Source organism: Passer montanus, unplaced genomic scaffold (assembly GCF_014805655.1).
Source record: "Passer montanus isolate IOZ18808 unplaced genomic scaffold, ASM1480565v1 scaffold10, whole genome shotgun sequence".
NCBI classification, from domain to species: domain Eukaryota; kingdom Metazoa; phylum Chordata; class Aves; order Passeriformes; family Passeridae; genus Passer; species Passer montanus.
The window spans coordinates 26471441-26615619 of record NW_024356505.1 but is presented as its reverse complement, the minus strand read 5'-3'; the positions used below and the strand labels follow the sequence as shown (position 1 = coordinate 26615619).

Here is a 144179-nt window from a genome sequence, read left to right as displayed (position 1 = left end):
CAGTTTAGGCTGTCTGAGGCTCTTGTGTGCAGTGCAAATCAGAGTGGGGAAGCCAGGAGATCTGCTTCAAACACACACTTTTGGTGGAACTGGCTCACTGCAATGTCATGGTGCTCTGGAGCAGCAAGAACTGTTAGTCTCATGTGTCCCCAGCAGGGCTGAAGTGAAACTGGTGGCCATATGGAGCACCATCACCAGGTATGACATCCCTGAAAGGAAACCCAGTTAGCATAAACACTGTTCTGTGGACTGCAGCAGTGTGCAGGAATTGCCTTGCCTCAAAACACAGCAGTAATAGAGATGCAGTTGTAGCCTGGATTTTGTGGCAGAACATTCAATTCTTCTTGGCATCTAAAATGGAACTGAAGCAGACCAAGTTTCTGCACTGGGACTTGGAAGGCGAGGATGAGAAGGATTTCTGGAGATGGGTTTGAAAATTAATCTCTGTGCAGACATGACAATCCAGTGCCTTGACACAGCCCTAGGCATTTAATGAGATCATACACCATGAACTTTTCCCTCTCTAGAATAACACTGGTGGAAGAACTTCCTGGACTTCTGAGCCCCTTCTAGCCTGAAAGAACAGGGACAGTGCTTGATTACAGAATTTTGAGTACAGGGATTTCTTTTGTTTCATTGTTTGCTTGGCTGCTTTTATTGTTTGGGTGTTTTTGGTTTTGTTTTTTTTTTTTGAAAACACAGTTGCCATTAGGTAAAGATTCAGTATGAAAGTTCTTCAGCTGCTGGTGGGAGATCACAGGTGTGTAATGGCTTACAGCTGAAGCGTAAACAGGTGGCTTTGTGTTTAAGGACTATTATAGCTGTTATGAAGAAGATAAAAGTTTTTAATTACAAATTCTTTTTCTTAGATAGCCTGAAAATGTCTTATTATAAACCACACTCACTTTGGCTTTTTTTAAAGTGTTCATTTATTATTCTTTACACACTATAGTTTGTTCCAACAAAATATATCTGGTATCAAGAATAATTATAAGTCAATAGCCACAATATTCACCTCACAAGCAAAGGAAAGGGTTTTTTAAAAGTGTCTAGACCCAACATTGACATTTAATGCATTATACTTTTTAGCTAAGTAATGTCAGGTAAATTAGAATGTGTTCATGTTCTGGGCCTTGTATGAGACATCTGGACAATCTAGCATAAAACTATTTATAATTATGAAAAGTGATAGGCAAAGACAACTGTTTTAGTGTCAGTAATAATTAGTAAGTAGTTCTAATTTTATCTAACTGCATCTTATTGATTTTCAGATAGGTTTTGAGCTTAATCTTCAAGTACTAAGCAAGTTGTTCAAAAGATCATATTCCCAGTGATTCCCATGAAACCAATCCAGACAAAAATACTTTTATTTAACTTTGAACATTTTAGAAGGCTATTTCCACACTAAATTAGCAATCATTAAGATTTGTTGTAATGATACATGTTGTAATAATACAATGATTTTTGATCCATGCTGCTATTTAGAAACTCTTACAAACTTTTTCATCAAAACTTAAGAATGGTTTTCAAAAACACTGTAGCTCAAACAAGATGTTTTGAATAGTTAATATTTTAAAGTATTTTGTTTTGCTTGAATCTACACACCTGCTTAATGTTTGCTATGTAATAATTTTGTTTTCTTCTCTAGTGGCATAGACCTGATCCATTAAACGAAAATCATTAGACAGCATTCATTCTGTTAGAAATAGAGCAAAGAATTTTTGTACAGTATTAATTTGGGACAAGAGTATGCATAGAAGTGCTAAAGCCAGAAACTAAAGTTCTTCAAAAGCATAATCATATAGACACCTGATTTGCTTACATACAGTGCTTTATAAATAGGTTTTAATAGAGATCCAACTGGTTTTCCTGTGTAAATTAATGGCAACATATCTGTTGATTTTTGGAATTTCAGGATTAGATCTAAGTACTAAGGTAATTATAACAAAGACTTGCAGGCTTATAGTAAAACAAAGAAAATTCTAATCTGTTGATTGATACATTATGTCAAGTGTTTAACCAGCTTGCTTATTAATGGCTGTCAGCTAACAAACACCACTTTAATTAGTTTAATCAAGAACCTTATTCAGAGAAGTGATAGCTGAAATTGTCAAATGCTGTACAAGCTGAATATTCCAGAGCTCTCCTGGTCACCCAGAGCGTGAGTGAGGCCAGGCCAAGCAAATCTCTGTTTGGTATATTGCTGTTTGTTTCTTTGTTTGTTTGTTTGTTTGTTACCCCTCACTCCTCATCCTCTCAGAGAATTAAACCTGGCACAATTTGCTTTTAAACTTTCCCATTAACTTCTTAATAAAAAAAAGTGTCCTACATCTGTATTGAACTGTCTTTTTGAATACATCTTTGGAGAGGCAGATGTGCTTCAGGTACCGGAGTGCTAAGGAATGATCAATTTTGTACAATAGAAATGGTGTTTATGTGCATACACAGCAGTGTGTGTATGTAGGTAGGGCAGATATTTTCAGGGGGCTACAGGAGAGATGGAAATGCATGTGCTGCACATCCTGGCCTATTTAATGGTGCAGGAAGCAAGAAAGGAGGGATAATCTGCACTTAAAACAATGTGACAGAGACAAAAGAGAACAACGTTTGGGATCACCAGCGTAGGATGAATTTCAGAAGCTTTTATCTTTGATGAAATGTTGCTTTAATTGTTTCTCTTTGAAATGTGTCTCATTTCTGATGGCTGTTTGTGAGGAGAAGTAGCAATGTTCAGCGCTTAATGCATTGGATGGAGAGATCTGGAATTTATCTGTCTCTGATTCCCTGTGTGATCTCCAGTTAATCATTTCCTCTCCCTGTCTCAGTTACCTTATCTATAAAGTGGAGTTAATAATCCTTTCTATCACCCAGTGCAGAGTGAAGTTAGACAATTCAATTAATAGTTGTAAAACTAATTTAGCTGCTGGGGCAGAAAATGATAAAAAATGTAAGGAATTATTCATAAATGTGGTAAGCTATCACTGTCCAAATCTGAGGAACAAATGTTCTGCTTCATATTTTTACCAAATTCTGTTAACTTACTTGCATCACCATTTGTCTTTCTCTTTAGTTAACATATTTAAATTAATGTAAGCAAAATCTTTTCATATGGAGTTATATTTCATTATATTAGCTAACTGCTAGTATCAGTCAAGATTAAAGGTATGGGCCATATGCTACCTCAGTAGAACACCAGTGATTATAAGTGTGAAGTTGAGACCCACTGAGGTATTGGGTGAATTTGGCTTAGTCTTTGGTGTGGTTTTATTTATTTTTGGTTTTTTTAGCCAAATAAAATATTATTAGACAATGGACTACAAACAGTATTTCACACTGGTACTAATTCAGTAGCAGTATCAGTATATTTTGATTTTCTATTGTAATAACCATACATCCTGAAGACTGTCAGAGACATTAATATAGCTTAAAGTTTTCTCTTTACTAGCTAGCTGTACAGGCTTCCATAGAAGTAAACAAAAATCCATTGTGTCCTTAGATGATTGTTCCTCTACATGCAATAGTGTATATAGGAGGAAGGCTAAAAGCAAGTGCAGTGTTCTGTGTTCTGGCTTTGATATACGTTGCAATAAAGAGCAATAAGGGGTATACTTGTGGAAGTAGACCTTGTTGAAATTATAAGGCTTTACAAAAAGATTAAGATATTGCAGGGATGTGAGGGATGAGAACATAGAATCATAGTGATGATATGAATATGCTGAGTTGGAAGAGACCCATTAGGATTATTGAGTCCAGCTGCTGGCCCTGTGCAGGGCACTCCAAGAATCACACCATGTTCCTGACAGCATTGTCCAAAGACTTCTTGAACTCTGTCAGGCTACTGCTGTGAACTCTTCTCTGGGCAGCTGTTCCAGTGCTCAGCCACCCTCTGGGTGAAGAACTTTTCCAGATATCCAACCTAAACCTCCCCTCACTCAGCTTTAGGCCACTCCCTCAGGTGCTGTCACTGGTCACAAGAGTGAAGAGTCTGCCCCTCCTCTTTTCCTTGTGAGGATGTTGAAGACCACAGGGAGGTGTCCCCTCAGTCTCCTCCAGGCTGAACAGACCAGGTAACCTCAGCCACTCCTTATAAGGCTTCCCCTACAGACCCTTCACCATGGCTCTCCTTTGGACACTCTTTAACAGCTTTATATTGTGGTGCCCAAAAATAGCTCTTCAAAATGCTATTTGAAGAACAGATTGCAAAAGCTGTGATAAAAACCATTATTGAAACTCCCCCACACACACCAAAAATGTATCAGTTATTATGTCTGTGATACTTTTCCTGAATATCATGCTGCTTCATGACATCAGCATCAACACCAGCGGTCCCTGTCCTTGTCTACCTCTCTGGTCTACACTGGCAGTACATGAAGTGTCTCCTGATGGAAATAAGGATTGCTGAGCCTGCTCCTCCTTGCTTTCAAGGCTGATTTCATATTAGCCCCAGGCTCAGCAAATGATACTTTGTAGGAATGCAGAGTGAGATGCAGCCTCCCATGCATGAAACATCAACTGAAGTGGCCAAGATAGAAAAACTGCTATGACCATATTTAAGGCTTGAGTGTGCCTCCCACATTTCAAACTGAAGATGATCTTGGAGCAAGAGCTTGAAGTCTCCAATGAACGAGACTTGCATAATTCCTGAGCTTTGAGTGACATGGGCAGAAAGAGCAGAGATCACGGGGGATGGCAGGGAAAGTCAAGCTGTTGCATATATCCAACATTTACAGTGTTAAGAGAAGGAAGCAGGGTAATATGTGTTCCTAGTATGGTGGTACAATGTTGGTTTTGTCTATAGCAAATGGATAAACAACATTTCAAGTACCTAATTCACTGTGCTAAGAGTGTTGTGCCCTACAGGTCAGCAGATGACTGTGAGGCAGGGCAGAGATCAGCACAGTTGTCATGGTCAGCTGATACTTTCTGTTGTAGATATTTTTTTCCTGTTATAGATTTTTTTCTCTTGTGTTACTTGTAGCTTTGCACATCCCCAGCATTTGTGGCTGAAAAGGTCCATTTTCCATGGGAAAAAAAATTCAGACAGTCTATTTTCCCTTCTTATAAGATTTGTATATTCTTATAAACTCACAGATTGCTCATGTTCAGTAGAGAAATTTACAATGTGAAACTAAAAAATGTGCAAATTCCACCTTCCTTAGGGTAGTCACATGTCTGACAGCTTCCAGAATTGCCAAGACTTCACAAGAACATCTTTGCAACCTAAGGACTCAGAGACAAAGCTGAACTTTCTTTATGTTGAGCTATATTTTGGAAGAGGTGAAGCTGAACTTGAAACTAATCCTGCCCTATGTGAAATCCACTGGTACACTAAATACATTGATACAATAAATAACAAAGCACATGCAGTTGGGGCTTAAGAACACATGCAGTACTGAGAGCTGAGAATATTTTACCAGGGAAATTGTAGAGTGACTGCAAGCTTGCCCTGTTCTTGTACAATTTTCCAGGCATGTATCCCATCAGTGGACAAAGATAATGAGCCAGAAAAGCACAGTGGAATAGGAAAGTATGAACCAAAAAAACCCAACAGAACAATCAAGAGGCAAGTGGGAGGCTGGCAGTCTAACCATTACAAAAGTGGTGAAAACATGCCTGCAAATATTTTTTCTTTAATTAAATAAATATTTAATGACAAAACCGTATGTTCAGAAAATCTCCACTCAGTTCTATAAATAACATTCCAAGTCACGATGACTTCTGAGCTTCTTCTCTTTACTCTGGGGCTTCTTTCTCTCAGATTGTATCTGGTTAGTTGAGGCAGCTACTGCACCTTTGAGGTAGACTTAGATACAGGAAGAGCGAGGGTGGCTACATAAGAGCAGCTGCATTCCATTATAATCATGCAAATTGGGTTGGGGTGATGCCCTAGAAGTTCTGTACCAATAGAGACTATTCCATATAATGCTTATATGACCCAAAATACTGATTAAACTCTAGGTTCTCCAAAATGCTGTGAGGTCTGGGGGATTTTTCACCATTGAAAAAACACTCTAGATAACACTCTGGTTACCCATCTAAAAAGGTGCGTGATCACCCACTGAAGTATGAAAATAAAGTGCACATTTTCAAAGTCATAAAATAGAAGCATTTGGAACAGAAGTAATTAAAAACACAGCCAGTACACTTCCTTGAAGAAATAAATTTCTCTTGTTTGTATCATTGACCTGTCCTTACTGTTCCCTGTAATAGGAGCCAAAGGCCAGATGCCTAATAGTGTTACTCTTTCTCTAGGTTGCTTCATCAGAAACAAATCTTTCCCCACGTGTTGTTCATTGTGGTTTGGTTTTTTTAAGCAGACTGATCTTTCTTCATAGCCAGAACTGACAGCTTCCAGTGGCTCTTTTATAGCTGATATACAGGTAGGGCTTTGGCAGAGCTTCATCTAACTTTGGGTGGGAACAGCAAGAGGTCTCTGTCAGACCAAGTCATCCTAACCTCCTTGCATATTCCACTGAGAGGAAACAAACTTTCCAGGCATGGTCCAACTGTCTTGCTATAATTATAATTAGTTCTTCAGTGCTTAGAGAGGAGTCCAGATTACTAGTTCAGATGAAGTCTTCTGAGTTGAAAAAAACACCATCTATTGAAATTAAACTCTCCCTGTCCTTTGCTATTCAATAGGTTTTAGTATCAATGTGCTTCTAAGAATAAAAGCAAAGCTTTTAGAGAAATACAACCGGAGAGGAGAGGAGAGGAGTGGAGAGGAGAGGAGAGGAGAACTTGAGGGAAGTGATGAAAAGACAACAGGTTTCTTTGACTTATTAAAAGCAACTGCATTTCTTTAGAAATTATAATAATAAGGAATATATTTAGCTTCCAACACTTCCAAAGGAAAAAAGAAAATAGACACATCTGAATAAACATATTTAAAGAACAGATGTAATGTCTTGCAATGTTGATGTTAGCCATGCTGTAACAAGAGAAAGAATGAGTGACAGCAGCTCATTACAGTGACATCCAGATCCAGATATTCTTAAAGGAATACTTGCAGATTAAGTACTAGGTGAACTCAGAACACTAACAGAAAAAATATATTAAATTATGCATTTCAATGTATGAAAAATAAAGTATTATATGCTTCCCTGAGCATTATTTTCTATATCCAAAAAAAGGTAATAATACAGGAAAATTGGCATCATTTTCTGAATATAATGGAAACTCTGAAATTGCTTCAAAAATTCATTAAATGAGACCTTAAATAATTGCTTTGACAAGAAAAAAGTTGAAGTTTTTTGGCATTTCTCTTTGGTACAGCTACTGTTTCCATTTCAACCAATGTCTTGAAATTTGCAATTCACTACAATAATCTAATCTCAAGAAAGCACAATTGAACCTGGGACCAGAAAAACTATTAAGCATTATTATAAGCTATTAAAAAATGTCTGTGATATGAGGAATAAGATATTCTGTTCTCTATGAAGTGAATGGTGAACCCAGGTGTACAAATTTAACAATGATTTGAGATTAATTTTCCTTTACCTTTTTTGCTTTTGCAATATTCATTATCCAACCAAGATTTAAAGAGACCACTAAAATATTTAGAATAGTCAAAATTTCATAGCAATTTGTGACATAAATGTGAGTTGAAGATGTGCTCCAGATGCTTGGGTTTTATCTCAGCTATCATCTGTTGATTATTCAGGTTCATTAGTTAGTCGAATTACAGAAATGTCGTTGAAGTCACCTTGTAAATGTCAAGCTGAATGTCAGCTGACGGCTGAAATGGTGACATTACTGAAATGCTTCATGTAAGGGTACTTTTTGTCACAATAAAAATGTTTTCTGTCCACTGAGACAGCTGTGACTCAATGGTACCTAATTTTACACGTATAGAAGAACAGAAAGGATGGTTTCTGCTTTCAATGGCTGCGCGGAAAACAATTTCATGAATCTCAGTATGAAAATCTATTGTAGAACCTCTTCAACATTTCAAGTTGCACACTTCAAAATAATTAATTTGTATGTTATTTAATATTATGTTGGTGACTTTGGATGAAATGAAATCAATAGGTTTATGTTCCAACCTCAGTGTTTCTTTTTATATATTACTACAACCCCTAATTTGGGGATGAGGGGGTTAATTCCACCCTATTTATCTGATTGTCTACCCATGCTGAAACAAGCAGAGCAGCAGCACTGCACTTGACTATAAAGTGGTGGAGTTTTTGATTCTGCTGGCACACTGGAAGGCTTTTGGGCCATTGTGCAAATTACAGTATAATGCAATACTCTAGAAGAAATAATTATACCCAGCCTCTGTGAGCCAGAAATCACACACAAAAAAATCAAGCCTTTTAATTTGGTTACATATAATGTATGAAATGCAGTTCTTCCAAAGCTATTGGAACCAGGGGGAGCAATATGATTATGGCTCTATTAATACATTTTTCCATTTAAAAACTGGGAGCAGACCTGAACAGAACAAAAGGATGAGCTACAATTTCAGTGCTAGAGACTGGTGTGTGGGATAATACGAAGGGAAAAACACAGTTAGCATATGAGTAACTGCTCAGTGCCTTTGCATGTCCTGAGTATCTACTCCCTTAGCTGCTCCTACAACAGCAATTTATACATTACAGGTATGGCAGATAATACTGAATCATTCCCCATTTTTGTCTCCCAAATCTTTAGAAAGGGGAAAAATAATATTACTGTATGTGTGGTAGAGGAAGGTGGTCTTTGAAGTTCTTTTTACTATTTTTTTTTAAATAAAACATGAAAAAGCTACTTTGCTTTGTTATGGCTAAGGCAGATTCAGATTAGTTATATACCAATGTGGTTCTCATTTTTTTTAAGTATCTTTTCTTTTGACAAATTTGTAGCCAGCACTGTAGCAGGTTCCCATATTGCAAAAGATGAAGGGTATATTCTCATTAATTTAGTAATATTGAATTGCACCTTATTTAACCATTAGCATTCTTTGATTTTAATAGCAATATTTGGAGAATGAGGTGTCCAAATTTGGCTGTTTGCAAGCAAAGGATGCAGCCAAGCCTCTGAAAGTGCAAAAAAGCAGTAAGTTTCAAAGGGTACAAATGGGACACAGAGGCAGTGTGCCACACTGGCCTCTGAAATCAAAACTGCAGTATCATCACTGTGTGCATACTTGTAAGACGCCACTAATCTCAAAAGACTGAAACTTCCATGTAGTAACAACATTTTAATTACATGTGATTCTCAAAATTAGTGAAACTACAGTGAAATATGTCTACATTTCTATTCCTAAAACAAAAGAGTGGAAGAAACAGAACTTTGCACATCACAGGAAGTCTCAAGCAAATTTCAGGTTATTCTATTTCATTCTTACAGATGCTGAGCAATTAATGCACACCTTTAATCACAGTATAATAAAAGAGATACAGAGATAGAGAAATACAATGTCTGTGGAGAAACAGAAGGGTCTTTAAAAAAAATTGTTGACTCTCTCTGCATATCCAATGGCAAACAGAAAACCTCCAAGTTTACTGCTAGAGAAACAGCATGTTTACTGAAAGAGAACATGCTCCTAAAGATGGTGTTTCAGAAGTGTAGTGCTGATGATGGCTCCTGGCTAATGTGGCCAAAACACACCTCAGAGTATACCCAAGGCTGTGATTCCTGGTAAATTACCCTCCCACCTTCCTTGCCTCTCTCTTGTGCTGGTGTTGGTACTCATCTGATCCACAGTGCACCAGTTCAGGGACTTACTCAAGCACAAAAAATGCTGTTTTTGTGAGCTGGATCTGCCCAGGCTGAGCCATGCAGCAGTGGCAGCACAAGGGAGGGAAGGGGAACAGGGTGGGAGGGGTGAGGGGTGAAGTGTTGCTGAGTTGTGATGGAACTGCAGCATAAGTGAAAGTTAAGACAAAAGATCAGTTAGTGACATGTTTATACTTGTTAAGGTTAGAAGGGACCTCTGGAGGTCATCTGGTCTAACCCCTCTGCTCAAGCAGGGACACCAAAAGCCAGCTGCCCAGGAGCACATCCAGAACTTTTCTGAATATTTACAAGAGGGAAGTTCTTCTCCAATTTGCCAAGAATAATGCTTTTTATTACATAGTAAGTGTTCTAGGAGTAAAATGAATTAATGTGAGGCTGACAGATAAACGATATGTTGAACCCCTGAAAGGAATGAGTACATGGCCATGTAGTTTTATGAGAAATGCTTTGAATATCTGCAGAAATTTTCAGATTTGGGACTCACAGAAGTTGGGCTTCTCCTCACATGGAAATGTTTCAAGAATTGAGCAGTCCAATTTTAGCTTGGGAAAACTGTTCCCAAATATCTAGATTTTAATCCAGACAACAATGCTTTGGAACCCCAAATCAAGTCCTTCTCTAACATCAGCAATTGGCCCACTAGGTACAATTAGATCTGCTGCTGGTTTGGCAGAAATCAAGCCTAAGGGCTTGATTGCAACATGACATCTCTCCTGGTAGTAGGGTAACTGTTGGTGTTGGTGTCCCCAGATGGCAATGAAGTGAGTGTTCTCTACAGAAAAAAGGGAGGGAATCAGAAGGGTGTTTTAAAAGGGTCTTTAAAGGTTGTGTGTCATCCAGAGAGACATACAAAACAGATTCCAGCCTGAAAGGGGAAAACTTAACAGATTTTTAACAGAGCAAACCAAGCCATAGGTTGTAGACTGTTTAAGGTGATTGTATTGAACAGTTGTCCATGGTACCTGAAATGCATTGGCTGAAATTCAGAGATCTTAAGAAATTAAGAATTTGAACCACGTAAATCACCTGATACACAATGCAACTTTTTAGAATATTACTAGAAGGGTGGAGGATTAAAAGGCATTAGTAAACCTTTGGATCAGGTCTCTAAGGGTTTAGACAATGGTGTGAAGAAAGAAGCTTGAACTTAAGGCTTTTTTGTACATGAACAATAAAGTCCTTCACTGGGTAAAGAGGACTGGGGTAGAGCAGTGGCTGTGGTGAGACCATCCCACATGCCAGGCTGAGGGGCCTCAGGGCAAGCATGAAGCACTGCCTCTTGGCAGGAGGCAAACAGGAGCAAGCAGCACAGGATACCAGATTCACCCATATTGTCACAGACTGGCAAGGACTTGTGCCCTGCTTGCCAGAAGATACTGATTCATGTTCCTGACTGCCATTTACTTGTATGGCAAATTTATTCTAACCTCTCAATGTCTGTTTTCCCCATCTGCTAAGAAACAGTTAATTAAGAAATCAACTGTAATTTGTTCCATATTTTAAAAAGCTAATATAATACATAAATACTAACTAATCCTAGTAACTTCCTTTGGGATACATTATAAACTTTTCCTTAGATAGCAACTGGTCTTATATGTCCTGTCAGCTAAAACTTCAGGTTTCTCTCAGCAAGCAAAATGTCCATTCTGGAAATTTCCACAATGTTGGAAATTTCTCCCTATCAGGAAGCTAACAATGCCCAAACTGGTTGTTTCTAGCCTTAGAGATGGGAGGTGCACAGTTTCATTTAATTTCAGACATTAAGTCTGCCTGCTCCCTTTTTTCATTGCAGCAGCTTCCCATGCTGTGGTCACTTGCTATGCACTGAGACCCTGCTGTATCTGACTTCATAGTGGCTCATGGGCTTACCTCCTTTTGGAATATGGCCTTTCCTTTAAGCCATCAATTTTTGTTTTCAAGGCAAAAATGGTTTTGCCAAGACCAGTGTAAGTAAATCCCAAGGCACCCAATGGATCTCATGCTTTGGGTAAAATTCTCCTCAATCAGAATGATATTTCTGAATAAAAATCAAAAGAACTAGTCCTCAGATGCTGTTATTCACATTTTCTTCACTTTAGGTACCAGCTTGAAGTAGTTTTAGCATAGGATAGCTCTTTTTCAGGTAGTTCTTTTTATCTGAATGTTTTTCAAGTACACTTCTGCTCAGGTGAGAAATGTGTAATCAGTGATACTTTCCTACTCCTCTGATCCCTCCTTTGTATATATTTGGTGAGATGACTCTTTACTGAAGTGGTTGAAATATTGTTACAGTGCTTCACTACCTCCTACAGCCCAGAGCTCATCTTTCTGAAAGGACTTTGGGCATGACCAAAACTCTTCACTGAGGTCCAGCCCAGTCAGTTCACCACTGAAGTCAACGGGGGCACCATTTATGCCACTGAACTCTGAGAGTCAGAAATAAGTGGAGAAAAAGAGAAAAGCAATCTCCAAATGGGAGGCTGATTTTTGAGATTGATCATTACTTTTAAGCTTGAAAAATTTCATTTGGACATCATTGAAAATATGCCTGCATGTTAATGGACAGCATTCAGGAATGAGATTTTAAATCTTAAAATTTTCTATTCATGTGAAACTCATGTGAAATTTTCTATTCGGTTATGAAACTCTCTAGGACAGTGGTGGAACATTTAGAAACTGAAGCTTTTAACTGGTTCAGCCATCAACTTTAATCCCTTATGCTCATGTTATTTACATTTTATGGCTATAAATTTCCACATATATTCTACATTCATTTTATATTTAATGTATCTTTCTACTTTGTTAGACTGTAGCCTACAGTTGTTAAAGCAGTATTATTGAAACACTTGGGAACAATCTCAGGGCTGCAGTGTAGAGAAATTACTTTCTCTATAAGTTTCATAGGAGAATATTTTTATCTTTTCAATGTTTACTATTGCTATATTCATAATTGCTACTCAGGTATTACTGCTATTATTATCTAACTAGTGGTGTGGTATTTGGAAGAATGGTAGGAACTTAGTGTACACTTTCTGTGAGTACCAGCTGGGATACACTGAAGCTAGACAGGGAATTCTGTCAGGGAAAGGTGCCTGTGGCACTCCTGCAAGGCACTGAAGAGCTGACCCGTGTAGCTGTCCCTGCATGGCACCGAGGGGCTCACATTCCCCACTCCTGTTAGGGTTAACCACAGCACAGACCACTCCTGTACCATACACTCTGCTCCCTGACATGCAAACTCTGCTCTCTTCATAGAAACCAAATTAACATACAAAAGACTACACATATTTTTTAACAGTTTCTCATCCAACAGATACTCTGACTTGGCTTTTTTCCTACTTTTCCTTAGAAACTGTTGGAAGCAACAATATTTCAGACTTATTGGAATGCTTAGAGAAATACATCTTTCTCCTTGAAAGATGTGTTTCAAACTAAAACTACTTTCTGCAAGTGAACATAATGAAGGCCAGAGCCAAGAGGAACCTAGTAACTGATAGAAAACATCCCAGTAATGGATAAGAAAGCAAATTAATAAAATACTGATAAGATAAGCCATACAAATGGTTTCTTTCTCTGAGTAAAAGGGGAAACACAACTTGCTATCTGACAGGGGGTCACTTTGATGACATACTTCATGACACTTGCTGTCTGAGTAGAAGATACTTAATTTCATTTATAAGGAAATTCTTGTTTCAAAAGAACAGTCTCATTCATGGTTTCTCTGCTACTTTTTTTTTTTAACATCTTGTGCCTGAACTTCTAAAGTAATTTTCTTGTCACAAAGAGTATGCAGAAGAGGAAAGAAAACACCCACTGCTTTCTCCCTCCTTTTTCGTTATATTATGTACTTGTCTCTCCTCCATTTCCCTTTTTTTTTTTGAGCTCTTCGCTGTAACAGTGTTTCTGAGTTATGTATTTGTATGCATGTTTCTGCTTAGTTGTGCAAGCACTAAATTACAAGAAATAATATTTTCTTGTAATTTTGTAACGATGTTTTAACACTGTTCTTTGGTACTCAGATAATTACCTTGAAAAATAGATTCTGCCCTCTGCAATTAGGGAACAGCTGACTTGTTTATTGTGTATAAGGATGGCTAAAGCCTCTCCTTTGCAATATTCAGCAGCCAAAATAATACAGAAAAGGACACAAAAATATTCGATTACATAGTTAAATTTACTGGTGTTTTCTCTGCTTTGGAAATAGAAGGGACTCCACAATCTGCCCCAGGTTTTCTTTCTTCCCCTTTCTTTCCCAGCAGGACCTGAACAGAAACCATGTGGTGTGCAAACAGTGAGTAAGATGGAAAAGGTTTCTAGCCCCATTATGAATATTTAAGCCTGTCTGATTTTTTTTTTACAATTTTCTGTGAGTAAATATTGGTTCTATAAGTGTCTGCCACATTAAATGTAGTGCTGGTCCAGTGTCACCAACACCCTGATTCTGTACTCAGCACAGCCCTTCGGCCTTGCAGCCTTTTCCTTCCATGGAGTGGGAGTTTAAAACATTTCTTACACTTGAGCTCGAACCAAACTACAGTTATTCAAGGAACTGAAAAACACACCAGAATATGTGAATATTTCATTTGCAGACAGCCTCTGTTTATCTTTGCTTCAAAGCAAAAACAAAGCCTCTTGGCTTCCTTGTTGTCTTCTTCAACACAGGGTGGGAACTGCCTTACTTTCTGCAGGACTGTGCAGTACCTAACATCAAAGAGCTGCCATTTTCATCAGTGTGAGAACTCCTGCAGCGCTGCACTTAACTCTGCACTTTGCAAGTGTCTCAGCTACCCTTTCTGCTTGCCTTGCAGAGGAAATGTGGCTGCAGCTTCATCTCCAAGTGCAGAAACAGTGACAGCATAAGAAAGCAGAGTGCCAAATTAGCTGTGGTTTGTGGTATTTCTTCTTCTGCTTCCATTTTCTGCCCTCTAATCCTACCCACCTCACACATGTAAACCCATTTACTTTAGAGAGCAAGCTTTGGGCATATATATTTGTTCACCTGTGATTTCAGTCCTCCCCCCCTCAACACCCCTCACCCCCACAATGAATCAATCACCAAGTCTAATCAGAGATAAGATGCTCTCCTGGTACTAATCATTGTAGCTTCTTTGATTTTAAAGGAACTATGCTCTTTTTTCTGTTTTGTGAGAAAAGGAACTAGCTGGGGTTGAAGTATGTTCTGTGCTTAGAAAATACATTCTTTTTTGCTTATAGTAACTCACATAGATAATTCTATAACCTCACTTCCTCTGTGCTATGTCAATTGTCATCCCACTCTGCTGGATTTTGCTGTCATGCAAAATAAATACAAACTGGATTCTTGAACATCAAAACGAAAAAAAAAAAGTAAAGAAGGGAGTTAAAAACAACAGAATACACTCAGAACCAATTTTAAACTATTATTAATGTCATGCTTATATTGTGTCACTTTAAAATAAAACACAACTCATATTATTTGGCCATATTTTTACAAATTTTAAAACTTGCCCCCAATGAAAAATGAGGCAAGTCTACTTTCATTTACTTCTCAAAACAATATCTGCAATGTAAATGGTGCTGGTCCTAGTCCTGGCCATATCTGGTTTCCCAGGTCCTCCACTACAGATTGGTAGTGATGTAACATAACCAATTTGGAGCAAACAAATTGATCCAGCTCCTACTTACATGGCTCCTTTTCCTCATAGGACCACTGGTTTTCTCCAAAGCTGAATTCCTGGAAATTGTCATGCTTGCCTAGTGAAACTGAGAGAACCTAAAACCTATTAGCTCTGATAACAACCTGGGGGATGGGCTGCTGAAAACTGCTATGAGTTTTCTGTGACATGTAATGATCAAAGCTTTGTATGCACACAGGTCTCAGTGCTTGAACAACACTGATAATCCCTGCTAATTAATCTCACACCAGGACTCTGCTTACTGACACCAAACCACACATGCAGACTGAGCATTGTCTTATCATCCCCTATGATCACCAGGAAGTGCCACCTCCACTGCTAAAGCTTACCAAGGAAGAAAGCTTGGGCAAAGAGGCACCTCCTCAGCTCTAGAATGGCTGCCATGATTCTGTTCAGCACACTCTTTTAAACCAGAACAGGCAAAGCACTGCAATATCTGAGGGTAGAAGATGTCATACATGTAAAAAGGCACTCTTACAGTGTAGCAACTTCTCCTAAGAACAGGAAATAACTTACCTTTGCTAGTAAAATTGTTTCATGTAAACAGTTGCAGTTACCTCTGCACCTGGATAACTATTTACATTAAACATTACACCACTCATCCAATGACAAAACATTGGCAAAAAAAGAAATGTGTAGATCAGGCCTCATACATGTGTGCTTTCAAACATGTACAAGAGCAAAGAGTTCTAGTAAACTGAACAAAACCATTGCCGTGGCCTCAGGTAGAGCAGTGGTGGCCTTGTGGCTTGCAGCTGCACAGAGCTTTCAAAGAGGAGTCCAAGCACAGGTTTGCAGCACATTACAATGCACTCGATCACCTTTCTCTTCTGGTCTACAGCATTTTGTGCAGTTTCTTGGAGATGTCATTAGAATCTCTTTTGGTCTTGTGCCTAAGCAGCTCTTACACCAATCTTCCTTCTGGTCTCATGAGAAATCAGTTTGTTCTTCTCTGAAATCCTTTGAGTTTTATGTAGTAATTACAAAGTAGTTAGATGGACAAGCATATAATTTGTTTTCTTTCCTTTTGTATTCTGGTATTTACAAAGCTGATTTTTTTGCATTTATTTTTTAAAAATATTCTAAATATATTTTGTCATCAGGGAAGTTTTTAAGTAATAGAAAGTGATTTAAGGCAATTAATATATGTGGTCTTCATTTTCTTACAGAGTATTTCTTAGAAAATGTGTATTTTTCATGTAAATCAAAAGAATTTGAGACAAGATTGTTATCTAGGGTAAAAGTTTCTCTAGCAGAACCACATCACAATTTCCTGAAACCTAAATTTTGCAAGTTTCTTAGATTAGAATAAAAAATATCAGTAAAAGAGAGACCTGATAGTTTTTAACCCTCTAATAGCATATATGGGTCCATTGTAGTTTTTTTTAAATTGACTAAAATAATAATAATATATTACAAAGAAGCCAGAAAGAAAGAAGGCAAACACACATCCATCTTTGAGAAGGACAAGGAGAATTTGAGGCAGTACAGGCCACTCAGCTGAGCTGCACTCCCTGGGAATGTTACATACTGAGTCTCCTACAAGCACTTCCAAGCACAGGAAAGATAAGAAGGTGATTGAGAACAGCCAGCACAGAATTATCAAGGGTAAATTATACCTGAACAACCTGATTGCCTTCTGTGATGAGATGACTTGCTCTGGGATGAAGGGAGGAGCAGTGAATGCTGTGTACTTTGATTCTAGCAAGGCCTTTGATATGGTTTCCCATTACCTCCTTAGAGCCAAATTAGTGGCCTATGGATTCTGTAAGTGGATGATAGCAGGGGTAGAAAATCAGCTGGACCACCATGCTGGAAGAGTTGCAATCAACAATATGAAGCAGAACTGGTTGTACAAGTGGCCTCCCTCAGGGATTCATAGTGGGCATAACACTGTTCAATATCTTTATTCATGACCTGGGTGGTGGGATGGAGTGCGCTCTCAACAAGTCTGTGGGCAATATGACATTGGAGGGAGCAGCTGTGGTTCAAAGAATCTGGGCAATGATCTGACAGAAACTCATGAAGTTCAAGGACAAATGAGCTCTGGGATCTTGCTTCTGGGAGAGATTAAATAGGTTGCTATAACAATGTAGCCACTTGTCTGGAAAGCATTTATTAGCTGTGTTCAGTACTTCTGAGGCTGTGTCTGAGGTGTCTTTCTGGGGGTATGCAGGACAAGAAAGGCATTGACATACTGGGGCAGGTGCAGTGGAGAGCCACCAGGACAGCTATGGAGCTGCATGACGTGCTTGTGAGAGCAGACTGAGATTCCTGGGTGTGTTCAGCTGGGAGAAATTAAGGCAAAGAGAAGGTCCTACTGCTGGCTCCAAACACCTAATGGGAGAGGAGCACAGAGAAGACAGAACCAGGCTCTTTGCTGAGGAGCCCAGTGACAGGACAAGCAGCAGCAGCCACAAGTTGAAACATTTAGAATTCTTACTAGATGTACTGAAAAATGTTTCCCCTCTGCAGGTGGCCAGATACTGGAAAGGTTGCAGGATTTCCTTCTTTGAAGATTTCAGAATTGGAATGGATCAAAGATAGATGGTGCAATGGTGACCATGGGATTTCTTTCAAAGTAAGTTGGGCAGATGTTTACCTGTTACTTTGTTTAGATACTGTATAGAAACTGTTTAGATATGTGGGAGACCTGATTTTCACAAGGTCTACTGGAGCTTCAGAGTTCAGTTATTATTGTCAGCACTCAGGGTCTTGGTATCTGAGGTTTTGAATGGAAGCATTCAAAATAAAAGGATGTTTCTGTAAACTGAGCTTTGAAAACTCCGTATCTTACTTTTCAATGACTCAGGAGAATTTCCAGGGCCAACCTAATTGTTATCAGTGGAGCATTTCAAGGTCTCCAGCAGACAAATGCTAGAAAGTTCTAAAGCAGCACTGATAGAAGGCACAAGCATAACCACTTCTCAAAACAAACCCTGCAGTTCTAGGGACAACTGTCCAAATTAGAACACGTGGGAACAACTGTAATTCTGTGACAGCTCTTCAGCTGTTGTAGTTCCTGTGATTAACCACAGTAAGCACAAAATGCTAAAATGGCAGATGCTAAGGAACCTGTATTTCTGCACTATGAATTGAAAATTCTTGTGAAATTTTGAAAATTATAAATATAACAGCTAGGGGAAAATGGAACCTACAGTGTTTGGAGTTTTCTGCAAAATCAGATAAACTCTGCTCCAAGCATTTTTCATTAAAGGGTGTGCAATTAAACACTGCATCTTATTTCTCAATCTATTATTCAATTGTGTGTCCTTTTATGTTTTAAGGGTTATTTAAAAAAGATAGAGGAAGCTTAAAATCTTTTCAATACAATAAAGAGCATATTTGGGAAAAAAAAAAGAAAAAGAAAGCTTTTATACTGGCATGAGAGCAATAGATTATTCAAAATTACATTTATTACCTGATGTTGAGCAAAACCCCTTTCAAGTTAAAGAGGAAACAAGAAAGTGTATATACAGAATGTCCTTATTAAGCTTGTATTTGATGCCTTTTGTAAAATATAATTTTTTTTAATAATGAAATCTAATAAGTTTGAGGAATCTTCTGGTGGAAAGAAAGGTTTATATATTGTATATACAGTCCTCTAACCCCCCAGCTGGAGTAACAATGTACAGGAACAGTTCTGCAATTTCCCACCTGGAAAGGCCTGGTGCAGCAGGAGTTGAATCTCCAGAGAGACACTGGAAAATCTCAGTTACTCTAGAAATCTGCACACAAACAACTCACAAGGTTGAACTGTAGGCCCTGCAAACCTAAAAAGGGTTAAAAGCCTTTTCTACAGAAAAAGGAAGAGGTTAGCCCTTAAAGACCATATAAGCTGCAAAACCTGGCAGTTGTGGCTTGTTAAACTGCTGGGAGGTGGAACTGGCAGCTGTGCTGCCGAAGTGGGGAAGTCATAAAAGGGAAGCAGAGGGCCCCAGAGGGAGCAGGACAGTTGGGTTTTGCATTTCTCTGCCTTGGAGAATTGACTTTGAATGAAAATGGACACTGCTACTGCTGGATGCTGATCGTAGGGACTCTTAGTTGGCTTGTTTATGGAGAGCCAAACAAGGTAAAAATCAGCTCTCCTGGCTTCCACTGTTTTTAGGATTGACTACAGGAGCTGTACCTGGCTGTACTAATTTCCCAAGCCTAGACTGAAGTGGGATGCTATTTTTTTCACCCTTAAAAAAAAACCAACCAAACCAAAAAAAAGAAAGCATCACTTAAGTCAGTTGCCTGATCTCAAATTGGAGCTGAAAATCTCTTTGCAGGGCTTCGGTTTTGTACTGTGCTTCCTGTTAAGGAACAAAAATAAATTGGTAGTGCTTAAAATGAAATGTCAGAATACTTTTGGCTTAAGAAATTATTATGTTTATTTTTGCAAATTAATTTTAACAAATTGGAATTTGTATTTTAAATTTTATTCCACAGACCACTTGGAATCTGTAATACTGTGAAATTATGTGAAACCTATAGTTCTTAATGGCACATCTGAAAAGTGCAGGCAATGCTTTCTGTCTGTAAACATATGTATCCAGTAATCATTCCCCCACATAGATTGACTTGTTCTTCTGAATATGGAGCAATTAAGGAGTCTGCATTTTTATTTATCTTTTCTGTTTTACAAATGAAGGAAAGTATTTATCTAAAAATATCTGGTCTGGTATTTTTGTATTTTAAAAAAAAATGTAATGGTTAAGAATTTGACATCCTTGTAGGTTTTGTGCTCTTGTAGCATATTAACTGATTTCAGACATTATTTATTTTCATCATGTCTTTAAGACATGTTCTTTTAAAAAAGCAGCAGCATTTCAGAACTACAGGGTAGATTTAAAGTAACCCAGCTTGGCTTGAAGTGACATGTGCCCAGACCAATTTATGGAGTAATGGAACAATTTATGAGTCTGCCTTAGCTGAAATTAGTTTCTATGGCAGTTGGCCCAGGGAAACTCTGTGAGCCTTCTGTTCTTTGCAGCTGCAGAAAATAATTGTAAAGGGGAATATTACCTTTCAGTAGCTAGGCAAAGCCTCACAAACTATGGGATATCCCTGTCCTTCAAATTGGAGACCCTAACTCGCCAGTGGAAATGCTTTGGGTGACCAGTGAGAGAAAAAGCAAGTGATTCATATACTTTTTCATACTGAAATAAAGTAACAAACGAGTTTTATGCTTAAACAACTGTGCTAAACAAAACTCTGTGGCAAGCACCAAAAAGAGCACATAGATTTTAGAAGTAAGCTTGCTAAATCCTGGTTAATCCCAGCCCTTTCTTAAAACTGAAGGTGAGAGCTCACACTCCTGTTTTAGTTTATTGTAACAGTTGATGAAGTCAGCCAAGAACAGCCATTTATTAGCACAGTCTTGCTAGATTGTTTATGATTCTTCTCTCTCCCTTGTCCACTAGCTTCCAGTTGGGAGTATCTTGCACCAAAAAATGGGACAAAGCAGGAATTTTAGTACTAATGGCAGAACTAATGGAGCAAACTGGACAATGCAAAATAAATAGTTTACCCCAAGTCTACTTTTTTACATTTTACAGGCCTAGAGGCCGTTCCTTTTGGTCTCCATTGATGCTTCTACATACACACTGTTCTATTAAAGATAGTAAACTACTTCATGGGAAGCAGAGTACATTTTGTGCTTGCAAAAAGATCAGTTTAGTCCACTGGTGGCATCATACCTCTTTAATAAGTTTTCAAAGCAATGTGAGTTTGTTCTGGTTGTAATCTTTTATTCAGTCCTTGTGGTGTGCAAAAGCTATTCAGTCATCAAAAAACTGGACACTGTCTCAAACTGGAGAACAGTCTCAAACACTAGTATATATTGAGGAGTGGATTTCTTTAAAGTTGAGTAGGAACTGCCAGTCAGGATTTGAAATGCACAGTAACCCAGAGAAATCATCTCCTCCTCCATTTTCCTAAGTGCTTTACCTGGGAACCAGATCCTGACTAGATTTCTAAGATGCAGCTAAGGAGTCACTTCAAAAGAGGTTTTACTGTCATACCTTGGTCCTTCATTTTTTTGTTACTGTCATCACAACATTTGAGTTACTTTGTTCACCAGTTATCTGTAAAGTGAAACAAGCAGTGTTGCCTGCAATGCAGCATGAATGCAGTTGTGGAGATATGTGATCCAAGAGATAGAATTATAGAGTCATTCAGGTTGAAAAATACCTCTAAGAACCAGTCCAGCTATTAACCTAGCACTCCCAAGTCCATTACGAAACCAGGTTCCTAATGGAGATGTCTCTCCATGGGCATTACAGGCAACATGGTACCAGGTTTAGTCTTAGCTCTGAAGTGTTTAAATACTGACCCAGAAGGTCTTTCATCTCCCATTTCTGCAGAGGCACCATGAATGCTGACTGCAACATATACTCTCAGTGTCATGCTACTAAAAAAATCTGTTAATGCACTGAAATACAACTTCCACGTCATGACAAGCTGTATGAATAAAACTTCCCTCACACCTGTACAAAACTGTCCCCAAGGCATAAGGGAGCAAAGAAAAGACCTGGATTGTGTGCTCACTCTCTCTGTAGAGAGTCTGTTTCCAAGGCTTAGCTTACAGCAAGGATTAGGTACAGTTAGAATTAGGGTCGAGGTAAAGAGAGCCTGCTGCTTCAGTTGGAATGGGTTTACAAAGGAGCTTCAGAGAAAAACAGGGCAAAGAGAATTTGGAAGGGAAAGTATTTTGGTGTGGGCATTGGTGGGGTATCATAGTCTAAGACTCACCCTGTGGTCATGGTTAGGGCTGAGAAAAAGAGAACGCCCAGAGGAAGGCTAGACAGTTGGAAGAGGCTAGAAGAGGGCTCTCAAAGTGAAGGGTGGGCTGCAAAGAGAAATTGGCTTCAAGAACTTCTTGTTCTGTGCAGTGGTTGAGGGTGATGTCTGAAGCTCAGCCTCTGAGATTAAAGTCAGGGTTAGGCTTGAGAAGCCATGAGCTTCTGCTGCACGGGGACTGTGATAGAATGGATAACTGGAAGTGTTAGCTACAAGGAAAATTTCATTCCCAGTTTTCTGTTTGACCTCGCCCAAGGTAAATTTTAGCCCAAGACTCAGGCTTGGGTGGGTTTATTGATATGGCTGAGATGGGTTGGCCTTGGCTGGATATCAGGTGCCCATCAAGTTATGCTCTCACTCCCCTCCTCAACTGGAGAGGGAGAGCCTCCTAGCCAGGTTCAATTTCACTGCCAATTTTATCTATCTTTTCCCCCCAGTGGGGGAATGGGTGCCTGTGGTCAGGCCATCACACACTGTCTTTGCTGCTCCGTTCTCCTTCATCCTCCTTTGTTCCAGTGTGAGGTCCCTCCTACAGGAGACGGTTCTCCATGAACTTCTCCAACAAGAGTCCTTCCCATAGGCTATAGTTCACAAACTGCTTTAGCACAGGCCATTTCCACAGGATTCAAGTCCTTCAGGAACAGGCTGCTCCAGCGTGGGTTGGCATCTTCTCACAGAAGCCACCCCTATAGCCCCCTGCACAACCAAAACCTTGCCATGCAAATCCAATAGAGGCTATGGTTAAAATTAGGGTTAAAAGAATGAGAGCCCAGAGCTGCACTGAGAGTTGAGTAAGAAAGGAGATGGGCTGCAAAGAGATCTTGGCTGGGAGACTATTTTGGCTTGGGAATTAAAAGGGGGTTGATAGCATTTGATTATGTTTACATAATCAGAATTAGAGTTAAGGCTGGGAGAAAGAGACAGCCTAGAATTTCAGCAGAAGGAGAGTTAGGAGAAGGGCTTTTAAGGGGAAGTCTAAGTTCAAGGAACTTGGCAGGGCTGCCTGGTCTGAGGCCCAGCCTACTCTTATGGTTGGAGTTACAGCTGAAGTTATTTTTGACGAGACAGTGTAGCACTGCAGTTGGAACAGGCCCAGCACACCTGGGGTGCAGGAAGAACTTTGTTGCAAGAACTTTTTGTTGTGACTGGTGCTCTGCAGTCCTGGTCTGAAGTCCACCATAGAGCTTGTGTGAGGGTTAAGGCTGGTGCTGGGAGCCAAAGAGAGCCTAGAGCTGCAGAGGAAGGGAAGCTTGAGAGCAGCTGATAGTGAAAAGGTTGGGCCACAGGGATAGCTTGCCTGCAAAAACGTGTTGGTGGAAGCAATGGCTGAGGGGCCTGGTCCAAGGCTCCACATAACTTCTAGGTGTAGGGAGAGGTCTGAGGTTATGTTTGACAGAAGGAAAGAGACAACAGCTGCAGCTGGCTCAGAGCTAGAAAGTGACTGTCCCAGGAAAGTGTAGGCTGCCAGAAGAACCTGGCAGCAAGAACTTCCTGGCGTGGGCATGGGCACCACATCCAAAGCCCAGAGTATGGTTTGTTTGAGGCTTAAGGTTACAGCTATGAGATACAGGGGACCTGGTGCTGCAGCTGGAATGGAGCTGGAAAGGAGATCTCAAAAAAAAGGTGTGGGGTGGAGCAAATGTGTCAGGGAGAATATTTTGTTGAGGGCACTGACTGGGGATCCTGGTCTAAAGATCTGTGTTAGTGTTAAGGTGGGCATGGTGGGCACTTGGACAGAGAGAGCCTGGAGCTGCAGATGGAGGGAGCTTAGAAAGGGAACATGTCAAAGGAAAGGGAAGACTGTCAGAAGAATGTGGCTGTGACAATGTTTTGGTGTGGGCAATGGCTGGGGATCCTGCATTGTGACTCAGCATAAAATTACATAAAATTACATTTTCCTCAGGGTCAGTGCTAGAACTGGGGGAGAGAGAGCCCTGGAGCTCCAGCTGAAGGTGAGTTAAATGAAAGGGAAGTCTAGGCTGCAAGAAGTGGACTGTGAAAATTTTTACTGTGGGCACTAGCTAGAGGGCCTCAGCCTCTGTTCTATTTTAAGGAATAGGATTACAGTTGAGGGAAAGACATCCCAAGAGGAGTGTAGACTGAAAATGTAATCAAATTTTGTCTCTTCAAGTGACCCATGAGTCCAGCTGCATCTGTATTGTGGATTCAGTGGAAAACCTGTGCCCACAGTGTTTGTTACAGGAAAGGCAAGTACAGGCAACCATCTTTTTTTGTGGCATTTATTATTGAAGAGGACAAATCTTTGCTTCAGACCTTGTCACGTAGATAGCCCAGGCCCCTGAATTTATTTTTTTTTTAATTTTGCTGTAATTGTTATGGTCAACATCTTTTGTTTTTCTGATAAAACAACCTTCTTTAGTGAGAACTCATATTTGCAGGGAAAAGCTCTTTAGAATCTATGCCAAGATGACAAGAAAGTCTTCTGGAAAAAAGAGCAACTTCTTTCTTGAGCCTTCCTTATAAAAAAAAAACCCTACTAAAATCTTTGCTGTTTTTATTATTTATAAACCAAAATGCTTCACTATATGGATTTACTCTGGAAAGATGATGAAAGACACATATGTGGCAGATGTTAGTCATGTTGATGTGTGCAGCATTGCACAATGCTCAGATGTCATGTTCTAAGTGTAATGTAGGGGATAAAATGGGTACTGAACTCTTCCGAAAGTCTGACTTCAAACCTATATTTAGGCATCTAAGTGACCTGCTTTTATTCAAAGGTGCTGACGACTCAGCTGCTACCAGTGACTGCAGCAAAATATAAAGGATTTTTTTGTTGTTGAATCTATTTTCAAGAACAAAAATTACAGTTTAGTATCTCTGTAACTCCTAAATAATTCTGCTGGGAAAAAAAATGGGGGGAAAAAAAGAACAGAAAATTAAATACATCTCTGTTTTGTCCTACTCTCCATAAGATGAAGGCAAAGGACCATATAATAAATCCCAGTAATTGTTTCTGTGCAGGAGGGAGAATAAACACTACTGCTTTGGATTCCAGCATAATAGATAACTTTGCTGTAGAGATTACAATGGCAAAAGAGAAATGGAGATATGCAACACATTTTTAAATTTCTGTAAGCCTGTGTTGGGCTCCCAGACTCATGTATTGACCTTGGTTGCCCGGAACAGCCACACCTGGGAACACGTTCTGCCCAGGACCTCCACTTAAGCTCAGGCAGGGCACAGTTTAGGTCTGAGCTATGTTGTAGGTATACCTATCTCCAGCTGTGTTCTGGTTATACCTTGGCCTCTCTCATCGGCAGCTTGCCTGCACCTCTGCTTCTGGCTCTGGATAGACCCTGTGCCTACATTGTGGCTTCCCGGATGGACCTGGTTCGTCCCCTCAGCTTCTCTGGGACTGCTGGTGTGATGTGTGCTCTTGCCAGCACCCTGCCCGCTGAGTGTGGGCCCGTGCCGTGTCACTGAGGGCACTGGCTGCAGTGGGATGACCCTCCCTTGCGGTTTGTCCCCCTCCTTGCTTCTCCCTAGGCATCTGGTCTCCTTGCTGAAGCAATGAACAGCAAGAGCTACAGCAGGCAGGTCCGTTTGTATTATTTCAGAAGCTGATGTATGACTTCTTGTACAGGCACCGGAGACGTACGCTACTGTGTTACCCGTGGGAACTGACCCCGAACAGCGACGGCAGGTGTCATTGAGCTCCTCCTCATCACACCGCGGAGCAAAGCCTATGTGGTGTTCGATATTTCTGAGCACATATTTCAGATGTGCCTTTGCAGGATGTCGCCTGTCACTGACCACATTCTCTGTGGCCATGGAGGCAATCAAGAGACAATCTGCTGTGGGTGTCAGAGCACAGTGAGGTCACAGGGGTGCAATACTCTGGCAGGGGACCGAGTTTTCCGTATTTGCTGCATGCCCGCTCTAAGGAGCCGCTCTGCTCAGGAAGCCGAGCTGGGGCAGGAGCAGCTGGCAAAGCCCTGCCGCAGAGATCCCTCTCATTCCCACAGATCCCTTTACAGAGAGGGAACTGGAACCGGAGTAACAATCACTCAAACTGTGCAAAGTTACGGTGTGAGGGACTAGCTAGCTAAAGAGTAGGGCGACGGGAGCTTTGGTTTCTCAGAGGACTGGCGATGGGCGCGAGAGCCGGAGGGCAGCGGGCGAGAGCCACCGCGACCCCCGGGCGGGCCCGAGCCAGCCCCACCTCCGTAGGCCCCTCTCCCTGAGGGGAGGGAGGCGCGGGCGGCCCCGCGGCCGCGCAGGCGCCGCGCGCGGGGAGCATGCGCAGTGGGGCGGCAGAGCCGGCGCTCCGCGGTGCCCGCGGGGCTGCGGCGCTGATCGCCCCCGCCCGCCTCTCCTGCCCGCCCGCCGCTCTACCCCACACCAGCCCCTTCCACCTCTGCCGCCGGCAGCGCCATGGCGGCCCCCAGCAGCATCGTGCCCGTCATGGCGAGTAAAACCAAGACCAAGAAAAAGCACTTCGTGGCGCAAAAAGTGAAGTTGTTCCGGGCTAGCGACCCGCTGCTCAGCGTCCTCATGTGGGGGGTCAACCACTCGGTAAGCGCCGCCGTTCGACCCACACAAGCCCGCCCGCCTCGCTGGGGCATCGCACCCGGGGCTGCGGGGCGCGGGAGGGACCGGGGCAGGCAGGTGGCCCCGGGAGCCCCCTCCGGCTGTGGCCCCGAGCCCGGCGGGGCCGGGACGCGCTGCCGGGCGGGCGGTGCGCGGCGCGGGTGATGCGCGGGGCCGTGCGGGTGCCTGCGGTAGCACCGTGTCCGCCCTTTGGCCCCGCGGCTCCGCTCGGGGGCAGCGGGCGGGAGGTGCCCGGGAGGGGACGGTGCTGCGAGCGGAGCCCGAGTAGCTCCGCTCCTGCCGCCGGCCGCGCGCGGGCGTCGCATGGATGTGCTGCAGTTGGGAAAAATCCCGGCTATCGGTGGGAACTGGCCAAGTTCGTCCCGTGTCCGTGCAGTTCGCTTCGGCAAGTGTCCGCTGCCGGTGTTCGCGGGGGAGGGGAGGAGGAAGGGCTTGGTGTGGTAAGGCGGCAGAACTGCACCATTTGCGAAGTGCTCCATCACCCTGCGGGGACGGGCGGCCCGGGCTCCGGGAGAGCCCCCGGCCGGGCGCTGGTCTGCGTTAAAATTAGGAGCCTGGTGAAGATGTCACATGGTTTGGGCATTATGAGGTTCAGGTCGCAGCTTTGCATCTTTAAATAGCCACCATGGCGGGTTAAAAGTGTAGAGCCCAAAGATCGCCAAAAATCTGTTATCTGGGCAGTTAAGCAAAGAGCGTCTTCCTTTTTGCTGGCGGAGAGAAGCCTGCACGCCTGTGTCGGGTTTTCATGGGTTACATCTGCTGCTGAGTAACGAGCCTGTAAGAATGTCAGTGTGCAATTTGAGATCAGACTACAAATTTTGAAACGGCCACATGAAACCGACAGAGCAGCCTGTAGTATTACTCACTGTGCCTTTTGTTTCCTACACATCCATATCCCACGAGTTTTTTACCTCTGTGGATGTTTCAGTGGTTTTTGCCCAAAGCCTGGAGTCTGTGCATCAAGACTGAGCTCTGTTAGAGCTGTGTTAAACAGCACAGTGCCTGAAGTGAGGATCATGGGGAAATGCTTTGGCTGTATGTACCAGATAGAGGAGAAGCTTCAGTGAAGTTGTATAGTCTGCTTAAGGTAGCACTGTGAGTCGGTTGGAAATGGTGACAAAGGATTTCAAGTTTTCTGTAGGTCAGTTGTGAGCAATGACATCCTATATCGTGAGCTGATAAGACAGTAGTTATTTATCTCCAAAGCAGAAATATCTTTAATTGTGGAAGTGTGTGATATTCTGTTTGCCTGATTTGGGCTTAAATACACACATTTCTCTTGCTCCTTTTGTAGCGGCTAGTGTTATAGAAAATTCCCAAACAGGCCTCTTTAATGAAAGAAAGCAAGCTGGTAATTACAGGGTGAGAGACTTGTACCGAATGGCAGCATGTGCTAGCTGTTCACTGTCTCCCTGAGGAGAGAGGGAGAAGATCACCGATGAAAGCAGAGATCTTCCTGTTGCAACAGCTCGTTGCTATGTGAGTTCACAGTGGAAATACCACTACTTTTAGAGGAAAGACCTCTTCACTACAAGTAATAACCAAGTGTATGGTGACAAATGCAACACCGTGTGCAATCCTCACCATCCTGCAGTCATGTGCTGTAGTGTGCATAGCTGTTCCCAGTAGAAAATGTAATCAAGTGTGTTGGTTCGTGCACAGAAGATGTGAAATTGTGAACCGAAATCCTCTCATTGGAGAGGCTCAAAAAAACAACACCAGCAACACTACAGGCTCAGAGAAAAGAGGCTTCATATTCACATGGAGGTGATGGTTGTAGGTGTGAATATCTGTTGTGTTCTGCAGATGGCATTCCCTTTCCTTACCCCACTGCAAAATGTAGTCATGAGTAATGCTGGGAGGCCGTGTGGAAGTGAAATCCCGCTGAATGAGAGAGCATGGAAAAAAAGTTAATTTGATGCATCCAAATTAAACATCTCTTCTTGGCCAAGAATGCAGCATTGAAGTGTTGCAGGCTTCTCTGTTAGATGCTTTTCCTGTCATTTTGTAATGCTTCATGTGGCAATGTCCAGCAAATGAAAATAAGTGTGCAGCATGGTTTGACTCTTATCTCAAATAAGAGTTTCTCGTGGGAGAAATACAAACAACGTATGTGGATTAATTAAGAACAGGAATTAGGAATCCTTAGATTTCTTAGCAGAATAAACAGAAATTCATAAGCAAAGGCTAGGCTAAGAACAGAGCATAGATCATAGTTCATGATGGGGGTAATTAAACTTAGAACACAGTAATCATCTGAAAAATTATATTTAGGACTGCATGTAGTGCCTCAATTAATGAGACAATAAAAGTCTCTGAGTCTTACTGTCTTGGGGAATGAGTATATATATTGAAACAGTGAAGCTGAGATGCAGTTCCTATCTTTCTGTCATTGCTGCATGTTTTTGAAGGAAACACTTGGTGAAGATAAAAAAGGACAAAGATGATTTTTTTCTGCGGGTTTATTAGCTTTTTAATCTTAGGACTACACTTGATTGTTGAGTTTTGGAGGATTTTCAGAGTTTGAAATTGAATGTGAAGAAGTTAAAGAAAAAAAAACCCAACAAACTGTTGCCTTAACTCTCCTGTCCTGGAAGGAAACATGACTCTAAAGGAAAACCTAAACACTGGTGTCACAAAGCTGAGGGCTGACAGTAGAAGTGTGAATTCTTAATGAGGGGGGAAAAAAATTGCGGAAGCTTGCCTGTTACCAGGTTCTTATCAATTACCCACACATTCAAGAAACGGTAAGCAACTTGCTGTTGCTGTTTAGGTAGAAGAAGAGAGATACCTAATGCAAAATCCTGCTTGGTAGTACAGTCAAATTCAGTAATAACTTCAAAGGGCGCGTGAGAGGAGAACATGCGAACATTACCCAGTGTCTTACGAAGCAAGAGAAAATGTGTTCACATTCAGAGCTGTAAATTAATTTCTCAGTGTTCTGACATATGCTGTAGAATGAAGCTTGCTGCTAAGTGAAAGGGAAAGCAACTGTGTCCCATTTTGTAGATCTGATTATAATACTGATGACTTGTAGCGGCAAAGACTAATTGTCAGTGCTTGGATCTTGCAGGCATCTGCATCATGAACAGTTGATTTTATCTTGGTCTTTTACCCTGTGTCAAAGATAATCTGGCTGTGCTACTGAAATAAATATTTAAGCTCAGTGGTTAGTATGACTTAAAGCTGTATTTTTAGCTAGCACCATAATTGTATTTCATTTACAATTGATGTGGTAAATAACATCTATATTACCTCTATATTGTCACTGCTGCTGGATTTCCAATAACAGTAGGAAGGAGGAGAGGGAAGGAAGGTGGCATTGTAACTTGTTTTCTGTGCCTAAAATGAAAGCCACAGATTCAGTGTTCTCTGCATCCTATGATAATCATCCCAGGCACAATGATGGTGTGCTCTCACTAGAATTGGTAGCCTGCTCCTGTTAGGAGCTTGTTAGGAAAGCTGGGAATTTATAGGCTTACGTCCTTCAAAACATCACCCTCAAAGATGGCAGAAAACTAATACAAGTGGGTTTTTTGTAACTAATTTTGAGGTAAAACAGACTGCTGAAGAGCTTGCCTACTGTGTCAACCATTAAATTAAATGTATTTAGGAGAAGAGCATGAATGCCTAATGAAGTTTTTGAGCATACTGTGTAAGTTAAAAAAAACCCCAAAACAACAACCAAAAACAAACAGCCCCCCCACCCCCTGGAATCTGTAATCACCATCTGTTTCTTGGATGATTACAAGCTGATCCAAAAATTTAACAGTGCCTGACTTCTCAATGGCACTTGCTGCTTAATAAGCAAGTGTGGAGAAACAAGAATACATGGATAAAATTACTTCCCCCCCAGCACTTTGTGGAGTACATCAGGAGTGTACTTTCTGTGGCTAAAGAATTCAACACGCAATGAACTCCATGACCTTCCTCAACTGCTCACATGAGGCACTGTGAGCTTGATGCTACTGTTGCACTGTTCCTGGTATTCTTGCTTGATATTTTTTAACAGAAGTGGAACAACACCAGGACAGAACAATGAAAAGAGCTGTGGGTCTCCAATCTGTCAGTGTACCTCTTGGATTCCTTCACCTTAGAGTTAGGAACTGGGAGGGGGCAGGAGTGGGAAGCATGGCAAGTAAATGCATCTTTCTTTCCCTCTCATGCAGTAACATATATTTGATCACATTAAGAATGCTTCTGTATCTGCAGAATGCTGTTAAATGTCTGCTCTAGTCAGTTTTCACTTTGGGGGTTTTCTTAGCTAGTATACTGGTTATTCCTGTTACAAACTTTCATCCAGACAAATACACAAGTAGCTCACTTATTAATTAATACCTGTCCTTATATTTTAACATGCCACTGGATAGCCTGTTAGGTGAGGTGGAACCTTTTGGTTGTGGCATAAATCACTTTTCTTAGTCCTGACTTACCTAGCATGTCTCCTAGAACTTTGTCCTGATACATGGTACATGTAGGAAACTGAAAAAGTGTTACTGAATTGGAATTCTTCTGTAGGAAGATGAAACCTAAGCAATTGAAAACTAGGTGATGCCGTCTGGAATGCAAACTCTGTTTATGATTAGGTTTCATTAAAGATAGGGTGAGATTAGTTGACCAAAACAAGCCCACAGCACTTAGTACTAGTGGTGCCTTCAAAAGTTACAGGAATTGATAGCTTCTGTGTCCATATTTTTAATATAGTCTTAAATGATGATGTGACTGGTGGCACCCTGAGGATATGGAACCATAATATTGACTCCTGGCACTGGCTGTCAGTACAACAGGTTGGTTGGAAACTGTCTTGGGATGGGGAGGGCTACTCATCACTTGTCAGCTGTGTTCTTACAGTTTGTGTTTAATGCAAAACACTGCTGCCGCAGCTGTGGTTTTTCAAAACTAAGGCAAAGTAAAACTAAAGGTATTAATCAAGATTTTCAAAACTAAGGCAAAGTAAAACTAAAGGTATTAATAAAGATTTTAACAGTGAACTTGGAGGAAAAAAAAAATCTTTTGAATTGTTTAATGAAAGTGGTGTTAGACTACTGGGAGAAGGCTCTTTCTAAGAAGCCGGAAGAAACAATGTATTAAAAAGCATTGATTACATCAGAGCAGATAATAAAGCAATTAAAACTATTTTAAAGTAGTCAGTTGGGCACTCAGCCCAGATGTTTGCATATAGAAGGAAGCAGAACAGGAAGAGCTGTTTATTGAAAACTTGTTTCTTTTTTGGGTGTCAGGCTTTGTGAACTGCAGAAATTAATTTGATACTGCTTTTGCAACAGAGTGGATGGACTAATAAAAATAAATAGTAAATGTTATGGTTAGGTTAAGAGTAGTAAACATGCCTCCATGAAATACAAATGGCAGTGATATTTCATGTCCTTCTGTAAACTGAAAGGGACACATACAATAGCTTCTGTTAGGGATGAGAGTGGGAGAGCTGTGAAAGAGCTCTGACAGCAGTTTCAAAACTACTTTCTGTAGTTTCCTCCAGTCTACAAGATAAGGTGCTGCAAAGGTTAGGGTAATTTTTTTTCCCTGTGGGTTTTTGAAACTGAATTTCATTAACCCCAGTAGAAAGGGCTGGACAATGTTCCATGAAGCAAATAGGCAGCATGAATTGGTTTTGTTGGCTCAACTTAATTGTCTTATTTGAGTATCCTGCACCAGATGCCTTAAGAGTCTCTAGGGTATTATTTTTGAATTCCTTGCTCATTAAAGCAGACACTTGCATTATGCCCATTGCCAGGGCCTGGTAGATGTTTGTTTTCCTCCTGTAGTTTCAGGGTGGCAAACTTTGTTTACAATAACTGACTCACCCCATTATTCAGTTCCTGTTCTACAATCCTGTTTTCTGTTCTTCCTTGAAAACATCTTGTGCCTTAGGGATCTGTACACTTGCTGTACATTGTGCAACCTCATGACAACTTTCAAGTAAGGTGAAACTACCCATTATTTACAGGTCTTCAGTGTATTCTTGCCAAAACTAAGCACTTGGGAGTTGTAGTCATTTTGGCTTATGGATATCTTGACTCAAGAGATTAGTCATCTTGGTTGTTCACTATGAGGTTTTAATGGTTTGAAAGTAGTACATATTAATTTCCATATTCCAGTATGAATTTATTATGTTTACTTCCAAGGTATATTTTCATGTATTTCCATTTCTTTTACTTGGTACTTACTATGCAATATCTAGCACAAGTTCTGATTTCCTTTCCTCATTTTCACTGTTGGTAACTCATGTGTTTGCACTTAGCAAAATAGGTGAAGCAGTCTAAGAAATGGTTGCCTTGCTATGGATGGTAGTGAATAACAAACCTTGTTAGTTTTCCTGGTCTGCATCCTGGTGCATGGTGAAATGGGTTAGCTTTGAATTGTTGAGATAGTGACTTCTTGCATGTGATTTGCTACGTGATCATCTGTCTTATGATCTTCTTGTTAAGCCTCTATAATAAGTTAATTAGTTTTGTGTTGAGAGATTGCTTAATAAGGGTGTTGTGAAAATTGTTTGAAGTAACTGAATGCTGTAGTGATGGATCTCAAACTGAAAAGAAAACGTTAGCTTTATCTTCAAAGGATGGGGTTGAATGGTTTGCAGTAGAAGTACTTAATGGCCATAGACCTTTTAGAGTACTTTATTTTCATCAGTCTTGGTGAACAGCTACCTTGTGTACTGAAGCAAGGTAATTAGTCTAATCCAGCTCTTTAGTGTGCATTGTAAGTTCCCAAGGCAATCCTAATATTTTTAACAGAACTGTAAGTATATGCATGATCCTTTTAGATTGCAAGACAAAACTGAAAAAAATCACATTTCCTTATATGCCATTATTAGAAAGCCTGTGGAGCTCCTTGGTGAGATTGAGACTTAAAGAACCACCTTTCAGCTGCTTGAGCTAGCTGGTTTAGTCTCACTTTTCCTCATCTCCTTCCTGATGTCTTAGTCATATGCTGTCTCACAACTCAGCTATACCTGTGTTTGCATTTTATCAATCTCTGCCATTATGGTTTTCCTGGTTAACAAGTTGAGCCGTTTCTGTTTTCCTCATTAGTTATTGCTCAGCTCCAAAGGAATAATCCAGCGAAAATAACACATTTTGAGGAGTTTTTTAGATGGACCATAGTTCATTGAAGTTCATGGTCCAGCTATGCAAACAGCTGTGCCAGCACAAAGAATGTGGAGTTGATGCAAAAACAGAAGAGACAGAGGAAAATAACTTCCTTGTAAGGAATTGCCAGTTTAAGCTAGCCTAAGGTTAGACAAACTACAACCTCTGTAAGACTGAAGCTCACTAAAGCTGGGGCTGCTGGACTGGTTCCATTCTCTCTGGTACTGGTCTGATCCTATGGCAAGTTCATTTGGGGAGATACATTAACAGAAAAACAAATGTAGAAAAGTGGATGGGGTAAGAGTTGTGTACCACAAAAGGCCATATTTGTAGGTGTCAGTCCCAGTTTAAAAGAGGAATTGCAGACACTACAGGGAGCATAAAAGGAAGAGTCTGAGGTATGTATACTTAGAGGTGAGTTTTATAGCAGCTTAAGGACAGTTGGAGGCACTTGTATAGCTCTAGAGTGGGCTCTTTGACTGACCACTTCTCTCCTGTCTATCAGTTTCATGTGTAGTAACCTCAAGTTAAACTGTTGTCCACAGTAAAAAAACCCACTTGAGTGGAGAACTCTCACTGGATTCTGCACTTGTGATGAGGAGACCTTTCTCAACTATTTTAGTCTTTTGAAATAATAGTGTGTTTTGAAAAAGACAAAACTGTCTATATGGCATCCATTGCTTTCTGATCACAGTCTGGTTTTTAGAACATGGTAAACCCTCTAACTTCATAACTTGCATATCCAGAGACTGAATGTCTTCAGAAAAGTTGTAATGGTTTCCTAGGAGCTGGAGTTTGAGGTTGCTTTTAGAGGTAACTGCCAACATCTGGAAGAACTTCTAAACAATAACAATTCTTGCAAATCCTACCTTTGAAGTCTCCTGCAGCCTATCAAATATGTGGCTGTGGTAGTCACTGACTTTTTTAGGGTGGGGGGAGTGTGGTATTTTGGGGAGGGAGAAAAATACCTAACTTGGTTAGCCAAAGACCAGTTAAAAGAAAATAGCTTACTAGTAGTTTAACTGTACTGAACTGAAATTGAGAAATATCTGATTAGCTTGTAGTGCCAAGCCTCAATAATCATGTTGTTCAGTGTTTTGTAGACCCTTGCCTAGATCATGTGGGTAACAAAAGCATTTTTGGTACACCAGGTTATGATGTCAGTGTTGCTGGCTATGCTTTTTATTTGTTCAATATGCTTTTCTCTCTCAGAAATATAAGTTTTCTGTAGTTAGTGTTTATTGGTGTTATGGTGTGGTGTGACCCTTGTGGGTTGAGTTCTGGGTGATTGTAACAAAACTTTCTAGAGGAGTTAAGAGAGAAATAGTTATTCAAGTTTGTGGTTGTTGGGGCCCTTTACAATGTGCAAATCTCATGTATTATGGTTTCCTGGAGCTGAGCAAAGTTGGAAGGTTGACATAACAAAAGCAAGGTTGCTGAGCTCCCACTTTGGCCTTTCTGACTTTTTTGTATTTTGAGCTGAGCATAAACCTAGTTTTGGGAGACCAAGTTGCAAAATACCAAAAATTGAGAAAGCAGTTGAGGAATGGGATATCTATTTTTATTTCTGGAAGTGGAAGGGCTTAGCAACACATGCTGTCTCAGCTGGCTGTTCAAAAGAGCTGCTTTTCTCTCTGGAAAAGACAGCAGTCTCAGACAAGCTGACTTTACTGCAAAGTCCATTCCAAACCTCCTCAGTCACTGCGAACTTGCAGGTAGAGGGCTTAGAAATGACTCACTCAAACTGAAATGTGGTGTCAGATGCTTGACACCAGCTTCCTGTGCAGTGCCTTGGGGTTGATGCTAATTAGTGTGTCCCTGCTGCTCTCAGTGTGTCTTCCCCCTGCCCTTAGTAGCAGAGGAGAATTGAAATTTTCTCGTTTAAGAATTCTTTTAGGTCTTAAGCAGAATTGTCAGATTAATGTGCTTTCAGTCTGACTCATGATTTGCTTTGCAGTGTGTGGTATGTTAACCAGCCTTCTCCTGTGATGACACAGTGGACAGGACCAAACAAGAAAAGCTTTCTGGATATTCCTCAGGCTTACAGAAGACAAGTGGTAAAAGTCATTTACAGAAACAAAACCTTAGTGCTTGTTAACAAACCTGTGTACCTGCTTGCAGGCAAAAAGCACTGCAACCACTGATTTTGTAACCTCTTGCCCATTCTGTTCCTGATATAGAAGCTTTTCCAGCTGTTATTTTGGGCTTCAGCTGATTCAACAATGCTGCTTTCTCTTTCTACCTATAGCTGCAGGCAGTTGTGGCTGGTTATTTCATTTGAGTGAGCAATGTCCTTCAGGCTGTGTTGGCTCAGGGATGTTAATAGGGTTCAGATGTCTGTGAGCTCACAGAATCCTGCACCCCCTGTTACTCTTCTGCTTGTTCTGTTGCAGTTCATCAAAGCAAAACAGTATTGAAATATTGAGTATTTTGACTACTGCTAGTGCAGTATGCCTTTTTCTTGGTGTGAGTGTGGTGGATTTCTCTTCTCCACAATCTCTCCCACCTGTTGAGGTTTTTTCCCCATATTACAACAGTTACCTGGTGTTGGTACTGGTGCTTTTAGTTCACTTTACTCTTCAGACATTATTTTTGTACTCAATGACTCTATCAGAGAAGTATATTGCAAGTTTCTCCTTGGAAGATGCCATTCCATAGGATATTTTTAATATTCCTGTCTCATTGAGGAAATCTCCCAGACTTTAATATTAAAAGTCAAGCTTTTCATTTTCCGGTGAATGACTTGCTGAGGTTCCTGGCTGAACATGACTTGCTTCACAATAAAAGTTTAAGCACCTAAGAAGTTATTAGAAGAGCCTGAAAGTAGTGGTTGCTCCTGCATGATGTGCTGGTCACCTGAAAGATGATTTATTGGGTTCTCATGGGTGATGACTCTTAAAATGGGCTGCTTCTTGCTCACTACTCTGGAGCAATGTGCCTGAGGTTTTCTTCACCCCATTATAAATGCCCTTCAAAATTTAGAGACTCTTTCCTGAAAAGCCATGATTCTAACTGTTGTACAGGAGAATGTGTGTAATGATTGGTTGTTTGGGGGGTGTCTTTGTATTGCTGAAGTTGCTAAGCCATCCTCATAGTGTTTGACGTGTAAAAATGCTTGTTTTATCCATGTGTCTGAAGAGTTACTAGTGTCATGAAAACATTGTTTGATTTTTATCACAAGAGAGAATATTGTTATTGTGGCAGCACAATGCTGAAAAGTTCAGAAATGAAAAACAGATGAGGGATATAGAAATATGTCTAGCAGGCAGACAGTAATTCATGCTGTTACTATGTGCATATGATTATCTCAATAGCAAGGCTAAAATTCACTTTAAAACTGCCTTCACAGTTTAAGAGATCCTGTGGCTTTTTTTATTTACAACGTGAAATTGATTTAAACCATCATATTTTAATGGGTGTAACTTCATGTAGTTGAGTTGGCCAAGATGTCAGGTGGAAATGGACACAAGGGCATAGACATCTGTGTATTCAGGTGGTGGAAAGTAACATCTGAAGTAACCAGCTTGGTTTTAGTTGTGTTGCCATGGGACCCCTTTTGAATTGAAGGCACCATCCAGGAGATCTGTGTCATATATAAGCACATAACTGAGATTTCAGGATTGCTTGTTTTTCAGTCAGACTTGTATTCTGACCAATAGTGGCCTTTTGATAAGCAAAACTGAAAGGAGCCTGAATCGTTTGTGTCTTGGTGATAGTCTTGAAATATATATATATAGCCTATTCAAAAGGAATTAAAAAGTGGGGGAGTTTGAAATGTTCTATGAACATTTCACTTGCTGGTGAAGTGCTTTGAAATGAGAATTTGGGACACTGATTTCTGACATGGGAAACACTGTATTTAAATAATAAAAAAACTAGGCCTTCATTAAAGGAAGAAGATAAATTTGGTTGTGTGGACTTCTCAAGATCAAGTTGTATAGCTGCTTAAAAAGACAAGTAGTTTTGCTGTAAAGATTTCCCTGATTTTTGTCACCTGCTGTTGCAAACAGACTCAAATAGTGGTGTTAGCTCACGTGGATCATTTGGATGATGAAATTTAATACTATGGCTTCGAGTAGGTGGAAGAAACAACTGAGAGCCAAGATAGTAAAGCATGGTCCTTGAGCTACATTTTCTCTACTACTTACCTTTGCTTCACTAGCTAGCAAGGCTGAGCTCAGAATTGGTTTGTCAGGTTCGTGCTTGCTATGTTTTTCCCCTTACTTGAATACAAGTTTTTCACAGAAGTTACTGTGTAACCTCCCATGCCAGGCAGCTCTGCTGAGGGATACAAAGACTCATCCTTCTGGATACTGTGGAGTGTATGTGGAGCCTTGCTCCATGCTTTTGGTGCATCCTGCTTTTCCCTACCATGCAATATGGACTGATAGTAGTTGTCTAGGTAGTTGTGTTTTTCTCTCTCCTCAAGTGAGAAATACTCCTCGAGTATGTCACCTGCTTGAAATACAATTCTGTTGGCTGTAACCATATAGGGTACTTAGTTTATGGAAATGATCTCTCAGTTGTTGAAGTTTGTTTTGTCCAGGAATGCTAAACTTTGTTACAGCGTAGTTGCTGATGTAGTTGTGCTGTACAGCAATCTCTACAATTTGTGCTAGACTTCTTGACCACTCTTTTAAAAAATGCGGTTTTATTTGAGTTTTTAGAAATACCTAATGTCTCAGAGCTTGAAGTAGGGTGGATAAAAGGGACCAGACATACCAGGTGTGAAAATGCTCAACTTTTGGACTCTTTGAACATAAAATAAACAGTGTGCAGTGAGTCACAGCACTGCTGCTAAATAACTGAGTGCTTTTAGTTTGCTTGCAAGTTGTTTTTTTTTATGGACTGTCCAAAGGACTGGTATTGTTGAATTTTACTGTATCTTCCAGGACAGATAAGCTGATTTCCTGTCTAATTAACTTTTTGCTTTCTGAAGTGTTTTCTAAAGCTTTGAGATCCTGTACATTTACATGTATTTGCATAAGTAATGCACAAAGAAAAGTGCTCAGGAGAATCTGACTGGGGCTTCTGGTGGAGTTGGCAGCGCTCACTGCTGTACAAGGTACCTGTTTCACAGCTCCCCCAGTGAACAGACAGCTTTGCAGCCACCTTGGAGGGGCATGGTAAATGGAACAGTGATAGAAGTGCAGTCAAACAAATCCAGCCTGCAGCTCTGCCTTTGGGCCAGTCACGCTGGCACAGGTCATGGGCAGGTCCTTGAAATCTGCTCTTAAAGCATTCAGGGTGACTGACCAGAGAAAGGTGCCCAGGCTGTGGATGTCTTAAGTTTTGGAATGGGTATTGCCACCAAAAATTAGAATGAATTTAAAAATTGTGCACGATTACTTCAAAGCCAAGTTAAGCTAACCACCAATGGAAGCTCCACAACATTGTTACTCATCTTCAATTATCCAGGCCATGACTGCAAAATTGCTGCATGGCTCTATTACAAATATAAAATATATCCTGTGTTAGTATAAACATCTTCTACCTAGGTGACACTTTCCTTGTCACTTAGTTCAGCAGTATGAAACCAAAGACTTTTAATCTTGTTAATTTTCCATGGTAATTTACTAATGAACTATTTAAATTATTTATTGGCTTCCTCTACCCCCCTCCCCCCAGGTGTACTTAAGGTCAGGAAGTATGAAATAACTTAACCTGACACCAGTAATACTGCAGTACCTTCACTCCTAAAGATTTCCAAAGCTCTAAAGCTGGCATTGTACCTTCACTCTCCACTTGTGGAAGAGGAAGGGTGTTTTGCAGACTGGAGGGGAATTTTGTTTGGGGATTTACATGGCTTTCAGTTGTCTTTCTCTGGTTCCTTGCCAAGTTGTTATATAAAAGCATGGCTTCATCATGAGTGTGGGCCTCCCTAAAACCTGTCCTCTCCACGGGTGAGCTCAGCTGCCAGCAGTGTGTGTGTCTGGGCAGCTGGGTCAGCTGCTTGCCTGCTCAAAACTAAGGCTGTGTGAAGGCAGGCAGGGGAGAGCAGAAAGGACAGGAATGGGATGCAAGCACTGCTGGGAACAGTGGGCAGGAGAGCACACTGGGAGTTGAGCTGTGTGATGCCTTGCTGCAGAGATAAGGCTAAGCCTTGATCTATGCCAGCTGTGAACTGGCATAGTTCACATAGTTCTTTTTTGGGACTCTTGGTTTCTCTTCCTGCATGGAGGGTAGTGATTTTGAAACTTGGAAGGTTGTAATGGTGATCCTCAAGAGGAGGAGCAATAGATGAAAAAGTGAAATCTGTCAGCTGCTGCTTGAAGTTACTGCTTCTGTAGGTTTCACCAGCAGCCTTATTCTAATAAGCCTCTTTATTCTTGAGCTTGTTGTCCTCTAACAGATACCAAGTCTCTTAACACTTAATCAATTTTGTGCTTTCTGTGTCAAGAAAAGAAGCAGTAAAATCTGATAACTTTGATATTGTCAGTTTCAATATCAGTCTTTTAGGGGAGATGTTTTTAGATGTATATACAACAAATGCTAGGCAACTAAAATGCAAGCAAAGGAAATGAAACTATAGTCTCTGGTATGTGATTTTGTAAAAATCCCTTTGGAATACAGGTAGTCCATATCCATGGTCACTTTCGGTATCTTGGAAGTGCTTCTGCTTCTCCCAGTAGGGGACACTGACACTAGTTTTAGTCTATAGATGAACCTAAAAATGTTGTGGGTTTTGGAGTAAGTGATAAGGAAACCTGAACAAACCATTCTTCTGCTTCTTTGCCAAGAAATCGGAAAGTCATTCTACTTCTTTCAGTTAGTCCTCTGATGAGACTCCTTCCTGGCATTATATGACACTGTTGAAAATCTTCACAGGAATTATATCCTTTTTCCATGCCTAGAGTCTCTTCCCTTCTATTTTTGAATGTGCATCACTTACACCTCCATTGCTATGTCCCCTTCCAGTTTAGGGTTGTGTCTCTAGTAAATCTTTCCCCTGAGAAACAATTTATGCTTACTCTGAATAACAATTTCCCAGATAGGTAAAGCTGTATTAGCTTGCTTGCATCTGTATGTCTTTAGGGACTCTGACTATATGCTCCCAGTAGGAGTCTTGGAAGTGATAGCTTGTGGTTCATTTTCAGGTGTTGCTTTGCTTTTACTTTCTTACAGCAACAGTTGTTGTTGGTTTGGTCCTATTTCCCACCATCCTCCCCCCTGTATTGTACCTTTGGCCAAACGGTGTTATAGAGAGGAGAAAATATTTATAAGAAATGGAGTACTTAGTTTCTGGTGGGATCTGACAAGTACTGCAGTCACTGGACAAGGGAAAGGCAGAGCTGCCTGGTGGGATGCAGGAGGAATGAGTCTGTCCCCTTGTGATAGGAGCAAATTGTTGGCTTTGGTGTCCTGCATTCCAGTTTTAACTTCACGTATTGGGGACACTTGTAGACTCTCACAGCAGTGCTACTCCATAGGTGCCTTGGGCAAGCAGGTATAATATCTACACGGGCAAAAAATTAAGAGAACTCTAATTGAAATGACATGTGTTTGTGCAATCACTGTGCACTGCCATATGTTTTACATTATACATCCAATAGTTAACTGGCTTACTAAAAAAGACCTTCAGCATCTGCTGTCGGTCCAACATACAATTTTAATTTGCCTTTGTTCACAGACTGACATGTCCTCTCTCTGCTGTTCAATAAGAGACATGCTTCAGATTCAAGTGCTTTCTCTCCTGAGTGACCTATTTGTATTTTCTCATGTGGTCTTTCTATTAGGCTGTGTCCAGCAGTATGAATTGCAGCAGAGCAGCAGTGCTACCTGTGGCTTAAGGTACAGGGATAAATAACTCTGATCAAGCCCTTCTCAGCTGTGTCTGTGGCTTCAATAAAAGGAAGCTGAGTTCCTACTGCTTAGTTTATGCTGGCTCTAGTATTTGTCTGATGATCCAGTAAATCAATTCAGCTTGCTAAAAGACCAGAGACTAATCTGGCAAAAAGTCTGTGTTTTGGGCTTTTATTTTGTTCTAATTTTTGCTGGGTTCATAGGCTGAATCAACTTGCTTTCTGGTTGAAGGGGTTGTTGGTAGAAAGGGGAAAAGGAGGCAGGACTATTCCCACTTGCCAAGTGGCAAATCATGTAATTCAGCTTAGCTGGGAAGCAAAAGGCTGGAAAAACCACAGTCTGAGCTGGTCTTGCTGCTGGCTGCTGTCTGGGTAGGTCACCAGCTGGGCTCAACAAAAGGCATGCTGAATGCCAGGGGGTGGGGGGCTGGATCTGGCTGACAAGCTGGGTCACTCTGCTGTGGAGCTACGTTGGAGAAGGCAATGAGCAAAGTTAGCACTCTAGTGCTGCACTGTTTGTACAGTAGTCTTCTGAGTTTTTATTCTGTTTTCCCTTTCTTGTGCTGTTAGGCTACCATACATCAAAACTGATAGCTGGCAGTACTTGCACTGATGTGCTTTCAAGAGCAGCTTCTAGGCTCTGTGAGTTGTAATGCACATACTTTGCACAAATATTCTAGCTCTTCCTTTAATGATGGCAGGTCCTGGTGTGGGCTTGAGGAATTCAGAGTTGAGTTGACTCCACGTACAACATGTGCATCAAATACTTCTAGAGTATTCTGGACCTGTAACTGAACAAGTACGTGTTTGTGGGGTGTTTTCTGCTTCCCTTTCTGTCACTGTTTCTGCAAGAGCTTTTAGTCATCACTACCTGCCTTGATTTTTCTTTATTTTCATAACTTGGGTGTTCTGGTATCTTATCTAAGTAAAATACTGTATCATATGAACATCTCTAAAGAGATTAGTGACTGCATGGCAGATGTTCTTGGGAGATGTATTCGCCAGATTTATTGGATTGTGGCCAAACTGACCTCTCATTTTGATATTAAAGACTTTCAGGTATTGTGATTAGTTTTAACACTTCCTCCTCCTTTCAGGATTCTCTGCACAACACTATTGTAAGAGCTATGTATTAGTGCATGCCATGACTAATGAGCAGTACACTTGAATGAAGCTTTGGAGACCAACATTCTGATGCCTGCCTCTAACATATTTGTAGACAGCTCTGATAAATGCTTGAAAGCTTTCATTTTTTGTCTCAATAGATTAAATTTCATACTTGAATTCAAATCTTAGATGCTACTTATGGTTTGTTGATGTTAGGTGTCTCTAGTGCCTTTTCTACAGTTCATTTGCAAAATGTACCAAAGAGATTTGCAATTTAGGTGGCATTAAGTATGTCTGACTGTGTACATCTGTAGCATGCAAGTGTACTGGGGGTGAGGTAGACAGCTACTTTTTATATGTGCCACAAAAGAAAATTGTAAATACTGCACCAAGAGTGGAGAATGGCATATTCGAGTAAATCCTTGTAATTTCAGGGGACTTAAAACACAATCAGTGGTCTTGGCAGATGGCCAAGGGCACAAGCGGCTTCTGGAACTCTTCCAGCTGTTAATGGAGTGTGGGTTCTGATTAAATTTACTGTGGCCACTGAGTCTTGGTCTGCTTGTCTCTGTATGTGTTAATGTACGCTTTTCTAACAATTAATATTTAATTTTAAAATCTGCTTTAATACTCAAAAGCAGCTTTACAGTATCCTCACGACATAGATCTCTCCTTTATGTTAAGCACAATGAGGACTGAAACACCAGCAGCATGAGAGAAGCCCTACCATAAAAACTAGCTGTTGTAAAAGCCTTGAAATATTTGTGCTGGCAGCCTTGCAGCCTCCCAAGGAACACTGCTGCATTAGTTATGTGAAATCCATTCTATAGCTGACATAATTAACTGATTACAAAAAATAAAATCTAATATAGCAGAATTGTGGCATGGTCAATGGGGTCTTTGACAAGACTTCAGGGTGGTAGTTTGGACATGAGCCTGCTGCATTGGCTGCTTTTCCATTTTACTATAGCTGAAAATGTTGTAAAGAAATGGACTCCTAGGGCAATCCCTTGTACTTCCAGATACATCAGTGAAAGGAAAAATATATTATAGCAAGATGGCTTTAGGATGAGGTTATTCTTTTAATTTGGAAGAAATGGGAAGTATCTTAAACCCCAAAGAGTAAATTCATAAGAACTGCCAGGCTCATGCTAAAGGCAAGTTCAGCTCTGCAAGAGCACTCTGTTAAAAGGCTACAGATGCTTTTTACATCAATACCACCAATAGTTTGAGACAAGGGGAAAGCAGATTACTGTAGCATTTGTGTGGTATGATGCTACAGAGTAGGTGGCTATATATTGGATTAGTTCAGCTCTCTACATAGAAATATGTTAGAATTTTTTTTACCTTATGAATTTTTCATGTCAAGGTGTCAATCTAATTGAAGTCAGCAGTAAATGGTGAAGTAATACATTTCATGGAAAATATCTTAATGCAAGAACATAACTGCATTACAGTCTACTAAAATAAATGGCTATGCTTCAATAAAATTATTTGTAAGACTTGTTGGTGAGAAACCTTCAAGAAAGGCTGTATCTGTAAGAAGTCACCCATGTGAATTACTTGAGAAACTGTTTAGGTTCTTGATTAAGTGATTTTTCTTGCCAATTAATGATATATCATGCTACTGTGATGTAACTGCAGTGGTGCCAGATAGGTTTTAGTATATTTGAAATGCCTTTTCATACCTTCAGTTGTGTTAAATTCTCTAGTATTTGCAATGTTTTAGAGTGCCATTGCGTGTGATATAGAGGTATATGAATTTTAAATAATTACTTTCTGGTTATGAAAAAAAATTATTTATTGCTGCATTTCTTTCTCCAGTCTTACTTTTGTTACTTATGCTGGTTAGCTTGCAAATTGTTGAAAGTGAACAGATGGAAGTCTGTGTAGCAAGGCTTCAGAACTCCTGCTAAACTTCCCAGAATTTGATGAGATTCAGCAATACTTAACTGTGTTACATCTTTAAGCAAGACTCCTTTGTCTTCACTATACTTTTTTCATGCTGAAGAGGTGAACAAAGACTCTCTAGTGAGGGGAGGCATTATATGCAGGGTAGTACCTTGCTTCTTACAAAAATGGAATGTTTATTGTGGGGAAGCGCTAGAAAAATTATTTTGATACTAAGGGTAAATCTAAGGGAGGTGAAACTAGGGAGATATGTTCTGTCCCTCACTGAAAAAAATGTAGCTAAGTGACTGGTTAGTTGCTGTGATGTAGTGAGCATTAGATACACCTCTTTCAGTGTGTTCTATACCAAGTGTTCTACTGTGAAGAAATACTGAATATTGGGAAGTGAAATGAGATTGTCAGCTGGATGTTAAATATGCCAAGTACTAAAGTGTTTTAAACACTGAGGTTTTAGAGAAAGATGGAAGAAATAATATTTCTGAACCTCCACCTTGCCTTGTGGGTAGATCAAGGTCCTGCCTTTGCAGTCTTGAGCTATAAGGTAAACTGTTTTGAAATGCATTAGTCTCATTCTGAACACCATTATTCTAGAAACTGATGAGAACTGATTCTATAGCTAATGCAAATTTAATGTTGTGGTGTAAATTATAGCTATTCATATCTCTTTTCTATAAGAAGTGATGCACAGTCTGCAGTCTGTGGGTGGGAAAATGAACAAAATTAAGTCTGAATAATACTGTTCAGTCTTTGTAGATCTCACAGACTTTTAACTGTTGTTGTTCAGCCCAAATTTTGTTTTATAATTTGAATGTAATACTATAGGTGCATATTAATTATTTATGTGGAAACTGGATTTATTCCAGTGCTAATATCTTGGATTAAGAGAGTATGTTGGTGAGCAAATAAAGTTCAGCTACCACTCCGTGTTGTAAACAAAACAAAAACCAAACTGGCAGATACTTAGGAGAGCCATAAATCTAACTTTATCAAATCCATGCTTCTGTGGATATGGGTTTGGTTTGTTTTTTTTCTTTGTATTGTCCTTCCTGCCCCGTTTTCCTTTTTTAAGGGTGTTGGAGCCTAACTTGAGTCAATGGAAGTGTCTGCTTTTGTAAGGTGCACACCACATGTGATGTGGCCCAGCTGTTCTTATTACACACTTATCACCACACAGCATGTTTCAAACAAATGGTAGGTGAGAACAGACTAATTTGCATTTTTAAAGGAAGACTTAAGGCATTCTAGTCTTTTGTACACCATCAAATACATGTATCAAAGTCCATCTCATTCAAAGAGATGGTAAAAAAATAGGAAAAAAAACCTTCTTAAAAGGAAATTAACCAGACAGCTCTTAAAATCTTGATCCCTTAAGGTTACCTAGAGCACAGTGAAGCAGGTGTAGGTACAGTATGGAGATGGACTGAGAAAGAGTGCCAGTGTGTGCCATCTAGCAGAATTACAGGAGAGCAAAAGAAACTTGGGTGGCATGGAGACAACTGCCTTCAAAACAAACAAACATAAGAGCAGAAGGAATGTTCAAATGTGTTAAAATCATGAGTCTAGTAATCTAATGTAGAAATGCACTGAGAAGTTTGTGGTTAACAAAAGGCATCAAAACTGATAATTGATACTTTCTTCTTACAGATCAGAGGGGTGCCAATGCCTGTAGGACTTTAGGATGAGGATTTAAACAAAGCATTTATAGAAGATACAGCTTTTGCAGGGAAATAAATTACTTGTGTCTTTGTTCAGTGGGGAGGAGATGGAAGGTTTCAATTTTGGAACTTTTCTTTGTGAGTGATTGCTCAGCTGATGGGTGTAGCATGGTGGAGGCAGGAGATGAGTTTGATGTAGCTGATAGCATTATCAGCAACAAAGTACAAGGACAGGGTGGTATTCACTCTGCTTCCAAGTACTGAGATGAAATAGCAGAATACTGATGTGTAAACTCTTGTATAAATCTACTGTGTAGGCAGTGCTATAGAGAATAGCAGGTGTGGTGCCAAAATTTAGGTGAGGGAGACTGTAGCACTTGTAAGACTCTGGTGCAAATGTCTGACACAGTTCAGTTAATGGTGTTATTTAAGCAGCTGTCCACTACTTGTGTCCTTGTAGTCTCTGCCTTCTCTCTTACAGTCAATATGCCTCTTGTAAGGAAACCTGTCTTCTAACTTCATGGAGCCTGATGGAGGGTCATTAACCATGTGGATAAAAGTGATTTAGGTGTGTCTAGTTTCTCAGTAAATTTTGAAAGGGTCACTCAGTAGCTTTCAAGGGAGTTAATAGGCCATAGCATAAGAAGGGATGGTTTTTGTGCTGATAAATTATTCCTTAATTTGTAAAGAAAATTATGTGGAAATAAATGCTTGGCTGTATCAGCAAATTGCTGTAGGAATGTAAGACTTTGCTAAATTACCTGAAAGCCCTGGTGACCAGTGGAAAAGAAAGCTTGCTGCTGATATCAAATTAATTGGGATAGTAAGGGTGAGGTACAGCTGAAAAGAACCACAGAAAAAGTAGTGTGACTGAATTTCCAGTGCTGTTGTTTGTCAGGAGAACAGGTAGCTGCATTGAGGAGAACAGCCCCAGTTTTACATGTAGTGGTGGATGCTAAACTGGCCCTAACTGTGCAGGAGCAAGGTCTCAGTACTGTTATTATTTAGTAGGTGTCGAGCAAGCAATTGTCAGTTACTGGAAGAGGAATACAGAGTAAAGTAGAAAAAGTTGCCGTGGTACTGTGTAAATCCAATTTGTAAATCAACATTTTGAATACTTTCTATGGTCTCCTCCTGCTAAAAGGTATAGTAGAGCTTAAAGCTCAGTTGAGGGCATGAAGGATGATGAAAAATACAGAACAGTTTTGGTGTAGATGCTTGTCTAAGCATCAAGAGTTGTCAGGAAGGATATCTGAAGTTTCAAAAGTTATGAGTTAAAGCGAGGACTTTGCAGGAAGTGATTTCTGCCTTTTTCCATGAAAGATGTAGAAGTCAGGTTCAAAAACAACCAAGTGGTTCTCCATGGAGCAAATCTGAGACTTTAGAAGATAAAACCTAACAATCTTTCTTTCATCTTTGAGCACAAAATGTGATGTACAATAGACTTGCTGTCTACATTGGAAGAGAAGGACTGAATTTTAAACTGTTAAGGTCAGACATCTGCTTCGTCAATGACAAGCTATTGCTGCTCCTCCAGTTCAAAAATAATGTGTATTTTCTATGCTCATTCTTAAACATAGCACACTAGAAACTTAACTGGATTCTAAAGATTTTACTGTAGTGAATTTGAAACCAATCCAAAATAATGCCTTTGTTTTTAATGTTTCTTTTGCTTATTGTAAAGCCTTTCTTAGCTGATTAGTTGCATTTTGGTTATGTGTTTCATATTTGTTATCAAAATCCAAAGAAAAAGACTACTGTTTGAGAAGTGTTGTGATTTGTAGTTGCTTGTACAAGTTTATATGGGACTGTTCTTCTGATCAAGCCTAATGTTCTCTTCCTCAGTTTAACTGTACGAGTTCAATGAATTTTAGACACTATACAAAAAGCTCATAAGTGGGAGCAAGGTAGCTGATAATCAAGACCTGTGTTTAGTCTTTGCTGCACTGTCTACTCCTGGTGCTTTCAGTTGCACATCTGAATAATTGAACAGATGACCCTTCTAAAGGGACAGATGGAGGGAAAGTTCTGCTGAAGAGTTTGTTATAAGAAGTAAATCTTGCCCTTGTCCTCAACACACCATGTCAGCTAAAATTAAAGATTGCTTCATTAAAGATTGCTTTCTTTGTTTAAATCATGTAGCTGGCAGCTTGGTTAAATAGCTTTTTTAACACAGGATTTTTCAGTTGATGTGTTTCAAAACTTCACCTCACTGCTGCATCATCCGGGAGCAGCAGTGCCAGCCTCCTTGACCACTGGCTTCCTTTGGCATATATGTATTTGTGCTGTGTTAGTTTCACCAAGTACCATTTTTTGTAAACATAACTAAAGTCTGGTCTTGCATGGAGTGATATCATTATTTATTTTCTGTTGAAATATAAGAATATTTTAATTTTTGTACAGCTTTTAGGAGATGAATAAAATACAAAATTATGAGAAGTGACCTTTGATAAAAGTCTGAGGTTGCCGCTTGTTCTGTTTGAGTCTTAATGAAAAAATGTAATGATGAAGTGAAAGAAAGGAACTACAATGAGTGGTCAGAGGTGAAAACTATGCAATCTCTTTACAGTGTCTAACAAGAACAGTAAAATTGCTTTGATGCTTTTACTTTGGCTTTAACAGGTTCTAAGCAGTTACTAACATGACTTTATGACAAAACATCAAGGCATTAAAGGAAATCAATTAATGACTACTTACCTACTTCTCTACATGATGTGTAGTTAAAGGCTTTCTGTTCAGTGTCCTCTTGTTAATGTGAAAGGGTTTTTTTATTGTTCAGATGAATATTGTAATAAAAAAAGGCTTTCATATGACAACATGAAATTTAAATGCCTTGCATTCATTATGTTCTGGTCGACTTGTAGTTTCTGGATAGTTTGTGATCAGATTCACTTGCCCACTTTTAAAGCAGATCTCATGTGCTCTGTAAGATTATAATTTTAATTGCTTAGACTGAGCTTACAGGAAGAGGTTACTTGAAAAAAATAGTAATTAATATAGCTGAAAGACATAATTTGATATAAAACCTCTTAAATCTTGTTGATGTGACTATATGCATCTCAGTTATAAATAAGCTTTCATTTATTCTCACTAGCCTGTCAATCTAATTGTTGTGCCTGATAGAGGATAACGATATACTTAAGTTTTTCTCTGTGTGATAGCTTCTCCCTTTTTTTGTGTGTCTCTCACTTATTATTTTATTTGGAATGCAAACAGTTGAATCTGCAAGCTCCTCAGCGTCAGGCTTTGGGAATGTGGACAGCATTGGTTCTGTTCCTTGATGAAGCAGTGTCAAAATTGTGTTATTGAAACATGCAAAACTATTCCATTTCATGGTCCTGAAAAAATACTGTCTGCATTGTTGGCCTGTAATCTGTAGTTTGATTTAAAGGGTATTTAGAGTGTGTTTTAGAGTCATTTGAGGATATTTAGTGTGTCTTAGGGTCAGCAGAGTCTCATCCTTTTGTCTTGGACCTTAATGAATATTCCAAGGCAGTTCTGGTTGTACAGCACCTTTGCTTCACACAGGTCTGATGTGTTATGCTGTTAGCTGATAATGTTTCTGCTCTTTGATGTAAATTCCTGTAAGGCTTCAAAGTATATAAAAGAACTTGGACTACAGTTCTAACTCCTCTAGTTTACTCATTTGTTGATGCATCTTGTTAGATCCAGTAACATTAAGTCTTTATAATCATTTCCACACATAGAAGGTTATTTTATTTTCTGTTTGCCTCCTCTTGCATCTATGCAGAAAGAAAGAAAGAAAAAGAAGGTAGTCTTTAAAAAATAGACGTCTGGTCTCAGATTCTAGGAATACCTTCAGAAGGTGTTAAACTCTTAAAAATCCATAAGCTTAACAAGATCTGGTAGAAGTGATGCCAGCGCTGTTTTTCTGGTTAGGGACTCCTGTCTTGGCAAAGTTGGTCCAGTCATTACTGTCATCCCTGAAAAGTGTATTGAACTTCTGTGTTTGACTTAATTCTGCTGCATTGAAGGAAGAACAATCTAGTGCAGATTTATTTATCATAATCAAGAGAAGGGAGTGATTTGTGTATATGGTCTCATCTGATGACTTCTCTAGAGGGAAGGAGCACGAGCTGAATTTTATTTAACAGTGCTGGATTGAACAGAATACACTCACAGGGTGGTGGCTAAAGCACATGGGAGAAGATACTGCAAGGCTGATTCCCCAGCAGAACTGACCTCAATAAGGAGCAAGTATTTTTGTACCAAGGAAAAATGTTGAGCTTAAAAGTGTAAATGTGTTTTAGTTTAAGGAAAAAGAAAAGGCTGTTCTTGCATTCTTCAGGATTCCTTGTATGTCTTCAGCTATTAGTTACTGATAACTGTGTGCAGGGGCCAGAGGGGATGTGGAGAAATACACCTATTTCCAACTGTTGTGTGTTGAAAACATCTGTTGCAGTGAATGAGAGAAGTCAAATTAGTCCTAAATTTAATCACACCACAAATTTTCAGAAAAAACTTAAAAACTAAGTTCCTGATACTAAAGCAAGTTATGTTCCTGTCTTTTGTGTCCCTGACACAAGTACAAAGACACTTGCAATTACAATGTTTAAGCCTGATGTTATGTCTGCAAATACTCTCAGAAATGTTTTGATAAGTATCAAAATTGAGATTTTGTTGAGTTAAAATTTTGCTGTAATGTTTTGCAGCCAGAATTCATCAGTAACAGCTGTCAGTGCCCCCCAGAATAAAAAATAACTCTGCCTTGTCTAGATGGGAAAAGCAAACAATAGAAATATCAAAAATAAAATGAAATTTAAGATATTTGTAATGTCTTGAAACTTTCTTAAAGTTCATAGAGTCAGAACCAGGTGAGCAGAGGTGCTGATGTAAAGGAGAACCTCTTCTCTCCAAGGGTGGGCTCTGCCCTTCCCATTCCATTTTGCAGATGGATGAAGCACTCACATGGTTTCTTTCAGTTTTTAGAGAGTGCATTAAATATATTTATAAACATCTAGATTCTGGTGTTCATAATGTAGGGATTTTAAACCTATGTCATGAGAAAATACATTAAAAGGTCTCATCTAATCCACCCAGCAGAATGGTTGGGCCGCTCCTTTTAAAGGAGACAAGCAACAAACCACCCACTGCTGCCATTCTCCTGCCTTTCATTTCCTCCTCCCCCTTTTTACCAAAAAACCCAACTGTCCCCAATACCATATTTCTGAAGGGTGATTTGGAGAAATCCGACTGAAAAGGTGAAGCTTTTTTTTTTCTTCCTGACATAGTTTTCTCTAAAACTACAACATAGTAGTGTTATTTTGAGGGTTAGAATTAATCCTGCTACATCCAGCTGATTAATGAATGCACCAGGCAAGCATGGGCTCAGGCTTTTTCCTGGTGGAGAGACTGAGTTGCAAAAGATAAAGGAGGCTGTTTGAAAATTACATGACTGGTTTTTAAATAAGTGCTCCTTCAAAACTTAGAAGGAGATTGTCCCCGGGTGTAAATTCAGTTCATGTCTCCACTACCCACAAAGCAGTGTCAATGGGCTAGCTCTGTCTGGAAGGTGTGGAATGGGAAAAAACTACAAAAATTAAAACTCATTCAGTGATTGTTTTTAGCTTCAAACTTCTGTGGGTTATATACATGGGCTTCTTTCTGCAAGCATGTGGACTTGACATTTTAACTTGCTCTTGTATAGAAACAGCCAGCAATGATCCTAGAAATGGGAACTTTCTGATAATACTTTTTATGAATTAGCAAGAGTTACTAACTTCGAACCAATGTTGTTGCACCATAACATTCAGTAGTAATGGATTTTTGTATGTAACTGGAGCAAGTAAGGGTTTTATTTGTAGTAGATGGAGCCACTATGTTTTTTTTCTTTAGACCTTTGGAGTAGTAAACACATTATTTTTTTTTTCCTTGCTGGGAAAGAAAATACTATCTTAGTTTTTGAAGACAGTAACCCTTTTAACCTCTTGTAACTATACCATTTTAGATACCTATCAAGAGATGAATTCACAAAACGGATGGTAGGGCTAACTGCTCGTGGCAAAACAACAGTGGAATAAACTGCAGCAAACAATGGTTTTTGGTTTGCCCAGGATCTGCCATGGGTGTGTTTTGGCAGAAGGTGTGTGTTCACTTGATTGCCAGCTCTCCCAGGTCTTCTTTCTAGCAGTGTTTACCATCAGCTTTAAAGTGTAGCCGTGGAGTCTGAGCTTTTAATATTAATGTTTCTGAACATGTAAATAATATCATAAAATAATTTTTGAGTATTTTAGGAGAATGAAGAGTGTGGTAAGAGCATAAATGTGGCTTTTTTTCCCCTCTATTGCATTTATAGTCTTATTTGACATGCATTGACTGTTACTGGAGATAAATACAGTAAGAACTGAAATGACAGAAAAATAGTGATTCCTCTGGGAAGGTGTACCATGGCTTCCCAGTGGGACAACCCATGGTTTGACTGAGGCACAGTAGAAAAGCATTGTTATAAAAGCAGATATCTAAAGCTTTATCTAGTTTTCAGTTAAATCAATAAGACTAACTGATCCTAATGGAGTTCTGATTCTCACTCTGTCCATTTGCTGATGGCTTTGGGGACACAAGGGACTTGATTCTCCTTCCAACTCAATGTAAAAATTATTTCTGGCACTCCCTTCTCATCCCAGGTCTGACTCTGGTGCCAAGTGGACTATCAGCAGCTTTGTCTGGCCACAGCGTTTGGACTGAAAAGCCAAGTGTGGTTTGGGTGCTTGTTGGCTTTGATTAAAGCAGAGATGTGAAGGTACATCCCCTGTGGCTCCCTTCTCCCTTGGGGAGGTGGGCTCTCCTCCTCAAGCCTTATGCTCACCACATCTCCCCACCTAGGCACAGGAATTTGTCCTAGTACTTCAGGAGGTGAAAGGTACAATTGAAGAATAACAATAATAAAAAAGAGCTGTTGTCTAGGGTTTTAAAAATAACTTTACGAGGAGGTGCCAATGATGGTATCACCTTAAAGCCTTTGCACCAATAAGTTACTCAGGCAAGCAGTCATCTCTTACACAATATGGTCAAAATTACATTTTAAATAGGGTTTTTTGTGTTTAATTGGTTCAATAGGCAACAATGTCAGTCTTTTTCTAAAGCTGAAAGTGGTAGTGCCAGTAGTGCTACAGTAGTTGAAATTTTAAAGTACTGTATGCTTTTTTTTCCAGATTTTAAAGATCAGAATGATCAACTGGAATAAAAGCTCATGTACAGCAAGTATCTTGATTCAAACTTCAGACTGCTCAAATTAGCTTTGTCTGGTAGAGGTCTATTTGTAGGTGTTAAAAGGGTTTTTTATTTAAATTTATTTAGCTTGGTAATTTCAAATTTCAAGGTTTTTCTTTTCTTGCTCCACGTGTGAATAAAACTGAGGTATAAGAGAGTGAAATATGCTGCCCCAAAGTCTTGAAAGAAAGTGATTAAAAGTAACCAGGTTGGCTAGAAAAGCACAGATAACTTGTAAAAAGCAGCTTGGCTAAAGCCACTGGTTAAGACTGTTCAGGCAGTTATCGTGAGCTGGTTTCCATTTTAAAGCTATTTTTCAGTAAGCTATAAAAATTCTGAATTAAAAAGCTACTTTATGATAAACAATTGTCAACTTCTATTTTCTAATATTCTAAAAAGCCAAGGACATCTTTAGTTTTTCTGTGTTCCACAAATTTACATGTGTGCTTGCACATACCTTACGACTCAGCAAAACATAAACAATATAATTAATACAGTGGAAGTGTATATAGTCACTGGTAAATTTAAAAAAACAGTTAAAGCTCAAGCATTAAGATTAATATGTATTATATAAATTGAGGGGGTTCTGATGTTGATGTATCCCTTTATGCTGTGCCCATTCTGTTTTATGCAACAGTAGTCTTCTGTTCTGAAACAAGCTTTTCCTTTGACCTCTTACTGTTTTATTACTGAACAACAAGCTTCAAGGCTACTAGTGGTTAGTTGTGACATCCCAACCATGTTTTTCAGCTTGAAATAGTGCTAATATACTATTGGGCATTTAGGTGCAGAGTCAAAAGGACAAAGAACAAGATGTGTTGCGTTTTCTGTGTCTTTTCTGTAGCAAAACTAGACCACAGAAAAGCCTGAAGATATCTTAGAAACTTAATCCTTTAAGTATATGTAGGCATGAACTTTGTGATCATTTGAAAAAATTGTGGGATTGAAGTTGTGTAAAAGAGACATTAAGATCGATCCAAATGCAGTATGAATAGCAATGTGCATAGTAAGGGCCTTAGAAAACTGCAGGAAAAAGGGTTAAAAATGTGGCCCGTGTTGATAACCAAGGTCACCATTCCTAGCTGTAAAATGTGAGGAATGTGCTGGTTTTGTCAAGACCAAAAGGCTAGAAAGAAGGCCCTGAGGATGCTGCATCCTAGCACCAGGAGAACAGTTATGAAGGAGCAGCATGCCCCATGTGCTGGTAATGGGCAGACAACCTGACCTAATGCTCACTGAGACTGAAGTTTGTGATTTTGAGACAAAGGACTACCTGATATTAATCAGTGACTCTTAAAGAATACAGGGGGGAAAAAGGCCTAAAATTATTTTTGTTATCACCAGTTGGGGACCCCGAAAATTTCAGGAGGACAGGACTAGTTGTTTTCCTTCTGCCCAAACTTGTGGTGGAAACAACATCTTAGTACTTTGGATTATGTGGGCGTGAGAGCGAGTGAAATCTGGAAGTGTGAATGTGTAAAATCAACTTCCTTTTTTTTTCCCTTTTATTTTATCCTTCCTGTAGTCCTGTACTGGGTTGCATGATATGAATTCCCCTGCAGTAGCTTTCTGGAAGATAAATATTTAACTTGCTGCTGTTTTACTTTACTATTTTTGACCTCTTGAAGTTGTTAGGGAACTTTAAGTTTGTTGAAAGATCCCTGGACTTGGAGAAGCAATGCAATATCAGGTATCTTTACTTACAATCCAGCTTTCTGCAGGGAGGTAGGTAAATATCCAGGAGATTAGCTAAGAACTCTGTAGCCTTTATTATACAAAAAAAGGAAAAAATGTTAAATTTGGGATTCCTTGTCATGCTGATAGTATTTACCATAGAGAAGTAGCACCTGCCTGCCATCCTTATTTAGGAATGGACTATCCTAGTGCTCCTGGTGAATCTTCAGCTTTTGTCTTGACAGCACTTCTGATGAAAAACTGAGGATAAGACTGAGGTTAAGAGCACTGAAGTTGTTGCCTGAGTATGTTGGCTCTAAAAGATTTCTGGAGAACAATTTGCAGTAAAACATTGGAGGGCTCTGTGAGTTCTTGAAGTGGTGTCCTTCTGCCCTCATAGTTACAGCATTACATGAGGCTGCTGAAAACAGTGAGGAATGCCAAGGGGCACCAGAGAGATATGCCAGATGTACTGGCATGTGAAGCTACCACATTAAACTGTGAACTAATTAAAGTGAATACAGGAACTTGCAAAACTTCCAACTTCAGAGGAAAAAAAATGCTCTGACTTGCAGAGGAGAAGAGGTGGTTCTTGATAGACACTGAGCAAACACTATCTGTGGATCTGCATTTGCAAGACACTCTATGGCCAAATGTGAGGGCAGGGAGAAAGGAAAGCTGCACCTCATTATAGGAAATAACCATTTTTTCCTTGCTGAAAGCAAAGACTTAATAGTATTTAATACTTTTGTGAAACCAAAGATATTCCTATTACTATGTAAGTATGTAAAGATGGTTTATGAGTGTAGGTAATTATTAATAGTTGATGAACATAGATAATTCTTACTGCTTATCACCACCATGATGGAGCAATGAGAATAAAAAAGTAATCCAAAATTCCCTAACAAGACTGTCAGCCATTGTTCTCTACAACCCAGTGAAAATTTTACTTTTTGTTTCCTCATATTAATATAATGCATTTTTAATAAAAAAGTCTGAAAGACCACAGGGCTGGTTTATCAACCTGTATCAGGCTGAAACTGCTCCCTCAGTTGAAGGAGAATTCCCACTCTTGCAATGGTTACCAGTTGCAGGTGTTTGGTCTGCAGGTGAAGCAGGTTTGTGCTTGTGCTGCAGGACCACTCAGGTCCTCATGCTGCTGCCCAAGCCAGAGTTTAGCCACTCAGTCTCAGAGAAGCATCTGGTACAAACTGCTTGGTCTGGGCTGGGTCTGGTATCTTCACTTGCCGTCAGCTATACGTCTTAATCTACAAGCATTAGAACCCACAAAGGTGTTTCTGAATAGAAATTTTACGTCTTGACACCAGCAGCACAGTCTTTCTTACGTTCCTAGCCAAGTTTTACTGCAAACTCCTGTCCATGCAGGGTAGTTCTTATGATGGCATCTGACTCCAAACTGACAAGACTGGATTGTGGGGCTGGGGGTGTTCTCTGTCAGTAGAAAAAGTCAGACTGTACCATGCCTCTACTAAGGATTATAATCACTTTACTCTGGGATTTGCCGTTTTGGACTGGAGGATTACAGTTCTGTATGGTTGCTGTTCAAACATTTCAATCTAATTTTGTTACTGACTGTACATAATGCAAGCCTTTGAGCTATTAAAAGGAATTTGATCTTCACATTTTTCTTACTATTTCAAATAAAATACTATTGCTAGACTTTTAAATGCATCATAAATAGCACCTGTAACAACTTTATCATGCCTCTCCTTTTAAATGCTTTTTGCAAACGATGAATGTTTAGAAAAACATCTTTTTTTGACAGAAAAAATAGAAGAAATACAGCTTACAGACCAATACTTAAATATTTTACACATAAATTAGTCTAGATCTTTCACTTGTCTCTGTATTCACTGAGAAAAAAGCAAAAACTGGCCCAGCCTGGCAGTGTTTATGCAGCCTCAGAGCACTATGTGACAATTAATGACACCATGTTCTTCCCGAGATGGGAATGGCTAGTACAGATCCTCCTACAATGAAAAAACATCCTTGTATAAAGAGGCAATTGATGATTTAATGAAAGAAATCAAACTGACAAGTTTCCATTGAAATCTCATTTTAAACACTAAATATTGAGGCCCCAGAGGAAACAACAGTGAGCCAGCTGTAGCATAACCTTTATCACTAAGTTATTTGGCTTTTAGAATATAGTTCTTTATTCACAAGTTTCTGTGGAAACTTAAAAACATAGGGAATATGAAATTCAGAGTTACTTAACTTGTAGAGACTTGAAGTCTGATGGAAGTTGAATGAAATATCAGTTACTGCTTGCCCAGAGGATTGGATACTGTCTTCGGGATAACATGTTTCTGAAGTAAATAGCAGGGGCTCCTGCAGTAGGAGTTGATGCAGCAGTGACAATGTGCAGGGGATTTCAGTGGAAGATTCCAGGTTTGTGCTACAGGGGATCTCCCTTGCTCCTTACTCCTTCAAACATCTCAAAAAGTAAAGAATGAGCTGTTACCAGCCAAGAAACTTGCTGTCAAGACTTTCCTTAATCAAATAATCTTTACTCATATGATGTACCCTAGTGAGCAGATCAGTTTGCTTAGTAATGGGTTGCATTTATGCAATAACAGATATTTATCCTAAATATCTGTTATGATTTTAAAAAGGAATAAAGGGAATGTTAATTGTTCTGTTACCTGGTTGTGATGACTTCTGAATTACAAATGAGAAGGTGTTTTTTAATTGTTTTTTAAGCATCATGGAGATACAGATTGGTTAGTGAGCAGCTAAGAAAAACTTGCTGCCTAGCTCTCTTGGTGCTAGAAACAGCACTCAATTTCCACTTTTACTGTTTCTTTAGGCTTTTTAAAACATTAGTGAACTAAGTGGTATGTCTCAGTAATGATGTTATTTGTGCTGCTTTCTCCTTACTTATGAAGTTTTATCAGTGAATCATTCCATAGTTTTTCTTTTTGTGTGAAATCGGAGGGGGGGGAGGGGGATCAGTGTGTTCATCTGTTTTTCTGAAGTTTTTCTGTCAGAAAATAATGCATGTTGAAAAAGAGGGCATAAATGACAAAGGGTATCATTCCCATTACCAGCAGTAGATGTTTTAGGAGTGAATTTGCTTTCTGGAGAACCTCACTCAGTAGTGGTAGTCCCTGTTTCAGCAGGGGGTGTTCATTGCTTGAGAGTTGATTACTTACATCTTCCTTACATTTTAAGATACAGCTGAGATAACATGGAATTATAAATACTGCAGTTAGACATGAGGAGTTTCCAGCCTCTTGGTTTCTTGTTGCTACTGCTACTCTTCCATGCACTTGTATCACAGTCTGTAAAAGTTGGTTTCTTCATATGATACAAATAACCAGTTAAGAGATTTCTTTAGTTTCTGGTTGCAGAATGTAAATGGAGATTCTAAGGACAAAAGGAATACTGGAGCATGTGGATGCTGCTGTAAGCTGCTCCTGAGCTGTAAACTTTCAAAGAAAAATAGGCAAGGCTCCTGTAACATTCTGCATTTTTCCATGGAAGTGTTTGGAACATGTGATGGTTTGATCAAGCACCAGAGCAAACAAAATAGACCTCTGTTTTTATGGGCAGAAGGATGTATCAAAAATAACAAATTCAGTAGTATCAATGAAAAAATTGTACACAAGCACCATTATCTTCCTAAGAAATATCAAGTCATTCCTGTTGTGGTATCTTTCTCTTTTAAATTACATGCACCCTTGTCAGAGAAGCATCTACAGCTGATCTGACAACAAGTGGTTAGCAATTAAATGGATCCTTTGATTTCTGCCGTGCTGTCAGCTGATGATAGTTGGCTTGAAACAGAACAGAGATTCTTGTGGTACTGTGTGATCTCTACAGCTCAGGATTGTGCAAAGGGAAGAAAAATGCTCCTTTTCATTCTGGCATCGTACAGTAGCTGATCAGAGCGGCATAGTCTGCTTCTCTTAGCCCACGCTCATCTCTGATGCTTTAAAAAATAGTCACTGCATCCTTAAGGTAATTTCTGGATACTGTCACTGTCCTTGTCATGATTCACTTTCTTCTTGTACCGAGACAAGCTGTAAGACTGCAGTATGTTGTTACTTCTTCTTGTACCGAGACAAGCTGTAAGACAGTGGCAGGGCAGGTGGCAGTGGTCCTGACTGTTCCAAAACAATCCCAGCAGCTTGCAGTGCTCGGTGGTGTGGGAGTTAATCTCCCAAAACTGCCCTTATCCACAGCCTCGCAGGAGCAGCACAGGCCCTGCATTTTCCTTGTCATCGCTACTGTAGGAGGAAAGGGAATCTCATCTGTAGTCAGCCTAGTGGTTTGGAAAGCAGTGCTTTCTCCTCTGAAATAAAAACAAATCAGTCAGACCAATAGCCCATAACAGGAATGGCAACTGCTGCCCGAGCTGTTGTGCTCGCTGGGAACTCAACCAAAGAGGGGGAACTGGGGAGAGCTCTGTGAAGCCTGGTATACCAAACTGCAGTGGTGATGAGCGTCAGAAAGGAATACAGGAATTTCCTCCCTGTAGAAGAAATTATTAATGTAATGAACAGTCAGTTTCTTACGTTTGGTATGTCTAGTTTCCTTACCAAAGTGTTGAGGGAATCATAGAAGCTGTCTTAATTATATTTAACACTTACCTGGTAAGACAGGACAGAAACCAGGTCTGCAGTATGTTGTTATATTGCCTGGTCAAAATTTTGTCAACTGCACTTCAAAATCAATGTATTGAAATCTATAAGATGCAGATTTTCTAGGTGTTTGGTTTCCTGTTTATCAGGCACTGGTTTGAAAGTGTGCCCTGAGTAAAATATAGCCAGAGTACAGACCTGCACTACTTCTCTAATCCTAACCTCTGCAAGGACAGAGGAAGAGAGGTTTGTGGTGTGACTTTACTATTCCTATTTCAGATATATCTTTGTTGCTTTGAAATCTTTGGGATAATTAGCAAGGCTTGGCTTTTGTTCCTTTTTATGGAAAAGTCCTTAAACCTTTAGTTCAATCGGAGTACATGTTTTGCTGCAGCACCATGTAGTTCTCAAAAAGCACCATAAGGATGTGTAAAAGTCAGGAGTTGGCAGAGTGTGTGCCAGTGTGCTCCAGTAGACTTGCACAAGTGAGTTTGTTATCTTCTCTGGCAATTCGGGGGAAAATATGCCGGTCTTGAATTCATGCTAGCTTATTCATTGATCTTAAGGTAATGTAATGTGATTTGTATACATAAGAAACTCCTGTTGAAAAGTCAAAACAAGACTGAATTGAGACTAGAAGGACTTGTTAGAATAGTCCACTCCAAAGTTCTTCATCTGTACTGATAAATGTTTATCATGAGAACAACATTGTGGTGTAGTTTCAAGTTCTTGAGTTGGAGGGAGTGTTACTGGTTTTTTAATGTGCTAAAATAATGAAATATCAATAGCTGAAGGCAGGTTCAATCCTTCTATCTCTGTCCTAGTTCTTTTTGCTTTGAGGTTTAACCATCAATGTAAATAGCATCCAACTCCAAGACCTCTCCTTGCTTGGTTAGGAACTTCTAATGCTGTTACAGGTACTGAGAGTGATGTTACTTGGACTCATCTGTTGCTCCTGCAGGAGCACCACGGTGTTCTATGCTTCCAGAAGTGCAAGCTTTATAGCTTCAGGGATGGTTTTGTGTCCTGGATGAGGCTCTAAGTGAGCATGGTTTCACTGTTGTGCAGGTGGGGCCAATTACTTGTATGTATGTCCTCAGCTTTACTTTTTGCTTGCTTAAGTGCTGCTGGAGGAAACTTGAAAAACTTGCCTTGTGTTTCCAAATCTTAAAGATGTGCTTTGGATTGATCTATTGTATCTGAGCCCCCTGTGGGGCTTTCAATGCATGTTTATGTTTTTAAGTTTGGGCACAGTATTTTTAAATTAATTCTTAAACTTCCAGAAAGATGAGTGCTGTAATCAAATATATAATTTCTCATGAGAATCCCTGATTTCAATGTTTTTTTCAGGGAAATAGTGGTAGCTTACTACTGGGGAGTGCAGTTTCACACTGTTTGGGGTTAAATCTCTCTCCAAACAGGCAGTAAGATATAACAGTTTAAAAAAATATTATTTTCTTAATACTAATAATTTGTTATGGCTGTATGTATGTATTACAATGGGAGTTACTACATGAGTTAATAACAACCAATAAATGTGCTGGTTCTTAAGGAGTTTAAGTAAGCAGAGTCATTTAAGTAAGCAGAAATTATCTCAAGCGGTAAAGTAAAAATCAAATGAACCATAGACTCCATGTGAGCACTAAATACCCCTGTTTAAGCAGGCTGTAGGTTACTATGAACACCATTTTTTATTGGGAGATTGAATGTTTTTTGGTGGAGTTTTTTTTGTCATTGAAAAGCATCTTTGGATTTCTTGGTTAACTGAAAATACCTTGGAATAATCAGAAGCTAGAACCTGCTGCTTGCTTAGCAATATAGAATAACATGAGAACAATTAGTTTTGTTAATTCAGTCTTTGAAAGCTTGGAAAGCTCAGAAGACTTTTAGAGCTTCAGAATATATGCTGTGTCAGTTGCTTATTTATCTGTGCCACGGTCATGTCCCATTGATCTCCTGGCAATGTCCTTTTCAGTCTGAGGCAAGGCACCAGTTGCTTAGATCCAGTTGATAACTTGACACAAATGAACAGAAGGACTGTCATGGGGTCATGCTGGGCACTGCTCAGGATGAAATAGTGTACAACAATATAATATTTTGCTTAATTTGCTGCTTGCCATTGTGCTGTGTCAGCCCATCCCACTGTCTCGCGCTGGCTGTGGCACTGATGTGGTGCAGTGATGAGCCATCTCAGCCAGTTAACCACTGCAGGGAGAAGGAGGAATCCCAGTAGCTGTTCCTGTGGCTCTACAAGGGGAGAGGCACAGGGGTGGGATCCATTGTGGTGTCAGGCTCTTTGTAGTTCCCAACCAAAAAACTGCTTTGACATTAGGATTTGTATCAAAAGTTGTTTTCAGGAAAAAAGGAAATACCATTTTGAGGGCTTTTTGCCATTTCTTCTTACTGACAGTTTACAATTTTTATTGTTCAGCTTATAGAAAAGCAGTTAAATTTAATTCAGGAAGCAGCTGACTTAGCTGTTTGACTTAGCTCTTCCTTGCAATAACAAAGATCTGGGTCAGAAAAGACTGGAACAACAATAACACTGATGAACTTGCAGTGCTTTACTTACAGTGCAGAATTACCATTTTACCCATATTATTGTTCAGTCTTTTGTTTCCCTTCCAAATCACTGTGTGGGAAAGGCCAGGTAACCTTCTGTTGGTTTGTTTATTTTAGAAACATGCACAACTGCAAAGATGGTTGGGCAGGTGATGTGCCCAGAACAACTTGTAATTCCAAAAATAGCTGGTTTAGGTTGAGCGTCATGCTGATACCTTGGGAGTTGCCTGGGTTCTCTTTTTAGTTTCTTCCTTCCTACCTCTGAGTTTTTCTCGTTCATTTAGGAGAGAGATTCCTTCTACACAGCTCTTGGTTTTTCTTCCTCTTAACCTGTCAGTATCAGAGGGTATTTCCATTAAGTTCCTGTAGTTCCAATTCTGCAGCCTAGCCCTCATTCTCTTGGATATAGGGAAGACAGACACTGAGTGTGTGATTCACCGTTTTTTTCAGTAGTTTTAGGAGGCTGCTCCACAGACATCATCGGTGGTTTTGATTTACAGCCTTTGGGATAGAAAGTCAAGCAACAGCTTATAACATGTCTGTGCATAATGTCTGGTGTCAGGAGACACCAGTCTGCTACGTACTGGCTGAGACATGGCTGTGGTTATGGCAAAGTCAGAAACACTGAAGGTCTCCTTAGCACTGCTTATCTGTCTGAACACTTAAAACTCCAGTCAAAGGCACTTCAGACGTCTTGTCTTTAAAGCATCTGTCCTACCTGGGAGGTTCCATACAGTATTAGTTTGTCTTGAAACTGAATATTGCCATCAGCATTCATTCTGTCATGCAAGTGGATATTTTCCCCTCTTCTAGATAAAAGAATTGTTTTGTTCTTTCTGATTTAAAGGCTCTGGCTTGTTTTATCACAAATTCAATGTCTTGGTGTGGCATTTCAGAGAGGAAGGCTACCCACAAACAACCTCCTGTGAAACTAGTTTAATGTGTTATGGGGTTGTTTGGTTTGGTTTTATTTTTGATTACTGATGATTTAGCAGAAAACAAAGATATTATTTTGGAGGAGGCTCTGACATTCATTTATGAAAGACACCATTGAGATGAGTCTCTGTTCCTGAGTGCTGAAAGTGTTTGCAAGGAATCTTCCTTGTGACTGTAAGCTTTTATGCACTTTTCATAATAACTGCTCACTTGACTTGATTATGTCTGCAGCCACAGATTTGTCGCACCTGGTCTAAGGCTTCTTGTAGAGCACAGTTTGAGAGAGGGGTTGAAGGACATGAAGATGCTTGGATTTAAATGCTGCTTTGCTCAAAGGCAGAGATCTTCACTGGAGCTGTACCACTGGGAAGTGAACAGCTACTGTGAACTGAGCATCCCCCTGGGGTTATTCTGGTCCTCTCAAAAAGCAACTTAATCCTGTAATCAGTTAATTATTTGTGTTGCATGTGGAAACTGTATTTACGACTTTTATTGTTGTTGCAGTCTTCCTTTCTGATCAGGCAGATTACTGCTTCTGGAGGTTGAGTGTGTTTTGGTTTTTCCAGAAAAAGTGGATATTTTTAGCACAAGCTTTCCAGGGTGCTGTACGTCACCACTCCAATGTGGCAGCAGGTTTTTCCCTCTGTGCTCTTGGGATAAAGGTGTGTTGCTTTTTGTAAGAGCTGGTCTAAGGTCTGTCAGTTCTTTCCTGAAGTATAGTTAAGCACCTCCAGTTCGTTAACCATTTCTCAATGCTTTGGCTATAACTAAATGTTGTAATTTGGGTAATGACTGATAAGACCATAATTTGCCCTTGAATTGCAACACTCTTGCTTTTTAGTAACTTAGATTTCCTAAGTAAAAATCTCACAAAATCAAAGTTGACGTGATTATAGGTTAAATAGTGCGCCCAGGATTTTATATTTAAAGTGTTTAGGAGTCTTTCTACAGTTGAAAGTATGGGCAAATTAGTGCATGAAATAGGAAGATTCCACATGGAAATTACATATACTAATGGTAATATGCTAATAAAAAAATTACTCACTCCACATGAGGTGGAAAGTCTGGACTGGTTAAGACTTCCAAAGAGAATAAATAATTTTTGGTGGTATAAATATGTTTTCTAGTTGCTCTTTCTAGTCTAGGATTATTTTAACTAATGACTTCTTTTTGCCCCTTTTTCTACCTGTGCTTTTATTTAAAAACAGTTAATAATCTGTGGCTAATTGCAAAATACAACTTAGAAACATCAGAAAAATATTCAGGAAGCATAATATACTTATTTAAAAAGGGAATAGATCTCAAACTAGTTACAGTGTAAATGATGGATAATTCAGACTTGGAGCCAGGAAAATATTTTCTGTCAATAACACTGCATATTTCATGTTGAAATGTGTTGACAAGACACATGCTTATTTAGAAGTCTCATCAAATCAAGTTTAAGAAACCAAAACTAAGGCTTTGTATTTTTTTTCTTCCTTCTCTTCCCCCTCCTCAGCCTGCAGTGAGCATTACTGATAGTTCAGAGCACTTGCAGAGGTCTGGTTCTTGCAAAAAGAGCAGCTGCTCAGAGGCCTGCTGCTTGTTGTGTGTGGGATTTGGGCTTTTTCTCCCAGCACCTTTGCATGTCCCCTTGGCTGTTTGCTTGTGTGTGTTTATATTCTCTGTGAGGTAAAATGTATTTTGCATGAAAGTCAACAGTCTTTTATCCTTGGTCTCCAAAAGTTGTTCATACTGCATAATAGTTCCCAGTTAGTAGGTGCTTTGCAAATATTTGAGTAGCAGAGCAGCAAAGGAATGATAAATGAAATCAATCCTCCATGCCTCTACAGTAGCAGATGTCTAGAGCTGAACTAGTCACCCTCGACTCCACTGGGAATTAAAGCACCTCTTTCTCTGCACTAAGGTCATGCTATCTTATTTCCTGTTTTAAATACTTGACCATAGCAAGATCATTCTGGACCCAGTTTGTTGTTGACTGGGTCACCATCATGATAAGGCCCAGCTGCACTTAGCAACTTGTGCTTCATCTCTTGTTATTTCCATTGTCAGTTGAATTCTGCTTAATTAATAGTTGCAGAATTAATTACTTACAACTTAAAAGAGTGCATTGAATCTTTAAGCAGCCTACAGTTAAATCCTTCAATCAATGTAATTTCTATCTGGGGAAAAACAAAGTTTGTTGAAGGAGGATAGAGGAAGGAAAGTGAAGCAAGTGAGAAATTATGTAGGTGTTTGCTGTATTTCCTGTATATCAGGAGTTGTTAAAAGATTATTTTGGTTGGATGGGATGAAGAAGAGGGGAGGTTAAGAAGCTGTTAACAACTTGGTATGAAGACTTGAGGTGCTCTTGGTCACTGCATAGCTGTGAGCTGGTAACAGGCTCTGGCAGGCTGGATCTTGGATTTGATTTACATTCGTGCATGGGAAGTGTCATAGCAACTGAAACAGCAACCCATCTGACAGGTAAGTAGATGCTACTGAAGTGTCTTGAGGGTTGTTTTGGGAGCAGAATGTTTGTTTGGGTTTTTTTTAGTAAAAGCACACAACTAAACTGCTTTGGAAGTGCCTACACCTCAGCTAGAGAAAACCAGATTTGCTTTTGGCTGTGCTGCTTGCACGAAGGCATTAATGTAAGCAGAGCACTTAAGCATACTGTTAAAAAGCACTTTGTGGCCAAATTCAGCCTGTTATTCAAATACATTAGTAGCACAAGGAATGAAAGCAATCTGTAATTCTTATTAAGGTAAAAAGCAAGTTGCATAAACTTCTTTGTTGAAACAATTTATTTAATGTTTTGAATATTCTTTTCCTCTTTATTGCTTGAAATGCTTTCCATATACTTTTAAAGTGTTAACAATGAAGTGGATGTTTTAAGGATAAATTATACTTGTATTTTCCCCTAGGTTCTATAAAACAACAAATTTGCAGTAATTTGTGACCTCAGGAACATCTTCCCTTTAAACACCCTCTTCTCAAAGAATCTACTATGAAAAAGATTGAAGTGACTAATTGTATAAAGATGGGATACATGCTATTAAAGAGCCATATAAGCATTTCAATAATTTTACTGCAAATGCATTTCTTATCTCTGAGTGGAGCCTTAAGTCCTCTGGATGTTTTGCTTCCTCCAGAGCATTCGTTAAAATAGAGCTGAAATGTCTGGTGTGTGAGAATGGTGTCAGGAGCTGAAAGAGGGGTTATTGTAGTGATACTGGTTTTAAAAATTGTTCCTGTTTTTTTTTCAAAAACAAAACGTAGCTGGTGACCGTTTGTGAGTTAGCGCTTCTGAAAGGGAAATAGGACAATAGTTGTTTTCATATCACATTCTCTCCAGCATTTGCTTTATCAGGAGATTCTTTTAACTTCAGAAAGTATGAATTTTGCTATTTTAAGTAGTTCCTGTTTTATGTCACTGACCTTTTATTACTTTTAGGCTGTAAGAGCTGTATATTTTACAGAAAACATGGCTTGTATAGTACCAATAGCCATTAGTAAACTCATCATTTAATGCTAACTTGTGTCCATAGTGGATTTTTATTTTGACTTCAATTTAGAGACATTTCAACAACAATTAATGCTACCTGAGTTTGAAAGATCTGACTTAAACCATATGTGCAGAGTTTAATTTGTCATGTTCAAACCTCAATTAAAAACATTGTTGAGCTAATTCTTGGAAGCACTAACTTTCCAAAATTGAACACGAGTCAGTGGGAGCTGCTTCTGTTGTGCTCTCCTGAAAACCAGGTGAGAAGTACCCTATAGTGGGCACTCAAAAATCTGTGTCAGGATGCAAAAGACGCAGCTGCACCAGCCATCCTTTCAAAGAGAATTGGTTTCTGACAATCATAGTTGGTAGACAAGAGCTGTTTTGTGTTTTCAATTTGTTTGTGAAACTGCCCTCCTTCCGAAACAGCTTGTACCGATGTCTCCAGCTCACGTGAGATGAAGTAAGCTATGCTGGCAGAGGTGCAATTTTCTGCTGGCATAAATTGGGTCTACTTTGTGGTTTACTAGTGACACCGTCAAGTGCAGAGCTAGCTAGAACTGCATTACAACCTGAATAAAACCAATTTCCAGAAGGTAAACCAAAATGGAATATGAGAATACAGTATTCTGTATATATGCTTCATGTTAACTAACACTTCAAAAGCAGTAACTCAAATGCTTTCCTGGTTGGTACTAGTCCTTAATTCCACCTTACTGTCGAGGAAATTGGGCCGCTTTCCTTGTGCGATTCATCTGAGCTAGTTGTATTCTTTGACATGTTTTGTTTCATTAAGACGACACTGAGAAACAAAACCTCTGTTTCTTCAGAGATAAATTACCTTGCCAGTTTGTGAACACCTATACATTGATTCCTATAGAGCCCATTTACACTGCAGCTGATTCTCAGGAGCTGTGTTAGGGGAAATGGAAGACCTTTTTCTCTTAGACAGTGGGAAGACATTCGCAAAATACTTGTGCCTGCTTTTAGGTTTTTCAGTCCTGTGTTGGGTAAGCACAACCACTGCTGTGGTTAGAGAGATCACAGTACGACAGCATCTGTTTATCCATCATTCAGTATTTGAAAAGATTAGTACAAGGCTATTCTTAGCACTGGCAGATAGATGGTATGTTATTTTAGAATGTGTATTTATTTAGTGTTTTCTTTAATGGTATCTGTGTTAGTATTTGAGGTCACTTGAACTAGCCAGGCTGTATGAGTCATTTTTATCCCACTGAATTTACACATCGTAGTCCAAAACATTTTTTACCTCCTTTTTTTTTTAATTTCTTTTTCTGGTGTGGGTTTTTTGTTGTTTTTTTTTTAGACCTTATAAAAACAACATATTCCTCATGTTGTGCCAAGTGCAGCTCTGAAAATTGGCTTTACTTGATCTATCTTGCCTTCTGGGCTTATCTACTGCTAGACAGTAGAGGTGGGAGGGAGACATCCAGGGAGCCTGGAGCCAGGAAGATGTCCTTACAGTGCTGGCAGCCTTCCTGTGTTTGAAGCCTGCAAAGATGTCTTCAGTCTAAGGGAAACAGAGACGAGAACTGGAAAGATAATCTTCCTAGCCAAAAGTAAAGCAGAGCTTTTGGCTTCGGTGCTGTTTGAATTCAAGTTCTAGAGTTTGTGGTATAAAGTTTGTTGGCTGATAAAGATTTTATTGACATAACTGCTTCTGCAAGCCTAGGCAGAGATAGTGTGTGTCACTGTTTGTTGCTTCCAACTTTAAAAAGAAATATTTAACACTGTATGTAGAACTTCAGAATCATTAGAGTAAATGGGTTTTTTTCCTAATATCTGGCTGTCCAAAAAGGGTATGTTTGTCTTGCATTTGACAAATATGCAAAGTTTCTTACAAGTCTTTTTATATTGAGACAGTAAATTTACCTGGGAAAGATATGTAAATATTGAAAACTTATCATACAGACTTGAACTAAAGAAGAACAATATTTTAAGACAAAAATAAACTTTTTTTTCTTTTAAATGATGTATACTTTTTCAGTCTTGTTGATACTTAGGCATGGTAGTTCTTAGCCAAAAATTGAGAATTACTCAATTTTCTTGATGACTGCTTAGCAATTGTACATTTTCTTGCTGTGAAGAGATGAAATTCTCTCTACTTGGGCATTAGAGAAATCTCATCCATTCAGGTTCCAAAAGGTAGCATGAGGCAAAAAATATGTCAAACAAGGCTCTGCTTAAGTGGCACTGAGGCAGCAGACTGTAGTGAATTCTAAGGCAGAAGTTTAAATTAAGCTTAAATTGATAAGCAACTGATTTGTATTGATATATAACTGATTTTAATTATATTCTGTATTTAATGAAGTCAGTACCATCTAAGTAGGAAGGTCCACTGAATGCCAGTCTCCTCCAAAGATTCTTGACAGTGGGCTGGCAGGCAAGAGTTTGTTTTTTAAGAAAGATCCTTTTTTAAATCCCTTTTGTCAAGCTCCATCTGATAAATTGCAAAGTGATGCACTAAACCAGCATTCTTTTTCCTAAGTTAAATAAGGCAGCCTTAAATATCCTGGATACACAAACTGGAAAATAAGTTAATCAAACCAAGTTTTATACTTGACATTATAATATTTTTTTAAACAAAGGAAGTATTATCTGAAGACTATAATCAGTTCAACTCACAAACATGCTTTAAGATTTCAAAACTAGATCTCATCTTCCATAACATTTTTTAATTAGGGGGCCAGAAAAAGAAAACAAGTCTTTTTTTGCTTTTTTTGAGTTCCAGTTGGTTTCTTAACTCTGAATGACCTATCTATTCAACTTTGTTAGCAGAAGTGAAGAAAATACTCTGTCTGCACCTGAAAAACAAGTTTGTTACCCAAAGTTAGTTTTGCAGTTCAGCAAACTCAGGGTTTTTTAAGTACTTAAATGTTGGCAGCAAAATCAAATGTCAAAATAGTTTTATGTGCAGGAGGTTCAGTCATTAGTTCTGGTTACTGTTATTTTTCATTTTGTCATATATTGTACAAGGTATTGAAGTTAAAATTTCATTTGACTTTTAAAGTACATTTTTGGATTAATTTTTCTCACTTTGTAATAATCACATCTCAGACTGCAAGCAGTGCTTCCATCTTGAGGGGCTTTAGCTCATAGTCTGAACACTTTAAGGTAAGGAACTGCAGAAGGAAACATTTCTCTGCTGCCTCCACTTCTCTGCAGCCTCGTGGTGAGCAGGTTTGGCAAGTCATCCAAATGAACAAAAATCCTTTCTTGGCAGGTTTAGCCTGGGTTCTAGCTCTAGTTTGTCACGCAACTGACCACACACCCAGGCACATCAGAAGGTGAAAAATCTTGATGCAAAAGCAGAAAAAAAATGGGGCAGATCTGAAGTGTTACTTTTACGGCAGTGGTGGCGACACTGACTTGTTTGAAGCATAAGCCTTTGCATGTTTTTCTGAGAACTCCTGTGGCTCACTGAGCCTGTTTTCTTCTCAAAAGCTTTCTTGTGACTAGACAAAGGTGTTTCTTCTAGATTTCCTGTAAAGTGCCCCAGTATTAACTGTGCATTTGCAGTCAAATTTGTGCAAAATCAAACATTTTTGTACAATTTGTACAAAATCAATGTTGTATTTATGTTTCCATAAATAATGGTGGGGCATCAAATACCAGAAATAAAAGCCTGATCTTACAAGCTTGAAGCAGATACTTTTAATCCATCCTGGGTTTTGTATGTTACCTGATGGATTAAAAGTGAAAAGCAGGATCCTTAACTTGCTGCATGTGAACTTCCATCTGACTCCTTATGGCTTGGAGGGCCAACACATCACACCTGACCCTGCAGCCTCTTCACTTTTCTGCTGCTGTAGAAATCAGTGTCTGTGTTGTCACTAGTGCACATTAATGTTACTTCTTATTTTATGATGTATTTTACAAAGTATGGCAGCTTGTGGTCTCAGTCTTGAGAAAAATGGCAATGGCTCTTACTGTGAGTTTCTCTTTCAAAAAATAAAATTCAATTATGTTTTTTAGATCTTTACATTTAAATGAAAACTAAGGGCAGTATTTCCATTTTAACACTGTTTTTCAGAAAATATTTCTTAGACTGCAAATGGGAAAATGAGTGTGTGCACAGAGGAACGTGGAGGGCATGAGGGTGCACATTCCAGATCGCCTGTGCTGGTGCAGTGATGCAAAGCAGCTGTGGGTCGAGTTAACTGGCCCTTGTGCTGTGCAGGCAGCCTGCTCCTGCCCCTGCGCCCAAAAATATTGCTTGGTTTGATACCATGTGGCTTCAGCTCCTCAAAAACGCAGTGTTGTGCTCACTGTGGGTGCATTATTCAGAACTCTTAATTTTGGTGTTTTGTTGTTTTGTTTTGTTTTTTTTCAATTTGCGTTTGAGAATTTGCTGTGTTCAGATTAGCATTAAAGGTTGAAAATGCATGTTGGCAGCTATGGGCTTTTTCTATTAAATTATTTGTGTGTATATGTAAAATATGTATGTATATGAAATTCTTGCTTAAGGAATAAAATCATTAAATGTTTTTTATTTGGTTTTTCACATATGGAAATAGTGAAAAAGCTAGATTTTCTTTCTCATACTGTTCATTAACAATACATAACCCGAGTCAAATGTCAGTGATGAGAGAGAGTTTCTGTGGTGTGGTTCTGCTCTCTGAGTCGTGGAAATGTGATTCCTGTGTTCGGGAGAGGAAATGAGTGGCAGCTGGTCAAATACTGTCACCGACCACCTCATCATGGGAAATTCTTTTTGACTGGATTTGGAGCAGTGTTACCATGGCTAGCATGATAGAAACTGCTGCAGAAAACTTTGTGTCATTACAGTTCAGTTTTGTCTTTACAGTTGAAGCGATGTTTTGTTGCTCTCGTGCTTACTGAATGACAAAGTTTGGTAATTTCTGTTTGATCTTCTGTGGCACTGGTGCATGTTCAGATTAACAGCACTAAAACCACTGGGGTTGCTTTTTATTTATGGGTTGTAAAAAGTATAAATAGAAAACGGATTTATGTCATCTCTGCGTATTGAACGTGTCCTATTGTCCTCTTAAGCTTATGGAAATCCTCTGATAGCAAAATTCTGACCTGTAAACAGAGGAAAAAGGTTGCACAATTATATTATGTTGCTTTTAACAAATTATATTTTGTTTCATATCAGGGGATAAAGAAAATGCTTACCTTGAGTTGTATAATTATCTTAACACCCAATTTAGTTTAACTAGGAGGGTGACAGAACTTGGGAGACAATGAGCCCCTGGTGGCTGTGCTGCACCCTCCCCTTACACCCTTTTCTGCAGGGCTGGGAAGTCTTTCTGGGGTTTTGAAATAATTTGCAGTAATTTAAATAATTTGCCTTCAGCAAAATGAACATTACAGTTATCTCTGGGCAGTTAATATCTCATAAGTAATGAAATTTTGTATGTAATATTACACTAACTAATGAAATTAATGAAATTTTGTATGTAATATTACTGCCAAAATAAATTGAGATTCTGTGAGGAAAAAGGATATCCCAAGCAGTAGCAAAACCCAGCTCATTATAAGCATACCTGAATACTGGTCTCTCCCAAACACTGAAGGAGCAGCATGTCAACTCATTGCTTCAGTAGCCAGAAGCTGTAGAGTACACATCCAAACAAGTGTGAATTTTAATGTCTGTGAGAAGGGGAGATTAATGCATATTTAGAAACTATATACAGGAGAAGTCCGTGACCACGAGGTGGACAGGAAAGTGCTAAAACAGCCTTTAAACAATCCCAGATTGTCTGTTCTGAGCTTGCTACTCAGCTTGGGCTCTCTTTGAGTTTCCTTGGGACTTTAAAGCCTTTCATGTCTTCTTCCAGGTGTCATGGTGTCTTGACCAGTAAGAGCTTCTGCTATTGCTCTGAAAGCATTTTCTTAAATAAAGCCCATACAATGGCTTCATACAGCAAAAACTGTCTGGGTGGCATCCTGTTATGAAGAAGTGTCTGAGATCACTTAAAAAATCATTGGCAAGGGTATCGGCAAAAGCCAGATTTAATATTAAGTGACAGTATGACAAAGTTCATTGGCAAGATTCACTCTACTACTTACAGGACAGTTAAGGGACAGCAAGGAAAAACAAGCAACAGCAAAACCAAACAAAATCCAGGCAATCAAAACAGAAATGAACTGTGAACTGTCTAGGGATGTGTGTGTTAAGGGCAGTGAGGGTGAGATAAAAAGAAACATGGCCTAAACCAGCATTCAACAGCACTCAAACTTAACAGTACTTTATTTATACCTTTTACCTTAAACCAAATAATTTAATGAAGGAACAACACTTAGTTTATACCTAACTTAACTTACACCTTAAACTTAATTTATGGCTTAATCATGACAATTTAACCGAGGAATAACACTTAATAGCATTCAACCGAACTTTATTACTTTGAAGTTATACTTAGCAACTCGGTGAAAGAACAGCACTTAGCAGTATTTAAGTAAGGTTAACTCATAAGTCATTACTTACAGGCCTATCTCGCTTCAATATCCAAGGTATTTAAACATCTAAGAAAGCAGCATTCCTCTCAGATTTGCATGCACATTGACACAAACAATCAGTGCAGACAAGGCACCTCTGAAGGACTCGCTTTGAATGCCCTGCATCACCTCATGGATGAAGGGTTGAGCCTCAAGGAGTGGAGTTGTAAGTCCAGGACTCGTTCAGCAATCCTCCAAGTCTGGCAAACCATGAGGGTTCTGTGGCTCTGAGAGGCCCCAGTCAGAGGCAGGTCACTGGTCACAGCCCACAGCAGCCCAGAAGAGCTCAAAGGACTCATTTCGGGCCACTGTTTCTAGGGTCGCAAGAGTGGGCTTTAGTCATAAGTGTTTCATCCTGGCCACAGTTTGTGTCAGCGCTTTCTTTGAAAGTGTAAGAACAGGAGCCTTATGCCATTCAGGCAAGAAAATTTTTCCAAGGCTGTTCATAAGGGAAACAGGAGCTCGTTAGCCACTCCTGGGAGCAGATAGTCTTTCTGATAAGCTCAGGAGGAGCTGAGCCCAGGTACTGTTTTCAAGGCTGAGACCTAATGAGCATTTCTCAGATGGCAGTGCAGTCTGAAAAGGGTATGGAGGGGAATGCACCACCACAACTCCTGATAAAACCTGGAAAGCTGATAACTTTTACAGGTGACTACAAACCTGTTAGCCCAACCTCAGGTATTACACTACTTTGAAGTAAAAGACTTTATGGTAAATACAAGAGGAATACAGTGCCACAACCAAGATGCATCAGAGAAGTGAATGGATGGGTTTCTCTAAACAAAGGAAATGCAATGCTTACCCTTTGGACCTCTATGACAATGTTTTGCATGGTGCTTACGTGTAAAGTTATTACTTCTCCTGAAGGATAGGAGATTTAGGTTGAGGCCAAAAAAGGTTCATTTAGCTTCAGGCTAAGATGTGCTGGCAGAGCAAGGTCTGTCCCTTGTGCTCTCCAATTACTCTGTTGGTCCATGTTACTGAGAGCAACTGCTGCACCGCTTTGCAGAGCATGGAAATACGGGTGGTGTGACCTTCGTGTACTTCCAGTGTCACTCTTGGTCAGTTAATTAACTTTTCAAATCAGATTTATACAATGCAAATAGCATTGCTGCTGTTTGCAGAAAATTTGCCTCACGGCTCTAGCCTTTGCCTAATGCATAGTCAGAAATGGCCAGAAGGAATCATATTTTAATGTCATCTTTTCACAGTCAACAGTTTTCTAAATAATAACATATTTGTGAGGTTGGAATATATGAAAGCACATTAAACCCCCTTCACAACTGGTCTTCTTTAATACTGTTGCTACTACTAATAATAATAATGTGAAATGCATTACACCGGTGTAAAAATAGGCGAAAAATTGCCTTTTCTACATTTGTTATAACTTGTGAAAATTAATGAGGCCCATCTGATGCCTTAAATTGTTGCTTCATGGCATTTGTTCTGCATACTTCCCAGGTTGTCTTTATTAGGCAGGATGCTCTTAAAGCCTTTCTCCATTAAGCAGCCAAGTGTTATTGGCAAAATGGTTCTGTAGGTTTCTTTTCCAAATTTACTTTGCCTTTCTGTGTTGAAGTTTTTTCTCTTGATTTTAATTTTTCAGTTATAGCATTCAGATAAGGCTACAGCATCTCCTTGTTTGTTCAACTGCATACTGGAATTTCAGGTTTAATTTCATTAACTCATTTTTCCAATTCAGAAATATTATACTTGAAAAATATAATCTTGAAAGCTGTTATGAGATGAGCATTATTTAATAGATTCCTTTAGGTTTGTTTTCTGGTTGGTTGGCAAGTTTCATTTTTCTCTAAATGTTAGTAATATGATTCATGGAATATAGATATAATTTTATTTCATTGTTTTCTTCCTTGTTGAATTCTTGTTCTAGAATCCACAATAAATAGATATTTAGAGACTTAGCAGGACATCTGTCTATGAGTTGTATATTTTACTTTGTATATAGAATTGAACTTGTCTTCTTCAAACCTTTCCCTATGTCATAATAAATCCCTGGTGCCTCCTACCATCTTCCTCTTTTCAGTCATTCTTTTGTGAAGCTTTTAGGACAAAGCCAAGTGAACTAAAAGTTTATCTGTTGCCAGATAAGCATTTTGTTTTTTAATTAGAAAAATACAGACCAGATGGCTATCAGACCTTGTGACAAGTGTATTTTGAATCACTATTCCAAATAATAATTGAGGATGCCCATTGATATGAGAGATTGTGAAAGTGCATCAACCTTCCAGCACAAATTTAAGTTTCAAGAGGACGACGTGATATTTTTGCTTAAAAAATAAAATGTTCTTTTATCAGATTTGTGGCAAGCTAATAGCTTGCAAATTGTTGTCTGAGCTGTGTCCCTTGTCTTGGTGTCTTCTTAACAATTGCATTTGCAAACAAGGATGAGCTCATGTCTAAAGTGTGCCTCACAACTCATCCAAATATAAAGAGCTTACAGTCCTTTACAATTTTCTTTTGGACAGAGATAGGACTTTGTTTTTGTGTGCCATTTGCTACTAGAAGTGTTTAGCTTGTCAAAAATCTCCACTACAAACAAGTCATATTCCTATTATTCTATTTCCCATTTCATTAATGGGCATCAATGTATTTGTACATATTATGGCATTTGACCTAGCTTTTAGGAGAATGAGGGATTATCATGACAGACATTATATCTGAGCTGCTTAATTTATTTTTGGCCTTTGATTATTTGGCACATTATGAAGTGTCAGTTTTTGCACTCATTGAAATGTGTAAGGCGATTCATGGGAACTTTAACCAAATCTGTAGAAATGTGACTTAATGTTTGTCTGACAGTATGCAGCAGCTGGTCTGGATATTCTAGACTGTGCAAGTGTCCAAGAAACTTGAAAGACTTAAAAGTTTGCAGTCAAAATAGTTGGGAAGGAAATGTAATTTAAATGCTTTTGTTATAGGTTCTTTAAACCTGTCATTACAAACTCTCTGAACAGGAGTGATAACCAAGCTATAAAACCATTTGTCTAGATTTTTAGACCCCAATACTCCAAATTTAAAAACAAACATGAATGCTTTTTGGAAACCATTTCTTTGCTCTGTTTTAGGACTGTGTTTGGACAATATCCTGCCCAGAGCTTTCTTGAGTATGTCACAATATCCTGTTTTCCACATGGATGCATGTAGTACAGGCCTTCCCTGCCCAAACAGATCCTTTTCCTGTGGAAAACAGCAGCCAAGAAGTCTCACAAAAATATCTGGGGTCTGCTGTGAAATTTATTTTGGTTTGGTTTTTAATTCAGAGGCAGGCATTAAGACTCCACAAAGGTCTTGATACTCTTTTTGATAAAATGTGATAGCTGTTATTGAGGTGTTAATTTTAGTATTGCTAAATATGGTTTATATTTAATACTTTTGCAGATTATTTCAGATATTCTGTGGTTAGTACTTTAGGAAAAGTGTATGTTAAGGCAGTTTGGAATACTCTTGGCTCAGTTTGGCCTACTTTTCTAGTATTTAATTACTGAATTTTATTGAAAGCCAGAAATCTAATGACAGACATCACCTGAACTGTAAAAAACACAGAGCTATTCTGGTAATTCCTGGTAGATGTTTTGAGACATGTAAAATTTAGATTTTTATGTAGCTGCCTGTTACTTGGCAGCAAGGTGGTTTGTTTGATTTGGGGGTTTTTTTAAATTTTTTTAAAGATTTTTTTTCTGTTCATATACTTGAAACTGCAATGATTCCAAAGACTCAGAAAAAGTTAAATGCTTTGCCCTCTGTTTTTCTTAGTCATATAATTGCATTAATTTCAGGACTTGATTCTGAATAGGTAACTGCATATTCCTTTTATAGAAGTCTTCTATGTCCTTTAAAGTCTAACAGATTTGCAAAATTAAAAAAAAAAAAAAAAGCCTGGGTAGTTTTTACCTTGTAGGGTAACAGGGGAGGTAGGGGAAAGAGATGAATTTTTGTGTGATTGAAATGATGAAAACCTCATTTAAAACATATTAAGGAGTATTTTGCTGAACTGATTTATTTCTCTATAGCAGAACTTAAGTTAACCTTTTATTTCTCTTGCAAGAATGGGTTTGAGTGTAATTTAAACTGTCAAATGACATTTATCAAATGATGGTTTTGCCCTGTAACAGGCAAATGTCTTCCACAAAATTGATTAGCTGCTGACCTCATCCACCCTTTTCAGACCCTTCAAGGTAGATTTCAAAGAGTTGTAAAATAATCACTTGGCTTTCAGTTTATACTTCAGCACAAGGCGTTTACTGTCCTGGTAGCAATACCACAGTGTGTTCCACATCTGGGAAGGAGAGGATGTAAATGCCTGCCTATAGCTCTGCCTGTCACCACTCGGCCTGGTGCTTTAACCTAAACCTCTACTCCTTACAAAACGGGAACAGCTTTGGAAAGGGCTTTTTACAGGACAGTAATACAGGAGTGAATAAGTTGAAGAAACTTTCTCTTGTAGGCACCTATTCTAGTGATCAGGAAAATGCCCAAAATGTTTGGTAAGACCTGCAGTGTTCCGTATCGAGAAGGTGCTGGAATACCCTAAATGTAAAATTTTGTACTCCAAAGAGTTTCCTCTGTGTTTTTGTTCTACAGCCCCATTTTGTAAGACCAGTCAGCCAGAAGCCCATAGGCTTGCTTTGATAAGCATTAACCTACCAGTAAATGAATTAACTGTGCTGTTGAGGAAGTCTGTGGCCTGTTCAAAATGGTAACTTTGTATCTGCACCAAAAAAACGGTTTGATATTTTTTCTCTTCAGATTTCTGTGCAAGTTTCTTTGCCAAAGTAGAAGCTGTGATGCAGAAAGTAATACCCTGAACATAAAAATCTCAGTACTGCTGGTGGTGTTAAAAGTTCAGTTCTATTTTTACATCCCAATAATTTCTTTCTCCTGAAGTCTGTATCACTCCCACTTCTTCCAAAATCAGTGTTTAAAAATACACAAGTTTGTGAAAAATGAGCTTGACTTTCTCCTAGAGTAACAAACCATTTGTAGCTTGTTTGCCTCAACATATCAGTCTGCTGTGAATTAGCTTTCAGTACAGAAAGAGAGCTGGGAGATAAACAGCTGCAAAGAGGTGGCACTTCCACAGCTTCTGCCACATCCAGCATCAGGAGCAGCAGGGATTTTCCTGTGTGTGTAACTGCCAAGAGCTGTAACAGCAATTGAGATGTTTTATCAGGCTGTTCGGTGTAAAAACACCTCATCCCTCCATAGTTTCAGCAAGTCTGGCAGGCTGATATGGTAAAATAAAAGGAAACAGTATACATGCTGTATGCTAAAGCTGCAACATTAAATTAAAACAAAAAAAAAAAAACAGAGTATGAAGACTTTAAATAGGAAGAGTTTCAAAAGAAATCAGGCATTGCTAAGTAGTCTGACCGTGATTTGTGGTCTTCTTGGGATTAAATTTTGGACATTGTTCATGGCTTTATTGGGTTTTTTATGGTGTTTTTTTTTGGTTGGTTGGTTGGTCGGTTGCTTGGTTTGGTTTTTTAAATGAGTAATATCAGCTGTAATGTGTTACACAGGTTTCTTGCTGTAGCATTGTAGCAATAGGCATCAGCTTGTATCTGTTGGAAAACAGGATTATTGTTCTGACTCTTCTAGCTAAACATGCAATATATGCTGTAAATTGCCTTTATTATATGCAGTTTAAATATCTCATTGTCTGCTTTGCATACAAGCAATTTATTGCTGCTTGTGTTCTGACAGAATGAAAACTAATGCTTAATTATGCATTGCCCTAGTAATGTGATGTTTAGGGTGAATGTATCTGAATTAAATAAGGGCCATTAATAATGCCTAACAATTTATGATATAGTCATTGCTTGATTTCAAATCATATAAATTAGAGCAGCTTATTTGAAATGTCACCAATATAAGATGGCTTTGTGGGAACACCTCTCTGTGTGCTAATTTCAAAATCATTACCAGCTGAGTCTTACTATTTATTCAGTGTCCAGTAGGCTTTTATTATTCCCTTATTTGCAGTTTAATTACAACCTCTGTTATCCTGACAGTGTGAATTCAATGCTAAACCTGCAGGAGCAAAATGAGTTGCAATCAGTTGTTTTTTGCCTGAAAACTTCCTTTTGCTTTGGTCCTCTCTCACCTCCCATGTTCCAAGCCACCACTCTGAGCCACAATTTTTTGTATGCATGTTTAAAGGGGCAATGCCACTCTAAGGCTTTCAACAGTCTTCTGTCCTAAAGCTTGGAAGTTGTCCAGAGCTGTTTTCAAGTCACATAACCACCTGTGTTTATACTAATATCACAAAAGATAGTGAATGAATTACTTAAAGGGAGGTTTCTGGGTCACTTGTTAATATCATGTGTGCATGAATTTACAAATATTATTAATACATATGAGGTATTTATACATAATATATATGGTTACTCTGCAACTAAAATTTTAGTCATTCATATTTAAAGCAATATATTGTCTAAGGATATTTTATGGGATATTCATTCCTCAAAGATACAGCAAGCATTTGTCCATTTCAAAAAAGACAAACTGCAGCAAAATTTTGCATTGGCAACAATAATTCAAGGCAATTAAAGGATGTAGGTTGAAGGACTAAAAGAATTTTCCTTTCCAATATTATGCACATGCATTTATTATAGCAATGCTGTACATGTGGATTCTCTGAAGTAATTGCAGTTAAATGAATGTTTGATCCTGAACCCTCAGTCCTCTGACCAGTGAGCTCTTTTTGCTTCATTTATGCTTTGCAATTATCTCTTGTTTATCTCAGTTTCTTGGGAAATTTTCTTACTTATGATTTTATTGCATTCAAAAGCACTCCTTAGAGGAAAATGGATATTTCTTATGTAATTATTACAGCTATTGTAACAGTTTCTAGTGTAATTTGGAATACTGAACTTTCATCCTCGTGCACACATCTCATTTGTTATTGCTAAGGGAACTAACTGTATTTAATGGGTAACATGAAGAGATGGACATAATACTTGTCAAAGCTATCACATACATCTTAACACATTTTCTCTTGTGCTTAATTTTCAAAGATAGAAAAAAAAAGCAAAATATTCATTTGAGATAAGTTGGAAGACTCCACATGTTTTCTTTGCATTTCATGTTTAGTGTCTTTCAGATGTGGCTGTCTCTTCACACAGTGGTGGCAAAGTAGATAATTGATCCTTCTGACCTTTCCCTTTTCTTTTAGTTTTTCAAGAGCTGTTTGGGGGAGGGGGTGTTTTGGATATTGTTTCTTCTCCCTCCCCCCCACAGTGTGGTTCCAGTTTCCACCAAGATCTAATGACACGGGTGTTCCATTCACTCTTGTGCACATTTTCCAGTCAGGCCTCATCAAATCTGTCCAAAAATGTCCTATTGCAGAGAGAACCAGATCTTATACTTGAAAGGTTTAAATTAATTAATGGTCTGTGCTGCTGGGATATGCTATTACTCAGCTGGTGTGCTATACCAAAGGTCACTTCTGCTGTGTGTTCATCACCTGCTTTTTTTATTTTCCTACTCTGCTTGAGAAGAATTCCCAAAAATATTAGAGAAATTTCTTTTAGTTACCTCAGATTTGGATGAATCTTAAAGCAACCAACCAAAAACACCAACAAAAAAAATTCTGAAAACAAACCAAAAAGCACCCTGAAAAATTAATCCCTCCTGAAAAGAACAAAACCATCAAACCTGCTGATTGGGGAATGGGGAGAGTGTACATTTTCATCTTGTAGTGAACTTCTTAGAAAAAGTATTTTGGAATTTTTTTCTTAAAATCAAAGAATCCCCAAAGTATGCTCATACAAAGGCTTTTTCATTCCAGTGTGTAGGTGATGCTTGTAGGGCCTACAAGCACAAGTAAAACTGTGTCATTACATAGCACAAATTTAAATGTCCACAGCATGAAAGGTAATCTATAGATGTATGCAGAGAAACTTCATATCAGCAAATTAAGAAAGCAAGTACACATAAGAATCTGATCAATTCAGTTTTGCAAGCAAACTTTGTTGTAGATAGTTGAGCATGTGAGTTCAGTATTGTTTACAGTATTCAGCAGAAGGTGTTCTTGTGATCATTTTTGTCTGTAATACATATGTGCATGTACATTTCTGCTAATCTTCATTCAAGTGTGAAATATGTTGTGTGATCTGGCAATCTGAAAGAGATGGTAATTCTGTAAAACAAATTCAGAATTTCATATCTCTGTGTAATATATCTACTTGTCCCTAGTTTTATTTGTACAGCAGCTACACTGGTTCTGCAGGCTCATGAGCTGCCTTGTGACTTCAGGGTGAGATTGATGTACAGCAGTATCAACTTCAGTAAAGAGCGTGTATGTTGGATGTAGTGACTTTTCAATCAGTGTTTTGTTATTTTATGTTGTATTTAATGAGGTGTCATCATGATTTATTAGGCTTGTACAGCTGTGTTTTCAAAAATTTATTGAAGTTTCTTCTTTCTCTCCCTTTTGAGTGGGAAAAGAGCTTTCTCTCTACAACACTAAGGAGTGGAGCACTTTGAGCTCATCCCCGACATCTTTCTCTTTCCTTTCTCTGCTCTGCTTAGAGCTGCCATGCTTCTATCAATGACTTTTCAGGTCTTTCCAAAGAAGCATTCTTTGCACTTTTCTTGTGGGCTGCAAGATCTGGATGACAAAAATGAGACATAGCAGGGAACATTACTGGGGCTTTTAAGTATTGAAAAGTAAGGAGACCACCTGACGTTCCTGCCAGAAGGAAGGTTTCTTTCTTCTGCTCAAGAGCTAGAGCACTCTTCACTATTCTCCTATTTTGTTTAACTTCAGCTCTTCTAAAGGTCATACTTGCAGGGAATGCTTTTTTTTTTTTTTTTCCTCCAGTATTTTTAACCTATAGCTGCTTCAGTGGAGGTTTCTCCAAAAGCCTCTCTTGAACAGAGTAGCATTTACAGGCAATTAACATCTTCCTAGTTGGAAAGCACTGGTGGGTAAGCAGCGCTAGGGAGCAGAGGAGCACTCCTGTGTTGCTACCTCCAGCCCCAGTGTACGTTCCCATTCTTATAGAGGGGACTTCCCTCTAAACCCTGTAGGAAACTGCTGGGGAAAAAATGTGCTCTGTATGAGCAAGAAGATTTGACTGGGTAAATTGAGATGCGTGACTAGGGTGTAGGGTGCCATAAAAGCATGGATAAAACATGTCATGGGTATTTGGTGACAGTTGTTGTAATGGGTATCTCATTCCTGGTTTGGAAGGACCCTTGCAAGCTTAACAATTCTGTCTTGTATTTATCATGTTCTAGTTAAACTTAAGTAAGGGTAGATTAATACATGTAGTACTTAAAACATGCCTACAAACTAGGTCATGGTGAAGTTGTCTACATTTTATAATAGACTTGTGTTCAGAAGTAAATTACAAATAAAAGTGGAAAAATCCTAATCTGGAGAATACTGACAATGTTAATTCCAAAGCTAGACAGAGTAGGTGGTCCACATAAATGTAGGAAAATAAGGAAAACCTTATGACCTACGTACACCTCTATTTCTAAGCAAAAAATTATCTAAGTTGTTTGTCCAATGTGAACAATCAAAGAAATGCCTGAATTTTGTGACTTACAGAAACTCATCTGAATTTTGCACTACTGTAAGAAACAAACTTCTGCTTATTGGACTGAAAATATGTACATTCACATGCATGCAAAATTTCACTGTGTTTTCTACAAACAGTTCAAGACACAGGCATACAAGATTTCTTAAGCTGTAGGGGTAAATAGTCATTGGAAATAAAGAAGTTGAATTATCTTTGTAAAGCATAGGTTGACTGGCAAAACAAGAACAATGTGTTGGTAGAGGAAAGCATTTTGCTGGCATTGTCAGTGACCTTCCATAAAAAGTACACTCCAGGTGTGCTTTAAAGCACTTTTTTATTTCTGAAGCAAGTCTAAATATGGAATGCTGTTTCTTCTCTTCCAGAGTGTCACTCTTGAGATTGCCTTTGATCTGGAAAGAATAACATTGCTTTCACATTCTTCCATTACCTGCATTCACTCCTGGGATATATACACAGGAAATAGTAGACTTTCAGGATTAAGACATATATGTAGCATCTTTGCAAAGACAGCAGCAACTAAATATATTCTGTTTTCTCTAGATCAATGAACTGAGCCATGTTCAAATCCCTGTTATGTTGATGCCAGATGATTTCAAAGCATACTCAAAGATAAAGGTGGACAATCACCTTTTCAACAAGTAAGTACAAGTAACAACTTTGCGTAGAAGTGGATAGTGGTAGTGATATTTTTATGAAGTACTATGAACTCTGTTATTTTTCGGTGCATGGAACTGAAGTTTTGATGATTAAGTTAATCCTGAGATAAACATAACCGTCTGTGCTGTTCTAAAAAGCAGCAGCAAAGGCTGCTGGGTAGAATTTTTTCCTCCATATGGTTTCTTATTGACTTATGAGTATATTAGATACTGAAGGTGATTCTTTTTTGCTGTGATTATTTATGGCTGATATATGCATTTATTTGTGTATTTCTAAAAATATTACTTCATGTGCTCTTTATTAAGTGGTGTATTTGAATAAAAATGAGAATCTAAAGCCTATATCAAATGTGAATAATGTTCAGCTTTTTATTTTCCATAATACAAAATCATACCCATCATATAGGAGTTTCAAAAGTATTATGGTAATTTCATGTAATACCTATTGTCTCTTAAAAATAAAATGCCCCATGAGCAGTATGTACAGACATACAAAACTATTAATTTTGGTTTGTGTATAAGCTGAATTTTATTCAAGAATACATGTAGAAAAGAAAAATTCTGCTGCTTTGGGTCTTCAGCTCTGTGACAAATGTAAGAATAGCTTTTCTGTTGTATAAGTCTAAAATGAACACTAGGATATTAAAACTAGTTTTGTATTGAATGAGTCAACTTTTCTTGAAGTTTTGGCACTGTTAGTACTTCTTGATGGCACAGATGGTATAGTAATTCTTCTATAATCCAATCTAAGATTTCACCTTTGAAGTAAGTTTAGGGCAGTGGGAAAGCATTCTTTTTCTTCTTTTGAATCCATATTTCAGAATTGTCAAAATACAGTTTGTGTTCATTTCATCATTGTTTGTAGTTCCTTAGCTACAACATAATGATGTTATAGTAAGCTAATAAACATTCATTAAACATTGTGAAGAAAAACAAGATAACCCAATCTCAGTGAAAAAAAGAAAGCATCGTTAGAGGATTGTTACTGTGAGCTTTCTATTAACAGCTTTGAGACAAAATTCTCAAGTTGCTTATTATATATGCACAGTAATGAAGTTGAATTGGTTTTATCTTTTTTCAGAGAAAACATGCCAAGTCATTTCAAATTTAAAGAATATTGTCCAATGGTTTTCCGCAATTTAAGAGAGAGATTTGGAATTGATGATCAAGACTTTCAGGTAAGTTCACTTTGAAAAAGCCTAGACTGGTGAAATGCACATTTCTGTTAAACTTTTCGGCCTGCCCCATCTTCCCTCTGGTTCCTGCCCTTCTGCCATCTTTAGTCCTCTGTGTTTCTCACTAGAGTGCCTCCATATAAGCCGCATTTACTGAAGCTGCAGGGTAATACTTCTTGTTATGAGGAGGAAAAATAATGTCTGGACGCTTCTGGCAAGAGATTCTGTATTCAGCTGAGTTGCTTAGATAACAGTTGCTTCAGTGTTCTGTCTGTATGAGATGTGGTTTCTGAAATGACCACAGCCTTTTTTTTTCTTTTTTCCCCTCGTGCTTTTTTTGGTTACAGGAGCGTGACCTATGGCCTGCCAGCTTCATCCTGCTTCATCATGTCTCATTTTCCTGTTGTTAAGAGGATCTGGAAACAAATTGCTTGTGTAAAGTAGATACAGCAAACCAAGAAATTGCTCTGGATTTGGCAGGGTTGTTCCATGCAGTCAGAGTTTCTTTCTGCCTTTGCAAAAGAAAGTCCCTGAGCTCTGCTTCAGCCTGATTTGCCAGTTCTCACTGACAGTTCCCTTTTCCATTAACTGTTCCTAATGCACAGCATTTCAGTCACAGGGATAATTCCTTCTGCAGTCACACTGCAAGATGTCCTGTCCTAAAGAATGCTGGCTGCATAACCCAGTACTGCTTCCTCTCACTTTTTTGCGTTTTTTAAATATTTTGGTATGAGCTGCAGTTGTGTTTATAATGTCAGTAAGATAGATTGAGAATTTTTAAGAAATGGTTTTAAGTAGCTAAACAAATGGTACAAAATGCATTTGTACAACAACACTCCCATTCTTGCCAATGGACTAAACTGAATGTTGCAGTCAAAATCTATATCTGAGTCCTTCAAGAATGCTTTTTACCAATTTGCCCCTTTTCAAGATCAAACAATGTGTTAGAAATTTATAGGTGGGGTAAAATGTGCAGGGGTGTCGACAGAGATTAGGTTATGAATCTCATTATACAGCCACTGTAACCTTGCTAAGACACTTTGCCAGTCAGTGGAGAAGAGGATTGCTGGTTTATTTTGGAGCTGTCATGATCATGTTCCATGATTTTTCATTATCCTGTTTATGAAGAACTGTTTAAAAGGAAATGCATGGAGGCTGAGGCCAGCAGTTTAAATAGATGTATCAAATGGCATTCCTGGTTCAGTTCTGCTGTTAGACCAAGCAGGATCCTATTGCTTGAGAAGTTACTTGATCCCTTTATATGAAGATTTCATTTTTCTTGACAAAGAAGGAAGACATGTGATGGCTCTTAAAATTGTGATGTCAGTTCATGCTTGCTGTCTTTAGAACGTGGGCTTTTGACATTACTGGACAGTGGAAGGTAGAGTTCATGACTGTTAGACTTGAGATGGTGTAGTGAGTTAAAACTGGCAAACTTGGCACAAAGAAAAATGCTGCATTCCACACCACTGTGAAATGTTTCCATCTGCACTGCTGTTCTGCAGCAGAAATTCCTGTTGTAACTATGTTATACTGCTGTTTGGATTTACTAATGATAACAAAGATAAAACAACATTAAGTAACTGTCACTGGATAAATTGTCCATATTTTCAGATTAAAACCAAAAGTACTTCTTTGTAGCTATGTGTTTTGGTAATGTAACCAATCAACAACCCAAAATAAGAACATGTAACTATGTCCTGGTTTTTGATACAACAAAATTATGTATTTCAAAAAGAATCTCATAGTTTTTAGTATTTAAAGCATATTTACTGAAAGACAGAAAATAGTTAATTTTAACCTAAGGGAAGACAATGTCTGCCTTCACTATTGCTTTTATCCTCATCCCAAGCAATTTATCACTCTGAATTCTTTTTCTACTGGGCTAATCTGATTAAAAAGAAAATAAATTAAATGTTTAAAATATTAATGTATTTTGAACTCAGTTTGAAAATTAAATTATTTTTACAGAACTAAGCATAAAGAAAATTTGTCTCCTCCTTCATTCCTGTAAGATAGGAATTATCCCTATTAAACATAGAAGTTGGTTTCATTTTAGTTTTACAGTCTCTGTGATTTAAAAAGGGAATCTAATATATATACTTTTTTTCAGATAACCTTTATCTTCAAGGAAGTTATTCCAATTATTATTGGTTAAAATTATTATCTCATACTCAGAATCAAACCTGCAATTGAAAAATTATTTGCAGTGTAAAAGTAAGGGAAAGCTTATGAAAGGAATATCAAGTTACTTTCTCTGATAGTTCTTCTTATATAGTGATTTTCAGGGAGTCCTAGTCAACTGTGAACAATGTCGTTCCCATTATTGAGCCAGAAAGGATTGGTTTAGATAAATAAACCAATTACCTTGTTCATTAGTCAGCCACATCAGTCACAGTCTCAAAGAACATTCATTTTAAATGCTTTTGTTTTCAGAATGTTCTGCTGATATCCTTGATGAGTTGTACCAGAGGGCAAATAGTCTTTCCTTATGAGTAAGCACTAAAAAAACAAAACCTACCTCATGAAAAAAACTGGTAGCATATGCTCTAAGTAGTGGGCTATACTAATTTTAATTCTTTACATTGTGTTTCTCATTTTGTAGTAATTTTGTGGAGTGTTTAACACATAGGCTTAGTTCACATGTGGAATAATTAATATATGGAACTTGTCTTACAGAGATGTCCTTATGTCTCTGAGGAGAGATTTAAATCTCATTAAGTACATGGCTCTTTGCTACAAGTAGTCTGGACTTAGGAGTCAGAGGAATTCCTTAAATTGTGTATGGTTCATGCCTTACAGGAAGCCATTTCTAGTAATGGCAATTACAGTTCCTGAAATGACCCCCCTCCTTGACATGACACAAACCAACTCCCTTCTTTGAGATGTTTTTGGTAATCTGTCCTGCATCTGTCTATATTTCATAGCTAGTTGGGCATCTCCAAGAGACATTTAGTGCTGAACTGGGATTGAAGTTTCATGGAGATACACGTGGAGTTGCTAATACAGTGTAGCTTGTTTGTGCTTCATGCTTTATAATGGACAGCAGTGTAGAAAATATAGTATGAAGTTTTTGAATGAAACTCAAGGTGTCACTGATTGCCCATACAAACTTGTTATGATAAATGAGGTTCTTAATGTAGGTTCTTTGAACCTAGATTTTAATCTAGAAACTTTGTTCTTATATTAAAAAAATTCTAAATCAGTTACTGCATTAAATTAAAAACTGATCTTGCTGTTTTTTCTTAAAAGAAGGAATACAGCTGATGATCAGTATGAATCAAAATTGCATTTGAATGATGGAAAAACTTTAAAACCATTTTAACCACTTACAAAGACTATAAATTATCAAAGGGAAGGAGACTATTGTTTTGTTTTGTACCGTTGGATGTTACGAGTACATTTGGATCTCTGATTGAAGATTACTTTTTCAAGTGTCAAAATAATTCCAAAAGCCAGGGCATTAAGTAATGACAGATTTTGCCTTGATAGGGTAAATTATGTATTTTTGTTAGTGTTTTCTTGTTTAATTGAAAAAGAATCCTTTTAATATTCAGGGGAGAATACTTGAGAGCATTAACTGTTTTTAGTAGAAAAGAAAAAAATTTATTAGAAAACAGGTAAAGTCCCTCACTAAGCACTAAATTAATTTTAATTTCTGCATTCCCTCTCAGCTTTAGACACTGTAAGGGTTATTCTACAGAAAGATTTCTACCCCCTCTACCAACCCCCCCCCACTCTGTTCCCCTCATCCAATTAATGGGATAGCTGTTTTCCTTTGGGATTGCTTTTCAAGTCAATTGACATACTTTGTTACCTTTGGGAAATCCAAGAGTAGAGTCCTGTTAGAAGAATTACAGGGTTAGCTTCTGTAAACTGAAAAATTATGAGAGATTAACAGGCAGACAGCTCACCTAACCCCCAAAAATCTGTAGAAAAATAGGATCTACTACTGTTACAAATGCTTCTGCTGCTGTTGCTCTGGGAAGGGAAACTTTTTTTTTACTATGCTCCAACACATCTGTTCTTGCTTAAAGTTATTGCTGAATCCTACATCTGGATTCTGCCAGACAACAGAGGAAGGCTGGGTTCTTGCCCAGTAAAGTACAGTTGCTCATACCAGAGGGCACCAATGTCCCAGGGCACCTAATGAGCCTTCTGCTGGGGATGAGGGAGAGCACAACTGACTTCCCTTCAACTTCTGCTATTGCTGTAGTAAGAGACAGGCTCAGATCTGACTTTTCCTGTCTGCAGGAGCAGTTTGTACAGATTCTTTGTACAGGACAAAAAAATTGTAAAGAACTTTTAGCAGCTGGTTCTGTAAGTTCCTTTTAATTTACCTGTGCTTGATATTTCGCTAAGCACTTTTGCATATAAAAGCTTGAAATCTAAAATAATTAATGAGAGTTCCTGCTTTTAAGCAATTTCCCTAATAACAAACCATATGAACTCGTATCTTTAACTTCTTCTGATAAGGCTGTTACGGAGACTTTTCAATATCTCCCAGAGCTTTCTATGCAGAGGGATTTGTAGTCTAGACTCATAACAAGGCATCAGGAAAATAATGCAAATCTAGGCATGTTTTTTAGATGTCAGCCTGCAATACAATTTTCTTTTGAGGTATCTAAACTTCAGATCATCAAAATTCTTATCTCTAAATATTTTTGTTCATTTTACATGATTTATCCAGTCTTAAGACATCATCTTAAGAACGTACTTTAAAAGTACTTTGCAATCCAAGATGATATCTTTCTTCAGACAAAGTCATTTTACATGATTTATCCAGTCTTAAGACATCATCTTAAGAACTTTAAAAGTACTTTGCAATCCAAGATTATATCTTTCTTCAGACCAACAAATACTAATCAGTGCTCTCAGCTGGTGCTTCTGTACTAAAATTCATGCTTTGATTTCTTGGCCCTTGGTTTGGGAAAGAACAAGCCACCTCCAGCATCAAACTACAGACAGCAAGGTCAGCAGTAACTATGTTAGAAGTTGGAGCTTATTCCTAAGACAACCTCTTCAATTAATTCCATAAAGTGCATTAAAAATCACCAAAGCAAGAACTATCTTGTAAAGAAAATACCAGTACTAGTCATTTTATTTTAGCATGATAAGTCTGTCAGTGCCTGAAAAGTTCCTGGGCTTGTCTGTCAGATGAGGTTCCTATAGCAGAGTATACAGTTTGTGGATCCCAAATGGACATTGACACCAAGACATTCAGAACTGCTGACATCTTGTTTGGTGTGAGTATAGGCAGTGGTGGTAAAGTGTTGAACCAGCTGTAGTAACAAAACCTCTGCTGTTTGTAGTCTTCCCAGCATGTAAAAAATGAAGTTTTCAATCTAAATCTAATGTTCTTAGATTTAGTACCTTAAGTGTCAGCCGAAATAATAATTTAGTGAGGGTGGGAGTTAACCTTAGTACATATGGCAACAGAAATTCTAACTTGTGGTTTCTCTCAGTTTTCCCTAGAAAACATTTAATTTGCCTTGCTTTTGGCTGTTCCTTGCCTAAATTGAGTGTTATTCAAACTGGGCATTCAAACTGGAAAATAGTAATTTAGCATATGCTGGCAACATGAAAAGAGCAAACTGATAGGTACTCCCTAGTTCTTACAGATATTGAAAGGAAGGCATTAAGCCAAGCTTTGCAGGGCTAAAGGGAAAAGGCTCCCAGAAAGAGCCACAACTCTTTCCAAAGCAAGTGCATGCCTTAAGCTGACAGCTCCAAATCCAGACCTATGGTCTCAATAGGATAACTTGATTTAGGAAAGACCCTCATGTTTTATTCATTAACTCTTATTCAACGAAGTCAAGGAACCCATCACCTTTCTCCTGGAAGGAAAGCTCAGTGCAAAAAAGAAGTTCGTGTTTCTCTGTCAAAGTTTTTCACATCTTTCTCCACAGTAATCATTCCCTTTTTAAAAATGTTCTTAGGTGTTTGGAGTGTGCATCCACATCTTAAGATCATAGAAAGGAGCTCCATATTTCTGATGGGTGCAGCACAGGACCAGTGGTGTCCTGTTTTCATCTTTTGGGGATCCCATGGCATTCACCATAGGCCTTAGAGAGCCATGCTTATGGCCTGACAAGAAATTATCATGCAAAATTGTCCATGTATGTCTGGCCAAGGCAGGGGAGGTTACACCCCTGAATGTGCTTGTAGCGTGTTACTGGTAGGTCAGGTTTGCTTTTCTCCATGTCAGACTCCTTATAGACCTTCTGGTGTTAGAGATCAGTGTTGCCTGGTCATGCTTTGGCAACAGGGTTTTCAGATAAGCACCTGCTTAATTGCAAGAACAGCGTCACCATACAAAATAGACCCAAAAGTCATCCCTACCTGTCCCTGTGTGACCACCCAGGTATCTCTGGGTTTGGTGCTTCTGGGGTTTTTAAAAAAAACAGTGCTTTGCCTTTCTTGTCTCTACAAGTCACTGACAAAACATGGTCCTGAAAATCATCTCAGGAGTGGGCTACTTGTTGAAAATTACAGCAAATAACCTTGGAGCATCTCTGTCAGTTGTATGACACTGTCTCTATTATGTCCATCTTAATCAGTAATCCTGGTCTAATTTCCATATTTGTGATTCCTGAAGTCTTGTAAAAAAAGAAAAAAAAGGCTGGGGGAAGCTCCAGGTTTGTCTTGTTGGGAAGCTGTGCCTGGGCCAGAGAGCAGCACCGTGACTTCTGCTGCAGGAGAGCAGCCAGACCGTGTGTACATCATCCTCCAACAGCCATGAGCCACTGGCAGGCCTTTCCACTGACCTATGATTTCAGTCATCGCAGAGCATCATCTGTGCACTTGTTTTTGCCTATTTGTTCATGCAAAGCTTGCCCAGAGGCACTCTTAAATAGTCTGGGATGTGATCTGATTTGTCTTTAGGGTACGTTGAGCTTGTAAAGCTCATTTTCGTTTTCCACAGCTTTTGGATGAGATCACAGCACCAGAAACCGTTGTTTGCCTTTGTCCAGACGTCATGAAATGGGGAAGATTTAAATCAATGAGAAGCTGTTAAGCCAGTCAGTTTGAAAGATTACTGTTCTTCTAAAGCTCTCCATGCTTTACCACCAGCATTTTCCTATTGCCCTTTTTCTCTTTCTTAGGAAAAGGTCTGACTCAATGGCAATTTTTATTAGGATCCCTTTTTAAATTAGTTACACGGAGTATTTGTATTACATCCAACACATAGTTCATGTGTTCAAAGTTTCTAAAATACAATCTTGTCTGCTAAAGTAGCAGTTAGAAAACAATGACATTTACATTAGGCGTGCGAGAGATTAGAATGAGCTAATTAAATTGACCTTTAAATCTCTCCACCCTCTTGGAGTCTGGGGCTAATCCTTGGCCTCCCACTGTGGAGATAAAAATTCATGCTGTGAACATTTTAAGCAAAGTGGGCAGAGAAGAAGAGCCTCACCAGCAGTTTGTCTTTGAAGAGGGGAGCAATGCTTTGCCAGTTATAAATATAGTTTGTAGTTAAGATGTCAGATGGGGGACAGGTTCTTCCTGTACTTCAGTGGCTTTGCTCCGTGTGTTTTCTTCACAAAAATAGTTTCAATTAGATAAAATAGCTCCAAACAAGCTTAACTTGTTACTCTTAGAAATAATCAAAGCCTCTCTGGAAGTTAGCTTAGGGGTTTTTTTTTGTTATCTACTATTGGTATAACTAACATAAGTCATATCATTATTGTTATTTAATTACAGTAGCTTGCTATTTTTATTGACCAATGTGTAAGGTAAAAATTGATTTCCAAAGGATAAAGCATTAGATAGTGTTTTAGCTGGCTTCTAAGGACTCTTGAGGATGCTTCTTACAAACTATTTGCTGTGATATTTTGTCTTGGATTTTTAAAATGCTAATTACTGCAGAGCTTTATAATAATAAACAAAAAAATATATAAATAATGGATAATTAAATAACAGTCAATATTTAATTGTCAACAAGCAATTGACATTTCACGTAGTGAAATCTTGCAGAGGACTCAAAATCCATTCAAATGTTAAAGCAGAATAAAGTCAAAGATTTTGTACAAAACCCACTTTGATCACCTGGCATTCTGAGCCTGTCCAAATGAGATCCTGTTCATATGGTGAGATGAATAGTTACATGATTAAAAAAGGAGTGCAGAACTACAGAGATGAGGGCTTCGTTTAGGGAGGTGGTAGCTCTGAGAAGGAACAAGAGGTCAAAGAGGACATGAATTTAGCACTAGGGGGACCTTCACACTAGGAGTAACTGCCCCCGAGGGTGGATAAATTAGAAGGCATAGAACTCTTCCAGATCTTCTTTTTAACTTTTTTGACATCTGTTTGTTTTATACCTGACACTAATATTGTATATAGTTTTGATGCTAGTAGTCTTTGAAAAAGGAAGTTGAAATTTGGATGTAGAAAAAAATACCAGAAGAGTGTCAAAGGAATTTAAGGACATAGAGAATGCCATTTGGTTGGGAGTGACAGAGTCTGACCTGCTGCACTTGAAAAAACTGGAGTTAAGAAGTAAGTAGTACGTGAGTATCTTTGCAGGAAAAAGAATACTAGGTATTTCAGGAATTAAATAAATATGAATTACCAGAGAAGGAAATAATTAAAATTCAGAATTAAACTCCCCTTTCCAGCAACACAAATGGCTAAATACTAGAAAAATTGCTGTGGTGGATCTTGGTCTTTTGAGGATAAAAAAAAATGAGGACTGCCTTTCTAGAACTTAGCAAATCCAAAAGCAGAGATTGGAGTTCAGTTTAGGAAGTGCTGGGTGAAATTAAATAGCTTCTGATCAAAGCAGTTCTGTTGGATTCTAGTTTATGAAATTTTGTTGAAATCTCCAGAAGAAGCTCCTGTGAATGTCAAATAATCCTGGATCAGGTCCTAAAAGCACCTATGGAAAAAACCTTTTTCCTTACCTGATAGATATTTGTTGTAGGAAATAAAACTGTGCAGATTGCTGAGAGCTTGGGAAAGAGGAGAGTGGGCCTATAGTGAAATTAAACAACCTTTCAGGTAATTTGGTAGAGAATATGCTGTTCGTGGGTGAGATGATGACATGTAATTTAGGTGTGCTGATTAACTTTTTTTTTCTCAAGAACTCTCTGGGAAGTTAAGTACTAGTAAATGGTTTAGCTCTCAGTAATTTATATTTGAAACTTTTTTTATTACTTTTTATTATTTTATCAGAAATTAATTCTGTGGATCAAATTCTTTGTGATTTTTAGCTTCTCAGCACTGTAGATGAAATGACTGTTTCTAGTTGCCTGCTAGTCAGTGCTGTATGGGTGATTTTTTTTTTTTTTAATATTCATTTATGTGAGGGCGCTTAAACTTCCAGGCAGTGACTTGTCAGAGGGAAACTACTTGGGAAAGAGGGGAATGTATGGAGAAATTTATCTAGTAGAGGTATCTGTGAGCTTGGCATTTTAAATGTGTCTTCAGTTGTATAAGTAATTACACAAGTAATTTAGTGTAGCCTTTAAGTGACCTCATGAAAGTATTCACACTTTAAAAGTACAAACCCTTCTCTTTCTCCTGAGACCAAAAAACCAGCAGGCACAAGATTAAAACTTCAGAAATGAGAAGTGAATGGGGAATTGGCACACTCGGAGCAGGAGACTTGCAGTGAGTTGCTAAGTGAAGCTGTTAAGTGGAGCAGGGTATGCTTGGCTGACAGATGTTTTAATTGTGCCAGAGATCCAAGGCACACCATGGAAGAGTTGGAGAAGGCTGGGAAAATCTGAAGGGTACAGGGCAGTCTGACCCTTAATTCTTTGAATTTTGAGCTCACTAATGCTATTGTATAAGCAGCTGATTTTTATTAACTTAATGGGGCTAATACCTCCAACTTTGTACAGCTAGAGACATGCTCTGCTGGCTCCTGGCACGGTAGGGAGGAGCTGTGTCCTAGCAGTAAGTGATGGTACAAGGGTTGTTACAGCATCAAACCTGTGTCTCTTGCTGGGTAAGAGTTGGGCATTTTTTGTCTCCATCTGAAGGATATCCTCCCTCTTCTGGCTTTGTAGCTCATAGATCTGTCTGTGCTAAGTGAGGACTGGCTCATTTCCCATCTGTTCATATTCCACTTAGACTTCCCCTAATTAAGAAGCAGAGCCAGAGGGAATTCAATCTGGCATTTGCCATGATCTGTCTCTCCTTTCCCCCTCCCTTAACCCCGTTTATATTTTCCTTTTGGAAAAGGGAGATGCTTATGTTTCATTATTTATTTCCTCCCTAGTCCACCTAGAGATACCTCACTTAAGAAGGAGATTTTTCCGCCAGGGACCCCAGTGGGTCTCTTTTAACTGGATTTCCTGCTGGATTCAAGCAGAGGAAAAGGCCTACAACTGCTCTTTTCAGACAGGTTCAAGCAGCTTTGCTTCCAAGGAATTTGTGCACAGATGCTACAGTGCAACTTATCTTTCTTACTTTTCATACAAGTCATCACTTAAATTTATCTGTGTGTTCTGGTAAAAGCTGTCTGGATCCCAGAAGCTACCATTTATATCTCAAAACTGCATTCAACAATAAGAGAAGAGTCTATCCAATGTGACCAAAAGCTGTCTGAATAGCAGGACAATTCAAATAAATGTGTATTTTCAGTTTGTCTAATGAGCACAACTGCATAACTTTCTTATTATTGTCTGCTTTAAGATAAAGTACTTAAACTTGCACAAGACAACCCCAGAGTAAGTTAACATGTTTAACTTATCTGGATATATTTAAAGTCTAACTTAAAAGTGAAATTTGATACCACATATGGTGTTTCTGGTATTTCTTACTAGTTATAGATTTTCTAATGTCTGTGCTCCAAATGGCTTAAGTGCAGGACCTTCTTGGCCATTTAGTGTCTTAACTTGCAAAAGAAACATTTTCTAATGAAGAATCTCTTCAATTCCACAACATCAACTATTAACTTAGTTAATATTAGTGTTTGTATTATGTTAACATTTGTAGTGTTAATGTTAGTATTTGGCTCAATGAGAGGCGTGAACAGTCTGAGTCCAACAGGTAAGATAGCTTCACCTACATCAAAAGGGAAAAATCATAGTGGATTTAAAAAAACATATAGTTTCCTCTTTGAAGACACTAAAATCTCCTCGTTTGATCCTTTCAGTGAAGCTCTTTCTTGTTCTTACTTGTTAATGATGATTTGCCAGTGAAGCAAATTCTTGTTATCTCTCTACTTAAAGATGGGTTGTTATCGTCACCAGTAGATGTGTTTTACTGATGTTTTACTACTATACACAGTAGATGTGTTTTACTGAAGACTGATTTCTACCTATAAACAAGTATAATAGTATGGTTGAGAAATGGGGTATTTTGCAAGGTACCTTGAAGGTTTACTTTGAGAAGGAATTTGAACTTTTTTCTATTCACAGAAGGGAGAATTAACCATTGCTAACAAAATAATCTACTGGCAAAACTCAACTATGTATTTATCAGCACAAGAAAGTGGCAATTACTAGTAATCTGCACAATGTGATATAATTAGATTTATTTTTTCTGCTTTTTAAACCACACTTATTTAACAAACTTGGGCAAGTATCAAAAGAAGACACAGAAAATAGTAATATTAAATGTCTCCTATGTTCCATGTGCTTTTAAAGTTCAAAGTAACTACATTCTGTATCTGAAAAGTGCATTGCATTGAGAGAGCTATAACAAGAGTGGGGAGTTAATAAAAATAAAGTCTCAAAGACTTTAATTTAATTAAAGGTTTAAGTAGAGGTTGTTTTTTATTTAAACATGTTAAATGTTTAAACATTTGCTCTTAATTTAGTAGTGGAGTCCAAGTATTGTAGAGAGGGCACTTGGGTTATCTCTGCATGTATGGAAAGATGCTGCTTAGCATAAAGTTGGTTGGTTTATTCTGACAAATTAATATGCATGTAGTAAAATGATAGCTATGTGCATTCTTAATTAATCTTGATATAGATAACTACTAATAAAATAACCACCTACTAAAAAATAAATGCATCACTATTTGTAACCCATTAAAATATTAATAAAAATTAAAGTGCAGCTAAATAATTATCCAGAGATGTATTTTTTTGTTAGCAACATTTTTGGTATGATAGTTGTATTTGCAAATTGATTTTCATTATAGTTAGTAATCAGGCAGCATAAATTTTCATTAGAGGAAGAAAAAGCTACTGCTGGAAAAACAGGGATCTGTTTAGGTGAAGGCAACTTCTGGCCGTTTCCTCTTGTCCTTTTGCTTGTTACCTGGGGGAAGGGACTGAATCCCACCTGGCTGCACCCTCCTTTCAGGCAGCTGTAGAGCATGATAAGGTCACCCCTGAGCCTCCTCTTCTCCAGGAGGAAAGCTCCCTCAGCTTCTCCTCATCAGACTTCCCCAGCTCCACTGCCCTTCTCTGGACTCTCTCCAGCACCTCGATGCCCTTCCTGAATTGAGGGTCCCTGAACCCAGAGAACTGAACCCAGAACTCAAGGTGTGGCCTCAGCAGTGCTGAGTGCAGGGTTCTGGTCACTGCCCTGGTCCTGCTGGCCACTCCATTGCTGCTCCAGGCCAGGATGCCATTGGCCTCTTGGCCCCCTGGGCACTCTCTGGCTCATGTTCAGCTGCTGTTGAGCAGCACCCCCAGCACCTTTTCCTGCAGGCATCTCCCAGCCCCTCTGCCCAGCCTGGAGCTGCAGGGGTTGTTGTGACCCAAGGGCAGGAGCAGGCGCAGGCACTTGGCCTTGTTGGAGCTCAGAGCTCTGGCCTCTGCCATCAGTGCAGCCTGGCCAGATCCCCCTGCAGAGCCTTCCTGCCCTCCAGCAGCTCAACACTCCCACCCAGCTCGGTGTCTGCAGCCCTGGGTGCCCTCATGTGGATCTTGATAAAGACATTAAACAGACCTGGTGCCAGCCCTGAGCCCTGGGGAGCACTGCTGGATGGAATTCCATTCACCAGCAGCCTCTGGGCCCGGCCATGGCTACAGTTTCCTACCCATCCAAGAGAGCACCCGGGCAGGCCATGAGCAGCCAGTTCCTGCAGGAGATGCTGTGGGAAATGGTGGCAAAGGCTTTCCTGAAGTCTGGGTAGGCACATCCACAGCCTTTCACCCATCCAAGTGGGTCATCTTATCATAGAAAAAGAGCTCAGGTCAGTCAAGCAGGACCTGTCTTTCACAAACCTGTGCTGGCTGGGCCTGATCCCCTGGTTGTCCTGTACGTGCTGTGTGATGGCACGCAAGAGGATCTGCTCCATGACCTTCCCTGGCACCAAGATCAGACTGACAGACCCTGGATCTTCCTTCTGCATCTTCTTCTAGATAGGCATTACATTTTCTAATGTTCAGTCAACTAGCATCTCTTCTATACCCAGTACAACCCAGGCCTGTATTTCACTCAAATATGAAAATCTTTCCATGAAGGATATTAAAATACACCTTATGAGTACTTTGAGTTCATGTACTTTACATTTTCCTTCTTTTCCTGCTTCTGATGTTCAGGGGCCAACTAGCCAATACCCTCTTTTGTGGCTTTTTATAGCTAAACAACTTAAGTCTCCTGCCAGGTTAATTGCTTTCAACTTTTATATTATATGGATTACAGGCTGAAGACTAGAGTTCTGTGGGAAAAACACATTCAGAATACTGTGGTTCCTGCTTTATTGCAATAGTTAACCTCAGAATAATGTACCCTTTTCTGCTGGGAATAATAACAAGTAATTACTCAGTAGCCTTTATTATTACTAACTGAATTATAGCTGAATAACTTAGTAGTAGTTTAATTCATTACATACACTAATGGTTACCCATGCATTCATGTTTTTTAAAATGAAAAATAATTATTACATTACATCGTATTTTCAATTTGTGATGAAGGCAACTGAATTTGTACTTCTTTTTTGATTTTAACTTCTATTATCAGCTCTTCATCTTGAACTATTAAATATAGGCCTGGAAACAAAACCAATTTCTGACTGTAGAGCACAAAGGGTTTCTACCACTACCTCCACAATTCAATTTGAAAATTAGTGGAGTACTGGTATCAAGTGTAGCATTAAGAGAAATTAATCAGTTTATAATATTTGTTTCCTTTAATAGACTTCAGTACATTAAAACTTTTCAGTGATGGAGTGGTGGGAAATCAATTTCAACAGAAAAAAAATCTGAAAGCAGGCAAAGAAAACTGCTGTAATACTTGAATTCTCTACTATCTTCAGTACTGTGTGAGGTGATGGTGTATCAGGACTTATATTTGTTAAAACTGACTCTCCAAAAGCCAGTGTTGAGAAGGAACTGCAGTGTCTGCAGTGGTGTCCCTAAAGCTCTCTTCTGAGAGAGCTAGTCTAGAAAAAATGTTGATTTATAAACCTTAAAGAAGCACCCCCATCCTTTCATTCATTACTGAGTAGAGAGGATAATAGAGAAATATGTCACTTTTTATCACAGACATCAGTAATTTTTCTGGTTCGTTGTACAAGCCTAGAAATATGTAGAAAGAAGTGCAAAAGATTTATTTCTCCTACATGTCATAATTAAGGTTTTCATTCTAATAAGCCCTCGTAGAGCTGTGCACTTTTTGGTGATTTACTGTCATTCCTGCTACTCCTGAGTATTTCTGTTGAACTAAGTAACCTTGTGGGAAAATGGTTTTATTTCATGTTAAATTGATTTCAGAAAGCACCCCACAGTTGGGATAAATTAAACAATGCTTGAAGCCCTGTTGAAATCAATGGATCTCCAAAATACAGAGACATAATTGTCAAGTGTCTTCTTAAACTCGGGGCTATAGTTACCCTAATTTCTTGGTTGAGGTTATTACTTCATAGTAATTACTGACCAGGGGTTTAATCTGCATGTCCTGCTCATTCTGAAAATCTCCAAATAAAACGTAGGTCCTGCAAAAACAAGTTTGTGTGGGTTTGGTACCTGAATGTGGTAGATGAAGCGTATTGGTAATTACTCTCACAGAGCATCATCGTTCTTCTAGTGCAAATCCATTTTGTGACTTAGTTCACAGTGCCTTACCACACCACACAAACATTCATTCTGTAGCTCTTGGAGCTGAACTTCTGCTGTTTAGGAATATTCAATGCTTGCATTTATATATAAAAATTTAATATTCATTATCTTTGAAAGTAAAATGGCTTTTCACCTAGCAGGGAGAACATTATGCTCTGTGAATGTGGAAAGAAGGGAGGTATATTTCCATTTAACAAGAGCTGTTTGTGCAGCATGGTACAATGAGGAAGGATAGCAGGAGCTGGGGTTTTCTGCTACAAGTAGGGATATACCAGATGGTTACTGCAAGTTTGTTTCATAAACATATAAACATAGAAGTGTTCCAGTAGTCTATCATAAACTTGTTGAACCTTTCCAGATTATGTTCATATTTATGGAAATGCACAGGGGGTCCAAAACATCATTGTTTTCTCATGGCTGTGTTGCTGCTCTTACTGCTTTTTTTGTGCAAGTGTATAACAATTGGCATAAATTCTTATTGGTAAAGAAGGATGTTTCCAGGCAAAAAAGTTGTTATACTTAGTCTATTTTTTTCTTGGTTTTTATAATTGTAAAGAAATCTAACCTAAATACTATTTATTCTCTGAAAAAAGCAGAAGGCTTCTCATGCTTCTGTTGAAGCACCAATAATTTTAAACTTCACTCTAAAAATAGTCCTTAATCCCTCTTCTAAATGCCATATAGTCGTTAACTAATTTTCTCCTCTTGAGACAGTATGGAGGTAGGCTTATTCTACCAAAGGAGGTATTGTACAATATTATTTGCTTAACTCTATGGAATAGCTCTGGTACTAGAACTCAGAAATGTAACTGTGGTCTTGGTTATGTACCAGATCACACTGTCTCAAGAGCAAATACTGCTAATGTTAAAGTGAAACTATAACTATGAATGGATCATCTCTTTATAATTATTGTGGTGTAATGCAGTGTTCCTTCTAGATTTTTAATTACTGTATGTTTTCTTCCCCAAAGCTGATAATATGTGTGTATCTATGTCCAATAAATTCTCATTAAATGTTGAGGATGAGTTTTGAACCACTGATGAGCAATACCTTCCTTCTCAAATGTGCTATTCTTCTTTATTTTTGAAGTGTTTTCTCAAGATAACGTAGTCTGTGAATACATGCTTTTCAGAATTCAGCTTGGTGCAGATGTATTGAAAAGTACTTTAAAATAAGTGTAAATTGTTTATATGTGCTCCAAATAAAAGTTACATACTTTTGTCTGACTTGATGCTCTTTTTGTTTTAAATCAATTGACAGAATTCATTGACAAGAAGTGCACCCCTTGCCAATGATTCCCAAGCACGCAGCGGTGCCCGCTTTCATACGTCGTACGACAAAAGATATATCATCAAAACTATAACAAGTGAAGATGTAGCAGAAATGCACAACATACTCAAGAAGTACCATCAGGTAATAAATTAACTCTACCAAGGTGTGAGATGTCTTCTTAAATATTAGAATGCCAATCTTTTTTAGAGGCTTAAAGTTTCAAATTAGTAATTATGGAAAAGTCACTTCAGATTTTTTTCCCCTTTTGCATCAGCAATTTACGGTGTGTCTGTAATTCACAAGGATGGACTTTTCTAAATATCTGCACTAGCATTTCATAAAAAAGAAATGTCTACATGATAGAGGTGACTTGGAGGCTATAAGGTCCTTTGCCTTACTAGAAAGGGGGTCTTTCTTTTGGCTGGTGGACTCCCAACTTGAAGGTATTTTATTCTGGGCTAGCTTGCAGATGTCTGTGTACATGTGTATGAGTGCTGCAGGTGACCTTCTCTTGCTGATTTGGTTAGTGAATATTCTGTGTTTCACAACAGATTTCAAAGATTAACATTGTATTATATAAAAAATTTAAAAATGGATCTGATTAATGTAAAAATGCTACTATTAAAAAAAAACTTGTTTTGATAATGTGAATTTTCATACACAACTGTAAAATTAAAAGTGAACAGAAGAGATCCCTCAAATCAGCCTTGGTAGCTGCCGTACTGTGCTGGTGCGTAGTTTGTGTGGCTGGCACAGAGGGGAGCAGCACCTGGGAATTACAAAAGGCTTTAATAAAATCAGTGCTAGTTTTCTTAGCCCTACATCTGTTTGAATAAGTTCTAAAGCTACAGAAGTCAGAAAAGCCTCTAAAAAATCACCTAAAATATGCTATGCAATAGGAAGGGGGTTTTGTCCCTCTTTTCATCTTCCTTCTCCTTTCTGTGGGTTGGAACTCCAGGTAAAGAATGAAGGACATTTGGGGTTGGGCTTTTTTATTGTTGTTTAGGTGGTTGGTTTGTTGCTGTGCAATGTTCTTGTTTGTAGTAGATTTTTTTTTTAATACATTACTTTTGTAAAACCAGTCTTAACTTCTGAGTTGGGAAGCCAAAGCTTTCTTTCAGGGTACTTGGAACTGAAGATATTGCAGGCCATTTTTGTAAACCTCAAAGGGAGATCTCTGAAGGCCTTCCAAGTCCAGAGTAACTTGGGAAGCCTTCAGGATGTTAGATATGAACTCTTTTCTCTCCTCCTGTGGTGTTCCTCTGTTTAAATAACACCATTGTAGGACCATTGCGTGCTTGTTTTAATGTGAATAAATATTACTATCAGAAAGTTTAAGACATTCACCTAATGACAGTTTTGCCACAAAAAAAAATTAATTTAAATCTAATTGTATTTTGGGGTTTATTTTTATGTGAGTGTTCCAACTTCCTTTAGGACAAAAACTAAAATAGTATTTGATCTGTGAAACTGTACAGCAGAATTAACATTTTAGTCTGTTTCATATTGGGCATTAGAAACTAGTATTAATGATACAGATTTTGAGACTTAATCCAGTTGAAAAGTCATTTTGCTTTTCATAACAGAAATCTTTCAAGAGTATCAGTGAAGACTGTGCTAACATTAATGAATTTAATAATTTGGAATCTTTTTCATTAATGCTTTCTGACATCAGGGTTCATATTAGGCTAGGTTACAGGGAATAATGATCTGAAATTTGTCTCTACCAGGCACCTAATTTCACTTTATACTGGAAAATCTTTCATGTAAAATAGCTCTCACTGATGCCTCCAAGAGATTCATAAAGATACAAGTTTTATTTCTTTTTGTCTCAGAACTTGAAAGCACTGTACAAAGCTAAATACAGAAGCACTCAAGTACAAAGTGAGTACAAAGACAGTTTAATAATTGGATTTTTTTATTTAAATAAATTCATTTCAGTATCTTCAGCAATGTACTGAACAAGATCTAAATTAAATCCACTGGCCCTAATGACAGCTGACACCATGTCCTCTGTGCTGCTGTTGGAAGTTGAATGCTTGGGATTGCTAGATACAGCAGCTTGTCCTCCCATTTGTCTAGACATTTTTCAGGCATGCAAAGCTTATCTTCACTTCCTTTTCAAAGTCTAGCAAACCCATTGTCCTGGTGGAAAGGTATTATGATTCCCTTGACCAAGTTGTCCCACACAGATTGGCCTTAGCCAAATTGTCCCACACAGTTTGGCCTTCTGCTAGCTAACAGTGCAATGCCAGATGCATCTGCTGGCACTTGAGATCATTGGTGGTCTACTGTGGTTTTGATTGGGGCCAGCTTATTGTCACCCAAACAATTCTGGGCAAGAATAAAGGTGTTAATTGACTTAATATTCTTACTTAGGAGTTTGAATGTAAGCATCCTTTTTTTTAAGAGAGGAGCTTAATAACTTAGATGTGAGTTATTCCATTCCAGCTGGAACTGATGCCTGAGGACACTCCAAGACCTGTCTGTTTCACTGGTGTGGATGTAACTTTATGGTCCTGTAGGATGGCACAATTGCAGTAGCATAAGACTTTTCAGATGCTGTCCTGGTACTCTTGTAGAAATCTTTGTCAATAAAACAAGTTCTCATGAGTTCAGTTTTATTTTGACATACTCTCTTCTGCCAATAGAGGAATTGTCAAGTTCTCTCTATTGATTTTCATACCTTACTGTCCAGTATCTTTCTTGATTGTTAATAATGGTGCAGTAGAGTGTCAAATATGGGATTTTTAGGGAGGAGTCTGCTTGTTAGCTTTTCTCCAATGTCAGTTCTCTGATTTCCAGCAGCACTCCCCACATACGTGAAAATTCCTGGCTGAGCTGTGTTTCACAGCCTGAGTGTGATTGGGAATGGTTTGGAACTTGTAGTGGCACACCCCTGCAGCATGCCCTGTGCCAGTCTGCCCTGAGAGCAGAGCTGTATTCGAAAGGTTCAGCCTTCTGAGAAAGGCAGTGTGTACACCCAGTTAGGTAGTGGAAAGGACAGCCTTTTTCAGGTGCATGAAGTCTAGGGAAGTGGTTGGTGTGAATTTTAGGCTTTTTCTCCCTTGTTTTCCCAAAGGAGTTGAAGTTAGATCATCTGTCCATTAAGAACTGTGTTTTGTAAACCATTATCTTGCACCCTCTTTCAAGTGCCTAAGAAGGCAGTAATTACTATCCATTTCTTCTGACGTAAGTATGAGTGAAATGCATGCAATTTATGACAGACAGTCTCTTTCAGTTTTTGTTTTTTCCCCTCTGCAAATTCATTCCAGGTTCCTTTCCCTGTTTGAAACTCTGAATGAGTTTCATTTAAACCATAATATTTACTCACCTGTTTCCTTATTAAGGCTAATAGCATAAGGCTGATAGAATCATTCTAGAAAGCACCTCTGTCTTTGCTTAGGGACCACACAAGCCTTATCAAATATTTTCAAGCATAAGACTGCTTGAACTGCTTAAGAATAAATACCAGAGGAGACATCTATCTTGAAACAAAGAATGCTGGAGATGGAGCCATCACAAGGCAGAAGTGTGAGACTCCATGTGTCCTTCATTCACCAAAACAGTTTTGATCTTGGCATTTGCAAAAAAGCTGTTGTTTTCCTTGCAACTTTTTGGTTGCTCCCAGAGCTACAAATAAGGCATCTGGGAGTTTGCGTGGTTGGCAGAGAAATATAGCACAGCAGCTTTTCCCATGAACCTCCAAAATCTGATTCCAAGTATCGGTTATCTTTTTGGGAAGTCATCAAAGGGTTAGACAGACATGCAGACATGTACACTGACATTGGCAAGTAGAAGAAATGAAGATTATTTTGTTATGGACATCATGGAAATGTATAGTTCACAAGCCCATGCAGTTCTGTTAGTCCTTTCTCTCTCCATCTGTCTGGAGGTGCAATAACCTCTCTGTTCTCTGGAGCTCAGAGGAACTGAGGGTGTAATTACACAGTTCAGTATGTGTCGGAGTTTACAAAAGGAGCGGGAATAGTTCATAGCCTGTAGACTCTTGTAAGTTTAAAAATCCCAAATCTAGATTGGTGGTTTTAAATCATCAAAGATGATCTGATCAAAGATAAATTCCAAGCTCAGGGCTACATGCTAGAAATGTATAAATAGCTGAAAGTGAACTGGGCTTGAAGGAATGTTAGAAGTTATAGAAACAGCATATATGTGTTTATATAGTGATTACAATTTAAAATTGTTGAATTGTAAATAATCTCGACAATTGTAAATTATATTTGCTGTTCAAAAATCGTGGGTTTCCAAAATCATTTACCCTATGATGCCTTTTCTTAAGTGGCAGTCAGGCTCAGAACCTCAGACAGATGGTGAACACTTCAGTCTAAACACTGTCACTTTCTGTCAACTCATCAGATGAGTCTGACACTTTTAATATTGAGTAGAAACACTAGAGATAATTATTTTCATTTCCAAAGTTAAAAGGAAAAAAAAAACCCAAAACACTGAGCAAAACAAAACATTAAGCAAACAGGAGGAATTATACTTTTCACTACGTTTAAAGCAGCAAAGCTCCTGTGTTTTATGACAAGACTGTTAAAGGCCATCATGCATGGATCAGCCTTCTATCTATGTTTGAAAGACAAAATGGCCTAGAGGTAGGTTTTGAAGTGTTAGGGTAAATACAAATATATGGTGTGCTAGATTCTTATGCTGTGACTAACTATTCTAGCCAGTTTCCAACTACTGTAATAGTTTTTGGTACATAGTTTGAAATACTTCTTTTAGTCATATTTATTGATAATTTGCAATCAGTTTGGACTGCTTGTATTATTGGCATATTGTCAGTTATGACTAGAACTCTTCTCACCACTCTTCAGTGTTACTCAGCTGAATGTCAGTCACTTACTTGTCAAATGCAGTAGAACCATTCATATGTTCAAATGGGTCAGACTTTCAAGTATTAGGAAAACTACTGTTGTATGGGCTCATAGATGTAGTTGGACCATTTAAAATTGTGCAAGTTAATCAAACATGTTTATATTAAATAGAATTTGAGAGCAAAATCAAATATTCATTGTAAATACCTCCAAATCTAGTGTAATCGTGTTTTGAACCTTGGCTCCTGACCCCAAGAACACAGATCAGAAAAATTGATTTAAAACTACTGCTACCTTTAGCATTGTTAAGGAAGAGTTCAGCAGTCATCTGTGATAAGTATGTTGTCAGAATTTCACCCTTTGTTTAAGGAATGGGTAATACCCTATTTCCTCCTAAAGGAAAACTTTCTATTTCATCATATATTCAAGTTATGTTTATATTTTTTTATTGTCCTATGCAAAAAGCATATGAATTTATATAAAATATGTATTCTATATATTACTGTATTTGTAGATATTTTCTAAAGTAAAAATGTTATTTTCAAGGGCAGAAATCAGTAATAGTTGAGTAAAATTCTGAAGGTAGATTTTATAGTATCTGAAATGTCAGATTCAAGACATCTTGCCCTTTCCAGTGACATTAACTTGCTTTAAATCTTAAATTGGTGTAAAAGAGGAGTCCTTTGCTCTTTGAGAACAGATGATGGGCAAATTAACAATTTTTAAAAATAAAATAAAGCAATTTTAGTGTCTCTTTTAAACAATTTCTTTCTTTTTCATTAAAATTAATTCAGAAGGGATGACTTCTCATTGCTGACACCCCAGTAACTTCAGCAAAGAAAAGAGAAGCCATCTCCAAGCAGGTGAACAGGAGAGAATTGTTAGCATACAAACCTTCCAGCATAAAGCTCCTAAAAGGGACCTGAGTGCAGGTCCTTTTTAGGTTTTCTGTAGGCAGCTGTCCCTGCTGAAGGCACAGCTCTCTTCCCTGCACAGGTAATTGTATGCAGAACTGACACCTATTGCACTGCCTGTTTGTCTCCCTGGCAACCAGCAGAAATAGTGGATGGTGGTAAAGGAGAGGGACTGCCCATTTACCAGACACAGCAAACAGTGGAGTCATGGGGAAGTGAATGGGAAGAAAGGAAAGAATACAATGAGCAAAAAAGACGAAATGACAGACATAAACAGGCAGAAATAAAAGGCAAAACAAAAGCAGGAAAATACTACCTTAGCTGCTGGAGGGGAAAGTATAAGAAAGAAACCTGAAAGCAAATTAAAGGGAAGAAAATATAGGCAATAAAGTGAAAATGGGAGAAATTGAAGCAGTAACAGGGTTCAGGGCTACACAGGAATCAAGGAACAGTAGCAGATTGTTGTGTGGAACATAGGAGAAAAATTAAATTCATAAATAGATAAATATTGAAATAGAGAAACATTATAGTAGGCTAAAAACAATTTTGTCAAAGAATTGATGACAACATAGGCTAGAGAATAGCCCAGAAAAGGAAGTGGGGACTGGGTGCTTAGGAATTTGCACTGGTGTAGATGGGCTTGTCAAGCTGGTAGGTTGCTGAATCAGAGCTACATTAAAGTTTGTATCATCCTCCCTCCACATCAGTAGTTGCACAGGTTAGCAGTGGCTTCCTCCCAGCCCCCATCTCTGCTTTTGCTGCATGAGTTTTGTTCATATGTATCACAAAAAAAGGAAAAAGGTAAAGCAAGCCTTTAATGTAATGTTATTTAAACACAAACGTGAATGAAGAATGTAGTGATGACCCTGACTCTGTATGTCCTCAGATAGAAAGAGGTGAAGATTTCTGGGAGGTTTGCAAAGAATGCACTGAAAAAAGCCTTTCAGCAGTTCTGTGTGAGAGTCCAGAGGCAGCACAGAACACAGCTTCTGCCCTGTGCTAAGATAACTGGCTTACAAAGCAGCTTTGATCTGAAAAAACAGGAGAGGCAGAAAAAGGAGGCATGAGAATGTATGTGTTCTCATCCAAACAGTCTGTGTTTCACCTGCATCCAACTGGCCCACTCTTCCTATAGAAGAGGTGACCCTAAAAATGGGAGACTCACTAGGGTGCTTGTCAGATGGAATTGCAGAGGGCTGATATGCAAAGGGGCCACACAGACTAGAATTGTACCAAAAAAAACACATTGAAAGTCTTTCCTGAAAGACATTTCGTTGGTGACTAACTACACAAAATGACAGAATGGTCTTGGCTGCACTGGCTCTGTTGAGGCTTGGGTTTCACCAGGCAGTGTTTTCTATTGTTTTTTTTTGTATATATAAGTTATTGATGTTGTGCACAACACTTTTCAGAAGAGATCAATCCACACAGTGAGTCAGTTGTAGCAATATCAGGTATGATGTTCCTGGTAACACATCTGCAGCCTAGATCATCGCGTGTGGTGATAACATTGAGATTACACTGCACTTAAAAGTAAAAATAACTGGCCATGTCTGAAATAATGTAAAGTGTAAGGCTGTGAATCACAAGGCTTGTATATAAAAACCTGTATATTTATTGATCACTTATTTTAATGAAATTAGTTTCTTACATGGCTTATTTGAAGAAAACAGCTTTATATGCCTTGAAAATCTGTAACTCTCTGGTGTGTGATGTAATTTGGCTAATTAATCCTTGCAATGTATCACATAAGTACCCAATGCATAATATTCTGTGAAATTATTAGGGTACAAGCAAATGGCAATAAATGGAATATTTATAACTCTGAACAAGTTCTCAGTCTTTTTGGGGGGGAGTGATTCCACATATCAGTGCTTGTGCACAAAATACAAATGCTTGTACACAAAATTAGTGAAGGATATCTGTGACTGCAGACAAGAGGATATAAAAGAACAAGTTGAGCACAAAAATTACTATCAATATCTAGGCCTGCACAATGCCTAAAATAGTTTTAAATAATTATGTGACTTGCTATTCAGTTTCTTTAGTGCAAGTATCCTGGTGAATGTATAGACTTACCACATAATTCTGGTTGAATTATCAAATGCTTGTCTTAGTCATGATACCGAAATGTGTGAAAATAATATATAAAGGGGTAACAGAGAATGAGCATGTTGTGTATTTCTGAATTAATATTTATCAAATAGGGCTGTGAGAAATAGGAATGCTGACTTTGCACATAGAACAAAGATAGATATAATTGAGGATTTAATCTGCACCGATGTCAAATCATTCCACAGATGATCTCCAAGTGGAGATGGAGAAATGGTAGAAACAGAAATTTTATTCTGTGTTTTTCCAAAAAGAGCCAAAAGTAGTATAACTTCTTTGCCAATAAATGGTATGCATTATGTTATCTTTTTATGTATCTGATAGCTTACTAGCATTGCCATAGGGAAGCAAGAACCTAATTAAATCGGTAAAGTTTTATTCTTACTAAGCAATCTTGAAGCTGTATTTATACAAAAATTAATGAGAAAATAGGCTCATAAAGAATTTCTTACTAATTTTCAACTTGAAGCATGGGGTTCAAGAGAGTTCAGAAATTTCCTTATTTGAAATGTGCTGCACAGCTGATAAAACATGTCAATACGTGGATGTTACTTTACTGTGTCAATAATAATATTGTCCTCGTGCTGTGCGCAAACATGAAAATCGTTTGAATTAACAAAAAAAAATTATGGGGTGTTTATTACAACACTCATTTTTTAAAAATATTTTGTTGCTGCATATAAAGGCTTGTAAATGTATTAGCTGAGTATTACAGTTTTATTTAGCAAGTCTGCTTAGTAGAATTGTTTTAATGTTCTTTTTAGAAAAAGGAGTGAAGGTCTTTTTCTTTCACTGAAATTTAGCAGTCCTGTTAAGCATGTACTGGCTTATTTTCTAGGCTCACTTTTTTTCCAGCTGTGAGTGGGAAACTTCAGGAAATCATTCCTAAAAAGCACCTTGAGGTGACTAAATTGCTACTTCCTTTATATCAAGATGGACAAATTGAAAATCTGCCAACCACAGTCACCAGTGCAAGTCCTGCTGGACTCCCACCCAAACAGATGACACGTTTTGCCTCCTCTGTGATGCAGATATGGGGGATTGATAGTTGCAAAGGTAGGAAGTTCTAGACCAACCTTGTAGATGATGAAAGCAAGTGGCATTCCTCCTTCTTTCCTTTGTCTCCCCATCAGGTTAAGAAATACTGTCATAGGAAACACTGAAATAATTTCAGAGGCTTTTCTTTTAATTGTAATGGCATGAGTGTCCACAGCAGCAAATAGGAAACAACTGTGCAGTACCTGGTCTGCTTTGAGAGGGTCTCTTAGAAGTCTGGGAGAGTACAGCCATGTCCCTTACTATCAAGAGGAGCAATATTAGCAGAGCTTCTCATGTCTTGTGTTCCATGCTGGTTAACACTGCCTTTTCAGAAGTCTTTGCACACTAAGATAATGAAACAGTGCTGGCAAATGGCAAACCCTAACCTACAAACAGGACTGAAGCAACTCTCACTAGTGGCCTTTGTGTCCTCATTACATAGTACAGAGCAGTTTGGGAGGGGGTTGTATACTGCTAACCAAGTAATTTATTTTATGGTGTTGCAGTGGGTATGGTGCTCATGCTCTGGTAATGGCATTGCTATTTTACAGATGGGTACACCTGGGACCAGAAAGCTTAAAATTGGAGTGTTCGCAGTAGCTAGGGTTGAAGAGACAGTTTAAGTGTCAGTACTGTGGCAGTCACAGCTGAAAGGAAGGGCGGAGGGTTACTAGTGTGGTTCTCAAGATGTCTAGCTGACATTCCTTCACGTGGCACAAACTCTCTGTATGATTTCAGGTAGAAGTTCTGCATCTCAGATGCCCATGTGGAAAATTTGAACAATAGTATTTATTTTAATTCAAATTCTGTATTTAAAAGCTGTAAGATTAGGAATGGCTGGGTCTGTTAAAGAGTTGAGTAGCTAGAAATTCTGTGACACTAAATTCTTGTTAGAAGCTAATTTATTTTCATCTTGTAGAACATAATCATCTTAAAGTAGAAGTCATTTAATAAACCTTTCTATAGGAACAACCCTTCTTACTTTCTATAAAGCTTTAAAAATATTTAGTATTTACCTTTAAAGATATGCCAAGTACTTAACATTTATTAAAAAATAATCAATGTATTTTTGCTAGTACGGATTACTACTCTTATGATTGGATCTTTAACAGAAACGATGATCAAAATAGGCTGTGTATCCTGTAATGTGTTATAACAGTTTTGTGATGTTAACAGCCCTATGACTCTGAAAATCCTCCAAACTGAGAACTTCAACTTAAAACTTCAGTATTTTTTAAATACAGAAATCCTCTCAGGTGCAAACTGATCAATCTTTGTGCACTGCTCACGACTGACCTTGCTTTTGTGGCCTTTTACTGCCAAACTTCTATTTGTGTTTTGAGGCATACAATCATACTCCTTTCCTAAGATTCTGATTTGTATTCACTAAGTCTCTGCAGCACCTTAACATAACTTGCCTATTCATAGACAGCTGGAACTTAAAAGTGCTTTTCTGTGAAGTGGCACAACTACATTGTGACTTTGTTCTGTGCTTCAGGGCTTGAACCTCCAGTACAGCTCCAGGGCAGGTAGAAAGCAGAGTTGCAGCCCAAAATGTGCCAGCAAGATTTAACAGGGCTCAGGAGTCAGTCAAAATTGGGTTCAACTGACAGTCAATAATTTCTGTGTTGGTTGTTCATTTCCTTTGTTTCCTGGTGAACAGGATTGTTTTCAAGAGTCTTAAGTCAGTTTTTTATTTAGCCAATTAAAAGATCTGTCTGTGATATGTGCAGATTCCAGTATCAAATTAGTGAGAAGAATTCCTTACAATTAGCAGAGGAGGCCAATATTGCAAAATCTCCAGGGTTTCAAGAGCTTTGTTACAGTATTTGTTACCAAATACTACCTGCCTTTGTTAAACAATTGAAATGGCTTATTCAGTTAACTTGTTTTAAATTCTTCTAAAATCTGTGTTTCTAATAAGTGGGTGACTGGCAGAAAGGAGCAGCAGCTTCAGTATGCAATTAACATTTAAAAGCTGACTGTAGGTTAGATTTCATGTTTCCTCTTTGGGCCTTGGGCTTTTACATTTTCTCCAAGTTCCTGTTTGAGACTTGGTGCTAAAAGAAAGAGGAAGGCTGGTGGGTCCTTTCTGGTTTGCATCATAGTGGTTTAACTTTTCCTTGGTTCCACAAAATATAAGTGACTGTTTCTGAGTAGGATTAATATAGTATGGGCATTTTTATTCTGGGAATAAAAATTCATCCTTCAATAGTTATCATCATCAGTATGTGTCTGCTTTTTCTGCTTCCTCCAGTGGTCTTTCTAATAGAACAATTACTTGTAAGGCAAGTGATTAAGAAAAAAAAGACAGGTTGCACGTGGCAAATTTTTTCAAGGTTAATAGCCCATTTGTAATGGAATATGGTGACCTTAAGGAAAAATAAGGATTCATAATTTTAAAAATACAGGGAATTTGCACTTCATTGCTCGGCTCTATTGACCCCAAAATGCAACCACCACACGGGAACTAACAGAAAGTTGGTGATAATAAATAATACCCCTTGCTGGTGACAACACCATGAGTGTTCATCATAATAAACAAATACTGACAATGGAGAAACATACAATTTAAATGTGGTCCGGGACAACACAGTACGGGTTACAGCAGTGTGATGTTCAAAAAAATACTTGGGTTTTGACATAACTACCAAATATATGCTGTCTGCTTAGGTTTGCTTTTTGTGTTAACATAAAAGTTAAAAGCTCTGTCCAATGGAGTCTCCTCTTTCTAGGAGACTGTCTGTGGAAGTCAAGAGTTATAAATGAAGCAGAGTATTATTTTAATTTTTAAACAATGGCCTAAAAGCAGAATAACTTCCTCATGAGGGGGTTTGTTTTTGGTAATTTTTTAAAGGCTTGTCGCCACACACATATTCAGAAAAAAAATATTGTTTCTTGGTATTTTATATCTAAAATCTAAATAGATATTTGTGTAATACGTCAATCCTAATTTCTGGTTTTTCTTTTCATTCTGCAGTTTATTGTGGAGTGTCATGGGAATACACTTCTTCCCCAGTTTTTGGGCATGTACCGGCTTACTGTTGATGGAGTTGAAGTATATATGGTTGTTACAAGAAATGTGTTCAGCCATCGTTTATCTGTTTATAGAAAATATGATTTAAAGGTGAGAAATAACTGCTGATTAAATAACTGACAAAGTAGCTGAAAATCTTTACAATAAATGTTAGATTATTGCTCAGAATTTTAATTAATTTAAAATTATGTTATGCAAGAGCCAGCATAACTTATTGCATTCTACACCTGGGTTTAGCAAAATTAAAGGGTGGTTTTATAGACATTATAGAAATTTATCTGTTTTGTGCATTTTTAAAAGCAGCAATTTAGCCAGATATGTTTGCCAAATGTTGCTAGTGGTTAAAGGTAAAACCCTTCACACTAGTACAATAGTAATTCTGCTTCTTACAGGTTTTTATCAACATTATGGAAAGCCACAGTTGATTCTGCACAGGGCATCTATAAAACAACTAAATAGCATCATTTCAATAAATGTTGCTAATAAAGTACACCTCTATGGCAAGAGCTTAATAATTTATCCATGAGACCATCTGTAAAACAACTAAATAGCATCATTTCAATAAATGCTAATAAAGTACACCTCTATTAAGCTCTAAGCAAGAGTTTAATAATTTATCCAATATTTTAAAAATAATTCAAGTGAAAAGGAAAAGAGTCTTTGAAAAATCAGAACATCTTTTATCATAAGATCTGTTTCAGTTTTGTTTCAGAAGCTTTATCTGTTCATTGTAATTTTGACAGTAGTTAATATACAGGGCTTACAACAAATACTCAAAATGTAGTCTTAGTCTTTCTAACCAAGGGATGGTATTTTAATTTCCTCTATAAAGTATCCTATGCTGTCTGCTTAGGTTTGCTTTTTGTGTTAACATAAAAGTTAAAAGCTCTGTCCAATGGAGTCTCCTCTTTCTAGGAGACTGTCTGTGGAAGTCAAGAGTTATAAATGAAGCAGAGTATTATTTTAATTTTTAAACAATGGCCTAAAAGCAGAATAACTTCCTCATGAGGGGGTTTGTTTTTGGTAATTTTTTAAAGGCTTGTCGCCACACACATATTCAGAAAAAAAATATTGTTTCTTGGTATTTTATATCTAAAATCTAAATAGATATTTGTGTAATACGTCAGTCCTAATTTCTGGTTTTTCTTTTCATTCTGCAGTTTATTGTGGAGTGTCATGGGAATACACTTCTTCCCCAGTTTTTGGGCATGTACCGGCTTACTGTTGATGGAGTTGAAGTATATATGGTTGTTACAAGAAATGTGTTCAGCCATCGTTTATCTGTTTATAGAAAATATGATTTAAAGGTGAGAAATAACTGCTGATTAAATAACTGACAAAGTAGCTGAAAATCTTTACAATAAATGTTAGATTATTGCTCAGAATTTTAATTAATTTAAAATTATGTTATGCAAGAGCCAGCATAACTTATTGCATTCTACACCTGGGTTTAGCAAAATTAAAGGGTGGTTTTATAGACATTATAGAAATTTATCTGTTTTGTGCATTTTTAAAAGCAGCAATTTAGCCAGATATGTTTGCCAAATGTTGCTAGTGGTTAAAGGTAAAACCCTTCACACTAGTACAATAGTAATTCTGCTTCTTACAGGTTTTTATCAACATTATGGAAAGCCACAGTTGATTCTGCACAGGGCATCTATAAAACAACTAAATAGCATCATTTCAATAAATGTTGCTAATAAAGTACACCTCTATGGCAAGAGCTTAATAATTTATCCATTATTTTAAAAATAATTCAAGTGAAAAGGAAAAGAGTCTTTGAAAAGTCAAGACATCTTCTTTTATCATAAGATTTGTTTCAGTTTTGTTTCAGAAGCTTTATCTGTTCATTGTAATTTTGACAGTAGTTAATATACAGGGCTTACAACAAATACTCAAAATGTAGTCTTAGTCTTTCTAACCAAGGGATGGTATTTTAATTTCCTCTATAAAGTATCCCCTTAGAAACCTACTTCTTTCTAATACATTTAATTTCTATGTGCTGAACCACTAAGTGCATCTGCAAGCTTGCTTTAAGGTGTTCATTTATCATTCTGTATTAGGAGATTTGTAATGCTATGTAGTGCACCATCCTTTCCTACTGTCAAGTCTCCTTAGCAATTGCTCAGATAGTTGACTGAACTTGATTTATAAGAACTGATTTCCAGATTGTCAACAATTTTCTTTCTGATATTCAGTATTATTGGCAGCAGTTGCAGAGAAAGTTTGGGCTTTTTTAATTAGAGAAAACTGTGATTTAGAGCATCATAATGTACAAATGTATTAAAAAGGGCATGAAAGCACAACAGAAAGAAGCAGTAATTATATACACTATGTTCTTAACATTGGTGTCAACAGCTCTTTATGTCATTTACCTCTGTGAGTGCTTCTGTAGTCTATTCAGTTTGTCCAGCTGGAGAGCATTGCTTTAACTTCAAATTTAACATCAATATATTCCTCAAAACAAACTCCTTCACTGAACAGATTTATAGGGACACTGAATTTATTATAAATTACTTTTTCTTGATATTCTTTGCTATGTCATCTGCAGTTATAGACACAGAGTCCTTTTTTGTACATGAATATTTTTGACACCAGCTTAGACCTCACTTTGTAGCACAAGTCTCTACCTATGTAGATACAAGAAAAACAGACCACAAATCAGTGTGGGATTTTAAGGGTATTTTTTGGCCATGGATGCATTTTGTTAAAATGCCATTTCAATGTTATTTTTTTACCAAATGTCAAATTTGACATCCTCCCTAATTTTTACAATTGTGAATCTTCTTTCTTTTCCTTCAGTTTGGTTTTCAGTTGATCTTTTTTCTGGCCTAATAATCTGTTGGAGCACAGAATACAATATAAAAGTTGTCTCCTGAGTAAACTGAAATGTTAGGCTTTTACCAGGCTTTATTATCAGTTAAGAATAATTCAATGAAATCGCTGCTTCTAGGCCATACATAATAACTAACAGATACTGTCCCAGATATCTTTTCTCTCCACCACTTCTGAGTTTTCTAAGTGTCTTTCCATAAACAGAATAAAACATGCTATAAAAGGGTGTGGTTGGGATCCTTACATTCTTTAAACTAGTAGGACTCCACTCCATCATTTCTTTACACAATGCACACCCTTTAACAAAGAGCAGAGCTAATTTACCCATCTTTCAATGTCCAGTCACCTTATGTGTAGTTACTATTTCTTGCAGTGCTGTTACATGATAACCATGTGCTGGGTATTTAAAGGTGTGGTCCTGCTCCAAGAAATTTTTAAGGAAATATATACAGTCTTTTTGTTGTCAGCTCCAGGTTATTCAGAAAGCACCCTATTTCTCACTAGTTTTAATCTAAAAAATAAATTTAAAAAGAAAATCCCAAATGTCTTGGGCAAGCACTGTAAATCTTGTGAATCCACAGTTGGTCTCTTCTCTTCTTTTTACTCCATGTTGCTGTGAGATGCATTGTTCTTGTTTGTACTTTATGATCTTTTAAATACTTTTTGTGTTTATATTGTGTGACATCCTTTTCAAATGTGTGTTACAAATGTCCAGACAGTTATACAGTCCATACCCATACAGCTAAATTGGCATAAAAAAAAAAAATGAGAAATCTGCCAAGCAAACTGAACTTCCAGCATGATACATTCAAAATGAGGATGAGAGATGAGGAAAAGCCCCAAGAATTAGGGGGACGATAGAAGTAGAGCATTTGAGGATTTAATCCATCTTTCTTCTCTCATGATGCATCTTCTTCACATGATTGCAGCAGTTCAGCAGTCCTGGACATTCTACCTACCGTATCACCTTTCTTTAAAACATTTCTCAAGTTCAAAAGGATACAGTTCATCCTCTTTTTGACCTGTTATAACATTTTCAAATTAGTTTCTGACATATGCACATTTTTAGATCCATTTTTTCTGTTTCAGGGCTCTACTGTGGCTCGAGAAGCCAGTGACAAAGAAAAGGTATGGTGCATTTCTGTTTCTTTTTCAATTAATTAACCTTTTAGCCAGACTCAGAACAAACATAACCAGTGCTGTTCTGACCCTTTCCTTTTTTTCTGCCATATTCTTCCCTCTTGAGTTCTACCTTATCCCTCCTTAATCTGTCCTCTATTTCCTGCAGACCTTTGGTTTGCAAAAGTGTTGTAATTTCAGAGGTAAGTGAGCCAATCCTCTACCTCCTCCTTTTCCTTTTCTCTTCTCTTAGTTTCTTCAGGGCCTGCCCTGTGCTAGGAAAACATCAGAACTTGGTTCCTTTCTCTCCTGCTTCATCTTCTTTCTCTTCCTATTTCATATTGAGATTTATGAATACTCCATGTCAGTTAATGGAATTATGTGATGGGACACCACTTATAAACTGAGTACAAGGATGAACCAAACCTTGAATTATGTGAACCCTTGGGTATGTAAAGTTCATACAAATGAGCAAGTGACTGACAGGCTTAGATGTACACATAGCTGTAATGAAAGACAGTCTCCCTCAAATTCTGGGCTGAAACTTTCATCTAAACAGAAATAGATTGCTTTGTTTTTCTTCACCTCCAACTTCAGTTCTTTTGGGAAATTTACTGTTCTCAATTTTTCTTTGTGGTTTTAGCAAAATAGCCAGATGGCATTTTTGGAGAGGTTTCTCTGGAGATTCTACAGATAATTGGAAATGTTACATAGTCTCCATCATCTGAAACTTCTTAGATCTCAAATTTGGGCAAGGTCTGACAACCCATGGCCCTTGTTTTCTTAATTTGTCCAAGCCCATTCCTCCTGAATTAGCATGAGCTCATTCAAGAGTTCACTTAAGAGACTTTATTTTCTGTTTTCCTCAAATTCTATTCAGATAATTTGTTTTTCTCCTAAGCAGTAGTTGTACCATACCTGCCTCTCTGAGTCTTCCACCGTTCACACAACTGCACTAAAGGAGTAAGGGTCATGGAGTCAGCTCTCACTGCATGAAAAACTCTGTGCCAGGATTTTCCACCTTTCCTAAGGCATGATGGAACACTTTAAATTCTTCTTAGCATGAGGCAATACTACAACCCCACCTGCGAGCTGCAGTTACCACTGCCAGCAATAGCTCTCTTCTGCTGTAGCAGGCCCTCAAGATCATGTCTTGAATGGTCTCCTTTCTTTCTTTTGTCATCTGTTTTTGTTCTTGTTTAGTGGCAACTGTAGTGTTTTTAATGTGCAGGGAGTAACCTTTCAGTGTCTTACAAACAATACCTAATGTCATTGAAAACCTCTGCTGTACTATTAAAATAATCTGATAGAAAGGATGAGGACAAATTATTTGGATGGGACTGCTTCAGGTTGCAACATTAATGCTTGGACTAGTAACATAAAATTTTAAAATATTATGTATAGTCAGCTATGCAGGAGCTGGAACTATACAGATGTTTAGCAAAGTAGTTTTGAGCAATTTTAGGAATATCTCGTAATAACAAATAGATTAATAATAGTACATGTATATTGTAGTTAATACATTGAGTGAGAACCTTGAAGAAACAGTGCCTTAATTTTGCTCCTCTGTAAGTTCATGGCAGAATTACTATTGAACTTGCTTATAGATAAATTGAAACAAATTTGTGTAGTTTTATATAACTGCATAAAACAATTATTCTGTACATTTAATGTGAAATCATAACTTCCATAAGGCAGATAAGAAAAATTCTTACCAACTTCACGTCTAGAACTTCCTTTTGATTTTGAGTACTTCTCTGAAAATAATGCATAAAAGCCTCATCCCCTTAATTCTTATTCTGCTGTTTTAATGGTGTGATTTCTTGGGGATGGAACTGCACAAAGGCTACTGATGCTGTAAGCACACAGTCTGAGGCTTTCGAAGCAGCTTTCTGTCACTCGTCATTCCCCTCAAACCCCGGTGCAATGCAGCAGGGATGTGACAAGCTTGCATTCAGAAAATAGATTTCTAAGGAAGGAAATTATTGGGTAGCCTTCTACATTCATAGAAGGAACATCATTTTACACTTTGGGACTCTAGGGATTCAAACATGGGAAAATTAGTATTTTGCTTATTACATGGGTTTTGTTTAAGTTTTAGAATCTGAAAGGGCCAGAACACGTTTTGCCTGTGCATTGCAGATGTTCAGAAGATTTGTCATCACTGTGATCTGAATCTCCTGCAGCAGGCATGACAACAGATTTACTCACTAGGACTACTCAAACCTAACACACAGCTTTTAGGTTTAGATAAAAAGGGTGTTATATATTTCTATGAATAGACAAGGAAAGTTTGGTTCTGAAACTCTGAGCAGTGCTAAAGAGCTGCTGTCATGAGATGTATCTCTGCATATGTGCCACTGATTCCAGGGCCTGAGGACTCTGTTGACCTGAATATGTAGATGATCCATTATTCCTGAGGGGCAAGTGGAGCCCTGTAGCATGTTTTTTTACTTCCATTTTCTCTTAAATAGATGTCGGTGTTTCAGACTTTTTGTTATCATCTGTGGGAATCTCAAATCAATCTTAAGGTTTGAAAGCAGTTGAAAAGATTTGATTTGAAGGGGATGGGGGGAGGTGTTTTAGCAAATTCTCTAAAGAGATTTTGGTATCTCCTATCATAGAAGAAATTGCCCATAAGGATTAAACAAAACCAGACAATCTAAAAACCTGAACTGGTGTAGTAAATTATTAGCTAATTTTTAGCCAGATGCAAACCAAATCATCAATTTATTAATTTTACCTTGAATTTACATTAATATTAATAAATTTCAATTAATGGCAGTATAATTACTTATAATTATATGGCTGTTCACATGTGACAGTAATAAAGCAAGCTTTTGGTATTAAAATGTATGGCTAAATTGTCTGGCAATGGCTAGTTTTTAAATGGGCTTTCAAGTAATTCATATTGAGTTTCAAATTACAACCGTCAAGTAATCAAATGGTTTTCAGAATATCAAGTGTAATATGTTTACTTCTCTTAAAGCTACAGAAGTCAGAAAACAGAAGAGCAAGTCTTTCAGTCACATTCTAATGCAGACTGTAAATTTTAGATTAATTACTTCATAAAGGCAAATTTGGTGAAATTTCTGTTCTTGAATCTTCTTCCTATCAAACTAAAAGTTATTTACTCAGTTAATAAAGAAGAGACAAATATGCAAAAAGATTTAATGGATAAGAAATCTGAGAAAATAGTATAATTCTGTTTTAGCTTAATAGTATAAAAGAGGTATTACTATTCCAACATTTTTCAAAACCAGTTTTTTAGGATTAAAAGTTGCCTGATTAAGAGTGGTACTTTTCCATCCTGTTTGCAGTTTACCTCCTGTTTGACTGTCTTCAGCTGTTTAATATCCTAACATATGGATGAGCAGGTTCAAAACTGTCATTTCAATGTTTTGTGATCATCAGTGCAGAAACAAGCACCAGTCCCTTAAATTTCACCTTAACACACAACACCTTTCATTTGTGTTATAAATGATACTTTTAATAATAAAGACATCACTTTCTTGGCAACATGTATCATAGCATGCACTTACAGATTCCTTGGATTTTAAGAGAACAGTATGTTTCAACAGTTGTCAAGTTCTGACAGCTGCTCCTTTTTACTTTTTGGGCTTTACTACTCTTTTAAAAATTTTTATTATTTTAATAGTGGGCATTTTCTATTCATTCTTGGGACAGTTTTGCCCTCTCAAGTGAAATGAGGATAATGCAGAAATCCCCTGGCGGTCTAGCTGCTCACGATTATGCCATACTTGCAGTACATCAAATTAGCAGTAACAGCTGAGTCTACTTGTACTGATAGAAGAATCTAAGCTCTTGCTTCTGAGTGAGCAGTTCAGAAAGAAATTTGAAGAAGAAAAATAAATCCTAACTGAACTGGTGCCCACCACATTTCATCTTTCTCAAGCAATTTCAGAGATTATCACATGTTTTTAAATTAATCTAAAACTGGTTGCACTGCCACCTCTGTAGTATGTGTTGTTTCATAAATCACCATTCATAAGTGTAGTAAAATTCTAGTCAATACAACTGAATAAAGGATTTTCTATTCAAGTTTCTTTTGGGAAAAAGATTGCCACAGTTGACAGCTATGTTACATTTTAATTAAATTGTATGTGAAGTACGTAGCTATGACAATTAGATTGGAAGTTGTCACTAGACGTTATCTTTGTGTTTAACTTTATATATTACAACATATAGTAATTAACTGATCTCTGAGAGGAAAGTATAACCTAAGGAAGAAGGGCTTTAGTAGAGGAGTGTAGCAACAAGATCAGTCAGTCTTGACTCAATTTTGTTTTCACTTTTGGTGGCACTATGTAAGACTTTATTCAAGGTAGATCATTCAAAAATCTGAGCTATTTTTCCTGCTATTTTAGAATTACTGATTTCAGAACATTTTTGTACTTATCTCTTATTAGTGATTTCAGTCTGCTTCATGTGCTGATCTCACACAAGAGACTTGCGAAGTGTCTGACACTTATCTGTGGAATAAATCTAAACATTCCAATGTACAGAGATTATAGCTTTCAAAACATCACACTCCAAAGATAGGGAGAGACATTCAGGGTTTTGATTTCAGCATTTAGCCTTCTCATGACACCAACCCCATCACAGTTTTTCAAAATAAATCACTAGTTTGCCTTTGGGTTTGAGGGGTGGGGGGTGTTTTGTTTCATTTTTGTTTAGAAGTCTGTTTTCCATATGTTAAAAGAATTTTTAAAATAACAGGGGAATTTTGTGTTGCATTTTATATGTTGCATGTTCATTTTGCAGCAGGAAGACATTAATGCTAGGGATAATTATGGATGCATTTCTTTGAGCATTGAAAAGACAGTTTCTATTTTGGTACATGCTTGAGTACTTAACCCTTCTACAGCATCCTGCACAATTCTTTTTCTTCCTACAGAAAATGCTTGTTATACTAAAGTCTAAAGTCATTCCAGTGTTTTCCCTCAAACACTATTTTGGGTTACAGCTCTATTTCCATTGCCCTTTACAGACCTGTGATGTCAAGTTGAGCTGCAGACCCTTTGTATAGGAAGCCCTGGCTAGGGCAAAGCAATCTGTACAACAAAAGTTTGGACCCAGCTCACAGAACTATGGGAGGCAAGAAACTGCATAATTCTAAAGTTATTCTTCCCTCTTGTAAATTGGTGACTCCAAAGTTTTGATTCAATTCAAAATCCCCTGTTCCAAATTATTGCAAACTATATTTAGTATTATAGCCTTTTTTTCCCCCAGACACTGCCTTCAGTATATGCTGATTGGTCCAGTACTTAAGAAAATTAAGGTGTATGTGGGCCATTTGCTGTTTAAAAAGTCCAGGGTGTGGACCTTCACTCTTGGCAGATGTTTTACATAATTTTCAAAAGTTATAAGTTGTAAGCCAAATTTTTTCATGATTAGCTGTGTGAATAATGTGGCTTGTGGCTAGTTCCAGGGAAAAAAATAAGGCTGCTATGCAGCATTTCTCCTAAAACCTAAACCTTGTAGTTATTAGATAAGAAATTGCTGCCAAGTCATGAGGACAATTAGTCTATTTTCCTTTTTCCGTCACTTATTTGGAAACTTACCTGACCTACAGCTATTTTAGCAAGCTGCTTCCAAAATACCAGCATTAATGTTAGCTATGACCATTATTTTTGATGTCATGATGCATACAAAATCCCTTTGGGGGAAACAAAATTGCTAATATTAATTTCACCTCATTAGGATAGGATGCTGAATTGAGATGTCCTAAGAAATGTACAAAATCTGTTACCATGTTCATCTAGAAATAAAACTTCATCTGGCTCTTACATTCCTGGGACTTTTTTTAACTCAAAACAGTATCAGCTTTTACGCTATACTTTTATTTTGAATGAGGCTTTACACATTCTGTCATCTTAGTTACTAAGAAATCTTTATTGATTTTTCAGCCTTTCAAAGGCATTGAAATCTTCCTGCCATTATAATTCTCTGTGACCATGGCAAACTTTGGAATGCAAACCTGAAGTGTGCTGATAACATGCTTTTTTTAACAGATAGATATTTTATATTTGTAAAATCTGGTGTGCCTTTCTTGCATCTTTAAGTAGGAGATTAAAAACACTGGAGGTGGTTAGAAAGAAAATCTATTATTAATTTAGTGGAAGTAGTTAGATACTCATCTCCTGTGCAGCTCTTAAAATATTTAGTTCTTTAATGACAGTAATATGTTCATTATAATGAATTACATTCTAGGAGAATCATTTTCCAACAAGGATTTTGCTTCATTGGAAATATTTGAGACATCATAAAAAATTAACCATATCAATTATTTCATTAAAGCAAAGCCTCAATTTTTTTCATTCAGGTAATGTTCTAAACTGCCACAATGTGATTCTATTTGTGTTTATTTCAGCATGTAAGAAATTAACATAGTGGGATTTTTCAGCATGAATGAGTGTGTTATTAATTCAGCATAACTACAAGAGCCCCTCCTAGTTAAATATTTTATAGGTTTTGATTCCTAAATTCACAAATCAGTTTTAAGACAAATTTCATTTAAAGTACTATTAGAATCACTTCTGCTGGTGGCTGTCATTAGTAATATGTGGGACTGCAGCAGTATCCTAGGACTATTCAGTCTCAAATGAATAGGGAGAATAATATTGCCTAGTACACAAAAAAAAAAAAAAAAAAAGTGTGGGGGGGTGTCTAGTAACCCCTAGAAAGAGGGAAGAGAATGGGCTGGGAGGTGTCATGCAAATAATGTAGTGAGGGCAACCACTGGCACAGAGCATTTTAGCTTCAGTTGCTTAGATGGGACCCACTGCTTTTACTTTGTCCTTTTTCTTCAGTAGCTTTAGTACTGGCTTTTAACTTATGTGGTTCTACACTTGCCAACTCTTTACAGGTATGGGTATTTGGGTAAATAAAAATTACCTCAGGTAAATATTGTCGGAGGAACCTGCATACAAGGCAGTGAGGAGTCTGGCTTTCTGGGAGTGCTGATTCACTGCCCAGGACGTCCTTGGGAGTGCCCCTTGGGTCTTGTGATGACAGGCAAGAGCTGCAGCAGTGTCAGCTTTGCTGGCTCACTTCTATTAACAATAGCGTAGAGACATGGTTAAAGTGAAGCATGGCACTTGCACAACTGGCTTACCAGCCCTAGCATCTCCCAAAGAAGACACTGCTTGTAATTTTAGTTTATTTTTACCAGCGTAGGGCTGTCCTCAGTGGCGAGGCAGCTTCCCCTCGCAGCCCCGCCGGTGTCACTGGGGCTGTGCTCTGCGGGAAGCCTGCGGCGGAGCCTCGAGGCAAACAAGCGTCTCAGCATCTTAACCACAAGCACATCCTCCCTCTGTGCTCACCCTCCCGCTTTAAACAGCAATAGTGGTGGGGGTTTCTGTGTCAATGGGATTGTTTCACTTTAACCTCTGCCTAATTTAATCAATAACTTGGATATACTAGGTGGAAAAATAATCTGGGGAATTTTTTTTAAGTGATTTTTGGGCTAAAAATGAAGGAAGCTTGGTTTCCTGCATTCTTTTCATTATTGCTTCATCTTAAATTATTTCATCCAAATCTCCTCTCCATTCTTAAGCATCCCACGCACTGGAATCCATCCTCCAGTGTTGGCAACGTCCCTGGATCCACAGTCCTACTTCTGCAGAATTAGCCCTGTCCATGGGACTCTGCTCAATTGAGTATGGTAATCTCTACAGCTGTTAGCCTGGAATGCTTATCTGATGTTACCCGTGCTCATTTTTGTCCTAAACTTCTTACTGAGTAGGCCAGAAAGAAAATCAATGTGTACTTTGCAGTCATATTGTGGTAAACAATTCATTGTGAGCTTCAAAAAGTGTCCAGCATGTTTTTTAAGTAAAGCAGGAGAGCACTGCTGAAAGACTCCTCCTTGGAAGTGGAGTCTGGGACAGATGAATGGTTATAGCTCCATCTCAGTGGCTTGGGTGTTTGTTTTCTTCTTCTTTTAACTATAGATAGAGGATTGCTATTATAGGGTATTTTAATGTATCAGAATGTTCTAGATGCAAGACAATAGTAATTCAGAGCAACCAAACTAGGACCTTTTTTTTTTTTTCAAACTTCATAGGTATCGGGATGCCATAGATTTAATAATGGATTTGTAACTATTACAATGTTACTAATTTCTCTTATTGGAAGAAAATGATTGCTTTTCTAAACAAAAGTAGCACTGTGGGATATCAAGCAATTCACAAATTCCAGGTCCAAAAAATTAATTTGGGTTGGGGAATTGAGTGTTTTGGCCACCTCAGTGCACATAGTCCAAGAGTAAAAAGAACTTTTGGCCATTGTGAAGAACTATAAGGGCCTCTTGGAGTCTGCTGTGGTGCTCACATTTTAATGCTGTTCTTTCCAAGATATCCATATTGGAGTAGAGGAAAGAAGCTCTCAGGTTCTTTGCCTTGCTGTGTCATAGGAAGAAAATAAACTTTATGAAAAATACCATCTCCAGTAAGATTATAGGCAATGTCTGACTAGTTAAACTTATGGAGAACATTCCTGTAAGCTGATGTTAGCTGCCTTTTATTCCTAGTAGAAGGACTTTCAGATTAAGGGGAAATTATTTTATTCGGGGTATTTTATTCTTGGCCACTGACAGTTCATAGGAATTGCAGCACTGGTTGTTCTGTAACATTTTCTTTGTAAAGAAAACCTGTTCTTCCATACTATTGATTAAAGGTGGGGCAGGGAGAAAGGCTGTTCATTGCTCTTAATGGGCCAATTTTTCAAAAGCTCTGATTGCAGGAGTTAGTATTACTTCTGACTTGCTTGACCAAATGTCCTGAAGGAACTGCTCTTTTGTTTGTCTGTTTGCTGGGGCTTTTTGAGTAAACTTCCAGTCACTGCCCATTAAAAACAGAGCCCGTTTGAGGTGTTGCAAATCACTTCATGAGGGAACTGAAGATGAAGGTAATCAAGTTGCTCCAACATCAAGAATATTTAATTACATATTGAAGAGGCAGTGGTCTTCTCTGGCATTTGCTACTTTTAAGCAGAATTTCATAATTCAATATTCATTTGATGCTTTCCAATGATTATTTGGTATTAGGCACTTGTGAATATTCACAGTAGTTGTGCAAAATGCAATCCTGTCTAACTTCCTCTGTAAGATCTGATGCAGGCCCTTTCTTATGAGGAATAGGTTGTTTTAACTTCACTTACTGCCAGTTGATTTGACAAATGACATCTTGGAAGAAGCTCGATGCAAATCAGTGTTCAATGCAAATCTGGTATTGAGAGGAGCTTTTGTTCTAGCTGCATTTGCTGCCCAGTTCACAATTACCTTCTAGACCATTTCTGGAGGGGTAAGATGAGCAAAGAGCTCTGTGAGTGCAGTTATGGACATCTGTGTGCCGTGGAGGAGAGGCACCTTGGGGGTGCCTTCTTAGGCACAGGGCCAGCAGCTTCACCACACTCCTCTTTACAATCCTGCTCTTATAAGAATTTTGCTTTGTTTTAGGCCAAAGAGCTGCCGACATTCAAAGACAATGATTTTATTAATGATGGCCAAAAGATTCATATTGATGAGACTAACAAAAAGATGTTCCTTGAGAAACTCAAAAAGGATGTTGAGGTAAGAATGTGCCTGTTCAGTTACATGTGATTGAAATGTGTGACAAATTATGGATATCCCAGGAAATCATACCTGTGATTAATTAGTAAAAGCTCTTGTTTATAAAACTGTAAACACTGACTGTTTTAAATGAAACACAATTTAAACTTTCAGGAGTTGATCACTGCTTTGCTGATGTGATAAATGGCTTGCTGCCATAGCTGGTTGCCATGCATTGTTCCTGCCTTGATGATGTGATGTTAAAATGATGGTACTGCTTAGTACTTAAATGCTTTACAAGCCTAGTGCTTCCAAATGCCCCCGAGAGAGAGGTGAGTATTGTTAGTTGTATTTTTCAGGTGGAGGTCCACCAGGGCTAAGGCCAAATACAGACTGTAGTCCATAAGAGAGAAGGGGCATCTCCCCTACTCACAGCTGTGCATGCCCTCTTTGTTTCCTATTAGTAATCCAGTTTTAAATCATTCTAAGTGTCACAACAGTAGAGTGCTTCAGTAATCTAAATACAGCAATTGGATTCTCATTATCTTAATGTTGTCTTTCATATAAATTTGTATTTTACTTGGCTGAATGCAGTAAATACTTGAAAGAAAAGTGTTAATGTATGATTTTAATGAAATATTTTTACTTATTTTGTTCATATCATAAATATCAGACTAATTTGTTCACACAACTTGCCTTTAGTTTGCAGAATTTAAAATATCTTTCCTAAACATAGTATTTTGCAGCTTCATACTCAAAAACTGAAATCTGTTTTCAAATAAAAAGGCAGATTTGAAAGAGACTTGGTAGCAAAATATGTCTGTGACTTAATAAGACTTTCAGCTATTTATATCAAAAGAGCTCTGTGAATTGGCTTTCCAAATTCTTCAGATTTTATCTCATTAGTTGTACAAAACAAAATATTGTTACTTTAGAATTTATCCAATAATTTGCTTCTGAGGAAATATAATTTCCCATCATAGTAACAATGGGAAATTTATGGTGGTGAGGATGATAAAAACATAAATACTTAGTGAAATATCAGTGTGTGTTTATTTTATATTTAAAATATTGTGCTCTACGGATGTCACAGCTCTAGAGATAAGTTTATTTGGGTTAAAATTTTGTAGTCTTTTAACATGTACTGCTGTTGCTGACTGCTGCTTTTACAGCAAGTAGGTTGCAGATATTATCTTAAGTGTGTGGAAGGAATGTGGAAGATACTTTCTTACCCCGAAAAGTAGATTGTGTATGATCTATATCATTTACCAGACTGGGAATATAATGGCAAATTCCAAATTATGACTTGAGAGGCTGGTTTTATGGGTTTGAAGTTTATACAGAGAAATGTTTAATATCCATGTAAACTACTAGTGTGAGGTGATCTGGCTCCTGATTTTGACAATGGCAAGCTATTCTTTAACCTTGTTTTTCTTTTGTTGGTTCTTTTTGCCCTTATTAGATAACTGATAGACACGCTTTGTAACCAGTGTGTAAAAGAGAAATGCACAACACTTGGTATAGGATTATTTTATCAGACAGTATTTAATAGTTAAACACATCATGGAGTGCTATTCTCAGCTATATAGCTTTATATCTGTTCTTGTTTTTCATTAAGCTTTGTTTCCATATTTCTCTCCTAATCAAGTCCTGTGTTCCCTTCCTCTGTTCAAACACAAGTTATTACTGTTGTTTTGATGTCCCCTTGTCTGTTTTCCCATCTCCTTATTCCATTGCAGGTGTCCTGAGAAAAACTACATATTTTTCTCATTTAAAATCAGATTTTTTTTTCCTTGTGCTGATCTCCCAAAGTCTTTTTGTTGTTAGCAGCAGCACATTTTTTTCCAAGAGCCATTCTCTTCTAATTTGTAGCTCACTGTTTTTTTCCCAAGAGTGCATTCTCTTTCATACTGTTCTGTATTAGTATTGGTAGATTTTTTTTTCCCTGTATTTACCAAGTAGTGAATAATATGCCTGGAGTTCTTCCACCCCATTGCCTTAGGCCAGTCTGATTTTTGTTTGTATTGTATATTATTGTGCATCATCTCTTCAAACTCAGATCTCTTCCAGTCTTGTGAGAATCTATTGTTTTTTATATTGAAATAAATTATACTGAAATCTTTAAAAAACAGTTTCTTCTTCTTCTTAAAACCTCCTCTCGATCTCACAATATTTCTTCTAGCACTTGAATTTACAGTTATCTCCAGCTCATCTCTTTTCTCAGAATCAGGTTTTGACAAACTGGAGTTTCTCATTACCTAGTATTTTATCTTTTTCATCACCATCACTTTCTCTGTGCCAAAGTCTAGCTCAAATGCCTTCTTCCCTGGTCTGCTCTAACTTCCTTTTTATAACCACTTAGAGTTTATAAAAACTGAAACAATTTTTATTTTCAGCCACTTTCTCTGCATACCATAAGCATGGGCTTCACAAGTTTGAAATCACAGTATTGCTTTTAAGCTGCAGCACAGCTCTGTCCTGCCCATCCTTCTCTCCCCTGAGCTGTTTACCCCATTTTCCTGCTTTTATACCTTTCTTATTTCCATCCTCCTCTTTCTGCCTTTTGCTGTTCTCCTCAACTAAAATAACTTTTTGTTTATACATAGAGTGTATTTATCTTTCAATTTCCTAAAATCTCCCATCCTTATTCTTTATTCAAAAACCACCCTTTCATTCACGTACATGTTTTGCTTTCATGGTGTAAATCATGAGCCTGTCACTGTGAAGAGAATACAACATCATTTCACGTCCTCAGGGTGTGAAACTTCACAGCTTTCCACTGCAAGAATATTTGAACATTTTTTCATGATTCTTTAATAAGACTGAAAAGGGTTGAGAGGGCGGGTTCCACACCAGATCATAGCACCTGATAGCACAGAGGCTGCTCTGGACACTGAGCAGTGACAGAGCAGTCCCCACCTTAAGTGCTTGTGTGGTTTTGGGCACCACAACATAAGGAAGCTGTCCAGAGGAGGGCAGAGAGGATGGTGCCACAGCACCAAGCCTGACAGAGTTCAAGAAGCATTTGGTCAATATTCTCAAGCACATGGTGTAACTCTTGGGAATGTTTCTGTACAGCAGGGCCAAGAGTTGCACTTGATGATCCTTGGGAGTCACTTCCAACCCAGACTATTCTGTGAATCTAATTTAACTGAAACATGAGTCAGGAGTAACAGTTGTCAGCTTGCAAGCACTCTGGTCTTCACTACTCACAGATTTTTTTTCCTGGAGGCTTTTGGAAGAGTGGGCTACAGAATAAGATTCAAGTAATTTGTATGCTGTTCATACATTTTAGTAAAATCAGGTACCTCTTTGACAGCTTTATCACTTAATCTTCCCTTTTGCTCTATCTCAGAAGTGCCTTAGAAGTTTTTTTTCAATTGGTGACACCTTTTTGTAAGTGGAGCTTATGTTTTTCAGCAATATTGATAGACTGCTTATTACCACTTTCTAGTTCCTTGCTCAGTTAAAACTCATGGACTACAGCTTGCTGGTTGGAATTCATGATGTTGAAAGAGCTGAACAGGAAGAAATAGAGTGTGAAGAGAATGATGGAGAAGAGGAAGGTGAAAGTGATGGGACCCACCCTATTGGAACCCCTCCAGACAGTCCGGGAAATACACTGAACAGCTCACTGCCTTTGGCTCCAGGGGAATTTGATCCAGCTATTGATGTTTATGGAATAAAATCCCATGAAAGTAAGCAGTAAGAAGTATTTTTATGTTAAAGTAGTTTGATCCTTGCATCAGAATTCTAAAGTCCTCACAACCATGTAAAGGCAATGTAAACTGAAAAACAGAAGTTCACTGTGTGGAAAAGGAAATTTGCTCTTTGGTGGCAGCAGAAAGAAGATTTCTGTAATGCTTAGCTATTCTCGTTCACCAGTTCTTCAGTAGTTGATTCATGGGGTTTTCATTCCTTTCAGGAACTCTAGTGACTATAATTGGTCTTTTCTGGCAGGTAACACTGTTAAACACAGTCTAAAAAGAATGAGAAAAGCAGCATTCCAAGTTATATTTTGGTTTTTTGGTTGCTTTTTGAAAATTTGTGCAGTCATACCCAATTTCTGTGTTGCAGCTAAGAAAGTCATCATAAGGAGTGTGTAAGAAGCCTGAACTGAGTTTAATTTTAGTGTGTAAAATTAATTATAACTGGGTACCTGTGGCTGTTCCATACAGGAACGTTACCTTCTCTTTTTGTTTATAAGCATTGACATGCATAAATGCATGGTTTTATTCATAAAGAAAATATGATCTTAAGCTGCACCAGGGGAAGTTTCAGTTAGATGTTGGGAAAAAATTCTTCACTGAAAGCATGATTGGGCCCTGGAATCATCTGCCCAGGGATGTGGTGGAGTCACCATCCATGGACATGTTTAAAAAAAGACTGGACATGGCACTCAGTACCTTGTTTTAGTTGATGAGGAGTTGTCAGGTCACAGGTTGGACTTGATGATCTCAAAGGTCTTTTCCAGCCTAGTTCATTCTGTAATTCTCTTTGTTGACACAAAAGCAGTACCTTTCATATATAATTTCATAGTTTTTCCACAAAGATGAAATCCACATTGCCTTAACTGAGCAATAATTTCTATTTCTCTATGCGAGTTTTTTATTTTACACCAATTTATGGGATTTTGTATTATATATGAGTGCAGTTAAACTCTGAATCAAGGACAGCTTGAGCTTGTGGTTTTTGCACATCTTGATTATGACCGACATTGACCTGTCTTAGCTGCTGATTGAGTCGTACCAAGTGTTCTTTGTTAGGAGGAGAACTCGTTGTTAAGATGTTTCAGAAGTCCTTCTTACTGCCCTGTTTGCTGTTGGCAGATGCTCCCAGGAAGGAGGTGTACTTCATGGCCATTATTGACATTCTTACTCATTATGATGCAAAAAAGAAAGCTGCCCATGCTGCAAAGACAGTAAAGCATGGGGTAAGTATCTGGGTTGGTTTCTTCCTCTTACTCCATTTGTATTCATGCATTTTTGTTTAGTGCCCTGGTACTAGACAGTTCAGTAAAGGCAGGGAAAGGTGAAATAAATCCTAGTTACATACTGAGAGTGGAACTCCTTTTTCAGCTGTGTGTATAGTTTTCTCACCCACAAAGAACTCTAGTGAGATGCTTTTTAAGACTTTGTCCTAAATTTGTGAGATGCACCTTATTCTTGCAAACAAAGCTGTTCACCACTCTATGAAAGCTGTCATTAATCTAATTTCAGATGCAGGGCCCTAATGATGGTTTCATTGTTGGGTACAGCCTGCTGAAAGTTACTTCTTCAGCATATAACGTGGCTCACTCTAGAATACTTCTTCAGAAAAAAAGTACAATTTACAAAATCAGGCATAAAAATATCGTTTACATATTAAATACTCAGAGACTGTTCAGTGAAAACTTCTGCTTGACTGCCATTATTTAATTTTGACTGAAATTGCTGCTTAGCAGCAGACACCAAAGAACCGTGGTGAAAGAGCCGAGTCTTCCAGATTTATGATTTATGTCTACTATTATCACTCCTGTGGTGATTTAACATTCAAATTTCGTAAACTTCTTTAAAAGAGCATATTCATTCATGAGGCTTAAATCCCTCCTGTGTCTAAGTATCTAAAGGGTCAGGGCATTGTGAGAAATTTCAGGCAAAGGGCTCTGGGCTTTTTAGTTACAGTAGAGGATGATATGACCTGCAAAGGCCTGTGGGAGGTATTTTTTTGAGTCTCTAAAGCAATGCTCTCATTATTCTCTGCTTTCTGGGCAGCTGAAAGTTGATGCAGAACATATGCAGCCATTATCTGGCAATTACTATTGAACTTTGAAAGTAGCAGACTTTAAAAACTCACACTTGTGACTTAAATAACAGATAGAAATATGTTGTGAGTAACAGCTATGATTATTGAAGCTGATTGTGATTAGAACTTATTACAGAACATTATTTTCATACATTCATTTTGTTTATTTCTCTGTCTGCATCCTGAGCCACATGAGACCGAAGTTCATTCATTAATTGCATGCATGCAACTTGCCTCTTTTCTAAAACAGGAAAAATATAAATAAAAATGTGGGTATGGCTCTGAAAAATTCAAGTAAAAATATTAATGAAATCATGACTTCATTGAAATAACAATGGTATGGCTTATTCAGTGAGTCCAAAAACATGGAAAAGGTGTTACTCTTACCATGTATTTCAAACCAGGCTATGCAGCATTCAGATAACAATACATGTTGCACAACTGTTGACATGCCAAATATAAGTATGGCAATTCAGTGTTTTCTGTATGAAGGCACTGCTGCTCTAGAGACCAGAATCTGCTGGTGAATCAGTGGGTAGCACGGCTAATGTGCTGTAAAAATTCATACAGAAGACTGAAGTGCAATGAAAGTAAAGAGAAGCATGGAAAGTAAAAATAAATTTTTTCAGAAATGGAAGATAGCTGTCACAGGAGTGAGTACTGATTATCAGTGTGCTCCTGTGAAGCCTAAAAAGGCACCAGTAAGATTCTGCTTGAGGGACACAATTTACAGTTTATGTTTCTAGTCTCTGGTTTTGAAAATTGCACATGAAATTTATTAACATCCTCAATGACAAAAGCATCAAATAAAACACTGGTTCTTCCTTCTTTCTTCTCTTGTCCCAATTCTCTGTATAGGCTGGTGCAGAAATTTCAACTGTTAACCCAGAACAGTATTCAAAGCGCTTCTTGGACTTTATTGCCAACATCTTGACGTAACCTATCATGTTACATAGGACAGACACGAGACCTGGGGACAGCAGCAGTGGCTACAAGTGTAGGGGAAAAAAGGAACTCAGAGAAGCACTCATCTTACAGAAAGCAACCCCTTTGTTTACATCTGCTGGCAAAGATGACTGAAGTGGGGTGGAGTACTCGCTTTAACAGCTGCCTGATATTCCCAGCATAGTTCTAGCTATTTCTGACTCTTTTGTGTGTGCAAAAAAATTTAAAATAATTTAAATAAATAGAACAGCTTACTCAGAGTGCACTGTGACAGTAATACTCTGATGCTACCAGCTGAAATGGAATAAATGAGCAAAGAGGTGTGGGGTGGGGGTGGGGAAGAGTAAATGCATGTTAAATTTACAATATTGATATCAAATTGTAAACTGTGGATCAGTTTATATTTTGAAAAAAGATACATGACAGTATTCTTCATGATGATGATGGTGATAATAATGAAGACCTTACTGCGAATGTTACACTTACACCCTGCACACTGGCACTCCTTAAAAACACAGCTGCAACAGCCCTTGGTGCCGGAGGCTTTTCCCATTTGGTTCCTAGCAGTTGGGTTTTTTCCTTTTCTTTCCTCCCTCTCCCATTTTTTGTCTTCTTTTTCAGCACATTGTATCAGGAAGTTCAGCCTCTCAGACGTCTGAGAGCTGGCATCTCTTACCTTACAAAGAGCTAACATAATTCATGCTATGTGTACATTTTTGCTATAGTAAACTTACATTAAGGGAAAACTTTGCTTATTTCTCTTTGTTACCTGAAGTTTTCATTTGTTTTATATTCTTGCAATATAGGAACTAATAATGTTACAAGTGTAAAAGTAGCTTATCTGAAGAAGTGCATAGTTTTGGGCAATAGTAGCTTCATCTTCTACCCATCCTGAAAAATGTGCACACTGATAGAAATTCCGTTCCCTTGTCATTTACTGGGAATTTGAAGTTTAAATGCTTATGTTGTACTGTTGAAATAGCAGTATTTTATTATAGATTATCCCTTGAAAAATGAACCCTGAATTTTACTGTTTACATTATTAGGAAAGCAGGGATATTTCTGAATTTCAGAGCCGTGTACAATATAAGACTTTTGAGTTTACATGTAAAGTTATTTTGCAGTACAAATGAAGTAATGTTTGTCATCTTCCAAGAGGTAATATGCAGTAGTGTACTAAAGTGAATGTCTCGCTCACCTCCATGATAGACTCTTTTACAATAAAATGCGAAAGGATATTTTGGAGGGATTTTTCCCAAGCTTGTCTTTCAGTATCAAAATGACCTGTCCTACCATTGACTCAGTTTTGATTGTATAGTACATTGCCTGAAACTGTGCTGATCATGTTTAACTTGTTTAAAATTTTTAAACAACATTGTATTCATTCTCCTCTTGTATTTTTCCCTGAAAGACTCCATGCTTGAAAGAGACAAATTTACATATGCTTAAAAGTTTATCTACTTATACACTGTGCTAAAGCTGTGCCTTTAAAATTTCTTTATTGAAATTGTTAGATTTTGTAGGCAACATAAGAGAAGTCAAACCTCCCTCTCATTGTTTCTAACTGGGATCAGGAGTGCCAGCATGCCTTCTCCATAACCAGTGTCAGTGCTGCTCAGCCTGCAACTGTGCATAACCTGTGTTGTGGTTCACTTCAGAGGAGCCCCTGCAACAGCAACCCCTTCATGACACTTCCAGTGGCCAAAGGCAATACTATCCCTGTTGCTGTGTACTAATTTTTCTTCCTTTCCCCAACCTTTCCCACAGGGTTTTTTGTTACGTTTGACTTAGTGATGTCTGCAGCACTGTAATGTATGTGTATACTTTTGTATTGTATGTATTTAAATAAGTTGGTACTGTGGCTTGATTTTTTTTTTGTCCTCTCCCTAAACACCCTGGTTGTCTGCGTTCTCACCCAAGTTTCGTTTTCTGAAGCTTCTGAAGGTATGAGGCCACAGGGAGACCCTGGAGTAAAAATAAGGTACTCAGAGTACATATTTAATTGCGGCCAACGAGTGTACATTTTAGACCATTTTAGACATTTACAGCAAAGCATTATTTTTGTCTGTGTAGCATTTTTGTCACTCGCTCTTGTTGATAAACTGTTTATTTGGACAGGGCAAGGAAGGCTCATTATTGTGTATGTTAGTGCTTAGATTACACTCCAAACATGAGCAAGGCTTTATAAAATAAAGCACTTTGATGACTCACTAGGTAAATCCTTTGTTCTTGTGTTTCACCTGTGGTTTTGATTGCTTACAGATGAATTTTGTATGTTAAATGCCTGTATCACAAAGGAAAAAAAGTAAGACAAAATTTAAACTTGAGATTTTTCACTAGATTTTAACATGCTGCTTCTTCTATGTTTACTTTAAGGGGTTGGAATCATTTAGTCTCTGGGGTTTGGGGCTGAGACTGGATCTGAGAGCGAATACTGAGGTTTGTAATTGGCAAATCTGTGGACTAAATCCTAGTATTAATAACAAAACAGCAAGATCATCCACAATAGTTAATTGACAGAAGGATTGGCAGAACTTTTCTAGCTGTGATCTTATGCTAAACCAACTATTTTTAAAGTATTTGGGAATAAGTCCAAACTTTCATGGGAAGGAGGGAGGAATTTCTATTCCAGAATTTCAAGACATTGGTTGTCAGGGCTTTCAGCCTGTCCTACACATTGTGGGCAAATGGCAGAAAAATGTCTTTTTGTCTTTTTTCTGACTTAACTTTGAATTCTTTTAATACTTGTATCACTTTCTGGTTTTTTTTCAGTTTATTGCACAGATGTAGCAAAACAATATTTTCAGCAGTATTACATGTAAAATACATGACTGAATTCATTATAAAGTAGATATACCCCAAAGACAAGGCAGCTGAAGAGCTATTCTATTAAAAGTAGGTGAAATGATAGAGACTGGAGAGATTCAGCTTCTTAATTACTCACTTAATGATGTCTCTAGTAATCGGAGGTTGCACTTCACACAGCTGCTCCAGCTGCTGGGAGTTCAGTGTGAACGTGGTGCTCAAGGAATGCTGCTCAGATTATGTGGACCATTAGCCACGGTGGGCAGCAAGCAGCTGCAGGACCCTGTCTTTAGCAGAAGTGTGTACATGGCAATGTGTAAGAAAAGGTTATCTTTCCTGAAGGCAGTGATGATATTCCATGTAGGAGATCCAGCTGGCTTGTCAATGCAAGGACTGCAACAAAATAAATAATTAAATTTAAAATTCTTGGAAACAATAATTTTCTATGTCAGCTATATAACCTAAATGTGTAATTTGAATTTCCAGCTCCCTCCCTTGTGCACAATTCTTTTCCAAATTAATACTAGTTAGCAAGTCCCTGCATCAAGTGGGACCAGTGCATTCTGATGCAAAGCCTGACTGTATCCACTGTCTGCTCTCTATGTGTGCTGTCCATTTGGTTTCTCTCAAACTTATATAGTTAATGGGGGAAAAATACAAAAATAGAGAGCAGTTAACTGAAAGGAGAAATCTGTTTCATCTCCGTCTGTCCTCATTTCTTTATGGCAGGAATTGTTTCTGGCAATCAGCATATCCCTTACAATGCCAAGTGACAAAGGCCCTGTGTGTGAGGTGAAATCATTAACAATTGCTTTATTAAAACTGTTAAAAAACAGGTCTGGAGAGGACTTGAGAAGGTAATTATAGTTTGTCTCAGAGCAGTTCAGCTATAAATAAACATTGGTGAAAATAGAGTTAATCTTTTCCAGGGAGCTACTTCCATGACTTCCCTGTGCTATCTCTTCCCATGCCTCAGTAGCTCTATCATTACAAAGATTTTTTTCTAAAATCTTACCTGACTACATTACTATGGTTTAAGCTCATTAATATTTGTTCTATCTACAGTGGACTCTAAGAACAGTTTATTCTCTTCTTCTTCCAGTTTCTCTTAATGTGATCCTGCCTCTATATACTGAACAATGTAAATATTAGCTTTTGCACATTTTAAATTGAATATTCCCTCTCTTATTTAACAAAATTATTAGAATGGTTTGAGCAAGGCAGAATGGCCTATTCCATTTTCTGTAATGCCTAATTTAAAAAAAAAGAAAAAGTTAAAATGGTGCTTCTTAAATTTCTGTTTAGAGAATTTCATAGCCATTCATTTACCGTTTACTAAAAAAATTGTCATAATTGCTGTGTGCACAAAGTGCAGTCTCAAAATGAGCACAGCTAATCTTTGGCTGTAGTTGTTGCTGTAACTGCAATAAAATACTGCTTTTCCCTTTTCCCAAACTAAACAATATTACAATCTTAGCTTTTCTCATCACATTCTTTTCCACAGCTCCTGTCTCATCTCCATTAGTGAAAATCAAAATAAAATAATTATTTGGCCATAAGTATTAAGATACAAAAAAATACTTCTTGCAAGGTGGCAGAAATTCATTCTTACCCAGCACTCTGAATATTTGTAGGCATTTTAGTTATTGCCCAATATGCTTTGAGTTTATAAAAAGCTTCTACTTTGTTTCAACTCAATCTGATTCATTCATAGTGACTCATTTTATTTAGCAATGTGTGTCCTATTGGAATAAATGGTATTTGTGTAAGAACCTTGTGTTTTGAAGAGGTTTAGCACTTCCACACAAGCCTGGAAGGTAACTTAACTCATTACATTTCTGGTATTTCACCTTGCCCAAGGCCAAAGCACTCTACTTTTCCATTTTATGTATTTTTAAGTGGATGCATGAAGCCATTTTGTTACAAGAATATCTCGGCCGCTCTAATGTTTAGAGTGCATGTGTCCTACCAAGGCAGAGGGAAGGGCTGGCTCCAGTGGCTGGGCTGACCACAATTCTGGTTTGTCTTCCATCACCTGAGGATAACAGGGTCACATTTGATTCTGTTTAAGAGAAAGTCCTGTGTTCCAGAGATGTGCCTGTTTATCCCAGCACCTTGGATTTGAGTGATACCAAAGAATCCTTTCTGCCAAATAGGTCTGATTAATTAGTGCCACCTTTGACCAGACATGTTATGCTAAATTGAACTTTACACTCTGGGTCAGGTCCCTATCTTCTTTCACACTGTGGAATTGTGTAACAAAACCAAGTCTTGGATAGAAACTTATTTGTACATCAGCTGTACCGAAGACTTTGTATTTAAGATGTTAAAATATCAACTTGTACTGTGCAATGATGATAATCTCTTTGTAAGGGTAGACTGGAAAGAATCTGCTTTTGGTTAAGCAGTGATATACATGCTCACCTGCTTAGTACTGCTCTGCTGCTTCAGTCAGCAAAGATCTGTGTGGCAGGAACTGCAGTGTTTCATCTGATTACCCTGTGAACTGCTCTGGAGCAGAAGTTTGCAAGTCGTGTTTCACATGCCACAGGCTGCAGCATCTCTGTGCTGGGCTGCTCTTTCAGCCCAGGATGCAGGAGAGTGGGGTGGCACTGAGTCAGCTGAAAGAGAGAAAGCTGAGTGCATTTCTGGCCTTGAAACTGGACCCAGCAGTACAATGATGCTTTTGGAGGTCCTGGTCTGGAGGGAGAAAAATGTGTTTTGTGTACAGTGCAGTGACTGGTCACAGCCAGCACGGCTTCATGAGAGGAACGTGCTGCTCATCAAACCTGATTTCCTTTTGTGACAAGGTAACCCAAGGGGAGCCAGTTGATATAATGAGATTTTTGGATTTCAGTAAAGCTTTCCATGCTGTTTCTCACAGTGTCCTTCTACACAAGATGTCCAGCTCACAGCTGGATAAAGACACCATGTGATGGGAGAGCAGCCGGCTCACGGGTCAGGCACAAAGGGTTACAGAGAATGGAGGGACATCAGACTGGGGACCTGTCACTGCTGGGGTTCCACAGATTGCAGTAAAAGGGTTTGGGGTAAGGGGAGAGCACAAACCAAAAAACCTTTTCTGAAGTGGCAAGGAAGAGACAGTACTGAGCCTAGTGAAGAGATAAAGCTGAAAATAAGAAACAAAATACAAAGAAGCAGCACTGGGTTTGGTATTATCTGCTTCTGCTCTGGGGTCAGGGAGGACAGTCCCTTATGGGAGCAGAGAAAAATCTCAGACCATAAAGATTATGATGCAAAAGGAAAGGCAAAAATTTCTCTGTTGACAACACCATAAAAGCATTTTACAATAATTACCTTCTCACCCAAAATAATGGCAACAGTGCTATGGTGTAAGATTGGAAGTAGAGCGAATCAGAGAGAACTGATCAGCCAAGAGAGCAGATGACAGCAACCCTAAAAAAACCTAGAACACAGCATATTTAAAAGCAATGCGGTAAAAGGTTCAAGAAGATAATAACCCTGTTAAACATAATTAAACTGCTGGCCTTGGGTCATATGACAGTATGCTGATAAAGAAAAGACTGAGCAGGAAAATGGAACATTTCTATCAAAATAACATCAAAATAAGCTCTTTCTGTGACCCAAACCAGTCTGTGCAAAGGCTTTGTTTGGATGGGATGTTCTTTGGACAGAAACATTTCCTCATGCCCTGTGTAGCCTGTGTCTTCCCCCGTTTTAAGTCAGCCTCTCCATCAGACACAGTCCCACAAACACTTGGTGGCTTCGTTCAGAGGACAGAGTTGTCTGGCCTTGCACAATTATTCTCATGGGCAGGTTTGGGCAAGGGAGAACTGATAGAGAGGAGCAGTCTTAAGATGAGAAGACGGGTTTGAAAAGACTGTCATTCTCTTAAGGTCCACTGGGAAGCAGCCCTTCCTTTTCAAGTACTGGGAGTTAGCTTTGAACCCTCAGTTCAGCCTTTAAGGTGGCAACCAGGGCTCTAACTTGCCTGCTTGGGGAAGGTGCATCATGTGTCTCATCAATTCATTGGATGATGCTGCAGTGGAAGAGCAGATCACAGCTCATACCGTAGAAGTCACCTAGTCTGATATATACATAGCAATTGAAGGATCATGCTTTAAATGTATGGTTATTCTGAAAAAATAGAATACAAATGTTTTATTTAAAAATATTTTCCCAAAATGGGGTTCTGTACTTAAAAACATCCAGAGAAGAGCTGCTGGTGAACAGGGCTCATTATCCAGACCCTCTCCAAAGGCACTGAGCAACTGTACATTTACTACCAAGATTATTACTGAATCAGCATTTGTTTGATTCTTGACAAACGTGGTTTCACAGAAGAGAAAGAATTTACAGAGCTGTTGTTACTAATCAAATTCCATTACATGCTCAAACTAAAAAAAGCTTTTTCAAACAAAAAAACAAGGCAGGTTGCACCCTAGTAAGGACAAGTATACATTCATAATTTAGAGCGAGAGGGTGGGAAACATTGCACAGTGAACTGTGGCTGACCACAGATACCCAGAAGGTGAAGGCTAAAGATGATCTTCAAACGGCCAAGCCTTATGCTGTTAAATGCTTTATAGATCAAAATTATCAGCTTGAATTAATCCATGCTTTATAGGCAGACAGTGTGAAAAATGCAGCTGGGACATAATAGGATCAGAGGAACCGAAGTCAGGGAGTAAATGAGTTGCACAAGCTGTGAGTAGAACAGAAACCCTGCTGTGACCCTGCTCAGAGGGAATTGTGCTTGCTGGGCCTCGTGGGCACCAGAGCAGGTGTAGCTTTTGCAAGGCAGCCACAGCCCACATAAATACAGAGGCTGTGTCTGGGAGAAAGGAGTGGCTGGAATGAAAGTCCGTGTACTCAAGCTTGCGACGTTTCCAAGCATACATTTTGTCATTACATGGGGCAAGTAAAGAAGGGAGATTGCATAGGAGAGTTAAGGGACTTGCCAGCTCCTCAAAACAATGTCATGGCCAAGCATAACCAGAGGGCTACATTTCACAGTTTCTCCTGAAGATAAAAGGTGAAAAAGTTCAGATAGTTCAAAGAAACCAGGCGAGGATCACATACTGACATATTTCCAGACATTTTCAGGATTTTTTGAGCAATGTTTGAGTTTAGGTCTTTCATATAATACAGATGAAATAATGCCATGAAGTCTCAACTAGGAAATTAGTTTTAGATGTTAACAGCCAAACTGTTTCTAATTCTAATTGTTGCTTTTTGCTAAACAAAGTAATTTTAAACAGACATCCTATGTGGCTTAATGTGGTTTTTAAGCAAGCTGCTCACAAAAACTTCTTTAGCCGCTTCTTGTTTATTCCACAAATCAAAATGTTACCTTCCAGACTGATTCACAGCCTGGAGTGCACTGCTCTGGTTTTTAATCAGAATAATAGAAAATGGTCTCATCAACTTCCTTTGCACTGCCCCCTGTGCAGTCACAATCAGGTCTGGCTTTAGCTATGAGTTTCCTATAGCAAAGATTTACCATGGTAAAAAGCAAGTTGTACTATTTCTGAAGTTCACTCTGTCAAGCACATGTTATTCCTTCAAATTATTCACTTTGGAACACGTTCAACACATCAAAAGAAATCCAGAGGCATTTGAAATATTTTCTAACTTACAAATAACTTGAGTTGGAAATTATAACTTGATCCAAAGCCCAGGAAAAACTCCCATCTAAATTCAATAGTGATTGAACCAGGTTCTTCAAGCATAACCTTTTCATCATCCATGACTCACACAAATTAGTCCCTGTGAAGCTAAAAGGTGTTGCTGTTTTAACTGTGCCAGCATAAACTCGTATTTCCAGTTTTTTTTTTACCATGGATGTAGATACCTCTTGGTAAAAGTTCTTAGGTTGTTAGCCCATACCCAGTATCTCCTTGTGATGGTTGTTGGAGTTATTCTGCTTTGTACCAGCATAAGACATATGATGGTTCTTGTACTAAAAGCTTTACAGCATAACTGCAGCTTTAAGAGGAGAGTCAAACTTCTCACCAAAAGGTTTACTGAGTATAACTATATTAAGTATAATGACTTAGCAGGACAGATGTTTGAGCAGACCTTCTCCTGAACAGAATCTTCAGTCCCATTTGCCCAATGCTCTTGTAGTACTTAACAGCCAACTCAAACATCCTTTCAACTGTCAAATAAATTCCCACAGACCAGATGAGAGCAGAACAAATCCAGCTCCAGCACACACACAGAGTATGTGCTCGTTTTCCTACACTGTAATTAGTACCATGCAGCTTCTCTGTGCAACAGGAGAGCTCTCTGCCCTAACCAAGGGAAGGGAAAGCAAGCTTGCACTGTCTGTGTTCGTCCTTCTCAATTCCAAAAGATACTTAAATACATAATTTAAAACACAAGCATGACCATTTCAACTTAAGTTACTGAAATGATGTAGTAAGATGATGCTCTTCAGCTTCAGTTGCTGCAAAACCTTCCATGAGGAGTAAGTCGTTACAGAAGCTTGGTTTGCAGCCAGACACAAAAGCCTTAATGAAATAAAAACGTGGAAGCAATACTTCTTTCACAAATATATAATATTAACTGATTTTTCTTAAAACCTTTTCAATACTACTCATTCTTGATTGAGAAAGAAATATACCACAAAATCAACTCAAAATAGTTTTGTTGGAAAAAAACATTGGAGAGCAATTTGAGTCCTAACAATGCGCATGTCAGTTTGCACCACTAAAGAACCTATTCCTTTGATAAGCTTCTTATCTGTAATGTAGACCTTTGACAAAGAACTCTTCCTGCAAGTTCCAACACTGCAAGATACAGAAGAACCTGCCCAGATGTTCTGCTGACTTTCCTTCTGTCTGGCTCTGGCAAAGATGGAAAGAGTATCAGCAGACTAATAATTACAGTTACATTTATGAAAATAATTTGGAACAAGAGTCTCAACAATTATAAGCATCAAACTGTTTCCCTCACCAAGTTTCATCATGCAAATGAACAAAGAAGATGGGAGGGGAGCAGAAGAGAAATGAAGGGTGACAGCTGTTAATGTACTTGGATGTCACACACCAGTGGATGTTGTTAAAGAGCAGAATGGTGTCAATTCCCATTTTTGCAGCTATGGCACACCCCTTTATTCATGCAACACATGATACACAATTATCTGGCAGAGGTCACGGAAGTCAGCTATCCCTTTCATCTCATTCACATCAATTAGAAAAATATGCCAAGGTTCATTGAGACTGATTTTTTTATTTTATTTTTTTTTTTACTCTTTAAGGCAGTTAAGGGACTGATCCTTGACTCCAGACGTTCATAGCCTATCCTTGGGGTGAGGGTGGAGGCTGCAAACAGGAAGAAATATGCAGCTGTTCTGGTAAAAAAGTGAAAAAAATAGATACCTTTGGTGTATGTGCCAAGGAAAGGTTATTAAAGATGCCCTGGAAGTCACTCTAGAGAGAAGTAATAAGGACAAAGAAAAATGATGTTCATGGCCTGACTTGATTTTAAGGCAGCAATTTCACCACCCACAATCAGCTGTTTGTAGGGTGGAAGCACCAATTGTGCTTGTTCTGGGCCAGCTACCAGCTATTGTGCCCAGAAAATCCATCTGCAGCAATGGTATTAGCTGTGAGTGCATATTTCCCCACGTGGGGACATTCCTTCTGCCCTCTGCCTTTTGTTTGGGCTTTAACCTTGTGACCAGTGCAAATCTGTCTGCACCAATGCAACACACAGGAGCAGCTGGAAACTGCTGTGCAGCAGGAAAACTGTGACATGTGTGCTGTGACAGAGGCGTGGTGGGATGGCTCACACGACTGAAGAGCTGCAGAGGATGGGTATAAACTCCTCAGGATGGGTATGCAAGGAAGGAGAGAAGTTGGGGAAGTACATTAGGGGCAGTTTTTATTGTCTGCAGTTTAATGCAGGTGCCAGTGGGATTGAATCTTTATGGTTGAGAACCTGGCAGATACCATGATGGGAGTCTGTCAGACCTCCCAACCAGGATGAGGAGGCAGATGAAAATTTCTATAATCAACTGGGAGAAGACCTGCAATTGCTAGTCATGGTTCTCCTGGAGTACTTCTATTTAAAATGTGGGACTTGGTCTCTATTCCCAAGTAACAGGACAAGAAGAAAAGTGTTGAAGTTGCAGCAGGGGAGATTTAAGTATTGGCTAATAGGAAGAGAATCTTCACCAAGGTCATTAAGCACTGGATTGGGCTGCCCAGTGGTGGAGTCCTGTTACCACCCCCTACAGAA

General features: G+C 38.4%; 1 protein-coding gene across 2 annotated transcripts; it reads left to right on the top strand.

The window, feature by feature from the left end:
- The first annotated feature begins 26464 nt into the window (after nt 1-26464).
- PIP4K2A (phosphatidylinositol-5-phosphate 4-kinase type 2 alpha) lies at nt 26465-135364 on the top strand. Of its 2 annotated transcripts, XM_039710027.1 has the most exons (10): nt 26465-26699; nt 83414-83511; nt 84611-84707; nt 100935-101087; nt 112832-112978; nt 116813-116851; nt 126324-126437; nt 129871-130114; nt 131246-131349; nt 133059-135364. In XM_039710027.1, exons 1-10 carry the CDS (start codon nt 26559-26561, stop codon nt 133137-133139), a joined length of 1218 nt encoding a protein of 405 aa, XP_039565961.1. In that variant the 5' UTR covers nt 26465-26558; the 3' UTR covers nt 133140-135364. The 2 variants fall into 2 exon arrangements, with proteins under 2 accessions (XP_039565961.1, XP_039565971.1); XM_039710037.1 differs by lacking the exon at nt 126324-126437.
- Nucleotides 135365-144179: the final 8815 nt, after the last annotated feature.

Bases quoted from the DNA above. Each gene is read 5' to 3' on its own strand.
- PIP4K2A (XM_039710027.1), top strand. From the start codon at position 26,559: ATGGCGGCCCCCAGCAGCATCGTGCCCGTCATGGCGAGTAAAACCAAG. The intron at 130,115-131,245 runs GTAAGCAGTAAG...TGCTGTTGGCAG, and splicing joins TGGAATAAAATCCCATGAAA to ATGCTCCCAGGAAGGAGGTG. The intron at 131,350-133,058 runs GTAAGTATCTGG...TTCTCTGTATAG, and splicing joins CAAAGACAGTAAAGCATGGG to GCTGGTGCAGAAATTTCAAC.